Source organism: Drosophila guanche, unplaced genomic scaffold (assembly GCF_900245975.1).
Source record: "Drosophila guanche unplaced genomic scaffold, DGUA_6, whole genome shotgun sequence".
In the NCBI taxonomy this organism is placed as follows: Eukaryota; Metazoa; Arthropoda; class Insecta; order Diptera; family Drosophilidae; genus Drosophila; species Drosophila guanche.
The window spans coordinates 455203-599381 of record NW_022995746.1 but is presented as its reverse complement, the minus strand read 5'-3'; the positions used below and the strand labels follow the sequence as shown (position 1 = coordinate 599381).

The following is a 144179-nucleotide window of genomic DNA, read 5'->3' as shown; positions in this document are numbered from 1 at the left end:
ACTTTTGACTCACTTTTTGAACAGTGTCGAGTGACTCTATGAGGTCCGGGGTGTGTGCCTGCCATATGCAACAATTCGTGGAAAAGTTCGCTCTCGGCAAAGACACATTCGAGACGACACATCGCGTGTCTGGGGGCACAGCACAACAGGCAATTTTAGTAATGAAGGTGGCAGGGTGCAGGTCTAGGACTGGGACTTGGACTTGGTGGGTGCTAGAGCAGTGCAATCACCTCCGGAACGGAACGAGTCCTTTTTGTGGGTCAGCAGGACCTGCAACAGTTGTGGCTTGGGCCTGGGGAGTATACATTTTGAATGTTTACAATTTATCGTGCTGCAAATGTGTCTGTGTGCCTTGCCTTTGGCGTTTGCCTTTAGCTTTTTCCTGCATTTGCATTTGCATCCCGCCGCAATGGGCACTGTGAACTCGTAGTTCCGGTCGTCGAGTCAACACGGGCCTCAGTTCATTGCTCTAATTTTTGCAACAACAATGGCGGAATATATTGAATGGTCGAGCTGCAAGCGAACCAAACCGAAGCGGCACGGCACGTTCTCTGATATTATAATTTTTGTTATATGAGTGTACCCTGTAGCAGAGAGAGAGGAGCGGGGTATGTTGTGTTAATGGTTGATGAGAGCTTACTAAAAGGATGGCTTGCTAAGGATTTTAATGAGAATTACAGATGGCCACCACAGGCAGGACTCACATATAGCTATTTTTCTATTATTTTCTCATTAGTTGAACCCTCTTAAAGGGTATCTTCCACTCGTGATCCTCTACTACACTGTGGCTCCTTCTTGCGTGATTTTTTTTCTTTGCTTTTCGGCTTTTATCGCTGGCCATAAAATCACACAATTTCGCACATAATTAAATGCAAAATGGCATAGAAAATGGGCAGCCGCTGGGGCTGGCCAAAATCAAGTTACAACTAATCATCATTTCAGCGTTGTTTTCCACATTTCCACATTTCCACATTTTTCTTTTCTTTATTTTTTTGTGCGGTTATTGCGGTTGCAGTTTCTGTTGCTTTGAAGTTTTTCGATTGCTTCGGGTGCTGCGATTGTTGCAGTTTTTGCCTCTACAATTATTCGAAATGGGCGGCAACACTTTTCTTTTCTTTTGGCCGGGCATTTTGGGCTTGTCATGGAGGTTGGAGGTTGGACTGTGGCTGTTGCTGTTGCTGTTGCTGTGAATTGGCTGACTGGGGGGCATGCAATGACCTGCTTTGGGTCTTGGGAACTATTAAAAACACATAAATACAATATTTATAAATTGATTGCTTAAAGGTTCATTTTGTCATGGAACTTATGCGCAGCCAAGAGTTTCAATCAACAGAAAGTGTATCACAGTCTTGCACCTGGCACGTTTTGCACCATAATTGCCACCAAATCGAGCAATTTTATCCATAATGCTGCAACCATCAAAATTGCATGGCCTGGAAGTTTCATAAGAATTTCCTTGGATTATGCAAAAAATAAAACAGCAAAAATAAAGTGCAAATTTGTCTTTGTCCGCGGCTTTCGCTGTCTTTTGTTTGCTCCTCGTGTCGCCACAGTGTCTGCCACGTCCTCTCTCAGTGGCAACCCGACACCATAATGAACTAAAGTATTCTAGAAAATTGAGTTGTCAACTGTTTTCCCCCTACCCAACACCCACCACATCTTGGCTCTCTTTTGCTTTTGCTTCTGGCCACTAATGATTCCAGCTTGTGGCTTCCCCCAACCGAAAGGTTGCCTAAACTGTGGCTCACCTTTCTTTAGCCAGAGCCAAACCGCCTCCCCTCTGTCTTCCGGCTCATTAGACTGACCAAATAAACGCCGCTAAATGGCCAAACGGCAATTGCTTTTCCACGTGACTGTTTCTCGTCTCGGCTTCTGTTTAACATTCGCCACGTGGCTGTCTGTTGGGAAACTGAAGGCAATTACACTTGTATCTTTGGCTTGGGTCAACCAGGTTCAACCCAATAAAATGTCTAAAAGTGACAAAGGGTCAAACTTTTGGTGGAAGATTGATTGAGCGTTTAACTTAAGAAAAAGTTTAGGTTTAGGTTATCTGATGGGTTAACAACCCATCGATACAAGAGGAAAGTTACCCTTTCATTCATCAAACTATATTTAAATGATTGGTTAATGTCCCACAATCACTTCCCCACCTAATCCCTCTAGGAACACACGCTGCTACAGCAATCATACTTAATCTAGCAGCAATCTGCCAACTACTTTGACATTTCGCATCACAGTCCAAATCCAAAGCAGTTTTCAGCCCACACCTGGTGCTACACCCTGAGCCTTGAAAATATCAACCGATCTGCGATCGTTCTGCCTTGCATACAAAGTCGCAGCTGTCGCATCACTGCCGAGCGTTGCTAAAGTTCAATCGGAATCTGTCAAGTCGAGGCACCGGCACCGGCACGCCTCCTAATGCTTTTAATTGCGCACACTGTACGGGGCTTATGCAACCATTTCTCAGCCAGAAATATTCTAGGGGGAAACACAACACGACGATTAAAGTAATTAAAAGCCAGAGACGTTAATCGATGCGAACAAACGGCCAGGCCGCAAAGAAGCCACAACAAAAGTGAAATTCGACATGCCACACACGATAGACAACAGAATATATGAACATTTAAGCGAATTGTTATCAGAGAGGCAAGATCGCGTTCAGATTGCGAAGAGAACGCATGGGCGTACCCATCGTTAAACTGCATTTTGGTTGTAGCCTCCCTCGCGCTGTAATAGGAGCTTCCACTTTAATGAAATATGGCATTGGGGCACACGTGTCGTTAGTCAGTGCATATTCCCATTCACCCTTAACCCTCCTCCTCTCTCCCAATAGACACTTTAAGTGGCAGCCATTTAAATGTAATTTGCCGCACATTGCAATGCAGTGCAAAAAATAAAATAAAGGAAAGGAAAAATGTAACTATGGCCGCAGGGGTTGCCTGGGTTGGGGGATGGGCTAAGAAATTAACGATTTCCAGTGAACGAACGACTGAACGACTGAACGAGTGAACGATGTGCTGCCAGACATTATGGCGTCGACATTCAGCTCTCTCGCTGTGTGTCTATGGCCCGGGCCTGGCTCTGCCTTGTCAACGCTGCTCTTCGCCCTGTCCATGTCCATGTCCATGTCCATGTCTCTGTCTATTTCTATTGTTAATGCTAATGTAATCACATCGATTAGTGTGTGTACTGCCTGTGCCTAGACAGTCAGGGTTCTTCTACAACTTCCTTATGGACTCTATTTATGGTTATTATAGTTCATGAACTGTCTGGAAAGGGCCAGGAAGCATGGATTTGGACCAAGCCTGAGCCTGAGCCACGGACCAGCTAGAGAAAATAATAATTTACACATTTTTTAGGCTCATCTGACTCTGATTGATGGATTTTTAATTAGTGGCTATCGCAAATTGAAACAGCGAAATTTTATTGAAATAAAAACCCATTTTCAATGACATTTGTACAAAATTTGTTTCACTCTTTTTTGGCCATGATTTGTGGGATTTTTATTTTAAAGAGAAGATTTGGCAATGCTACGCTTTAAAACTCAAAGGTTTCGAGCTCTTTCTTGCGTGGAATTGCGAAAAGTTGTGCCTCTTGATTGGATAATAATTGGGCAGGCGATTCAAATTGAGTTACATTCAACTTTTGATGGGTATAAACTTTCTTTGATAAATATTTAAGGATTATTTTAATGATGATGTGCTCAAGATGAAGCTGCTTATTTATGGCTTCTCTTTTTATGCACATTATTTAGTGTTTAATCCTATATTTTTATAGCTTTGTTGCACAACTTACCCCTCAGTCCCACAAGGAGTTTTTAATATGATTTTGACATACCTGAAAATCAGAGAATATTTATTTAAGTTAGTAAACATTTCACGGGCTTACGTAAAAGGCTTTTGAATTGGGTTACAAATTGTAATATTTGTTGTTGCAAAAACCCCAGAAAACAACCAGCAATCAATAAATTATAAATAAGTCTGAATTTATGTGCGATCTGTGCTTCGTGTCTAAAAATAAAATGTGAATGTGAAATGTGAAATTGTGCAAAATAAACAAATATAATAAACAAAAACCCACAAATCTTCAATCGAGTGTAGGCAATAATTTGAAATGACTTGACAAGATATGCTTATGGTAAAGAAGAGGTTATTTTTTTGTGCAGACAAAGAATGATCTCAGCGTTGAAGATGAAGTGTGCCACACCACAGAATGCCTGAAGCTCCACCTCCCTCCTGCTGCTGCTCCTCATCTCAAGTGCTCGAAGCAAACACAATGAGCGAATGTGAGAGAGAAATCTTCAGGCCAGACCAGACGAGACGGGCCAAAGAGTAAACAAGAAGAATCTGCCTCAAGAGAGAGATCTGCTTCTTAGCCAACATCCATTACACTTGGCCGTAAAGAGACTCTCGTCTGAACAATGGCCCCACGGCCTAAACCATTTTCAGAAGATAATTGTGTGGTGTGGTTTGCGAAGTGTTCACTTTGGGGATACTCTTTGTTAGCAGGGGGGAGTGCTTATTGTAATGAATAAATTAATGTATGACAAGTTTATGTTGTCATGTGTAAATATCGAGTTAATGTCTCTGTAGTTTGAAAAAGATCCCACTGAAACCCTTAGCTATTGCTTCCTTTCATATCTAAACACAATCCCCAAACGATCCAACTGCAAAGTGTATCCGAACCATCGACTCCCAAGCCTACGGCGGCCTTCCTTTCTTTCTTTATTCTTTATTTTTGTTATTTTTCTTTACTTAAATATTATTTTTGGCATGTTTAGCGGCTTTTTCGGTGCGGTTTTTGCCGTATTTTGTTGGGATTTTGTTTTGTTTTTTGGGCATTGTGTTTTGGTCTGCTGGCTGCAAGCATTTTTTGTGCCAAAAATAAATGCTGACATCATCCGCAGCCGCCACAAAACGTCGGCAATGAATCGAGAGCCTCACTTTTATTTTATGGATGGAGACGCGAACACGGTAAGAGGGGAGGCACCAAACATAATACAAAATGTTGTACATTTCTCTCTCTCTCTCTTTGAGTGAGTTAAAGGCAAAGTTCTTGGGAGTTGATGCCTAATTGAAATTCTATATGGACTGCGAGTCGGGGAGTCCATTCCATTTCATTCCGCCCTTCCAAACATGTAAGAAAAGAAAGGAACTGCCGAGGGAGAGTCCCAGAGTCCAGAGAGCTCTCTCCGGATTGTTGACCTTGAACTTGAGTGAGTGTTTCTCTTAGATAAGCCTTGGCTTGGCACTGGAAGCCAGTCCAACAACTTCTCTGCCTTTACTTTTACTTTGTTTTTTGTTTTGTTGTTTTTGAGTGCATTTGCATTGCATTTTTGGGAATGTGGAAACAAAGTGAGATAAAAGAGCTCTGCGATATTTATCCTTTGGGACTGTACTTATACTGCTGCTTGGGGTTTATAAGGCTTCTGTTGCTTCTTTTCGATGTAAGTTATGGATCAACATAATCCAATTCAAAAAGTATCATAAACAATCATCGATGATTCCCTCTGTACACTTTCCTCTCTGTAGATAACACATTCAAGCCACAAGTTGTCTGTGAATTATCTTCCCATACAGCAACTCCAAATAAATAACTTTAACTGGAAGGGAGGAAATTATTCCGAGCAACTTTAATTGAAAACTTTATCTCGGGGGTATGGCGTGGTGTTTCCTGACTAATCATCCAATTGCTTGGGTTTTCCTTTTGTGGCGTACATTTAATAACTTAACTTTTCAGCGAGCAATGAGCTCCGCTCTTTCCTGCTGCGACTTTTCAATAGTTTTTTTGCACTGGAGCTCTATTTATTTTGACACCGCAAAAGACAAATTCCTTAGCGAACTTTTCGCCATTTATAGAAATATTTTTGCGACTCACCAAAACTTAGGGAATTGTCTCACTCTCTCGCTGTGGGGAGGCCTAAAAATATAATGCGCCATTTCTTAACAAAGCCTCGCCTTTGTGGGGGGTTTGTTTGGGGCAAAGGCCCCCCGAAGACCCTTTTTCTTCTTTTTTGTTGCGCAGTTTGGCGGCAAGAAATTGCGTTGTGGCCACCTAAAGAAATTGCTTTTTTATTGCTTATGAGGCAACAAATGCTAACGCATCATCATCATAATGATCATGATCATAATCATAATCATCATCACCACCATCGGTGGGGCAAGAACATAAGCGAATAAATGCACGATACACGACAGCCAAAGAATTACAAGCGAGAGAGAGAGAAGTCAAGTTTAGGTATGACATCATGGGCCAAAACCCGATTCCGATTCCGATTGCGATTCCGATCCCAAAGTCAAATTCGCACAAAGATTTTAAATGCGTTGAATGTTGATTGAATAGTTTGTGGAGCGAAAAAAGCGGCAAGGGAACGGAATACAACGTCCTGCCTTTGCACAGATTGGATTTTATTTTATAATTAAGCAAAAGGAAAAAGAAATAAAAGGAAGGCAGACCTGAAGGGCTTTATAAATTGCTCTGGCCCACGGAAAGAATGCATTTTGAGATTGCTTCATGAATCACCCAACTGACGAATGACGCAACGCATTTGAAGGTTCAAGACAGAATGTTTAATTCATTTTGCAAAGGGCAGGGAAACATTCAAGAAATTAGAGACTCATCAAAGTGGATGAGTGGAAAAAACTAAGAGAACTTTCAGTGAGATTAAAAACTAAACTGAAAGATGGTGTAGATATGATTTATGTGTGGAATGAGTGTGGAATTCTTTTAGTATTTTTAAATATATTTGTTGTATGGTTAAACTTTTCTTTATTGTTTGAATACAATTTTCTAAATCAAGCTGCAATATTTGACCATCAAAATCAATGTTAAATCATGCCGATAATGTGCAAAAAACATTTATTTTTTGACAGCTTTTACCAACTCCGATGTGTAAGCAGTTTTAGTAAAGAATTTCATTGACATTTATGGAATTTTTCGTGCAACATGTAAGTCAGACACCAAGAGGCAAGCAGTTGGAACACATTTAAGACACAGGCAGATAGTAGACAGATTAAATATATAATATATAATCTCTATAAAATAGAGAAAGACACACACAGACAGGTGGTAGATAGAAAATAGAAAGAGACAGTTACAGTTACAGTTAGAGGAAACATAGAAACACAGAGAAAACAGAACCCACAACCAGAGAGGATGAGAAAAAAGAGTCAACCCCAGCACCGACCTGTTGACTCCAGAATTTTTTGTGTTGACATCCCCCAAAATGGAACCGGATGCTGTGGCAGCTGCAGCCACAGCGGCAAAAACTGTGGCACATTCCAGCGGCGAGCGTGCACGACCCGCTGCATGGGGTGGCACTTGCAAACGCTGGAGGGCAGGATCATAACTGAAGGATAAGCGAGATGCGGGATGCGCGGATGCAGCATTTGGTGGGTGTAGGGCTGGGTGTCCCGTTGTCTGGACGGGCGAGGATAGCGTCGTGTCCGGCGAGCTGGCATAGAACGGCGAATAGGGATGGGCATAGATCGAGGGACTGGCACTGAAGGCCGTCACATAGTTGACACCGCCCGATGAGCCGCCCATCCTCTGCGAATGATGATGCTGCGGCAGGTGCTGCGGACTGTTCCCAGCACTATTCGGTATGGGTATGGATCGACTCGCCCGACTCTGATGGTATATCGTGGGCGAGAACTGATCGATGGCCTCCTCATAGTCCTCATCGGCATTGCCACTGGGAGTGGTATATAAATTCGTATCGCTGGCCCTGACAATCGAGGGCCACAGCGACTCATCCACACAGAACGAACTGCGACCCGACTGTGATTTGTTGTAGTAATACAGACTTGGGTTTAATCGATGGACATCGTGGGGTCCTCCTATATGGGGATTGCTAAAGGCCCTTTTCCGATTGCTGTTGGCGGTTGGCATAAAGCTGTGTTTTTGGTTTGGTATTTTTGGTATTTTCATAGGACAGTGTTGCAAAAGGCGAAAACAAAAAGTAAAAAAATAGAAAAACAAATTGGAAGTATAAGAAGTGGTGGAAGAAGCCAAAGAAGATACATAGATATATTTTTAATTAGATTTAGAATTTTGAATTTTTCCAATTGTCAAATTATAATATATTTTTGCTTACAGTTTCGTTGGACTTGGGTGGGGTAGGAAGGGGTGTGGGGTAGTGGCAAGCAACTGAAGTCGAGTTTAATGTTGCCTTATGGGCATCATATCAGTGATCAAGTCGTGATTTTTGAAAGTGAACTGTGATCGGGGATTGAACGGTGGGGGAGGGTTGATTGGGAATGACCAGTGACAAATTGATAATAATTCCAATTTTTGCAATTTCTGCTTTTGCTAAATAATTTGGTTTAGAATGTATTTTAACTGAAAGAAAATTATATGCAATTTATGTGAAATTCAAATATTTTATTCCAAATTCCATCAAATCAGAATTTCTCAACCAAAATGATAACTAAACTTCCAACTTCACTCAGATAAAAACTCAATCTCAAACTTCATTTCCACTTAATTTCCAACACAGAAAAAAAACAGGGGAAATTGTGTAGATTATGCAACATTTGCTGCAACATGTCGATGCGCTCCAATTCGCGGCATAAACAACCCACTGGGAGGGAGAGTGCAACCATCCACTACTACAGATGATGGATGTGGCATGCCCCATGCAATTTATGCGTTGAAAATGAAAAATAGCAAAAAAACACAAGCAAAAAAGAGAAACGCAAAAAAATATCATGAAAATTGTCAGTTACTTTGTTGCACATTCAGTGGGAGGAGTGCAGCATCCACTTAGAACAGCCAATTAATTTCCTTGGAATATGCTACAGAGAAACATTTCCTCTCCACTCCGTTTGATCTGTGCCACATAGTGACGACAACACAACTTCATTTGGGGCCAGGCCACCCTTCTTCCTTATTGCCAGCCAGCTCGAGATGATATTCCTCCAAAATGTGAACGCATAAATTAAATGCAACAAGGCATGGGGCAAAGGGAGGGAGGTCTACTTGGGGACCAACAGCAGATAAATGGGGATTTGGCGACAAAACTTTGCTGCAGGCCACAGAAAAAGTCTTCTTTAGATTTGTTGGTGTTTTTTTTTCCATGCACATATCCGGGTATAAACGAGGAGCACTAACAGAATAGCAACACCACCAACAGAACAGGGAGAGAGTCAGAGAGAGCAGCAGCAGCAACCAGAACAACAAAAGACAGGGGCGTACCTAGCAATGTAAAGGGGATTGAACATTCATTTAAATCAAAGCCTTGTGAAAGGGGAAATTTCACAGCAAGAAAAAAGAACATACGCAGCATGCGGGGGTGTAAACCACGAGTGGGGTTCAAGAACAACCAACCTTACGTACGCCTCTGGCAGAAACTGCGTAGACCTACAAATACAGACGTACAGACACATCGACGCAAAAGAACAGCAATTACAAGACTAACCCGAAGGCAGGCAACAACAGTGCACGGGAGCAGAGCAAAGAGAATGCAAGAATTGAATCAACAACTGAAGCCAGGTAGCTAGCTTTGCCAAAGCTGAGTACGTAGCAGGTAAGGAGATCTCGAAGGGAAGCTTCTCTCCCTCCCCCAAAGCACATCACAGCATAAAAACGAAAGTGAAACTAGCAACTAAGACAGCGGCTCTGGGATTGGCACACCTTGTACCTGATGACTTGATTTTACGTCGTAAAGCAACAACTAAAAGGCCACAGCACAGCACCGATATGCATAGATGGAGCAGTAGTCGAAGCTTGTAATACACTTTCAGTTCGATTATACACATACACGTACGGTGGCTGTAACTTTTTTAATGCATAGTAATTTTTGGTTGGATTATCTCCTAAATTTATATTTCAACAGCGACCATCTTCAAACCAAAATTAATAATGGCAAGAACTTTATTTCTTCGGCTTTGCTTTCAGCGTTGCAAAACCTTGCTTAAAATCATGCAACCATTTGAAAGGGCATAAAGACAGCTGCAGTCCAGCCGCAAAAGCAAACACAACAAAGACCAAAACTGTTTTTATTGCACTTTTTCACTCTCTCTCTTTTCCCTTCGCTTTGCGGATCATCCGCTACAGTAATTTTGTTTCCCCTGCATTTCGAGCTTTTGTGGTTTTCCGTTTTGTGACTGCAGCAACAATTTTTCTTCTGGAAGTTTAACTTTTGTCGTGTTTTTTTGTGTGTGTTGTGTGTTGTGTGTGCTGTGCAAACATTTTAATTTTTAATTTCAAGTTGCAGGAAACTTTTTAATGTGACCCCAGAGTTCAAAGATAATCTAGCTTTTTGAGGAGAAGAACTGTAAAAAAGTAGAACGGAAATGGTAAAAGCAGAGCAGTGGAAAATAAACAGGAATTGGAACTACTTCCCGGCACCATGCAAAAGATGGGTTGATTGAAAACTGAGGATATACTACACATTTCACATATTCACAGAAGTGATTCAGCTTAAGACATTATTTAAATCTATTACAAAATATCGACAGACATCAAAGCTCTTGCTAACTCATTTTTCTATGCCTTGTCATTATCTGACAATTTTTTTTTAAATTTTATTTATCACAATTACCGACTTCCTTCCTTCCTAAAGAAAACGCGTCGTCACACCAAGTCCAAGTATTTCCTTCCTGACCACTCAAAAAACTTGACTTTTCACCATAGTTTCCCCAGAGTCCTCCCCCCTAAAAGTACAGTGTCATCCTTTCATCACTCCCAACTGAATTGTCATCATCCTTTCTTTCTCTTTACATCTTACATAACAACAACAATGGAAGATTAGCATAAAATGCACAACAAAATGTGGGAAAAATTGTGAAAATCTCTTTGAAAACTATGGACAATAGTGAGTCAAAGCAGCAGCAGTGTTGTTTTCATGTGCCACTGCAGTGTGCCACACTCTGCTGTATTGTTAAGGCAACAACAAATTAAATGCACATTACATGCAACTATTCCACTTCCCAAAGGCCCCCAACCCTCCTCCTCACCTCTCCCCGCTCCCTTTCAACTTTTCATCTATGTGGCATTGTGTTTTCCACTCTTTGTTGTTATTATTGTTGCTGCTGCCACTGTTCAGTATGTCGTACAAAAAAACAGCCAACTAGGAAATAAAAGTTTTCAAAAAAGAAAAGCGAAAACTCATGAAAAGTATACCATTTTGGAGCATGCGATTTTGTATACACTTTCAGCGAGAGCTTTTACAAGTGCTCAAAAGAGAATGCCAAAAGACAAAGAGAAGAGCAGCATTATGGTAGGGTTGGTTAATGGAGAACCTCCATGCTCCCTTCTTGAGGATAAAGAACATTCCAAAATTGCAAATTAAATTTATTTTGCTGTCCATTAAAAGCTTATATACTCCTCCTTATATCAGGGTACACCTTAAGTCTGTTGCTGTTTTTTGGTGAAAAATTAGGTGAATGGAGCTGCTAAGCCAAGGAAAATCCTCAGCAGCAGCTGGTGAGAGCGGGAGCGAGGCTGCTAGGCCGCCAAAACGGGAGCCCCACGAAAACTGCGATCGCAGATAAGACAACCAAATAAAAAAAAAACGTTGAAAAGAAATTTTGCAGTCAGTTCGCAGATAGCCAGAGAAAAGTAGTGGAACTCGGGGTCGGGTTAGCGCGGTAAATTAATCGCTTTACCGTTTTGTTTTCGCAGTTTATCGGCGAATTTTCATCGCTCGATGCTTCGATGCTGCCTTTTTGGCCACTTTTACCGCGCGCCAAAGCCCAAAATTTATTTGCCAATTGTTTTTCATTTATTTCTATTTACGTAATCTGATGTTCACAATGTTTTCGGGTTTCTCGGTTCGCTTCGGTTTTCGACGTTTTCGGGTTTCTGTGGACTCTGATTTGACAGCACAATTAGCTTGAAAGGACAGCATAAAGAGAAAGAGACAGCGACAGATAGAGAGGAAGAGAAAAGACAACAAATACTTAAAGTTAAGTGTAGAAAATATGTTTATATCCGCATGACAATGGACTTGAAATTGTAACTAAAGGTTCGCTAGGATTTATGAGAAGAAATCTACTAATGTATACGTTCAAATAATCTCTGAGGATCAAATCTCTGCAGGCCATAAATAAGGACTCGTATGGGAAATAGTTGACTAGTATTGGGAGATCCTAAAATGTTATTGAAATCTTAAATGGATCGATTGTAATGAAGGAAGAACGTTATTAGTATGGCTCCAACTTCAAATGCAAAAATGTTTCATTCCAAAATGATAAAAGAACCTCTTGATGGTGCTGCTATCTGTCGCACAATTTCCGGTCATAGTCAAACTTTGAAAAACTTCCAGTCAGCACAGAGATATGAAATAAAATCACATAAAAAAGTCTGTCTGACAGGCTGTCGCTTCCCCCTAAAACTGTGTATTTTATTTGCTTGATAAAATGCCTATCGCCAGAAACTTTAAACCCTTTTTTTTTAGGGAAATTTATAAGTCCAGTTGCCATGCAGATATAATACCCAAAATTATAATTATTGAATTTGGATGCTAGGCTAGTTTTATTTACAAGTTAGTTGGCGATTCATGTAATAAATTATTATGATGCAGGAAGGACAGCGATAAACAGAGCGATAGAGAGAGATAGATAGAAAGTGGATAATGTTTTCTTTGATGCGGCGGTGGGGAGAAGGTTTACATAGTACTCACACACACATAGACAACGTTTAAGACTTGCAATCAATTTGCTTACCTGCAAATAAAAGAGAAAACAAATTGATTAGTTAATTGTCGAAATCATTTAATTGTACAGAACAAAATTGGAATATATTACTTTATATTTAAGTTGGTTCCACAACTGCAAAACCACTGCTTGTATGAAATGAACTGCTTGCTTTTCCAAACTTATAGTTCTCTAACAATCCGCTGGAGGGCGTGTGCATACAATTAGTGAACTGCTTGCCAGAAACTGCTTTAAGAAATCAAGGTGCATTGTCTTCACCTAGTGGCAGACTGCTTCCTGCTTGCTTACAATTAATGTTTTTTCAACTGCTTGCCTTAAGCAGCACACAGTTATGCTCAAACTGTAGCAGATGGCGCTGATGTGCCGTTTGGTTTGCTTCTCTGCTAAGTTGGTACACTTACAAAATTGTACACTAGCTGGCGCCAGTGTACTTCAAAACACCCATGTGGAGTATAATTTACAGTCCACCATCCACATGAAAACTGCTTGCTTTCTGTTAAAAGTTGCTCATGTTTAAAAATTGGTTTAAAAATGCCCATAAAATAGATAAAACCGAAACGCAATAAAATAAATGTGTTGCCATTTTTGTTGTTGTCGCGGCTTTAGACGCAATTGACTCTGCCGACGCTTCAGCTGCTGCTGTTTCTCTCGCTGTCTCGCTGTCTCTCTATCTCCCTCATTATCTTTTTTCGTTTTTGTTTTGCAGGCGAAGTAGCAGCGAAAAATGGCAACAAATACAAACAGGGCGATAATGTGCACAATGCACAAAGGCGATCAATAACAACAACAAGAAAAGGGTGAGCAGCGAGTAAAAGCGAAGGAATGAGCATGGAATAGCAGAGGCCAATAACAATAACAAAACAAAACAAAACAGACGCAACGATAGAATGCAATTAGAAGACGTACAAATGTGCAAAAGGCGGGCAAAGAAACAGTCACAGAGTGAGAGAGTGTGAGAACACACTCACGTGTGTAATCAGCAGAAAAACCTTGTACGAGCGAGGGGCAGGGGGGAGCAAAGAGAGAGCATAGCAAGAGATAAGAAGCTAAATGAGAGCAAATAAGAATTTACTGTGGATCTCTCTCTCTCTCTCTCTTGGTCTGTCTCTCTTTTAGAGCTTTACTTGTTTTGTTTTTGTCATGCATTATTGCTCTCTCCCTCCCGCTCTAGAGCTCGCTCACTATCGCCATCTCCTTCACTATTAAAAATAGCAATTTGCGCACTATTTTTAAATGTTTTGAAAATTGTTTAATTTATTTATTTTTTGTTATTTGTCCACTTCGGTTTGTTGTTGCTGTCAATCACAAGCAAAAACGAAAATACAAGCACAAAAGGAAAGAGCGATTAGGGAGGGGGTGTAACGAATTAAGGTGTACCCTAGTTGGGGTGCAATATGGAAATTATTTATTTCGAATTTATATTATGTAAGGAACACCAAACCAAATATCAGAAAGAGGTATACAGATGTGGTGGGAAATTACTTTTATTTGTGGCAAACCTCCTCTACAACTGTACATCCCATATACCCCACAGAGTTACAGGGTAATTCACATTCCGCCAAGCGCAAGAGAATTGGCACTACATTTGCCTCCCCGCTCTGTGGAATTCTGGGGGCTGTACTACAACACACGCCCCTTCCGATAGCTATCTCTGCCACACCACACCGTCCTATAGTATACGAATTCGCCTAAGCGCCTTGGCGCCAACTGACAAACGACAAAATCTATTATATTCCTATTCACATTTCTATCTATTTTTTTGTGTTCTTCGTGTTTAAAGCCTCAGACTACTACTTGGTTTTATATATTGTATGTACTGCGTACTGCGGGGGGAATTCACGTAAGACAAGCATAATCGATGGCCTGCCTGGTGCTGCGCCTGTCGCCTCTTATCACAAGCAAGTTGATAAGAGGCAAGCAAAAAAAGAAAGAAAGAAAGAAACACACAAAAAATAAAAATGAGCGTGCAGCAATGAAGCGAAATTTAATTTCCCCAATTGATAAATACGCAACGAAAAAAAAAGAGATTTCGTTTTTGCAACACTTCCGGGGAAGAGTAAAATATTTATGCAGATTTTCCTGTGAATTTTATATTCCTAGTTCAAGTCTGGCAGATATATCAGTACACTCCATAGAGGTTCTGCAAACCTTATCTAATTTCTCCTTTCCCTACATAGCTTTTCCTACAAGAATACTCCCCGAAGTGACAATCAATATTCTGTGTTGACGTTCGAGTGGTTACTAGGGAGAGCCAAAAATGGAGTAATATTTTATTTACTGATTAATTTGACAATGCGATAAAGGAATTATTGCCTGTCCAAATGATTGTGTCATTAAAGACGTAATACTTTTAAATCGTTTTGATATTTACGAGGTTCTTTTTATCCCTCTTTATATAAAAAAGATGTCAGTGATTTGTTTCAAAATTTGTTGACACAGTTTTAAAAAAAACGATACTCATTCTGGCATGGAACAAATCATTTCTATCCCTCGTTAAACTTCCTGCTTCCAGATCCTCCTTCTCCATCCACCAACCTTCAGCTCTAAACCCCATTTAAGACGCAACCAAACATTACCAGATTCCCATCGGAAGAACACAGTTTGCTGTTGCCATTTATAGATTTATAGATAGAAAAAACCTGACCATACCTAAAATAGCAACAACTAGGAATTCCTCAAGCACACAAAATGTGCAATAAACAACAAAGCAACAACCAGCCAGGAAGCACAGCGAGAGCGAGTAATAACAGTTGTAAAATTGCAAATGTTTTTTTTTGTTTTTTGCTAATTTTTTAATGACTTGATCGCAATCAAGGCCGCCTCACTTCAATCCGTAATAGCCATAAACACAAATCATTAAATTGTTAAAAATAAATTCAACAAAAACCAACCAATCAATAGATCGTTTTTGCCTGGCCTCCATTTACCTTTTTTGGAAAGCACACAAACAAAATAGAAACATTTCTCAAGGCACAAGAAAATTTCAGAAAATGCAATTTCCCTATTGATTTATGGTTTTATGCCTTTGAAATTGTATCTCATACATATGCACAAGGCACCCTGTGCGGAAACCATTTTGGCAATGACAAATTGACCGATCGCAAGGCAGAAGCAATACACAAAATAGACAACAAAATAAAACATAAAGGAATCGGCTCTTCCGACATCATCGTTGAGACGAGGAAGACTACGATTACATTTTTATAGAATAAGAGAAGGGAACATTTGCTCTGAGATACGAGATACGCTTAATCCTTAATTCTGAAAGGGCTCTTTGAACATCTGGCTTTCGACAGCCATTAAACGCCAGAGCTGGAAGAAATTAGTCTGCCATAAATATACTTAGACTCCCGTTTGCCATTAATTTCTCGATTTAATATCCCATCAAAATGTTACGATATACCGAGCCCAGCCTACTTTAGTTCTCTTTGCCTACAGGGTATAATAAATTTACCGAAAGACATTGCAAAAATTCTCATTTAATTTGTATTTTTCGATGCGCCTGCCTGCCCCATTCGTTGCATCGTTGTCGCGTCGCTTCGCATCGGTGGCAAACAATTTTATTTATTTAATTTTAATTTATTTTCTTGTTCTGTTTTTGCTCAGTCCCTGACAAAATGCATGTCTCTATTTCGATGCCCCGAATGTGTCTCTCTCTTCGACAAAACAATAATTAGGCAAAGTAAATAAATTAATTTTGCATTTTCGCGCGTGAACAAAATTAATGGGAAATTAATGGAGCGACAAGGCGTCTGCTGCTGCTACGTCGAATCGCCCAGCCATATCCATTATGGCCATATATCCACCAGACAGTCCTCTCACTCACTTATACAATTTGCCAAGTGTTTGGTTGCATTTTAATTTCCAATTTATTAATTGGCAGTGCCAGTCCTGTGCCAGTGCCAGTGCCAGACAGAAAGTGATTAAGAGTGGACCTGAGTGCAATGGAACTCAACTCTCTGTCTGTCTGTGATTCATGCAATGAGTACTTCCACTTATTATGGAACGAGTGCATTGATTGCAGGGGATAATAGTGGGATTAGTTGGAGGGAAGAATCATTTCTGGTAATTAGTAAGAGCGGATTTGCCTTTCAACAAGTTAATAAACTGATATTTGACTCTTTACTTAATAAACTTATGAGCCATCCAAAGGCGTATCCCTTCATTGAATCATTCTTATAAATAAATCCAATATTTATTTGACAAAATCATCCCTTTTATATTATAGAAATTATAGAAAGAGTTCAAGGCGCCCACGCACGCCCGTATTATAATTAACTTCCTCTGTCCCTACGCGAGTGCCAATGACTGTTCTCTCTGCGTGTGTGTGTGTGTGTGTGCGTGTGCGTGTGTGGATGCCATGTGGGCGTTGTCATCGTCGCCAAGAAACAGCTGTTGCCCGCTGACTCCACACAGCTGGTTTGTGGTCGTCTCTCTGTTGCTGAGTCAAAAAGTGGCAAACAAAGAGAAGGCGCCCATGGGTGGAGCAGCGAAGAGGGAAGGGTAGGCAATGGAGTTGCTGCAAGTGGAAATCAGTGGGGTGAGGAGTAGCAGAAATGAGTGTGTGTGGATGATGATGACTAATAAACACTCATTCCACAACACAGAGCCACTCATTCAAACAGTGGCAAACAAACAGCAACAAACAAAACAATAAAACACGAAAGAAACACAAACTAAGCCGAGGGAGTCGCGGGTTTAGATACCCTACCCTGGGGGGCTGTGATGAAAAAACCAACCAAATGATGGCCTCAGAAGTAAAACAACAACCTGCAAAAGGCTGATTTTATATCCCAGAAAGTATACATTTTACAAACTCCCATCCCAAACTATCATTACCTCTCCTCGCCAGAAGGGTATCCAAAACAAGCAGCTGCTAAAAATAAAAAATTCAAACTAAAAACCGGCAAAATAGCCAAAGAAACGAAAAGAGCGAGCAGAGCAACCCCCAGACAAAGAAAAAACCGGCTCAAAACTATCCACATAAAATAAATGAAAAAATGGCGAAAATTATAAAAACAAATGCAAAAAAAGACTTATAAAAGCAACAACAAAAACATTGCACGAAGCTGGTGGAATTTTTTCATTTTCTTTTTTTAATGGCGAGTGCGAAACGATCGTCGGAGAAGTTGTACAAAAATTATTATTGCCATTTCTTTAACAGTATTTTCATGAGAAGGCCACAAACAAAAACAAATTAAATTATGCGAATGTTGTTGGAGGGTTTGAAGAGAGAGGGAGGGTACGGTTAATGGAAGAATGGGAGAAGAGAACATGGAATAAGGGAGATTACAGTTTTTGATTAATAAACGCAAGATTATGCTGCCCAAAGCAGACAGAAGTTGTTTAATTTTTGCCGGGTTTTTGGGAAGAGAATTTCAGTGGAGAAAATAAGTGGAAAAATTAGAAGAATGCAAGAAATTGGGAGGCGCATTGCAGCTTGTACTACTCTATACAAATTTATAAACAAAACGTAAAGGAATAACGAAACAATTAAAGAACAGCAATTAGAGACAAAAACAACTCGGTAATCATTTCAATAATTAATACGAATCCCCATGCCCCTTTCCAGTTGTTAAACATTTTTCATATGTATATTAAAACAAAATATTTCCTTAATTGAAACAGACAAGCAACAATATTATTTCAAAACTCATGACTAAAACCAAAAAAATGCATTAAACAAAAATACTTTGTTGGTGGCCAATTTTTTGTTCAGGGGAATTTCCCCATTCTGCTGCTGCGTGGGAGTCCAAATAATAATTCGAGCAGACACAAGACATACAGAAGACATTTGTGGCCAATAGAGAATCCCTCAGTGTTAATTAAAATTCAGTTCCACAAAGTTCTCCAACGTTCTGCGCTAATTAATGGAAATGCAAAATGTAAGCAAAAGATTTAGGAGGAATGTGAAAGGAAAACGAGTTTGATTTTTCTGATTTGATAAGGAGATTCTTTGTGCCAAGTCATTTGGAAATTTAAATGCCAAAAATTATCTTGGATAGAAAACAACAACCGTTTGATGCAACAAAATCTTTCATAGAAAAGATCTCTAAATAGAACAGAGAATGGAAAGAAGATTAAGCGCAATATCACAAATATCTCTATGAATGAAAGGCAGCAAGAAAAGAACAGAAAAGAAAACACAAAAATAATTAAAGAATTGAATGGAAAAGGAATAGGAATGGGAATGAGCTTGAGAGCGAGATTGTAAATGCAATCCAGAGAACGTGGAGAAAGAGAAGGAAGATAGAGAAAGAGAGCGACAAAAGCTTAGCTTAGTGGAACGGAAATGAATCGAATGCCAATAAAGGGAACAACAAATTGTTCCCTGTGTGTGAGTCAGTGATAAAGAGGGAATTCAATAAAATAAAATAACATAAAATAAATCAACTAGAAATTTGCATATATTTTCCACGTTCGTTGAACTGCTCCCCCCACTGCCGCTCTCTAGCAACAAATTAGGTGCGAAAATACAATTTGAGAGGGAAACAATTCTCTAACGCCTAATGATGACGACGACGGCTATGCCTAACCGTATTAGGAACACAAAATGCCTGATAACAGAAATGCATTTTGTCACGCACATTTTTTGTTTGTGTGTTGTTTAGGAGCCGCTTTGAGGGTTCAACAGTCCCCACCATACCACCCCTCCTCCCTCAATCAGTGTAGCATTTTCCAGGGCACACTTGTGGATCCTCCAGACTAAAAAGACGAAGGTTTTGGGGGTGCCACAAATGCGTCAATCGGTCGAGGCCATTGACTAGGAGCCACCAAGAATGGCGAGAATGGGTTCATTCACTTTGTTTTTGTATATGGAAATGTTTATGGCAATAATTGATTGATTTATTGAATTGCATTGGAAGCAGGTGGATCCGATATGATTTATTTCCATTTCCGAAACGCTTTCAGTTACTTCTTTTCTTTAAATGGCATTGGGGGCATCCATTTCCCACTTTACCTCACAGGAAATACTTTGCACAATTGCTGGCTAATTTCCAAAACAACCGCCCCGTCTCTGGATGATGGAGTGAAAGATGCTAATTAAAGGAAAGGTGCCATAAAAAAGAGATGTAAGCTCGTTTTTACACACTTTTCCTGTCTGCAACTTTCACGTACAACTTTTAGCTGATTTTCACCCAACACCTTTTGACATTTTCCCCCTGTTTAGCGCCCCTTCATTTTCCAAGCCTTCTCCAACATTTTCCCTACACTCTTTTATTGATTTTCAGTTCGAGTAACTTTACAGCCAACTACGACAAAACGATGAAAGCAAGTGAGGAAATTGCGTTTCAGTTGCAGTCGTCGTCGAGCCTTCTCTCCAAAATGCAAATCCATAATCAACTTTCTGCGATTTGTTTGTTTTCCCACACACACACACACACAATACCCAACAACACAGACACACGATAATAATTTCTCTCTTTTTTACCATTTCTCTGGTTATTTTTCGCTGTCAAGGTCGTTCTTGGGTACCTCCGACCGACGACTATCCATCCCCCATTCTCCCAATCGTTCTAGGTGTTCCGGTAACAGTTTTCCTGTGGTCGAAGCAGACATTTCCAGGGGGAACTATAACTGAAAAGAGGCCCTAGCACCAAAGAAGCAAACAAGAGTCTTGCAGCAGATCAAACTAATTACCAGACCAAGTACCTAAAAAGTTCTCTTTTGTTACAAGAACATTCTGTGCTCCTCAAAAAATCGCCCACTGTATCAAGTGGTGCGGAACAACCCAAACATACCCCAAACTACACCAAACGTACAAATTCCAACCCCCTTCAATTTGGTCTCGCTTGTTGGTTCGATTTTGTTGCCTTTGTTTACATCCTATCTGCTGTCTCTCCTTTGTTTTAGCCCAAAAAAGTATCAAATTAAGTTTGACATGCAAAATGGAGCAACGTAAATTGGATACCACTTAGACTCTTACGAGTATATAGGGTCTGGGTTATTATTTATCAAAAGACAAGGAAGTAATTAATGGGGAATGTCCAAGCATTGTTTGTTTATGCTGTTCCCATTTAATATAAGTGTTTCATCAAGTAAAGTATTTAGTGGAATGGTTCTCTGATGGTAAAACAAAAAAACATTTCATGCTCTCTGATGCAATTCGATTTTAATAATAATTTGTAATATTAACAAACATTGCAATTTGAGTAAATCCCATACAAAGTTATCTAATAGAAACATTTATTTTGTATTGTTATTATCAGTAAAATTACATTCACAACAAATCTTACACTTTGATGATATTAGGGATACTCATTGTTATTTTAAAAGTCATTACTCTTTGAAGACTTGAAATGCTTCATGCATTTTGCATTCTCTGCACATAAAACCATTCAAATAATTGCGATTATTGACCCACTGTGCTCTGTAGACAGCATCGAACCCACAAGGGACAGAGACAGACTGAGAGAGAGCACCAAAAGTGCCTGCTGTCTGGCTGTTGGGGGTGGGAGAGGACTGCTGCAGTGTGTACAAATTTATGAGCAAATAAATAATTCCTTGATATTGTGTTTGTGATTTTACTTTTTTTTTTGCCGATTCTTTGTTATTTTTCTCGGTCTTCTCGGTATTTAAATCATGTGCTCGGGCTCCGGCGGTCTCCTGTCACCACAACCGTCTCTCTGTCCATCATCCCATCTCCTTCTCTCTCTCTCTTTCATTCAGTCTCGTCTATAAGATCACAAGCCAAGTGACGTCTATCAATAATTTCCTTTTCTTTATTTTATTTTCATTTCTTTTCTATTTAATTTGCCTTTTTTATGTATTTTTTTTGCTGCTGCTGTAATTTCTTGCTCTCTTTTTCCACTCTCTGCAGGGATTGGTCTTATTTTATTTCTCTCTCGTAGCCTGTGCGAATTTGACTTGCAAATGTAAAATAAGTCAACACCCAAAGTCAAAGCCAATCATCCATCAATCAATCAATTCGTGCGGACAACGGACACATTTGCATGAAGAGGCGCCCATAAATCAATAAAAATGCCGCTTCCACGGCCTGTCAAGACTTCAATTCGTAGTCGTCTTCGTCTCCTTCTTCTTATTTTTCACACCAGAAATGCCCGAAACATGTGAAAGAGAAGTGTCAATTGTAGGAGGAGAACACAAGAGCTGCGAGGAAAATTTTAGACAAGCAAACTGTAACATGCCGAAGAGTAAATGCTCTTGCAAATGCTCTTAGTGAAAACCGAACTTTTGTTTCATGAAAATAAATTATTCCTTGAGGATCATCATTCTTCAGTTATTTTATCATAGTTTTAAGGGGTATTCCATTTCGCAATTTTCGAGCGTTGAAAGTTCTCTGCACTCCTTCTCTCCTCTCCACTACTCTGTCACGAAGCTCTGTAGAGCAGCGACCCTTGAACAGTGTGTCAAGTGTTCGTCACCGTCTTCGTTCCCGTCAGCACCACCGTTGCCGTTGCTGTTGCCCGCACATGGAAACACCTGTTCAACATTTCAGCTCTGTTCGGGTTCCCATCGCTGCCTCCCTCCCATCAGTGCCCAACAACAGTGGGGCAGGTTGCGAGCCGTGAGGTATTTTTTGATAATGATTAGAAAGCAGCAGCAACTCGCACTAGCCTGGCAACAGGAGGAATTCGTTATAATTTCGTTCGGGTTAATGGAGATGGAATTCATTTGGAACTATTTGCGAAATTTATATTTAGAATATGCCAAAAGATAAATAGATTCAGTTACGAGTGAAGAGTTATTTTATTGAAAATTAAAGATTAATAGTTTCGGGTGGAAAAATTATATAATTGTAACATGGGAACTTTAGAGAATTGTACCATAGAAACGGGTGTGGCCACTTATTTGATTAAATATAGAGAAAAATGCGGAATAACAATACATATGTAAATTTTAACATTTGTTTCTTGAGCTATCCATATCCAAGCTTATATCCTAGCCACTCGTTTACATTATGCTTTCGCATTATGCACAAGCCATCAATGGGTTAAGCATCATCATCCACTTGAATGAAGGCAACATTGTTGCAGGCCAGACAGGCACAGACATGCACGACGATGACACCGCCCCTCTCCCTCTCTCACACCGACACATCACTGCCTTATCCGAATGAGCAAGCTCGTGGCGTTAAATGGGAAAGCAAACAACAACAAAAACGAGATGGAAAAAAAATTGCAAAAAAGGTGCTAAAAAAGTTGCCGCGCAAAAAAACATAAAAAATTGATTCAGCTAGAGAAATTTCGTTGCAAAAATGTTTAAATTTTTGGAATGATACGATAGAGGGAGAGAAGAGTTAGCGGGTGCACAACAGAGAGGGAAAGAGCGACGAAGCGAGTGAGCATGAATTAAATCTAATTTATTCATTGACTTCAATCAACGCATGAGAGAAAGACTGTGCTGCCGCTCCGCTCTGTCTGGCTTTATGAGCGAGGAGAGTGGTGCGAATGTGAGCGCGGGAGAGCGAGAACATGTGAAAAATAAAAATGCCACGCGCAGCAGAGTTTATTTTTAAGCAACAACAACGCATTATAATAACAGCAACAACTACAACAAGAGAAGAAATAGTCGCACATTGATAGGCGATGCTTCATAGACCCCTCCCCCCACACCACCCACCGTACAACAATGAAGAGAGCATGACACTAGACACTGACGAGGGGGATTTGGTCGGCGGTCGGTCGGTAGTCGTATAAAAATCCACTTCAATATTTGTGTCTATTTTTAGACACGCAAGACACGAGAAGGCGATACGAACGCATGACCGTTGTGGGGTGTGTGTGCGCACGTCAGAGAGTGAGTGAGCAAGAAAGAGAGAACGGCCTCTGAGAGAAGAGAGTGGTTTGAGGCAAAATTGTTGTAATGCGCGTCGCCGGCCAACGATCGCAAGATCTGCAGTAACAACAAATACAAATGCAGAAAGCTCTCACTGCATCGATTGGCATGCATGTGTGTGCGAGTAAGTGTCTGTGTTTTGACGATGCGACGCGACGCGACGTCAAGGCGCCGCTGTCTGTGTGGCTGTTGTTGCTTCTGTAATCATTCAGCTTTGATGTGGTTAAGCCTGTATGACACTTTCTTTTAAATTGTAATGAATGGGGGAGTGGGTTTTAGAGAAAGAGTGGGAGTGAGCATAGTAGAGCAACTAAAATGCGAGTGGAACATTGCAAAAGTGTAAGATTATTTTTTTGAATGAGTCCAATTCTGTAAAGTGCTAAGGTATTGTCATACGCCCTATACAAACCAGACCGAACCGTGCTTATGAATTGTGGCTCTGGTAATAGCTTGGGAATTGGAACTAAATTTTCAAAGCAATTTCCACATTTATATTAATAAATACTTATTACTGATAATTAACAAAAATAGTTCGCAATTTTGTTATAGTAAAATATAGCTTGTAAATAGATTTCATCATCATCATCAATTAGAAAGTTGTTTGCGAGCGCATGGCGCCAAGCACACCTTACGTGCGTCCCTCCCCCTCCCCAAAACGGCATCGAATTTCCCAGCGAAGGTCAAGCTGTGTGTTTTTGGATTTGTTACATTTTCCCTCTCGACCCCCTCCCGCTTTTATTTGTTGTAAAAACGAATTATTTACAGTTTTTACTACATTTTTTCGTTTGTTACTTTACAATATTTTTCACAGTGCTCATAAGGCGAAGCTCATTTTAGCGTTAAGCGTGGGCTCTTATGTAACTAATGCACTGGGGTGGGTTGGGGTGTGGTGTGTTGTGTGGCCTGTGTCTACGAGGGTTACATGCCTCCTCTATATGGCACATCTTCAAATGTAAACGAGACGAAAATACATAATATATTTGTACATTTTTTGTGTTTTTGTTGTATCCCCTGCAGGGGATATGCATGAGGAAATGAATTATGAAACAATTTAGGAGGCGTGTGCACATTATGTTCTAGGAAATGTATCAAACAAATCTATAAAACATGAAACGCAGAGGAATTTACAATTTAAGCGAAATTAATGTACATTTTTAAATGGTTTTCATAAGTTTCATATCCTCCCTTTAGATCCTAAATCTAAAATTTTTCCACATCCTAATCCATGGGCTGCTTGTTTCCAAGAATTTTTTCTTGAAACTCATCTATCTTTTCCAGGTAAAATATATTAGTAATTGTAATGTGTTTGCCCAAAAGATAGGCGCCACAATTGTTGACATTTGATAATTGTAAAGAGTTCCATGAGCCGATTATTTCACTCATAATTGATTCACCTTTGTTTTGACTTTTTACAGATTGCGGGTGCCGGCTATAATATAGAGAAATTGAAGAAGAATGACTCAGCACACAGCATACGCAAGAGTATCAAGAAATATAAATATTCCACTCTCGCTAGTCATCCGATCTAATCTATGGAAAGAAGTAGAAGTTACGTAGCAACAGTAGATATTTCTGAGATTTTTCGTGCGGCCAGCAGTGTTGGTGATTAGCTTTTGGAGAAATCGTGCTTCTCAGAAGGTGGAACAGCGTGGAACGATGGATAAAATAATTGTGGAAAGAAGCGACTGTAAATGTATTTTCTATAAGATACTTTTCAGGAACTCTGGATAAACATGTTATCGAGACAAAAACAAAATCTCCTACGAAATACATTTCTCTCGTACAAAATCCAGCTTTATCCAACTTGAAATTCGCAACACCCGAAAACCTTTGTTTGAAAATTTCCCCACTCTTTCTCTCTGCCCCCTAACAGCCTGTTGTCTCAGCTGTTTTTATGGCTTTTTAGCTACAGATATGCAGATACATTTGCACAATCTGTTGGCTCGACAAGTGGGTGGAACAATTTGGTTCGGGCAAATAGATTTTATACACACGCACACACACACGCATACATATAAACAAATATTCCATATAAATTAGATAAACAATTGATGCACGATGGGCAATGGAGGCTCGCAGAAGGGGGGGAAACAGATAAGAGAAAAGAAAATCCCAAACGGAAGTGACAACCGCGTCAGGAGATTTCTACACTTGAGGATGAAAATAATGGAACTTTGTCGGCAGAAAATGGCTCCCCCCCTTACTAGGTCAAATACGTCAAAGGCGACAGGCAGGCCGAAACGTTCAGCCCCAAGGCAAAAGTAACGCAAAAAAGAAAAAGAAGAACAAATTATCTACGCGACTCAACAAAATATAAACGAAAATAATAATTTGGCACAGATGAAGGAGATGGGGGAATATTTTTGACCTTGTGGCAGAGCAAAAATAAATATTTTCAATATTTTGTTTCCCTAACAAAAATTAAAATATATTTTTGGCCAAAAAGTGCTGGACATGATTTATTTCCCTTCAGGAATCTTGCAAGTAAAAACTTTTCTAGACCTTCTCTCATCTTCCACAGTCTCATCTTTGCCATTGGAAATCTGAGCATAGCGGAAACCTCGTGCTTTGACCGCAGGTGTCTGATAATTTCTTTATGTTTATTCCATGCGGAAATTGGACAGACCAGGGACAGACACGTACACCTTTCTACACGACATTGACATAGATTTTAGCGCCGTTTTTTGCACAACAATACAATGAATAATTGTTGAATGGTCAACAAATTTGTGCTGGCAGTGCCCAGCAGCTCTAAATGTACAGGGTGGATTATTGATTTGGGGGAAATTTATGGGATTAATTGGAACAGGAAGCCAGGCATTTAAATATTAAAAGACGGCTACTATTAAATAAGGAAATATATATATAAATAATAGCCATTTATCTACAAAAAATGAACATGATCCTTGTCTAAAGCTAGACAAAGCTTTGTGAAAAGTGCAGCTTGTCCCCTATCTGAGTGCAGGGTAGTCCCATCTTCTTTAGCTTGGCCCCTAGCACGAATCAACTTCGATTGAGGCAGAGAGAGAGAGTGAGAGTATGAGTAATTGACAAGATATGTCTTGGCGCCTCTCCCACTCAGTCGCTCTCTCCCGGAAGTTCATATGTCGAGGTCATTGGAAATCCAAGAACCGGCGGCCTAAACTCATCAACGTTGCTGTTGCCGTTGCCCTACCCCTACCCCCACCCAGCTCCTGTTTCTTGTTCCCTTCAATTATTCTAAGTCGGTCAATGCCAGGCACGAGTCAAGTCAACATTTTGATATATGAATTGTGTTATTGTTGTATTTTTTTTTGGGGTTGGCCCTGCCTTGAAAGCGATTTAACCAACCGCATGAGGTAATCACACATACAAAGACACTTCCTCCTCATGGGTTCATATTTCCTGGCAGTGGATTTGCTATCGTTGTCTCCCTTCTTATCAGGTTCTTGCGATGACTCATGCGAGAGGGTCGGGCACGACGATCGGCTCGGGGTCGTTGCCTCTGCCAATACCAATTGCAGTAAATCTGTCAATTGGCTGCAAACACACACGCACACACATACCACACACCCTGTGGGGTGGGGGACCGCGCAGAGTTGAGTGAAACATTGTTCCAACATAAATTATGGCAAGCAATGGCACAAAAATGCGGAAAAGATTTGGCTGCAGCGGAAAGGAGAAGAAGGCAAAGAGGAGGGTGTGCAGAGCTCAAGTTATGGACACAGAGAGAGGCGAAGGGAGAGCAGTTGGGGTGGGGCAGTGGGGTAGAATAAAGACAGAGAAGGATTGGCGATGGAGTTGAAAAGGTACTTCAAAAAATCATAGGTTTGATCCGGAATTGTGTCTAAAATGCCAGTCAGCAGCTGCCCATTCAAGTGATTATTTTCATGAATATTTACATAAAAAGATACATTTATACATTCATACACGTTCTGCTCAACTAATTGACGGGCTGGACAATGCTGAAAATTAGTTTCTTTCCTCTGCTCTTTTTCATTCCGAAAACCGAAAACCGAGAATGAGCTCAGCTCATGGCTCCATGGCTGATGACTACATTTGACCAGCCATGGGACCCACCAGAACTTAATGAATTTTATTCTTTGCCTTTCATGAAAGTTATTTGAATATCGCAAATTGTTTTTTTTCGCAATAGACAGGCCAAAAATTTATATTCCATATGGCAAAAGAATTCTGGGAATGCCAGCAATAAACATTCCTTGATTTTGAAGCATGGGAAGTACAATTGTTTGATTTGAATGCACGGGGGAGTAGTTCTCTAGATACAATTAATTATAATATCAGAGAAATAAATTCAAGTAAAATATGCAATATGTTTAATAGTTTAAGCTTATCGCAAATTGCCATAAGCAGATTAATAAATGGGGGACTTCAAATGGTTGAATATTCAATTTGTAAACCAGTTCCACTCGATTTGTTTCCCTTGTTGGTTGTGATTCCATTTCAATCACAGAAAATGTGTCTGTTACATACACAAATGTACTTCTTGTATTTTCCCTCTTTCTTTTATGTAGAGTAAACCGATCCACAGAGTGGCGACTGGGCCTGCACTTGGCTGCCACATTGTGTGTTGTGCCCACGCCAAAGACTTTCCTTTTCATCGGACAGGGACTGAAACCAGTTCGGACCACACCACTTTACATTATTGTCCAGAGCTCCAGAGAGGGGACACATGACGCAAGGCAGGGCTAGACGCCCTTGGGCCCACCACAACTGCATTCAATCAGAGTGGATCTAATAAACGCAAAACCCATGGACAAATTGTCTGCGAATCACTGCCAGAGACAGTCTGAGACAGTCGGAGAAATAAATTCAAAGTGAAGACTTCCCGGGTGAAGAAGTTGTCAAGTGCAGAGAGAGGGGCCAGCAGTTTTGTCTTTTACATTTTACATTTTACATTATTTCAAGCTGTTGCTAAGTCGACAAAGTGAGCATGAACAGACATGTCGGAAGCAGTGGCGGGCGAAAAGGGGGATCAAAAGTTTACAACTAATTCACTGAAATTATATATATTGAAGATCTTCGCTTTGTAGAGCTTTGGAACTTCATTTATATTTTTAAAAGTTCTTTAACTAAATCTAAGTTCCCCTTTTGTAAAAATGTCTCCCTGCACCACTGCAAACATTTTACTTTACGGAACATATGGAACTGCATTACTCACACCACGCATTGTCAGACTTCTCTCCTCTCTTGATCCCTTCACTCTTTCGAGGGCTATTTTTAATACGCCAAGCCACATAATTCAATGTAATTTTTGCCCAGCCACAGCCCTTGCCTTTCTTACATTTTCCAGTTGCAGTTCTGTCGGAAGAAAGAACTGCCTGCAGGGAGTGGAGTGCCATGGGCCAATGCGCAATCTGCCCAGAAGTATCCGATATGCACACATGTATCTGAGCAGCTCTCTCTATCTCAGTATCTGCAGATACACATGTTTTCCTTTAGTCTCTCTCTCTCTTTCGCTCTCTCTCCCTTGCCGCATCTTTTATTGCGAAATGTTTTTTTCTTGGCATTTTCTCAATAAAACTCACCAAAAGTCCCCCAAATGTTTCCGACTTGCATTTCTCTAGTTTAATCAAACGTTTTGGCAAAGCAAATGCAAAACGGCACACAGAAAAATGAATCATCGGCTTCATAAGCCTTTGCTGAGGCAAACATATTAGTCACCAGCCAAATGAGGGAACCCATAAAATAAAAAAGAGTTTGACAGTGAAGCAAAGTCTAATAAAATAAAACAATAAAAAATGAGTGTTGTAATTTTAACAAGTGATGAAAGCGGCTGGTTATTAGTGACAAAAACCAAAGAAAAAAATAGAGAAGAAGTTTATGTATTGGAAAATTGTGGACAGATTATGCAGAGATATTGGAAACACGTTCGTAAAGCTCCTCTAAATGTGTGCCACGAAAATAAGACAAATTCAAATGCAAATTCTAGAAAGTGTAAGACTCACTCGTAGACCGAAACTAGTCTGTCGTTAAGCCACCATTTCAGTTGACCCTCTATTTTTTTCCCAGTGCATGACAATTGAGTCAACTTTTGTACGCTTTAAAACGAATTTAAACTTAATTAAAGCGACCTTTTGTGTCACGCACGTGTTGTTGTTGTGTGTGCGGTGGGGTGATGTGGTGTGGTGTGTGGTTGCCCTCCCACACAATTGAGCCACAGCCCAACCACACCCCACCATCATCGACCAACCACAGAAAAAAGCGAAGCGCAAAAAAAACATTCAATTCCATGGCTAATTTCATTGATGAATTTTTATTAAATAAATTATTATAATGAGGTTTAGCCGCTATGCGAGGAGGGTCCAGCAATTCCAGCAAAATTGCAAGCAAACAGAGACAGAGAGAGAGAGAGAGAAAGGTAAAACCAACAACAACTGTTTCTTGAGAACAGGGCGCGTCACACAAAGAGACAGAGAGAGAGAGAGAGAGATACAGAGACACCGAGGCGCGTGTTGGCACTTTAGCGGTTGTCCAAAATGAACCTGAAACTAGCCCTAGCCGGGGGGGTGGGCAGGGAGGGGAAACTGCCTCAAAACTTGTTCAAACAACAACTAACGCTGCTGCGAGTCGACGCTGTCGCTTCTTGGTTCTAAAAATAGTTTCAAAATGCAAACCAAAGTCGCCGTTTGCTCTCTGTCCATAAATAACTTGTCGGTGGGTTTTCGGTCTTCAACTTAATTGATTACGAACCAAAAGTCTGTGGCACTATAGTGTAAATATTTGAACAAGCCAATGCTACAGCCCATTACGAGCGATAAGACCCCAGCATAATGTGGAACCCTCCAGCGGGTAGCCACATTTGAACATAAAAAGACAAAAGTTTTTGTGAATGAATTCGAAATGTTTCAAATGTAAGGGAAAAAGTCAAGCGGGCGATAAGATAAGGTGGAAAATGTGTGTCTTGGGTCGAGTAGATTTTCTCATTGAGAAACTGTTTTACTACAAGTGGAAAGCGGTTGAAAATATGTGCGGTAAATCGATTTTTAGTGGGAGGAAATATTTATTGATAAAGTTATGGATAATATAGATCGGGTTTTAGGGGACTTTCGACATCCTATTATTACAAAATTCAAGGTGCTGCATAAAAACTGATCAAAACCTACTGGAAAATCCCCCCAAATGTAATAAAAATAAAAATAAAAATAAAAATAGTTGACTCACCTTTCAGTCTCGGATTCTGCATTTGGTTGCTGCTGTAGCTGTTGGATTTGCTGCTGTGTTGTTGCTGATGTCGATGTGGTGGTGGCTCCTCCTGTGGCTGCTGCTCCTGCCGCAGTGGTGGCTCCTGCCGCTGCTGCTGCTCCCGTTGTCGATTGGTCATCGGTCGTCAAGGGCAACACCACGACAGACGATGGTGTGGCCTCCACGGCAACGACGACATTTGGATTCGTTAGATTTAAATTACTATTATTATTGGCACTAACACTCGCGATATTTGTTGTGGGTATCTGTTGCTGATCCTCCTGCTGCTGCTGCTGCTGCTGGACAATCAATTGCTGTGCATCGACCATGGTCGCCGGTGCACTTTGCAGTTGCAGCGTGGGAATTACTGCTGTGGCGGCTGCTGCAACGGCTGCGGCGCTCACCGTGGCTGCCACAACTGTGGCTGGCTGCTCATAGCTGTGTGTCATGTGTGATAACAGTGGCAAGGTCACAGCCGCTCCTGCTGCCGCTGTTGTGGAAGTGTTTGAAGTCTGTTGTGGGGCAACTGTTGGTGCAACTCCCACTCCCGCTGCTGCTCCGGCTGCACCTGCAACGCTGGCTGGTGGGGCTTGTTGCTGAGGTGTTCCTGCCGCTGCCGCCTGCGGGTACTGCTGACTGCTGCTGGCTATGCCATCGATTTGGGACGTGGCCTGCGCCTGCCCAGCGGCTGCTGCCACTGCGGCAAATGTGGGCGTGATCTGTGGCGTTTGTGGCGCCGGCGACAGCGGCTCGCTCGCTGCCACAGCAATCGTTGCTGCCTGCGTGCCGCTGCTGTTATTATTGTTGCCTGCCGCAGCAGCATCGCCGCCATTCGGCTGGTAGCTCTGGTAGCTGGCACCAGACGGTGGCACATCCATGGCCTCCTCCCGCTGCTTGAGCTGTTGCAACGTCTGCTGCAGCTGCATGGCCGCCGCTTGGGCATAGTCCATCTGCGTCTCGACCGGGGGATTCGGGGAGCTGGCATTGGCATTGACGCTATCAAAGAGTTGCTGCTGCTGCTGCTGTTGCTGCTGCGCCTCCATATGCAGCTGATGCATGCCGTGCACCACGGTGGCAGGAGCAGTCATTACCCCACTGGGCGTGGCACTAATCTGGGACTGCTGATGCTGCGACTGTTGGTGCTGCTGCTGCTGCTGCGAGTGCTGCTGAAGGTGTTGCTGCTGCTGCTGTTGCTGCTGCTCCGCGGCGTAGTTCCAATTGGCATCCGTTGAATTGGCCTCCAAGTGATTCTCCAAGAGGGCATGGGTTGGCGGGAGTATCATGCTCTGGGTTGTCTTTTGTGCAGCATCCGCACCGCCTGCAGCGGCACCTGCGCCACCGCCGCCTGTTGCACCATCGCCGCCGACAACAAGCGCCTCGGAGGAAGAAGAGCCAGTCTTTTCGTTATTATTACCGCCCCCGCCACCCGCACCCGCACCCGCACCAGCACCACCACCGCCATTGCCCACACTCGAATGGTCCAGATAGTCCATGCACATCCAACGTCCGCGCTTGAACGGCTCCGTGGACTCTATCTTGACCACCTTGAAGCGTTCGCTGCGATGCTGCGTCGTCTCCTTGATGTTGTGGTCGCCGCCCTCCTTCTTCTTGCTGCCACCGGGCGTCACCGCCGAGTGGCTCACCACATTGATAATGTTATTATCCGTGGACACATTCACCTGCACATTCTGGATGGTCTGCCCGAGAGCAGCGGGTCCAATGGGATCCACGACGACGAGGCCGTACTGCGAACTGGTTGGTATCACCGGCGCATTGGTGCTCAGTGCATTGTTGGCATAGAAGACCTCCTCCTTGGAGAACGTGTCCTCCGACATCGAAGGCGTTTCGTTCTCCAAATCCGTTATCCGACTGTTGTCATCCGTGTGAGATTCGTCCAGATCGTCGGCCGACTCATCGCCAGTGTCGCCGGCAGCGTTCAGCTTCGGATGTCCCACCGTCACCGAGGTGATCTCGAATGAGGAAGTCGTCTTTGGTTTGCGTGTGGTTGTGGTTGTCAGCACAGCAGCGATGCCAGTGGCGGGTGCTGAGGAGCCCCCGCCGCCAGCTGCCACTCCTGCAACGGTCAGTGAGTGTCCTTGACTGTGGCTAGTGTGGGGCTGCGACTGCTGCGGCGACTGCTGATGTGGATGATGATGATGCTGGTGCTGCGAGTGATGGTGATGATGATGGTGGTGATGCGGCTGATGGTGATGCTGTCCAGCTGCAGCAGCTACCGTGCCAGCTCCACCGCCTGTTCCTGCAGCTGCTCCTGCTCCTGCTCCGGCTCCGGCTCCTCCTGCCGCTGCCATTGAGCGTGCCCCATTATTATTGGGCGAACTGGCCTTACCTCCGCCACCGCCACCGCCACCGCCACCACCGCTGCTGCTGCTCGCCTGCGACTGTTGCTGCTGCTGCGTGTGGCTGCTGCTGCCGCTGCCGCCACTGCTGCTGCTCGTCTTGGGTGCCACCGATGTCGATGTCGTGGTGGACGAAGCCAAGCTCGAGTTGCTGCCTGAGCGCGATGATGCCACTGTTCCTCCACCTGCACCACGGTTCAGCGCATTCAAGCGCAAACTCTCGCTGGTGGTGCGCTGCAGCGCTGCAACTGCCGCCGAATTGTTGCTGTTGCAATAATTGCGCTCTGGCAGCGCATTTATGTTGGGTGGATAGCACACGGAAAAGTGGTGATTGCTGGACAACGAATTGACCTTCGTTAGCTTACGCATGCTGCTACCGCCAGTGCCCACTGTCACGCCCCTTGCGCTGGACATCAGCGAGTTGCGGCGTCCTGCGTGCGGATTATTTCCGCCGCCAGTGTTGCCTGTGCCCGGCTTGAATTTGGCATTCACCGTGCGATCGAACATGTTGCTGCCGGTTGTGAGTGTTGCGGTTGCAGTTGCAGTTGCGACTGTTGCTGCTGTGGATTGCTGCTGCTGCTGCTGCTGCTGATGATGTTGTCGGCGTATCCCAGCCGTCGAGGGTAGCGCTTCCTGTGAGTTGTTCTCCGGTGATGAGGCCTGAGAGTTAGTAGGCGATTGATTGATTGATGTTTGGCCAGCAGTATTTGCTGTTGTTGTTGTTGTTGTTGTGCTGCTTGCGGTTGCCGCTGTGGTTGAATGATTGACTGATTGCTGCTGTTGTTTCTGTTGTTGACCGGAATCTTCGCTGGCCGCACTTTGATTCTCGGCCATAATCGAATTGGATTTCAGCGTCCGCAAAGTTTTTAGCAAATAATCCAGGATTGCTAGCGATTCTTGGATTATTTGGTGCCACGAAAGAAATTTATTTATTAATTATACTTAGTGGAAAAATTTGTTTTTCCTTTTAATTGTTTTGTCAGTAGCACGCTCGGAAATTGTGCTCTACTTATTATTACAATTTGAATTATTGTTTGTTTTGGTTTGCTGTCAGTTTGAAGAGTTCTCCCGCCAAATTGTTGCCAGCTTCTTCGTGTGTGCTTCGACGATTACGATGCATCATAGCGCGCTCTTAACGGTTGCGCTTTCAGGTGCAACCCAGTGTCAACTGATCCCGAACCGAAACGAACCGCCCACGTACAGGGACACGACGACGGCGGACACGACACGACGGCGACACGACACGAAGGCAACGCTCGACCGACCGACCGATCCGACTTTGAAACGCGACACTTTTGGTTGTCTCTCTCGCTCTCTCTCCCACTTAGGGACGTTAAATTTCTTTTGTTGGATTAAATAGATTGAAATTGATTTAAAGTGGGGGGAGACCTTTCCGCGTTTTATGCGCCGCAACAACAACAAAAACAACAACTAGGGTTTGGGCTGACCACAAGAATGGCATAGTCTGGAGCGCCATCAAGCGCTTCAAGTTTGCACACACGGCACACACACACGCGTCCGCCGCCGCCGCTGCCCACACATGCACAGCACAGCTGTTCCGTATTGATGGTATTCGCGTAGTTGATGTTGCACGGATTTTTTTTTGTTATTTTCGGTTATTTCGGTATTTTTTGTACACTCTCCAAACTGCGACTTAAAATTATTTTCAATTTTATTTACGTTAAGGATGGGGCTTAGATTTTAGTATCGATTTTAATTATTTATTTTAGATTAAATATATTATTTATAATTAATATTTTTTTAGTTGCTGCTGCACTTTTATTTTTGTCACACACTGTACATTAGTTCCGTTTGACTTGGAATATTTGTTGTGGGTTTTATTAAATTTTTTTGTTAGCGCTTTGGTTCTCTTTTATAGTGGAATTATTCAATTTCTTCGGCTTCGTTTTACTAGCACATTGCAGTAATTGTTAGAAATGATATTCCTGTGGAAATAGAAGCGGAGAAATGGTAATCAGCATTATAATTCAATTTCAATTAACAACACACATAAATATCACTTTCTCTATATTATTTGTTTATCAAATTAAATGCAAAAGGCGGCGACGTCGCTAAGCCGCTAAGAAGCGGCAGCACATAGATAAATATTTGCACCCGTATAACGCAGCGAATACGTAATACACTAGGGAATGGGATAACTAACAAGGAGTATATGGGTCACAGGGTGCGCTGGTTGCTCACCGTCCCCTTTTGGATTAATTAAAAATATTTGAATGGGGACTGTAACGGAATATTTAATTTTGTAATTTAATTTTTTGCTCCCATTTTGCAAAATGCAATTTGCAGTTAAATTAGAATTTGGTAAATGGGTCATAAAATAAGCAATAATAACACACATGGCAGTGTTTAGACGTTATCTTTCCTTTAGCCAAACAAATTGTTCTAAACTATTATAATTTAAGCAGCTTTCTAGTATCAAAGATCACAGGCCTTATCTGCTTATCAATTTATACGTTAATCTACCTATTGAATGTTTGTCTGTCTGTTTCTGTCGGTCTCTTTCAACTTCAATGCACTTTCCTATATATTTTTTCTCTCCATCCTCTTTCGTTCTATTCAATATCTTTTAATCCATCAATCCAATTAGCATTCTTTAAGATTTAATCTTTGCACCCCCTTTGGCAATCGCAACCCAATCCCCATCTGTATCTCACTCATGTGGGGGGCATTCTCTGCCAAGTATCTTTTTCCACGCGCAGCATCTAGTTAGATTTCATAACTGCGTAGTTGATGTTCGCTTATCATCATTATCATCCCATTCATGATGATGCTTTTGTGTGTTTTTCATTATTTTTTTTGTATTATTATTGATTTCATTGAGTTGTCTGCCAGTCCATCCGTCGGAGGGTACGGCGTAGTTTTGTTGAATTAGTTAAGTGCTACATTAGAAGGCAGCAAGACTGCTCTTCCTTCCCAACCGATTTGTTTGTCTTTAATAACTTTTTGCAAAAAAACGAAGAAACAAAAAATTTCCCTGCACTCTTCCTCTTGTTATTTATTTTTGCATTTGCAATTGAGTATTCCAATATTTATTTTCCTTTCGGCATTGATTTTTTTTGCTCCTACTTACTCATTATTTAATCGATTTCGTTTACGGAAATCAGAAATGAGAGGGGCCAGGCACCCAACGGAGAGGGTGATGGAGAGAGAACGAAAGAGTTAAAGGCAGTGCAAAAAACCAGAAACAACAGGAGGAAACGACTATGAGATGACCTACAATTCAGATGGTTTTAGTTATAATAATATTAGACTTAGTTTGGCACAAACAGACATGGAACTTGGTACCAGTGTTGGCTTGATTAGATATTCAAAAATATTCAAGGAAATAATAATCTATCAAAAACTTTATTTTCCTACTGCCTGTGCCCAACGGGGACCTAAAACAAGTACACCCTTTCCCACCCACTAATTACAGGGTGCACGCACCGAAAACGAAGTTGCCAAAAAAGTTTTGCAAACATTTTCAGCCACACGCGCCTGCCTGTCCGTGCGTATGTGTGCGTGCGAGTGCGAGAGAGAGCTCTGCCAACTGTGCACTTGTATGGGTTAATAACCGTAAGCTTTGACGATCATTCATAAATTGCGTGGACTGTTTAGCAGATTGGATTGTCTGCATGTGTGTGTGCTGAACTCTGCGTGTGCCCTGCCAGAAGGCAACAGTCAAGACCTTGACGTTGCTCTTTTTTCTGTTCTCTCCTTCCATAATTTATTTTACCTATTTGCCTAATCGAGTTATAAACGACGCAAAAAAAAACGACAAAAGATTGCTTTTTGGTGGGTAGCGAAAAGAGAGGCACAAACATTAAGCATATTCCAGTTATAGGTCAACATTGGTCGTAGCACTCTGTCAAGGTGGATATTTTATTTTTTGTGTCTTACTTATTCGTGTGTGGGTCTGGGTCTTTGCTGGCTCTCATTTGAGAGTCTACTGGCCTTGTTCTTTGGCAGCACAGGTGTTGCGAACTGTTTCAACAGCTAAAGAATGGCGAAATATAGTTCCCGTTTGGAAGTTTAAGTTTGGTACTCAAAAGTTTGGATTGGATTGTAGGGTTTTGAATTTACAAAAGAATATTTCTGTAATACTTTGGCTGTTTTGTAGCCATTTAATGTCTGAGCTTCAAGTCCATAATTGGCCACAAAAACCCCACATAGATAACAAAACATTGGTTCCAATACTAGTTCTAGTTATATTACGCGTAGAGGAATTTCTAAGAAAAAGCAACATTTTAACAGGGGAACAAATCCGATACAAATAAGTGAAACTATACTCAGAGACCTCATCTAATGGAAGTACCTAAAGAAGTGACTAAAAGTTTACCAGTAACTTGATTCAACTAAAGAGCCAAATAGCTTCATTAAAAGTCAAGCTTTACTTTTAACAGTTTTTTCCCATGCACTTTTTACTCTCCATACACCAGAGAACCTATCCTCCTCGTCATCATCTTCTCGCCTATTCAAAACTATTAAAAGTGGAACCGATAAATATAAATCAACTGCGCTGTCGCCCCCTCTCTGTCCTTTCGCACACCTTTGCTGCTGCTACTGCTGCTGTTGCTCCTCTCTTGCTTTCCTCTTGCCAACCCACATTGAGAACTACCAATAATCAAAGTATCGTTGTATTTGTTACCAGATTGTCCACACACACACACAAACACACTAAAAACACACCTCAGCAAAAGGTAAGGAGTGCAGAAGGTGCAGGAGATGGAGAAATTCTGCTGCGGCTCCACCGCTGCCCTGCCTCAACAGCAGTGAGCAGTCAGCCAGAAGAGAAGAGTGCCATATGAGAAAGAAAAATGTGAACTAAAAGTGCAGACAAGAAAACGAGCAACAGAACAAGAAAAAGAGAACTAATTGCAACGACAAAAGCATAAAATCGATGAAGCGCCAACAACAACAAATACTAGCACAGGGAGACAGACAGAGACCGCGCGAGAGAGAGAGAGAGAGAGAGAGAGAGCAAGCGAATGCGCGTTAAACAAATTGCAATAATTGTGCTCACTCTCTCGCGCGGAGAGAGCAGGCAGCAAGAACCAAGTGAGAGGCAGCCTGTTGGGGCCGCCTCGCTCTCCTGCTCAACCTTTAGTGGGCGCCTACAAGTGGGTGGGTAGGGGGGCGGCAGGCAGCATACGAAAAAGAAAAACAACAAAAATTTGCAAAGGGAGCGAGCGCATATGAACCCGAAGCGAAGCGGAGCGGCGCTCTCTCTCTCTCTCCGCTGCCTGACGTTCTCTCTGTGCGAGGCAGAGGAAGAAGACAGCTGCCGGTAATCAATATTGATGATGATAGCAGCGCAGCAGCAGAGGGCAGCACAGCAGCAGCAGCCAAAGAAGATAAAAAGCAAAAGGGAAAAGGTCAAAATGGTACAAAGAGAGAGAGAGGGAGACAGCACAAAAGAAGCAGAGACAAAAAAAACGACAAAAACAATTTAATTAAGCTCAAAGAAGGAAAATAGGCAAAGAAAAAGGTCCACCCAATACCCACCGCATACCAAGCTACTACACCAAAGGAAATGAATCACACTGCAAAAAAAAGGCGTTGTAAGAGGAAGTAGAAGAAACGAAAGAAGTAGACACGAGAGAGATGGCTAGAGCGAGAGACAGACATGCAGAGCGACTGAGAGCAAAGCAATGAAAATGTTTATCAAACGAGCAGAGAGGCAGTGGGCAGAGTCAGCAAGAGATTACAATGACATTGCATCCATGAGATACGCCATGAGGCACACTCAGATACAATTTCCAAATCAAATACAACTTTTCAATTCAATTGAGTAGCAAAATGTGGCACACACGAAAAGCCCGAAGAAAGAACGTAACATAAAAACAAACTAAACAAATTAAGAAAATTAAATCAGGAAAATCTACAGAAGGGGATTTGATGGGGATTCGGAGAGATTCATTAATAATGCAGCAATATTTATATTTAATGTTTATTTACTTTGTATTCCAGTTCCACTTCTAGCTAGTTTAATTGTTCACTTTTACTTTTCTCTCCAATTTCAATCATTTATTTCTACTCTAATATCTGCTCCTAAGGGCTTGATAGTCATTGTAAATAAAGTAAATAAAGCCTTCCTATAAAATTAACCCACTCAATTCCTACTCAAATTCCCTCAAACATAACAATGCATATTGTTGATATCTCAACCTAAATTACTTGACATCAAACAATCGTTTGGAAGGGCACAAGGGTGTGAGGGCAAGGGTAGACGTGACTGCCTGCTCACACTCAAAAAAACTTTCGCTCTCTACAACCCCAAGACAAAAACCAAATCAAAATTTGATATTGAGTAACATCATGCAGGGTCCAGAATTAAAAAAAAAATCTCTGGCCACAGTTTATTAAATGTTGCTGTGCTAAGCACATTTTGAAAATTTTAATACACGAACTGAACCCAAGAATAAAGATCTTGCCAGGCAGCAATGTTATTTCTCTTTTTTTTTGGATTGATGAAATTGAACCCGTTCATGATTGTGTTTTTGGGAGGGATAGAATCCTGAAGCTCAAGGGCATACAGAGAGACATGCAGATTGGAGGCTAGAGTAAGTGGAGTGGAAGAACAGGTTCTAGTTTTAGGATTCTCTCTGAAGGCATTCCACTGAGCTAGGCACTCTTTTTTGTATGAAAAGTATCATATTTTAAGGTTGAATATCACACTGAAGAATGTCTGCTAAACATTAAAGATCTAGCAAAGATATTACAGAAAATCCAAAATTAAATTAAATTTTTAAAATGGTTTTTTAGCCCTTCCCAATGCGTATCCATAAGAATTGTCATGTTTGAAAAAAATTCTGAACAATTTCTTATTAGATGAAAAAATTGTTGTAGAATTGTTGTCCACATAAAAATAGTGCAGGGTAGTGGGTGGGGGGTAGGGGGTAGAACAGCTGACGTTATAAACAAAAAAGGAAGAAATGAAAACAACAAAAATAAAGAGTGAAGTTACTCAAACGATGTGACAGCTGTTTAGGTTCCATCTTAATCAGCTACAAATATGCTAGGAGACCTTATCTTATTGCTGCCAAATGAATATTTGGTTTGAAGATAATCCAAGCCCACCCAGAAGGCAGTTTCTAACTATTTCTGATTAAAATCGATGGAATACGTAATATATGGGAAACACTATCGATCTGTTAGGGCATCACGAGATTTGGATTCCAAAGCCAGACCTTTTTTTTCTTTTTTTACTTGCTTTGTTTGTTTTGTTGCTGTTTTTCCTGCTTTTGTTGTTGTGATTATGCTTTTTATTGTTGTTGTTTTTCTGCCCTTTGTTGTTCTTTCTGCTTCTTACTTTTTTTCTTCTGCCTTCTGCTGGAAATCAGAATGGAATGGAGGGAAAATCTATAGCAAAGGCTGAAATAACGGTGCAAAGTGCAATCACAGCAGACGCAGCAGCAACAACAACAAAGCGAAAGTGAACGAATTTGCAGAGGCAGAGAGAAGACGCGGAGGATGAAGTCCAGCAAAGGATGGGCAGAGACACTCACACACACACACGCACGCACAGAAAAGTCACTCTACTTCTCTCTCTCTCTCTCTCTCTCTCTCTTGCGGTGGATTAAGTGGATTAAACACGTTTATTATATAGTAAAACTATTTTTTTTCATTGCTTGACAGCTTTGCGGCTATTTAAACCAATTTTTGTGTACTTTTCATGCCGTTTCCCCATGGGGTTTGCTTTTTAGATCGATTTGTGGCACTGTGCGGCAGGCAGCAAGCAGCAAGCAGCAACGGCGGCGACAGTGGCGGCTCTCTTTATCTTTCACTCTTTTACAGTTTTTCGTTGAAACTCACACGAATGGGCACACACTATGCTTAACTGTGACTTCCGCTTTCCTTAATAGTTTAAAACAAATTGAATTTTTGCACAGAATTCAGTTGTATATTTTTTCTCGGTTGCGCTTTGCGTATCGTACAAAAAGAAGGTAAATGACAGTTTTGACAGTTGGCTCTGGCAGAAACCCGAGAGAGAGCGCAGTCAGAGTACGAGAGAGCAAAGCGAGTGAGAGAGAGAGAGAGAGCGAAGCAGAGAGCGCATTAAATAAACGAAAAAGCGTGCAAAAAATATTGCAAAAAAAGGTGAGCAACTTAAGGGTTAATGCGGGGAGACGGGAAAAGCACTAAAAACAACAAATTCAACAAAACTTTGCAAAACGTTTTTTTCCTCTGCCTCCGATTTTCTAGCGGCTAGCACACACACACACACACACACAATTGGAAAGAGAAGAGGGGGTCTTTCTCTCTCTCTCCTGCAATTCCGGCAATCAATTCCATTCCCCACCAATTTTTTCGCTTCTTTCTTCTGTCACAATTTACTTTAGCTCTGTTTAGCCTTTAGGCGCGGCGCTCTCTTTTTCGTTTTGCGAAATAAATTAAGTTTTCAGCCGTATATAAATTTTCCATCAGTGCTTTTTGTGCTCCGTTTCTTATTCATTTAAACACGCACACACGGCCAGCTAGAGCCCACCATCGCGAGCAGCACACACATGCACAGAGAGCCAGCGCACACGTCACACTCACACACTCACGTAAACGCACATACACAGTTTTTTTCTTCTATACGTTTTGAGCAAACAAACCACTTTTATTCAATTATTTGATCAAACACGCTTAAGCGCGATTTAGCTTATATTGTTACGAATATGTTTTTCCGTTTTACCGTCGGCCTTTGCGGTATTCTTGTTGCTATTTATCAATAAATTTTTTTCACCTTGAAATTTTTACAGCCATCAGCGGGCCATTTGCAACACTTTTCCTAAGGGTGGTAAAAATATAACTAACCATCAATATATCGATATTTTATAGATTAAAAATATTTGTATATCGTGATGTATTTTTCTTCCTTCATCTGAACTGCTCCGAAATTATTCAATATTCACATTTTCGGCTGTAATTCTAACTCTAATTTATTTCTCTAAGGTATTTACGATATATTTTAAATATTGAAATAATACATTGCTGATGAAGTTCAGTTGGCTCAACTGTTCCAAAACAGTTGGCAACCTATTCAAGTACACCACAGGCCTGTTATACGCGTGAGTACGTCTTCTCGTCAGAAGGTGGCGCTTTCAAACAAAAAATGAAGCATAATTTTGAGTGGCTGCAGCAGTTCTCGGGCGAATTTAAGAGTTCTCTAATAATTAATTATTATTATATTGTTATATTGATTAAAATACAACATTTTTCCACACCTAAAATCATTTGCAATTCTTCAGCTGGAAGTGATGGTCGCATTGAAGCAATGTCGAATGCTCATTCCTATTACAACGATGGATTGAGATTTTATCCGTTTATTCGGCAATCAGTCAATCCAAATAAGTAAAACAACAAAAATGCCAAAAACAATTTGCTCCACCGAAATCGCAGTGGGTACAATCCCCGACACTTGAATTTCCCTTTCTTTGAAGTCTCTGCCATCGATTCAATGTCAAAGCGGAAAAGAAATCACGCTAATGATCAGGGGATCTCGAACCCTCCACCAGCTAAGACTCAGCCAGCCACACCCACCCACACAGGACATCACACCACAACGCACTGTGGCCCTTGACCAGTCCCGTCTGCGCTGGAACGTGTCCTGGATTAGAATTAATTCCTTTGACCAACCCCCGCAGGAGTCGCCTTTTTACGGGGCATGCAACACCCTCGCTGGCAACAGGGATACATCTCATTTAAATTGCAAGTCGAGGAAAAAAAACAAAGACCAAAAGCGACAAATGCCAAACAGACGCCTCAAGGTCCCACTCCCCCGCCACCACCATCCGAAAGTGAGGATTTTGCCGGACAGTGCTGGCTGCGTAATTAGTGCATTTGCAACCCTCGTTAAAATGCGGGGACTGGCCTCCTCCACACCTACTGCAGCCCTGGCAGTCAGTCAAGCGAATGCCTTTGCCCCCCACACCAAGCTCCTTGTGGGCATTTTCTTTAACAATTTCCATTTGATTGCATTTTCCGAAGCGAAAGAGAAAATGTTTCCTTGAGCATTCATTAGGGTGGTGGCCCGTCCTGAGCTTAACTGTCATTTCCATAAAATGCCCCCAACTCTCCCATTGACCATGGCTTCAGGGCAGAGCGAGGAGGCTGTCTGTGTGCTCTCCCCCACCCACCCACACACACACACACACACACACACACACACACACTCTTGTGGCATATGCAAAACTTTCTCGTTTCATTTGAATTTCCTTCCTAGCCACCACCCATTTCGTTGCCCATAATTATGAAGATGAATGTTCTTATTGCTTTTATATCCTCTTTGCGTGTGTGTGTGTCCCTGTCTGTGTGTGGCTTAGTGTGTGTGTGCCTGTGTCAGTGTAAGTGTAGCTGCCGACATTCTCTATTAATAATGCTCTCAGTCACACTCTGCATACACGTTCGCTTGAATTTGTTGCCATTCGGACGGGGCCCGGTACTGTTGGAATTTTGTTTGCGGTTCGAACAGTGGGTCGGGTTCGATGATAAAAGGGCAATAAGACCGCTAAAATGTCACAGTTGGCTACATACGACATTCATAACTACCTGCAATATATTTGTTCTGCTATAAGCCTCTTTCGGTTAAGGGAAATTTGTATATCCACATAGGATCACTTCCATTTCAACTTTGAATATTAACTTTGTATTTGTTTCTTATTTTTAATGGCCATATAGATGGCCCTATGCCTTCTAGTAGCTCGAGGAGCCATCGAAGTGTCAAACAATTTTCGTTCCACTGTGCCTCAAGCGAAGCGCGTGCACCGTGCGGTCGCCGGCTGCCCATTCCCTGCCTCTCTCCGTCATCCTACCACGCATCTTGGTCCCGCAATAATAAAGGAAAATCCGACAGGATGCTAATGCGTATTTAGTTATTTAGTTTATATATATGTGTGTGTGTGCATGCATGTGTATATGTGTGTGTGTGGTGGGAGAGGGAAAATAAAAGCAAAAAAAGAGTGGGGAGCAACACTAAGGACCTCGCTCGTCCGCCTTTATGTTTGTTTTACGCTCTCATGTGTGGTGTGTGCGAGTGTGTGTCAGGGATGCAAAAATATATTTGCATATTATCGATTTCTCTCCTGCTCCTGGAATGGCAGGGAAACACTGGATACAGGAATAGAAAAAAATAGCACAAATAATACAAATAAATTCTCATTCGAGTAACAACATAGAAAATTGCGTAAGAGTTCAAATATGTTTCTGTTATGTTTCTCCTTGGGACCAATTCTCTACACCCTAGATACGACATGCCAGCTACAAAGGCCACAAGCACATCTATAAACGAAGCTTCCGAACTCCTGCAGAGTGAGCTCAGCCTAATTGAAGACTGGTTCCTTCGATGGACAATTAGAATCAACTCCCTGAAATCCGTCCAAATAACGAAAATCAGAAACCACTTTGGAAAACAAAATTCGCCTCTACAAATCCATACTTGGGGGAACTGCTAGCCACTCAAATATTGAGACACTTCAGCGTTACCAATCAAAAACTTTGCGACACATTGTCAATGCTCTGTTTTACGTACCTAATGCAAACATCCACAAAGATCTGAATATTCCAACCATTAAAGAAGAAATAAAGAAAACTAGTAAGAAATACATCGACAGACTCCACAACCATGAAAATAATTTAGCCTTAAGTCTATTAGACAATAGCCTAACAGTAAGAAGACTGAAACATTCTCGATCTCCCCGATAGATAAATCCAACAAACTGTAAAGATTTTATATATAATAGCAGGGCTCCTTGGAAAACTGCTATTTCTGTTGATTTAATATTAATTATACAATTTACTTATTGTTTAAAAAAACAGAAAAAAATATGACAATTATAGAAAGTTTCTAGCGGAGGTTCTTAAAAACATTTTTCAGAAAGATTTAACGTCGGTAAATAGTAGGAAATAATGAAGTGTGCCTAAAACCATCGGTGAAAAACGCAACGTGCCATTGCCCTAAGTAGCTTTTAGGCTTAGCGAATAAAACTTAAACCGATGTAAACAATTTGTTTTTGAAATGAAAGCAGAAATTTGAGACTAAATACAAAATACAAAATCATTCGAACACAACATGGAGCAGATCCTTGGGCGAGTCCTTTGGCGTAAGCGGATTCCAACAATTTAAATAGAATACATTTTTTTTTGGGCTTCAGAGGGCAAAAATTTCAAACAGGAAAACCGAAACGAGCATGCCCAATGTCCAATGTCCAATTAGATTTTTGGGCAGGGGCCGAAGAATTTTCCAACCCACCCTCCCAGAGATTTTTCCTCCGGTTTTTGCTGCGTGGGATTTTTGAACAGCTGCCGAAGCGTGGTGGGTGGATCCACCTACACACAACTACGCAGGAAAAGGAGTCACGGAGAGAGGGAGAGTGAGTCTACAAAGGCAGAAATTATGAAAAGTAATGAACTGTAACACGAATTGCCATTGCAAAGGAGAGCCATGAGGCGAGGGAAAACGTTTACCCACAAAAATAACATTCATAAATAAATAAATAAATAATATTCTTTGACAATTTGGCAAACAGAATAATAATATTTTAGGGGGCACGCAGGAATGCCATTGCAAAATGATTTAAGGACATGCTATTTTTCGTAAACAAAAGAAACAGAAGAACATTTTAAGATGTTACGGAATTTATTTATGTGCCTATCGAACCATTAAAAATATGTAAAAAAAGGTCTCGTTGTAGAGTGTTTTACATCCTTTAGACACTCGCTTAAAATAGTTATAATAAATTGTTAAAAAGAGTCAGTCCCAATATATTTCCTGCATGAATACAATTTGCAAACATTTAATGTTAGATATTTTTCCATTCCAGCGCCAAGTTTTTCACAGGAATGAAAATATATTCCTGATGTCACAAAATTAAGGAAAATTCCTCATTTATGCCACGACTTTTTTCCATTGCAACAGCAATTTATTTCAGTACCTTCTGTCCAACAGGACACCATTAAAACATCGACCAGAAAATCCCTAGATGGCAATTTTTGCTCCGTTTTTTCTGGTTGCAAATGCAGCTGAAACTTCCAAAATATATCCCCGGGCTCAACGTAAATAAATCTTGCAGCTTTGCCAAGGAATTTGTGTATGCGAAATGTTTATTTTTATGCGAATAAAATCACATGGAAATAATGGAAAAGCAATTTCCATTTGCACGGGGGAGCGGGCCCGAAGGCAGACAATTCCCCAGCAGCGATTTGACCATTAAAATTATACCCACAGGACGATGGCCAGGCATAAAAAGTGGAGGTAGAGGAAGTGCTGAGGGGGAGGGACTGAGACTGGGACTGTCTCCGGCTTGAATATGAAATCGTTTGGAAATGTTCAACGACCCAATTGGACTGCACAGAAAGGCACAGGCGAAGATGTTTGAAAAGAGTTTTGTTGTCTTTTCCTTTTTTGGATACATTTTCTTTTCGTTTTGTTGGCCACATTTGTGTTCTCGTTAACTTCTTCGGAGGGGGAAAACGCAGAGGCGTGTGCCTCGGGAAACTCTCTCTTTCTCTCTGTCTCTCTGGAAGGGAACTTGCTTACGTGTTGGTTGGTAATATTTTAGAAACTAATGTGACATTTCGATTATTCGATTGGATTTAATGTGTTTTATGAGTTTTACACGCTCCAAACGTTGCCGCAAAACGGGTGGGGCGAAAGTGATGACAACTGAGGGGGGGCGTAGTGGTGGAGCGGCACAAATGGTTAGGCCCTGTCATTGCCTTGATTCAGAGATAAATGTCAGAGGCGTGGAGGACACTCAGAGCAATAAAATGGAGGGAGAGCTTTGGTTGGTTACTCTCGGCTGAAAAGAGTTTTTAAGGCTTCAACAAAATGGGAAGGAGTGGGACACCATGGATGCATTTCACTCAATATGTAACTGGCAACATTTTGGTGCTTATTCCTATTTTTTATGTATATTTTATATATGTATTACATTTAGCAGTAGCTAGCATCCCCCTCCAAGGAAAGTCTGAAATTCACTTACGCATCTCTCTCCATCAGCATCAGTCGTCACCCCCCCAAAGGACAGCAAGGAAGGGCAAACCCGAGCAAAAGTAACCATTGCCGGGGACTTACCATAACCCAACGGAAAGAAACCCCACAATGGAAACCCCAAGCGAAACTTTAACTCATTTGTATGCCAAACAGCAACAGAACTAAAAGTTTTTTCATGTGCCGCCCCACTTGGATTTATTTATTTTACTTTTTCTCTCCCTGCACTTATTACTTATTACTGGACACACGCAGAAGAGAGAGAGAGGGAGAGAGAGAGTGAGCGAGAGCGAGAGCAAAGAAGAACCCTAGACATGCGAGACATGGAAATTCATCATCAAAAATGAATAATGTCTACACTTAATGCGACGGGGGCCATGGGATGTAGGCAAAACCCTCCTCGGACAGCACAGCACAGGACTCTGGACAGGACTCTGGACAGGACTCCGGCTAAGTCGCATCTCGCACCCTGCATGAATCGCCATTCGCACCCCATCAAATGGCGGGGCGTGAAGCCAACTAAAGGGCAGCAATCCCAAGTAGATCAGGCACGGGACGGGGCTCTTTGGGTGGGTAAAAGGTTGCTTGAATATTAATTGTGAATATGTAGAAGACCCAGAAGACAGCACACAAAGGGGGAAACAAATGTGCAAACTTACAAATGCAAGCGACGTGCATGGGTCTGGGACACGGATTGATGCAGAGGATGGGGTCGGGATGGGTTGGGTACTCAGAATCTTTGAGTCAGAAATCTAATAGATTTCCCTGCCAAGTGGCAAGATAAAAATGTTGGGCGTAGGCTGGGTAGCTGTCAAAAAGGAAATTACTTTGAAGAGTGGGCAGGGAATGGTTCTAAGCAAGAATATGGAGATAATTTATAGGGAATATTCCTGATAAGACAAAATACAATTTCTAAAATGCTTTCTAGGTCCATTTTGAAGCTCATGTAAAATATTCTTTGAGCTGAAATTGAATTGGACAGTTTCTGTTGCAGATTCTGTGCCAAATTCGAAGTACTTCCAATGGGTAATAGAGCAACGCCTCAGACCTGGAGAAATCATTCAACATTTGTGGCACTTATGAGTACTGGCACGGCCTCTGACCCCACATCGAGAGAAGATAAATATCCACGAGGAAATCAGCACCAGGAGGAGGCTGTCTGACAACCCTTGTCCCGGCATGGAAGCCAAAGGAAATGCAGTGCGGAAGTTACAGCCAGACTTGACTGTGATCCATGACTAGACTGGGCCGTTTAGTGATTGGCTAGGCAACAAAATAGAGAGGAAAAATAGAGGGGAAGAAAAGAGAGAGAAAACCCTAAAAAGACCGAAGAGGCATCCAAAAATTAAATGAGCTTTGAAATTGTGTTCTGCTGCTGCTGCGTTTGCGCCTAATTTAGTTTTGGCAAATCGAAAACGAAAGCAGAAACCAAAACCGAAACGAATTGAAATTGAAATTGAAAAAAAGCCAATAGACTGAAGAAAGTTGTTCTAATGCCAGCGATAAATTATTGGGCAATTAATATGTAACACGTTAGATCCGATTTCGATTTCGATTTCGATTTGGAACTTCTACTAATGGCAGGCCGTCCCTGCTGGTGGCAGTCAGTCCTTTCTCTTGGCCATTTGTCAGTTTTGATGTGGCCATAAAAAACGAACAGCCTACTCCTTCACTGTCCCCCAGATAAATCACCATTAAAAAAACGAAACGCGTTTTGGGGCTGCACATAAAATAAAATTAACTTAAAAAGCAAATTCTCATGGACATATTTTATGTGACAATGTCCGAATTGGGCTTTGTGTGCTCATAACTCAATGCGCTAATCCTTTAAATAGGACATTCGTGTTATCCTGCCTAGACTGGGCCCTGAAATGTGGCCATTAAAATGTAATTTATATCTGAAAAAATTAACAGAACAGCGGAGAAGTGGGAACTCTTTTTGCCAGTGTCTCTCATATTGATATTTATGACATTTGCAATGCATTACAATGCTTATTGGATTGGTATTATTGTTATATATGATGGTTAGCTAAGGCCTAAAAATGCGAGAGTTAAAGGGAGATCTTTGGGTTCAAGAGCTGTTCAATGTTGATTCTGCTCTTAAAACACATAGAAGATAACTGCTGTTAGAGTGGAAATGTCTTCATTTTTTGAAATAAAGAATGAAAAATTCGTATAAAACTTTTCTTGGGTTTCCCACGCTGATGTTCCCCAACAAATTGTATGGATTATAAAGCTAACTGTTCGCCATCAGAACTTACTCACTGTGCATAAGCTGAGTGCTTGCGTGTGCTTACGAGCAGCAGCAGCAGCAGCAGCAGCGGCCGATCTTTGGTCTCTCTATCCCGTCTTCTTCGTTTCTGCACCGTTCTAGCAAAGCTTCGTGCGCAGCCAGCAGCCTAGCAGCAGCGCCGACGCTGCTCCAGCTCCAGCTCTCTCTTTCTCTATCTCTCTCTCCCGTGCGCTTAGGGCACGGGCAATTCGGACCGTCTGTCTACCTGCAGCTACTTGCGTGCGCTGATCTTCATTGTTTTACCGTTCTTTCCGTACATTTGCAGTCAATTACCCTTTGCTGCGGCTCCAAATTATGTTCCAAAAACACATCTAGAATTTCCAAGCAGACTTAATCCCCCCTCCGTTTTGCGACAAAATCCATTAAGTAAAACCTACAACTGAGCAGCGTCAATGATTCAGCTGCTATACGGGAAATATGATTGATGACTCCGCAACCGAACTCCCCCACCCACCAAGGCAACCCTTTAACACTTGCTTAACCCTTTTGTGTGTGGTTTCCCCACCCACTCCCCGACTTTCTTTACTCTGCTTAAAGTTCATTAAGGAAGTTTTCGCTGGCAGCGCGAAGCCAATGCCAAAGATGGCTGCCGTTGCACGAAGGATGACAATGTGGAAGCTCGCATCTCTCTCTCTCTCTCTCTCTCCTTCTCTTTCTGTGTGTAGTTTTGGGGTTGCAAAACTTTGAATGCTGAAAGCATTTCGCTGTACGGGCAGCATCCCGTCTGAGGGGTTTTCGTGCAAAGTGCTTCAGACAGGTTAATGACCAAAAACAGTTTTGCATTCAAACGAGGAGAGTTCCGAGTACAGAGCGAGTCCTGCAGCCACCCTTCAGCACAGAGGGGTTGTCATGACGAAGGAAAATCTAATTTACAACATGCAACTGCCACAGGGTATGGCTGAGAGAGAGAGGGAAAGGGTGTGGGTGTGGGAGAGAGTGCGAGCGAGAGATTAATTACACTTTTTGGGGGCGCAGTTAATGAATGCCCCGTTTGCCGATAAGGGGTTAATGCTCAAATTGCCAAGAAACTTTTTCCCCGATGAGCATGGCACAAATCCACACACACCGAAACGATATTCGAATTTTCAACTTCTTTTGTTCATAACTTTTTCATGAACACTCTCCAAGCCCCTTCCCCGCGTGGCAGCATGAGGCGGCACAACCACAAATCGCCAAACGAATATTCCACTTGATTGATTTCGTGCTAATTTCTGCGAAAATTATGAATGTTGCGGTCAGCTATAAGAAGAGGGAGAGTGAATATTGCAGGGAGGACTAAAAGGGTCCAGCAGGCAGTGATGCTGAGAGTTGATGGTACAATTTTGGGTAACTTGCCTTGGACAACGAGAGTGGAGAACTATCCGACAAAATGATCCATAAAGGCTCCCAATCACCCAGCAGCGTCTGAAAGCATCCCAAAACGCTTCCCCCTGTTAGTTATCTCCATAGATGATACTATCACCCCACCCTTTATGGTATTACAATGAAAAACACTGCAGCATTAACTAATTTAATGGCTCGATTCCATCGAAAAATTGCTTATCAAAGCAAGACACGTTTCTGGCTTTGGGTTGGGACGCGGAAAGTCAGGCCTGGAGCGGACTTGTCAGGCCGTTTCCCTTCAAAAATGTTCCTTTTTAAATAAATGTCTCATTATATGGCAGCCCTAACAAAACTAAAAGAAACACCGAACCGTACCCACACGGACACACGTGCCCGTGCCCCTGTCCCTGTCCCTGTCCCTGGCCGAACCTCATTCAAAGCTGTCCGTCCAGCTCCTCCCGCCACTGCCTTTAGATTTTTCACAGCCGACATGTGTCCAATCAGTGGCAGCGTGCAACGAACCGAAGAACACAGCGAAAGAACCTCAAAGTCCAACTCAAACCTCGAGCTCTCGAGCGTACAAAAAAGAGGCAACATTTTGCCACATTTTATTTACACTGCAAGGGGGACAGGGGACTGGCGTCCTGTGATTATTTGTCTTGTGCCAATATATGCCCTGCTGCATATAGATAAAGGACCCCCAACAGGACAGAAATAAAGTTCAATATCAATGCTGATGAACCAAAAGTTTGAGAGTTTCGCTTCATGTTTATTTAACGTTCGAAATTTGGTACAGCTCTCAAAATGGGGCAAGAAAATATTGGCAAAAGGTGGTACAGTTGTGGCAAAACGTTGCCAGGGAACAATGTGCGGTGCCGTAGGGGGTGAAGGAAACATTTTAATGATTTATTTTAATTGAAATTAACAGATGGGAGAGAGCTTCAAAGGTACAGTTTCCCCAAAAGGCGGTCAAAATATGCTCCATGATTTTTAGGCCAAACTTTCCATGCGGAATGTTCATTTATATCACCACTCTGCAGAACTGAAGCGAAATCCTGACGGATAAAAAGCTTTGGGCCAGGCACCCAGTACAAATCCCAATCCCAATCGCCATTCCAATCCAAAAGTTCAAATTAAAAGTAAATGGCAACGGCAGCAGCAGCCCCGAGCCCCACTACTTGTCAGAGCTGCCACTTTTGCGACTAATCAAAATGCCTTTTGAATGCCTGAGTAATCAAGTTGGATTTTTATTTTGCACCCACGCTCACGCTCACGCCCACGTCCCACGTCCCACCTACACCCTCACAGCAGGTCACAAATATGTGAGTGGGAGGGGAAAAAGTCAGAGAGGGGGAAGAAAGTCAAAGAGCAGTGCAAAATGCGTAGAAATTAGCACAGACATGAATAGACACTCGAGCGGCGAATGTGGAGAAGGAGAACTGAAATTGGGGGCCACAAGGATGAGCACCAGGAGGGACAGCTACCAAGCACATACAGAAACACACACAGATATATATACATATATATATATATATATATTACTTTCTATATAAGTCAATTTCATTACATTGTTGCTGGCCAGCATTGTAGAATTTCTCCATTTTTATTTTGAAATGTACCAAAAAACAGCGGTGCAAAAAGGAAAGAAAACTTGAAACGACAACGTCAAATATTTGACTTTGTATTGTACATAAAATATATATGTAGTATATGTGGCTTTTATATATATATATATCTGCTCGTGTCATGTGCGTGCCAATCAGGCGTGTGTCCCTTTTTTGTGGACCTCGCACAAGTTGCTGCCAATTTCTTTTATTTTCTTTCATTGCTAAATTTTAAATTACATTTGCCATGTGTCTTGTTTTCCTTTGCCTTTTCGACGCAGAATTGTTGCTGCCACTGACACACACACACACACACACTTACTGGAGGACATCAAGTGTACAAGGACCCTCCTGGCAGAACTTTCATTTTCGACTTTTGTTGATTTTTATTTGATTTTTAAGCTGCGTTTTTTTGGATGCGTTTTATCTCTGATTTTTGTTCCTGGGCCTATTGGTGGGGTATTCCATGATAAATTTAATTCATTAAAAATTTAATTTATTTCTACTATTTTCACACCTTTAAAAATATATCCAAATATGTATTATTACTGCAATTCCCTTTCCCTTATAATAGGTTTAAATTTCCACTTAATAAGCCAACATTTCTGCCACTATCTCTGTCGATAATTTAAGTGATTTTCAGCTCTTCAAATAACTTGAGGCACTCGGCCACTTGGCCACTTGGCCACTTGAGCTGCCCTGCCCGTTGGCTCGCTCATCAATCAACATCAGAACTTCAAGCTGGAATATGAATATGACATTTTTACGCAAATTACACGCCACTCGACAAGGGCCTTCGGGGGCGCTAAATCTGTATAAGGATGGGGGGGGGAATGTATGCCCTGTAATCAAGTGAGTAAATCAAATTTGAACAGTTTTTCAGGGTGCCTCTGACCAGCGGCTACTGTAACTATTCTTCTTATTTTGTTGCTGCTTTCTGTGGCGATTTTCTGCTGCCATTTTCTGTTTGTTTTCCCTGTCTGTTATTTTTTTAAACGCATGAAAAATGATGGCCCAGAGCAGGACAATGAAGGAGCATGCCAGGGCAATGAAGGAGCAGTGCCAGACAAGAGGGGCAGCAGCAGCACAGCAACGGCAGTCATTCATCATGACACCCTTCGCTGAGAGACTGAGTCCTTGTCCTTGTCCTCTTCCTTTTCCTCGTTTATTATGCAAGCTCATGGCAATGCCACTGGGGGAGAGCCGGCGACGAAATGCTAATCTCGACAGAAGGGAGGAGCCCCACAACTTGATATTAATGAAATCTCACAAGTGTCTGAGCCCCAGGACTCTCCATAGAACTCCCACATGCAAAATGGCGCTGGATGCCTTTGATTGATTGACTTTATGTAAATTTCTGGCAAGCCACTTAAACTTTACTGCCCGCCCTCGCAGCAGTAAATGTAATCAGGGAAAAGTCTTTCACTTGCCCCAAAGTCAACTCTGGCAGGATTATTTCCTCCTCTTTATTGTACTCTGGGGCTCGATTCTCTGTGCCTGCGATTTTTTATGGCATTTGTGGAATTGTAAAATCTAATTTGCCGGCAAAATGTTTGCGGCCTGAAATGGAAAAATCAAAATACAATTCGATTTTCAATTGCGTAATGTTGCGTATGGAATTGGCATGGCATGGGTTTTCCTTTCAGACTGGAGTTGGTAATTTAATTTGAAAAGTTATGGTTGGAACTTAAAGAGGGGCGCGGATTCTGCTGAGTTTTTTAGAGGTCAATGGAGAGTCAACTGGGCAAATAGCTACAAGAAACGGCTCTGAGATTGGTGGGATGTTATAGTTATCAGTTCTAGATCAAATGGTGGCTTTGAATGGTAGGAGAATTGTTGATTTTAAAGTACTTATATTCTGCTTTTTCCCTTCCAATTTTATATCTAATACATTTTATAATCGTTTTCCCCTATACCCTACAAGCAACTCTTAGCCAAACATTTCTCAAATATTTTCGACAATTATTTAGACACAAAAACAGGAAATGCTGAAATGTCACTCTATAGTAAGGCTGCTGCCATCAGCATTCCCCATTCAGTGGCATCATCAGAGACGGCATCAGAGGGTCAGCAGGAATTTGCCACAAGGACTAAAGGAGCTCCCCCTAACTGGGGACAGGCTGAGGCTTACTCAGATGTCAGGCGCTTGGGGTCTCATGGCGCATGGCAGCCGTAACGAATGGCAAATGCCAACAAAAGGAAACACACACAACAAAAATGAAGCAAAGATACAAAAAAACTAAATAAATTATAAAATTATTTCAGCATAATAACATGTCAAAGTTGTGCACCCTCGTGGGGTCGTGGAGGCGGAAAAAACAACACTGTTAACATGGAAAAAACTCGCCCGTGGCCGATGTGTATGGCATATAATTTTTGTTGAGGTTATTTTTTACATTTTATTCATCTTTTTGCCACCCCTCGTGTGTCTGGGTCTGGGGTTGTCTCTGGGTAATCTTTCATGTGGGATTTACAGCCAGACACCCTGCCGGCTGATGCTGGACATTTGGAAATTTTTTACTGGACTTTTGTGGTTAGATTGTTTCCACCTTCATGCACCCCTTGCCCTTTTTTTTGGGTGTGTGTGTTTGGAATTTTATTTTTTTGTAAGTTTATGTTTGCCAAGGAAAATAAAGCACTGCTCGAGGGGGAAATATATGTTGTGTATGAATGAATGAATTGCGAATTCGTTTTACATTAGCAAAATGTACTCACAGTCTTAGTCACAGAATTCGTTCCACACTCGAAGGCCAGATATTTGTTTCGTATATTTTGCATTGCTTGAAATATTTTCTAAATTATTCGCAGTCTTCAGCATGAGTTGGCCACAAATTTTCATGCATTTTTTATGTTATGAAAACACTTAAGGAATACATTTGAGGTCTCCAGGGGGATTTATGCGGCATGTCCTGTTGTGACCTAAAGTGTCTAATGCTGCCCAAATGGAATTTAAATCTATTTGGTATTAGTACCGTGTGCGTGGGCATATGTGTGTGTGTGGTGTGGGGTGTAGGCTGCGAGGGTGAAATGTGAATAATCTGAGAATTTGACAATATTTCAATTGCGGTTTACAGCGTTGTACTCTACATGTGTACAAATGTACATACACAAATACATATGTGCATAGGAGAGATCATGTGCAGCGCAGTCGCAGCGTGAAAGCTTCGAGTGGCTTCTGGCGCAGCAGCGACAGAGAAACAGCTTCGTATGCAGAATTGCTCGGTTTCCGCAGCGGCAGAGAAGAAAGAAACGTTTTTGACTTCGTGTCTGTTGTCGGTGCATACAAACGAACTAAAGGCACACGCACACACTATAGCTAAAAGCGGAGCTGCATTAGCTTGCTGATAAAAACAAACAACGCTTGATCAATGGCAGAGCTTTCGTCTCAGCTGAGCAGCAAAATGCGCAGTTGAACTGGTGCAGTGTGTTTGTATTTTTCGTCTCCGCTTTCCTCTTATGTTTGCGCGAGCCCAAAAACAGTTGAGTACCTGCGTGCCGACCCCAGGTTAACGGGACTTCTTAGGTGGGCTTGCAGTTTTACTTGGAACATCCGAATAGCAAAATATGTCACGGGAAAGTTTATATTGTTTGGTGAACTCCTCCTTGAAACACTAAAAGTTCCATTTAGTTTCACTTCTTTGTCTAATCCTCTTTCTATATTTATTCATATTCCAGCACATTTCCATTCAACCAAACCCCTCCACCATAATGCATAGCTGCATGACGCATCTGTCTTTGTTCTGTTTGATTGTTCCAATACAATAAATTATTCAAAGCTTGCGCTTTATTCCAAAATTTACGAGCGCTTCTTATTTATGAACATAAAAACTGTTGCAGCAAGCAAATATCAAGCACAAAAAAACGGCCAAGCTGAAAGCCAAAATAGCAAAATAGAAAGAAGAATCAACATAATCATCGATGCAATTTCATTGAGCAGCAATTCAAAAACATAGCCTCAGACCAGGGGATGCCCGAATGGACAAAGATGATGACAATGGATGAAAGGAAGAAGGACACAAACTACCCATACTGCCCGATTAGTCGAGAGTGTGAGGCGGAGTGCTTGGTCAGCGCACTCACGGGCTGAGTGCACAGTGGGATGGTGGTAAAAGGCAAGTGTGCTTTATTAGAGTAATTTAAAAATATAGTAATTATATTAACTTAGATTAATTCATATTATCATTCCCATAGAAACAATTGGTTTATCACTTTATCATCCACCATTCATAATTGCGTTCAATTTAATGACATTGTCGCTGTCGAAGTTCCCAGAAAGGATTACAGAAAAGATCTAGCTCAACTTTTCTCACTCCCAGTGTGACTTAGCAGTGAAGCATGTATTTTTCTTGAAATAACTTAGACTCTTAAAGAGTAAGAATTCTAAAAGATATTTATAAAATCTTTACCAAAATGGGAATCTTTCCATCCCACTGTCCCCACACAGTAAGCAAATTGAGTTTCGTTTGTGGGGCGCTGTTGCTTTTGCTTTTCACATTTGGCATTTTTATTGATATGCATACACACACACACACATAGAGGATATTCCCACACAACGCACACTCACACAGTCACAAAGATACATTTTATTACAGCTGGACAGCTATTTTCAATATATTACCCAAAGCATAAAAGGCAAAAGCGCACTTGCCTCTCGGTCCGCTACGGTCCGGGATACGCATTTGCTTTTTACATACGAGTCGAGCAAACCCTCAAGAGCGCTGAAAGGATATCTTTGAATGTGACTGCGTGTATCTGTGTTTCTGTGTTTGTGTGTGTGTGCTTACCATACTAAAAAACGCATAAATAAGGACCCGTCCGAGAGGAAAATAACTGTTATGTCTGTTGCTGGTCGCTGGTCGCTGATACTGCGTGGTGGTTGCCCTCCCATCATCATCATCTTCCGCCATTGGGAGATTGGTGGTTGTTTTCGTCCCTCGCTTGGCATTCTTCTCGCTCTCCTTTTGCTTTTGCTTTTTATGCATAAAAAGTGCTTAGCATAAAGTCGTAAAAAACGTATTTGCCGCTATATACACACACACCCAGGGCAACCCATCGATGCTTGTTATTGGCAGAATGCCTATGGCTCTGCTCTGTTCCTGTTCCTGTTCCTGGCTGGTACCACACGCCGTTCGACCGATTTAGATGCTGGCGATAAGTTTTGCGTTCTGGTAGTGCCTGCTGCCTGCTGCCCGGTGCTTATTTGCGTTATTATGAATTTATGACACTTTGCTCGAGATGTATGACCAGGGGTGGGGTAAGATGTTGGTTGGGGTGTGGCTTGGGATTGAGCAAATCGAGTGGGTGATAGCGGTATGAAGCGGCATGTTTGCTTGGTCTGCACAGCGCGAAAATTGTTGGAAATATTTGAGGTGGGAATATTGAACGGCTTGCTGTCACTTGGACCGGTTGATGGTGCAATTTCATCATAATTTTTCACCCTTACTTATTTTTCCCATACAAATTCCCAGCTAGCAACCCTTTGGCTCCCTCTAGACACACTCCATAAATGTCCCCTAAATTTCGCCCAGTGTATTCCACTGAGAGTGAATAATCGCTGCAGCATGAAAAATACGCTGAATCGCAGGAAAATTTCGTTTTTGGCAGCGTTCGCTTTGGCCATTTGAGCATTTGCCATTTCCTCTGAATTTTTGCTTTTCTTCCCACTGCTTTCCCCCACTGATTTTTGTTGTTGCTTTTTCCTACCATTTCCTCTTGCTGGTGTTTGCTTTTTTATCTGCGCGCAGGACCTTGCCATTTTTTACGCAAATCGTCGTGGGCACTCGCCGACGCGCCAAATGTCCAGGCCAGGCCAGGCCTATCGAGCCAATAACCAGCTCAGCTCCACAGCTCCTGGAGGAAGGACTTGAATCAGCTTTATTGCGGGCATCATTATTTTTATTATTATGACCACTTACATTTCCCGCCACCCACAGCAGCACCCACAGCCTCTCCACGTATTGCTATGAATTTTTCCTATCCTCTTCGGCAGCTCCCTCCTCCTCCCTGTCCAGCCTGTGGGAATGTAAATGTTTGTCTCTGCACCCCAAACCCAAACCGGAAAACGCGTAAATAACTTCAACCCATTTGTCCGGTTGCCCCCCCTGACTCGTATATAAAAATAAATTGAATCGAAATGCTAATTTTATGTTAATTGAAAGAGGTTTTTATGCAGCTGTACTTATAGATTTTATGTGCTGTTTTTTGTTGCCATTTCTTTACTTTTTTTGCTGTTCAGCAAACATTTGAAACATTACCACTAAAAGCTGCCCATCAGTTGTTAATTTTTTGTGTCATTTGTACGTTACGTTGCCCATAAAATTCAATGGCAAAATATCTCCTCTCTCATTTCATTTTCGGAGTGCTGCTGCCCCAAATTGATAGTTTAGCCTAAAAGCATGCATCGTAATTTACGATGTTTTTGAGGGGTTTCTTAATAGTTTTGTTTACAATTATATTTGCTGGCTAATGCGGGGGTAATAAGCATGGAATTTACATTGTTGGGCAGGCCTACAAATGATTATTCAATTCTAAATGGGATTATTGGGAGCTGGCAATTTAATTGAATTAAATGAATAAATTACCTATATATATATCGCTATACATTACACTACAAAAAGTGTTCGAGATGTTTGTACCTTTTTCCCTTTTTTTTGTTATATTTTTGCTACATTTTGCCGAGAAATTTGAGACTATTATTTCTTACTAAAATAAATAAAAGAAAAATCTATTTATGCCACAATCCCCTTGTCAAATGTTGTCCAAGTTGCATTTATTCCATCTAATTTTATTTAAATACCAAAAGCGAAACTTTTCCACTGCAATCGACTGATTATGCCCCAAACCACAGATTCTAGCCATGCCTCTAGCCCTCCCTCCTCTCTGTCTGTGGAAACCGGATATCCTGCTGCAAGGCAGACAGATTTCACACACACACACCGAGACACACAAGTCCACTTGCAATGCTGCCTGCCGCCTGCCGCCTGCCCTTCATGCCACATGTGTCGTCTTTTCGCTCTCCTTTCTTACTTTCTTATCGTGCACGCACCAGTCTGGATGCTGTTTCAGCTCTTCAGCTCGAACCCTCCCTGGCCCCCGCACATGCAAAGCAACCTCCCCTACCACACAGCATAGAGGGAAACTTTTACCTCGAAAAGGGGAAAAACCATGGCAAAGTAAAGGAGAATTTTTCCACTTGGGTTTTCCTCTTTTTGCTTGCTGCACACACAGACACAGACAGAGGGAAAGGCAGCAAACGGCTGTGGCAAGTGACATAAAATCGATTTTATTTGCTCTGTCTAGATAGAAGTTTTATATACAATATAATATAAATACAATATACATTCAGATGTACATACATGGGTTTGGATGTATGTATGAAAGTGCAGACTGTGTGCACTCTGTGGAGCTTCACCTGGACCACAGAACATGCCACTGCGAATTGAATCAAAATGGGGAACACGCCTACAATTTGAAACACATAACTTTGGGTGCTCAAAGGAAGAGACTGCCTGGACTAAATTGCAGTCAACCCCAAAATGTCTCATTTTGCCTGATCCTTAAACGCCCTTTAAAGGCGGCGCCCATTTGCATTGAAATGTTGTGTTGTTCCAAGGAGAAGGCAACCCTTAATAGCTCCATTTTTAAACATCAGCCATTTAAAAACGTTTTTTTGTAAATTTATATACAAATATGCCACCACCCTGCAGCGTGTTGTAAGAAATCTTTCAGTCACCCCTTCCCTTTAACCGACTTCATTTGCATTTAAAGTAAGGGTAGCTACAATTTACATTGGGTTGGTTTACACCCCACCATAAACACCGCAAATCAGCGCACATAAATCTTGTGCTAGTACAAATTATATACATTTGATTAGTCATAAATTCAAATGTGGAGGAAAATGCCAGTGAAAATGCTGCCGAAAACTTTTGCCGAAAGGAATAGCAGCAGCCATGAGCCATGATTATTGTATGCATAATTTTTGCCACAGCCAAACACACACACACACACACAATTTTTATGATTGTTATTATTATTATGCATGCAAGGCAAACTGAGATATATGGCACACCCCCCAGTATCCTGCTCCATAGATTTTGTGCCAAGTTGGCAGTTCTGACGCTTCACTGGAGGCTGCGGTGGCTCTGCCTCTGCCTCTGACTCTGCTTATGATTCATTGCTGACGCTTTGGCACAACTTGCTGCGCACCACACAAAAAAAGGTGAACGCCATAGGAAAAGCCAAGCCATATCCGGCCACGACCTGGACGCGGCTCATTAGCATTGAGCTACCCTTAGAGCGGGACATCCTGGAATCTGTATTCTAGTTTCATTTGGAGATTTATGTGCTGCGCTGTCATAAAACTAAATATGCAGCAATTTGAATAAGTTTATGGTGGCTCCTAGAGGGGGGACAGCTGGAGAGATGGAACGTGCTGTAATGTAGTAATATTAAGGGAAATATCTTTTAGTTTACGATTGAAAAAATCAGAAAAATCAGACAAATCTGAAATTGTTTATTTTGAAATGGCAATAAATTGGACTCGTTAAAGAATAGTTTTAACCAGAAGTTAACAATACATTTTGCAGATATCTCCAGCTCAGCTCTTCCTGTATTAAATTCTCAACTGAACTTAATTAGATTCCAGCTAATTCCGCAAAGTGTTTTCCCTCTTTTCGATCGTAGTAGATTAAAGCAATACTCTTCCCATCCAATAGTGCTTTTGATTACCATCTGCCTGTAGAAATTAATTTAACAAATGTAACTTTGCAAAAGTATGCAACAAATTGGCAAAATAAAGGAAACTTCAAAAAAAAGTCAGGAAAGGGCGGGAATAATAGACAATTCAAAGTTGGGGCTGTGGGGAAACGCATTGCCTGTCAGTCAAGTGAAAAAAGGGCATTAGGAGAGATTTTTGTTGGAATTTTCACTTTAGAATTTGTGGCCCCAAAAGCAGAGAGAGGGAGATAGAGAAGAGCAGGAAGAGTAAGAAGGGCAGGGAGAAAGGAACGAAGAGGCAGCCCAAATAAAAAGCAAGTAAAATCGTGTAGAAAAAAGTTTTCCATTCGCTGTGTATGTGTGCGGCCAAGATAATGCAAGGAATGCGATTTGGAAGCGCTTTGAGAGGGGAGTGAACTTCGATTATAATTCCAACACCTACAAAGTACAGCCAAATGGGAATTGAAGGCTACCACGAGGCGGGATGCGAGGGCAAGCATGGAGGCAAGGAAAAGGCAAAGGCGAAATTGCGCAGACGATTGACAGTTGAAAATATAAAAGCGGATTTGTGTCTGTCCGGGTTTCATGTGTGTGGGCAGCCACCACCCCGGGCCAACATTAAAGGGAAGGCAGGCAGACAGGGGTAGGGGAAGGGCAGGACCAAAGCCTGAGAGCTCAGAGCCCCCACCCAAAGAAACAAGTCCTATGGGAAGTGTGAACGAATGTTTTGCTGCAGATAAGCAAAATAAGTGTAATAAGAAATTCTTTTTTATTTTTTCTCTCGCTCTCCCTCCGCTGAAGTGTTTTTTATGCCACACGTTCCTTCAGTCATTCCTTCATCCATTCATTCATGCATTCATTCGTTGGATCTGTGTTTTATTCGCTTGCTTTATATTCAAAGTGATGTCCTGTTGGGCATCCGTTGTCCACATGTCCTGTGATGTGCTGTATGTATTGCTGTGTGTTTGAGAATGTCCATCAGTCGCCTGAGATGCGTGCCTAAGACGATTTCTTTCCTTTATTATTTACGGTACTGCAGGAGAGCAATAGTGGTTGAAGGAGAGCGGGGTGGAGAGGAGCGCAGAGTGGATGGCAGAGCAGATTGGAAATGGAATCGCTGGATAGGACAGACATATGTCTAATGCTCATTGTTTGTCCTCCCGCTGGACTGTGTCTGAACCATTGTCAACAGTCCCCGGCCAGAGACGAAGAGTTGCCGGAAGTTTCAGCCTGTCAGCCTGCAGTCATCCGATAAGCTTCACTAATTTCACTTCGTTTTTTTTCGTTTGGTGTGTATGTATATGCCTGTGTCAGGCATAGCTTGCGAGCTATGACTAAGATTTCGTAAGATCAACAAAAAGGGTCAAATATTAGAAAATTAAAAAATAAGAAGAAACTCAAACCTTTCCACTGTTGTGGGAATGATGGTAATAAAGTGCCAATATGCCACCCAATTTACTAGCAGGTAGTCGTGCTTGCCGATCCCATCGCCGAGCGCAGCTTCCGCATAGAAAAGAGAGCATAGAAACGTAGATAACGAAGAGCGAGCTTCGAGAGAACGCATCGCAGGGCACGCGACAACTAAAATACGACTGAAGGCCGAAGCAGGTGGTCGGCGCAGTCAAAGTGCAGCTTCGCTCGGAATAGACACGAGAGCAGAGAGACGCATGGGTACATAAGTATAGCGAAGAGAGAACGCATAGAAGGGCGAGAAGCAACAAAAAAAATGCGTCTGATGGCCAAGCAGGTAGGCGGCGAGGTTCTGCTCGGAATAACTGTAAAGCTCATAGCTGGCGTATAAATGGGTAAATTGTTTTTGGGATTTGGCACTTTTTATTAAGAGATATTTTTCTGGTATATTTGTATTACCAATCCAACGTTGTACTCTTTCCTCGTACATTTATTTTAATACTATTTTCCAGACAATTCATTACCTTTACCATTTGTATAAATAAATAAAAAGTCTACCAATAAAAGTTTTACTACCTAACCATTTTTGCAACCACGAAGCACTCGCCAAGACTGTGGCGTGCCGCTGATGCAAAACTGGAACAGCAAAAAAAAAACATTAAGTGAGCTTTCATATGCATAGCTAATTGTGGTCGAAGGAAAACTCTTTTCAAGTTTGCATGCGATCTGGAAAACAACAAATACAGCTAAAAGTATTGTATGAAAATAGAGTGTTAATTTATTTGTCTAGGGGGCCAGCAGGCAGCAAGCCAGCGTCTGTGGTGGCCACCTGTGGTGCCATCGCCTTCGGCATCGCGGGGGCCCCTGCTGTCAGTCTGCTGTCTGCATGCATTTGCAATATTTCACACTTTAGTTAATTTGCATGATGCACCGTGCCACACGAACTGCACAGCACAGCACTGCACGGGGATCTGACTGCGAGTTTAATTACTTTTGAGTTAAGTTTTTCGAACTAGATTATATTTCCATAGAGAACGCTTAATGCCTACGCATATTTATGGGGCATTGTCAGACGATTCCGTTGTACCTATAACACTCAGATGGATGGGCAGGAAAGCTGTTTGCCAGATAGGGGAAAACGTTAGATGGATGCATAACATGGCCGGAGGGTATGAGTTTGGTCATTAAACAGAACATTTAAAGCACACTTTCAAGAGAAAGAAGAGCTTAGTTCTGCACAAGGGAAATACAGTTTAGATGGGGTTTGAGTACAGCTGTAAATATTGTTTATAAGTGAGAAATATTTTGCTGGACAATATTTGCGGTAGTGAATATTTATCTACAAGAATCTCTGCGCAAGAACTGCAAAGAACTTCTCCTTTAGCTCTGCTCTTAGCTCTCAAAATACTTCCTAGCGATCTGCCAAACAGATCATTTACAATCCATTGCGATTAATGCCAGCTGGCCATAATCCACATCATAATCAGTGCAATAATTTCCAGTACTATGCAAAACTGCAAAGAACAGCTTCAACTGATCGCTATATCATTAACTGATACGGACACGCCCCGACATAACTAAATATGTAAAGATTACCAACCGGATTTCAGCTTTTATAAGGAAAAATCTGTAGCACAAATCTCACACGAAAGGCAAGCTCCTCGAGCAGCCCAAAGATTTATTCAATTATTCCCAGCAACATGTTATTATGTTGGTTAATAATAGGTTAGACGGAGGCCTCCAACTAATGGCTGAGTGCGTTGTAAAGATTATTTTTACTTTATTTTATGTGTATTAAAAAAAAAAACAAATGAGGCTTTAATGTGTTTATTAGTTAAGCGCAGTGGGGATTAAGCTTCAGTGGATTTGCATGCCAGTTTCCCATAAAATCCTGCTTCAGAGCGTTTCAGCCCTTTGTGGAGTGTAAATTTGAAATGTGTTCTGAGATTTTTAGCATATAAATCAAAAACCGAGTCACACAGCCACAGCCATGGCGTGTGCTCAATCATTTGCATGTCAAAGGCGCATTAGAATTGAATGTTAGTTGCAGACAGTCCGTCGATTTCCTTAGTTATGTTTTACTCGGTTATAATAGGAGCAGGGAGGTCTAATGATGGGTTAGCTTAGATCTGACCTGAACTGCAGCTCCTCCTCCTTTGTGAAATCTTTTTTTTAACAATTTATCTATGCATAGATAATTTTTAGCTGCATCTTGTCGGGTTGCATGCCGCTTTCGATTTAGTCGGCAATATCTTTATTTATATATACATAAATCTACTTTAATGTGTGTACATTTTCGTTCATGAATTTGCTAATTTGTGTTTAGGTTCCTTCTACATTAAACTCTTCTTGTTACAGTTTAATGGGCAATTGTTCTGGCGCTGGAATCGGATCTTCGTTTCAGGCAAGAAGTGCTTTTAGCACTTAAATTAAATAAATATTAAGCAAAATATTACTTAGGCGCCAAGAATGAAAAAAAACTTTTTTTATGTATTTTCTCACATTACTTTTATCAATTTTTGTGACTTTTTTTATTAGTTTCATCGAACACCGAAGTCTTTGCACTGCACTCAGAAGCAAAACTGAAATTCCCTCGCAAAATCTGCCCATGGACTTGCAACATTTGATGTCTGTGGGGCATAAATCAGCACAACCCACCGACAAAAGACTCAAGTAGCAAACTTACACCCGACAGTGCCATAAAAAATGGCAAAATTATACCAAAAACACACACAAAATTAAGCCTGAAAAATTGCTATTATTTTTCAAAATATTATTGCACTTTATAAGTTATGCTGAAGAGCAACAAATTGTTGGCCAAAGAAAAAATACAATAAACTAGAAAATGGCAAGCAAAAACGCTCAAAAGTAAATACAGAAAAAGGAGGATAGAAAATGTTTAACAAATTATGTGTAGGGGTAACGAAATGTTTAATAAATTATGTGTGGGCGGAGGAGTGGAAAAAGGTTGGGTTTTGAGTGCAGTTTTGCGTATCCAAAGTGGCTATTGCATGGCCTTAATGCCAGCTTACAACTTTATTTCCTGGTGGATGGTACACTTATAAAGGCTATTCGGGATTTGTCAGGGAGCCAGGAGTCCCAATGGTCCCTCTGGCAACATGGAAGTTAGTGGCTTAGATTAAAAGAAATATTTAACTAAAATAATGATCAATGTTTTCCCGATGAAAATCAATATAAAAATATTACAAAACATTTTGGCAAGTGTATCTAAGACTCTTCTTTTCCTCTTTCCTTTCTGTTACTATTTTTAGTTAGTTAAAGAACGATTGCTGCTTGAGCTGTGGCAAAGCGACAGCAGCGGAAATTAATGAGCATAATTAGCAACACGCAGGGGCAGGCAGGGAAAACCAAGAAATATCATTGCATGGTCGTTGGGCTGAACATTTTTTGGTGTTGCGCATTTTTATTGCCACTTAGCCAAGGTTTTTTTGCAGATGCTTTTTTCTGCAGTGTTATTAGTTTTTGGATTTTACTGCCAATGCATGTCTATCGGCACAATTAAATTTGTTGCACTCGCTGCACAAAATGCATAAACAGTTGCCGTTTGCCACAACTCGATGGCTCTGCTACTGCCACTGCCACTGCCACTGCCACTGCCTCTTGCAACTCGACGGTTGCCACTGCCTTTCTGTTCACAAATTGACACGCAAATTGTTCCAGGAGGAGTGCCAGCATTTAACTTCAACGAGGCAGAAACCAAAAACCAAAGTAATGTTTAAAATGCTGTTCACTCTTTTCATTGCTAATTACAGTAAGTGCAAGGAGGAGATAAGCGATCAGCAGCATTGATATCAAATGCGAAAAACGTACAAAACTTAATAAAGAACGGCAATAAATCAAATAAAACTGAACTAAACGCAACATTACACAAAGATATTGCCACATAAATCTACAGAAAAATCTTTAAAAACACATAAGATATATAAATTCAATTACAAATAGGAATAACAAAGTTTAGCAGTTTGAACACGCAGGAAAATAAATCAGCAATTACGAATTATTAATTGAACACTTTCTTCCATCTTCTTCCAATGAAAAATACATACAAAATATTATTGCCGGAGGAACGGCAGTTTGGAACTGACTAAATTTGTTTAAAAATAAAGTAAAAATGGTAATCCATTTATTGTTGAGTGTAATCCATGGCCGAGTAATCCAAAATCCTTCTGTTGGGCATCCAGTCCATGTCTTCGCAATCCTTCTGCCATAACCTTTCGCGAGCACCGTCAACAAACGTTTGACTGCCTTGACTTGTGGGCTGTCGGCTTTTTATACAAATTTTTGTACCTCTTGGAATGGTTGCCCAGTTTAAAAGGAGACGCAGAAAATTTGAATATGCGCACTCGATGTGCGCGACACTGATAAAAAACGAGAAATGAACCACTGGAACGGTGAATGATGTGTTTTTTAGGGTGCCTTTTGGGTGGGTAGCGCTGGTGCGATGGTTTACCAACCCTTTCAAAAAAAATAAGAAGCATTTAACCCCTTTCAGTGCCATTCCAGGACGGGAATTGGCTCTTACCCCACATTCGAGCTACGAAAGCAATGCACTTTTTAGATCATGGAGTTGCCGGATTGAGTAAAATGAAAGTAAGTTTCATAAAAAAGTGTCGTAGCTTGAACTTTCAGTTCAATCAATAAATGCGTATTGGAATTTTCCGAATTTTCCTACCGAACTCATTCCCTTATTTTGAATACCAAAATTACACACAGATTTTTAGCACAGTGTTGCCAGACTCTAGAAATATATTAGGTTGCCTTGAAGAGCGCATAAAAAGAAGCAGAGTAACATGAAAGTTTCCCCTTTTTGGAACCCGTTCTATAAACTACGCCTTTTCCACCAATGTAATGCTCAACGTTCTACAACTCAGAATTTTTAGAACTAAAACTTTATTTCACTGCTGTCCAAAAATATCCTCTAAATATTAAAAGCATTGCCAGCTCTCAAATATTTAGCACACAGCTAAATGTCAGGCCCAAAGAACTCCAACTCCAGTCACAACTTCGAGCCTCGCATTACAAAAATACCAAACCTCACAACATTCAAACAGAAAAGTTAAAAGTCAGTAAATTGTTTTTCTTGTTTCGTTGCATATTTTTTGTGCAGTTTTGTTTTTGCCTGCGTCATTATCACATTTGCCAAATATGCATCCGTGCGCATGTCCAATTTCGACAATCTCCAGGGCTGTCAATCAAAATGCAAATAGTTTTACCTCATTAAAATCAGCTTGAGAGGCAACAACAATAAAAAATGCCAGAAAGAATAATTTACATTTTCCAAAGAGACGAAACAAAAGTTTGTTTTCGGGGAGAGGCGCGCGCTTGCGCATTGCCAACAATTAATCGGTTCGCGGGTAGCAGCAGAGGCACTGCGAGGGGCAGCCTCAACTGTTGACAAAATCTGTCGACAAAAAGCGTAAAAAAGCTAAAAAGACGGAAAGGGAGGGATGAAACTAGGGATGGGAGCGTGACTTTATTGTAGTTCTTTGGAAGTAAGTTCAAATAAATTAAAACCTATGGGTAGAAAACTTTTAAATCAACTCTCAGTCACAGTTCACGCTCGCGATCCCTCCCCCCCTGTCACGCTGTCATCTCTGTCAGCTCTCAGGTCTTCAAGCTTGCATCTGTTCGAGAGACGTTCAGCTGCTGGCGACGTGTCGTTTGTCGTTTGTCGTTTGTCGTTTTCAACGGTTTTTACACGATTTGGTCAAAAACGTCAAACTGACTGACAGCTGCCAGCCAGCCAGGCCCCAGGCCCCAGGCCCCAGGCCGAGGACAGAACACAGCAACACTCAGTGGCAACAACACTTCAACTGATCGTTGCAATGTCGCCAATGTTCCTCTCTCATTCGCTCTCCCTATCTGTAGATCTACCCCTCCTTGTCTGTGCTGCCAGTGTGTCATTTTGAGTTCGATTTTGCAGCTGTTTGGAAAACAATTTTGCCTTTGAATAATTTGCCAAGTTTTTCAGTTGTGCTTTGCAGTTTGGCTTTGACTTCTGCTTATTAACGTAACAATAATTGCAATTGCAAATCGAAAATTTGCATAATTATATAGAAATCACGAGGCTAGTTAGTCAGTCAGACAGTCAGTTAATCGGGCAGTGATTGGCAACAATTACCATGAGCAAAGTTCCAATGGAATGCTGACAGTCAGTTTGGCTAAAAATCGAGCATTGCGGCAACGAACAATTAAAAAGGCTTTACATATACTCGGGTTTTCCGCTTAAAAAATTGTTCGCAATTGACTAATACTCGTGGCAGCATTCACACTTCACTTTGAAAGGCCGCCGCCACAATGCCAAGACAAGACCTGCACCGATTTCCATTTCTAACAAATGTAAATTTTTCCTTGCTCTCCACGATTGCCTGCCTTTCAATTTCGCGTGAGTCAGACCCAGGCCCCAAAACAGGGGTCGGCACGCAGGTACTTTAGTGCGTTTGCATGCACATAAGAGAAGCGAAGTCAAAAACGTTTCTTGCTTCTCTGCTAGGTGGTTTCTCTGTCGCTGCTGCGGCTCTCTTTGCATGGGCCGAAGACACACGAAGCTTTTACGCCATGCGCGTGCCGACTGCGCTGCCCGTGCTCTTTTTCTATCCACAAAGCATGGGACGCTGCCGATCTCTTATTTAAATATTGCAGCAGCTACTGTTTGGCTTTCAATAATGCGATCGAGGCTGCTGCTGCTGCTGCTTCTACCTCTGATGATGTGTTGAGGCGTCGGCGCTTTTCAAGAGCCACTGCCAGACCCGCCCCGCAGTTGCAGCCGGAGCGCGCTTCACTTTCCCCTTCCATATATTTTTGCGCTTATTAAAGATTTTTAAATACTGTAATTTGAGCAAGCCGCAGATGGACTTGAACTTGCCGCCTCTTTTGGGACTGTAGAGTGCCAATTTATCAGAGATTCGTCATGGTCTGCCCCTCTGCCTCTTAGTGGGCAGGATTCCAGGGTAGCTAATTTACCATGGCAATTTTTTGAAAAATCATTCAACTAATTGTCCTTTGGAGCGCTGAAATGCTTTTAGACATCAGGGAGCGCTTTTTATCATAATTGCTGAACAAAAAATCAAAGTCTAGAATTTATGCAAACATTTTGTTGCCTTGATTGGAATTAAATATATTTGCACTGCTCGTCATTGAACTGATTGTTCAGCATTAAGCGAGTGAATGATTCGTGAATGTGAATGTTGTTTAGAGTGCGGGGAACAAGGGGTATATAAGCTAAGGAAAGAGTTCAAAAATCATAAAGAAATGTATAGACCTCTCAGACTCAGACTTGTCCAATCTTAGTAGCTTCCCTTTCAGTCTCAATAAATATTTTTCCTTACTTCTTACCCTTCCTAGAGTACCCACACTTCGCTGTGGCAGCTGCTACTGCTTCAGTTTACCCGCTGCATTGCGTATTTTGAATCGAATGCACTTGAGAATTAACATTTGGAATGCCTTTAACAACTGATCGGAGCTTTGGCATTTAATTGAAAGTCAACATACTTATGCAAATCTCACCACAACGACCACCTAACGAGACAACTGGGACCTCAGCTGACTCCACCTCAGACCTCACCCGCTCCAAGTCGTCCCTCCATGTCGTACCCCAATCGATTTGCATAGAATGAGACCTCTTGGCTGGATCTTTGGCCAACTGATTTGCATGCTGGTGTAGGCCTCTGTTCACGCAGGAAATGTATCTGCGGGCTACACGAATGCCAATTCACAAAGACAGGCAATAAATTATGACAAAAGTTTGTTTAAAATCATTTACAAATTAAACAGCAGAAATTACATTAAAATGAGTGAAAATGTGGCAGCCAGCTGCCGGCAGAAGCAGCAGCAAAAAGCGGAGTTCGCCTTTCCGAGAAAGCCAGTTGGATGCCAAAGACCAAGACGACGCAGTTGCAGCTCAAGAGCTGATGATGATGCCTCGATGACGATGACGATGCTGATGCCTCGATGCCGATGCTGACTGATGTTAATAAGGCGTCTCATAAATTATCAAGGCGAAACGTGCTGAGAGACGAGGAAGAGACGCGCTGCCAATGCCATTCCAGCAGGCACAGCCATTGGAGATGGTAGCGTGAATGAAGGAGAGACAGCCACTAAAGTACTTAAAAGAACCACAGTTGAACAATTTATTCTAAATATAATAAATATTACAGCATTGCAACATTTGTACTACCAGCTCAAAAGTATTTTCATTACTTAGCTGCACTTATTGATCAGTAAAATCTTCCACGACGATCCCATCTCTAGCAACCATCGTGCACAGGCCCCAGCCTCCTCTCCATCTCCTCGGCCATCTCCTTCATCAACATTTTGTTGCTGTCTTGACATATGCAATGGCGCGCACAACACAAAAAAATTTACATCGCGTTTATACGGATGCGAAATGCAAGACAAATCTGAAAACCAGAAAGCAAGGCCAGAAGCGACACGAACAACGAATATTGGAACACTCTAGAAATGTATTCCATATGTGAATATAATTATTAAAACTGATTTCCTTTGGAGGATCTATAAATAATGTAGAATTATCACTGAACGATCCACCATTGGTAAGTTCAGACTGCTACAGAAAAGATGAAATAAATCTGACATTTTTGAAGCTTTGCTTGATTTGGCAACGATCAAAATAATTTCTTACAGAAATTTAAAGTAAATCCTCGACAGCAATTACACAATACAGAAAATAGACTTTTAACATCTATAAAATCGAAATCTTTGCCTTAATTTACTCGTACCAACATCCCATAAGAAAACCATCATATCCTCTGCCAGTGTATAATGAGGTGGTCCACAGGAGGCGGTAGGAGGAGGAGGAGGCTGGCTGGCTATCTGGCTGGCTGGCTGGCTGGCTGGCAGCTACCACTATTAACGTGACAATTTGTGATTTGTGCTGGCTGCTGGCTGCTGTGGCTGTGACTCTCTGGTATTTAGAATTTCTTTCTCAGCCGCTGCTCCGCTCTCAGCATCCTGTTCTGATCTGTGTGGGGATCTGTCGCCAGCGTTCCTGGGCTTGCTCTGCGTTGTGTGTTGGCTGCATTTAGATTACGGAATTATTTAAAATATTTTATTAAAGAGCGACTGAGCGATCTCTCTTTAGCCGCGCACAAAATGCCAGCTGTGCGTGGTCAGCGTAGCGGGGTATTAATTATATAAATTATTCACAAGTTTTTCTCTCTCTGTTTTCTCTTAATGAAATCCCAGGAAAAAAGGTACAACAGCGCCATCTGGTGGGGCTTACCTACCCATAGAAGGGGTTGGAAGTGTTCTAAAAATCGGGCAGCCTATGCAAAAATTGAAGACTGGAAATGTGTTTCCTCGTAAAGGGTTGAATCGGTGTTCATTTTTTAGCAGAAGGGTTGCTGGAACAATGTTTTTTATGGGGTGTGTTAGTGTGATTTTGTTGCTGAAGATAGAAGGAAGAAAAGGCGAAAACAGCAAGGAAAAAATATATACTTATAAGGAATCAATTTGCCATGCCATTTGAGTGTATTTGAAGCAGGTGAGTAATTGAAATATTTGTGATAATAGTTTGTTCACGAATGCTTTTATTTTCTAGGCACACAAAATAGGTAATTTTGTGGCACATTTCAACTGGCTGCCTAATTCTAGTATGTATTATTTAATGGTGCGACAGACTGACTAAATCTGAGTAAGATTTTATGAAGAGTGAAAAAATAGTAATAAATGTGACCTAAAATGATGTTAAGAGTTACAGAAGACGGCCCCTGAGTTACCTTTAGAGCTTCCGTTTATATTTTCAAACAATATTTTCAGTGCTCCTTTAATGTAATAACTACAAGCAAAAACCTATAAAGTCACAGGAGGTTTGAAAGACTTTAAGAGTTTGTACACCGAAAGCTTCTTAGCTTACCACTTGAATTTATCCCCACACGCGCTCCGCTATAAAAGCAAAAGCACCTAAAACCCACAGCTAAACTTCTGTCCACATGCCCTGCCACGTATCCATGACTGAATAAATAAACAAAAATATATATCGCAGCACACTTGGACCAATTAAGACACCAAATAAGCATTGTTTGAACACGCGCCCAATGGGTTCAATTTATAATTTAAATATTGAAAACCCGTTGATGTTTTTCCTACTCTGCTTGGCCACGCTTCAGCCCGCTGCAAGACTGCATTCTCAATGGAAATCCAAATGACCAAAGCCAACAAAAATCCATAAGCCAGCAAGCCTCTTTTTTTGTACGATCATTTCCGTTTTACACCGAAAAATCAAACTTGACAAATTAGACAAATAGAAAACATGTCCAAAAACAGACTGACTGACGTCTGACCCGCCTCAATTAAGCTGCTCAACATATTTCCTTTTCTCTTGTTTTTACAAGTCATGCCGAGTGCGTAAGACCGGAGGTACAGCAGGGCCCTGAGGTGTCTGCTTGAGGAATGGGTTCAGGCAGCAAGTTGCTAATTAGAATAGACCCCAGGTGGAAAAATGTTTATTCATGGCTGCAGCTAGTGATGGGTGGGTGGGGGGTGATATTTAAATAGAAATCGGAATGATGAATGTTCTCAGAATACGCACGGAATATTGCTAGGGGAATAGATTTATGTATTTTTTTGAGCATAAATGATCCCATGGGAGCTGGTACAATTTTCTTACAAATTAAATACTTTTTGTGATTTTGAGTGGAAATATTAAAGTTTGTTCAATTTATTTGCTTTAAATAAATAAATAATTTCTAGCGCTTACACATAAATTATTTATAATTGTTCAAAGTCTTAGAGAACTTCTCTACCTTCTAGGGTGTTGTCCGCACCCATTTCTAGCTCAGAGCACAAATGAACAAGAAGCATTGAAAGGGCGACAGGAAAGTCAAATTTAAATTCGTTTAATTTCACAGCTCCGCGATATCGATCAATGAACAGGCCACAGAAGCAACAGAACAAGGTAAGACGAGGCAGTGGACAGGCAAAAAGATGTGCAGTCATGGCAAGAGGCAGCTTCCGTCTCAGACAGGGAGATACGGAGACAGTGAGAAGGAGGGGGAGTCAGACAGACATACGGACAAAGAGATAGTAACTCTCTGCCACCATCCCAGTAGAATTCAGACACCTTTTGCCTTGGTGCCTGGTGCCTGGTGCCTTGTGCCTTGTGCCTGGTGCCTTGTGGTTCGTTCCCGTGCCCGGACCGAGCCTGGGCATTTGGTCGTAATCAAAATCCTTTTATAGCATTTACATAGCAGCACATACAAATCAAGTAATGCCTGCTATTGGTCAAGTTTTTTCCTCTGTCTCATAGCCAGTTCCAGCCCGTTGTCCACTTGTTTTGCAGTTAGAGTTAGTCATTGAGACTTGGGGCCATGTGACAGGCGCGATAGCCGCGAGAGCCACTGATCGTGGGAAAATGATCGATTTCATCAGCAGTCTGTCTCTCCCTCTCTCGCTCTCTTTCTCTCTCTGTTGCTCCCCCGTCTCCAAAGCATAGCCATGGAGCAGTACATGACATCGAACATCGAACATCGAACATGCCCGAGATGCGAGTGCTGGCAAAATCGCAATTGAAACGTGTTCATAAAGCAATTTTCGACACAGCTCGTAACATAGTCTAGGATTTTTTTGTACGTATTTTATTTGCTTGTTTTTGTTGTTGCTGCTGCTGTTTTATGAAATGCATCTGACAGATTGTTGCCAATTTGGTAGTGCAGCCTTTTTGAATATTGATTTGATGACCGTGGAAAATTGGTTTTTTAGCAGCACTTTTTCCCCTCTTCTCTCCTTTTTGTTGAACGCCTTTGATGGACAGTTGGCTGCAGATAAAGACTAATGGACGTTTAATGATTGATTAAGCATTAAGGCAGCATGGTAGCAGGTTGATTGGGCGGTTGCATTAGTGGGGCTGAAGAAAGATTTACACATCTATTTTGAGGTGAAGGAAGTTAATAAATAAATAGATAAATATTAAAATTACTTTCCAGTATTCTCCACAGATATTGGCCACTTATTTATATTTTATATTTTTTAATTATTCATTACCTATTTTGTATAATATTTGAATATTTTTTGTGTGGATTATTTGAGTTGAATTTCGGACATCTTTTGTAATAAATATTCATATCATCATACTTATTAACATTGATATTAAAATGTAAGCCTTCCAGTGGTGTTTTGGCATAACATAAGTTAACATTATTTTGATGAATATTTCAGATATATTGTCTTACGACACACAAAAGGTCATCCTATTCAACCATCTCTAAGTACATAAATCTTGCCCAAAATTTCCAATGGTTCCCAATAAATGTGCTTCACATTTTCTTGTGTGAAAAGATTCAATTTAAAATGCCGTCAGTCAGCCTTCTCTGCTGTAGCCTTCTATTCCATCGCTAAAACTCAACTCGAAACCCAAAACCTCATTGGCAATGCTAATTCTTCGCCACATATATTTTTGTATGCATTATACTTTGCACACTTTTTTAGTTTTTACTTTTGGACACACCTTTTAGAGCGCTCCCTCACCTTGTAATGGTATTTATACTCGTATTTAATGGCAACGTTAATTTATTTCATACATCAAACACATTAGCGATGCTTCGGCTTTATTAAATTAAGAAAAAAATCATTTCACATGTCAGATTTTATATATATACATTTTCTCTACTAATGCAGGAAAACTCACTCAAGCCAAAACGGATTAAATGGGAGGACCAGCAAAAAAATTGCCTCAAAGAAAATTCTACAAAGAGCTGGAGGAAAAAAACTTCTCCAAAGAGGTTGGAAAAACTGGAACAGGCCAACATTGGCTGGTTGAAAATTATTATGCAGCAGCAATTACTCGCCAATTGTCGTCGCAATGAGATGGAGAGCGAATGGGTTGGGAAAGGGGAACAAGAACAAAAGGCAGAAAAAGTTGTTCAAAAAGGCGATAATCCAGTCGAGAATGGAGCTGGCCAAGGAGCATCGCAACGATCAAACGGCAAAAAGACTTGGAGTCTGGTCAAACCGTTTGCCGGCTATGACCAAATGGAGAGGATCAACCAGCGCGCTGACTACTGTGATTATTTTTATTATAATTGCGTGAGGAAATGTTTGGGATCCCATTGGGGGACCCGGCCCCGAGAGAGTGTGAGTCGTGTGAGTGCGTTAAATTTCATAATCAACAAAAATCAAACAACAATTGCGTTTATTTCTCTCTTCATTTCTTTCTATTTCTATTGGCAGTGTTGCCAACTGCTAATGACGACGACACCTTTAACAACACTCCTGCCTCTTCGGACACTCTGAAAACATCCCACAAATTTTACCATATATGTCCAAAGTGGTACACCGACCGGCAAATGGTCAACGGCAAATCGACTTTGATTTTTCTTCGTCTGCGGCAAAACTTGGCGCAAATGTTGTTGTACAACATTTTTGTGTCTCTTAAATGCAGTTTAAGACTTCAGTTGCTGTTTAGCCGTAATATATTTTTTGACTGCGGATTAAGTATATTTTGGATGCAGTCAAAGAGTTTTTGCCGACTGTTATAAGGTATGATATAAGTGGCAAGAGATTAGGGAAAGCGTCAAGAGGTTTGATTTACTGCAGACAATTTGTATGCGTATTTTGTGAGTAGAATCTAGGAACAATTTAATGAAATTAAAGATTGAGCTGCAAGTAACTTAAAATGGGGGAAAAACAAAGACAACTCCAAGTTTTTACACCAAACAATAATGAGCAGACGAGGAAATTGTTCGACTGCTTTGTATTTTCCCAAAAATGTATTTGTAAAAAGTGTATTAATCCGCTGGAAGATTACACATCATTCCCTTCCCTTTAGTTCTTCCATCCATAATTCAATAACTACTTCAAAAAGGTTTCTTTTATTTTGATTGCATTTTTAAATGCACCAAAATGAGTAAAACAATTTTTATATATACTAAAAAATGCGGCAATTAGTTTGTATAGCACTCCTTAATTTTGTTGCCATCTCTGATATGTTTCTATTGTATTGCCAAATTGCCTATTTCCCACTTGACGTAGCTGAAGCGCAGTCATAAATCTCACCTTCGGCAGTTGCATTTCAATTAGGAAGTGCATCCAAAAAACCCAGCCTAAACCCCAATTAAACGAAAGAAAGATTCCCTCAGTAGATTTTGTTTCCACCAATTGCCGCTAAACTGTTGGAAATCCCCCGCTGCCATAATTAGTTATTGAAATGAACAGCATTTGGAAGCACAAAAAGTCTCCACACAGATGAAAATCTGAGCCCCGGGGCAGCCTATCACAGCAAACCGATCTGAAAATGATGTACAAAAAACATCCCATGTAATGGTTGAAATTATAGCAACAATTTAGAGGGGCGGAGTCGAATGAAACTCAACAACACTCATAAATGGAGCCTGGCCAGACGACTGTGGCCTCAGGCAAGAATTTGCTTAAAAAATCAATTAAATACACAGAGAAAAAAAGCAAAAAAGAGCGTTCAAGCAAAATTAAAATCATCTAAAGAATCGCACGCCAATGGCTCATTTGTAATGCTCCAGAAGCGGGCGCAGGAAAATGCCCCTGCATCGTCCAGAGGGCAGTGTGGAGCGACGTCTAATTACACAAAGCCTTTTGTTGTCTGCACGAGCATTTGCTGTTGTGGTGTTGTAATGCGACAATTAAAATTATTGTACAACTTTCTGTTTTCTGCTTGCATAATCGCACAATTTGTCAACAGCGAGACAGCCCTTTTTGGATCAAGTTTAATTGTTTTACACACTGTTTTGGTTTTTTTTTTTCAATTAAAATGCAAAGTTTGTGAGGGTTAAAATGCGTCAAAGAGAAAAATGCGTTCTAGGCTGGCGTGTTGCAAGTGTGAAATGAAAAATTGCACTGCCAAAGCAGTTCCATTCATGGATGAGATGCCATTTGGGTGGAAACAAACAATTAACAAAGGTATTTTAATGAGGAATATTATTTTGTATTTTTATTTATATTTTTATTATTATTAGTTGTGTTACAACGTAAAAGAATTTTCACTTAAATGTAGCAAGAATTTATGCCTTTGGCCAGGACTAAAAATAAACTCTTGGAATAATTGTATTCCAAGCCCAAAATTCCATTTTGAAGAATATTTCTACAAGTTCTGTTTGTTAAAGTAGCTCAAATTTAAAACAATAACACTAATCGTAGCCAAAAATGTCCGCAAAAAATTGTAAAATTTAGAGTGCACAAAACTCACCAATAAAAAACCTTCCAGAAAGTTCAACGACTTCCATCTTCTACACTAAAAATGATAAAGTTTTCGCTCTTCCCCCCTCAACGCCACGCCTCATACACCCTCATCAATCTACCATATCCACACAAATCTCTGCTCAGACATTGAGCATCAATTGGCGCATTTAATGTGCCCATTTCTAGCAATTATTAATTATAATTATCAGCTAAAAACAAGGCAAATGCATTTGGCACTTTAAACGTAGCAACTAAACTAAACAAAATTATGGCAAATAAATATGGATGTAAAAAGCAAAGAATGCGAGAGAAAAAGAATAGCAAAGAAAAAGATTTGCAACAACTTTCTATGACATTTAAATGGAAAAGATGAAATCGAGCAGTTTATGTTGAACAAAACTAGCCATCGGGATTAGACCATAAAGCATAGTCTGCAGCGTAGCTGCCAGTAGCTCTTGAGACTTGCAACAGTGCCAGCAGCAATGGCAGTGGCAACATCAGCGGCCTCTGCGTGTGCGTGTCAGCGACTGTGGCTTTTCGGGCTTCATGGTGCACTGGACCCAGGCCGGGGCCTGGACCGTCAAACCAGAACGGCCGCCTATGAAGAATTCTGCCATAAATCATGGTCATAAAACTTAGCTGTAATCCATAGAGTAACGAAGAGCTGCAGGGCGGGGGAGAGACTTTTCCTTGGATTTTTTCTATTGGTTGCGCAAGCATTTCGCGGACTTTCCACTGAGCATAACTTTTGATTGATAACGATGTGTCAATAATATGTGTTTGCAATTTTATGCTGACTGAATAATGTGAATGTGAACATTGTGATGAAACGCGATTCGAATGGACCGGACCCGGCCAATGAAAAAATATAACATTTAAATGGTAATTTAAACATAGATCCATCCGAGTTGCAAGAAGCAAACGAAGCATGATGAGTAAGTAGTGGCTGCTGTCAGGATACCCAATGATCATGGGGAAGCCACAGTGCTACGATCCTATGAATTTTGTACGCTAATAATTTCTAAAGAATTTTAGATTATTAAATTATCGTTAAACATTAATAAAGAAATACAAAATAAATGCATTGTAGGAAGTAATCGTTAGATCGGAAACATTTATTGATTAACTTCTTTGAAACTAAAATAATAATTGCTATCTTTCATGGCTGAGTACTTTTCCTGTTTTCCTCTTCTGTATTCTAAAATATCAATGCCCTCTCCCCCATTTTCCACACTTCCCAGCCCACTGTGCGCGGCAGTATTTGAATGACCAAAAGTGCGCAATGCCTGGAATTTGCATTCAAATTGAGCGGCTGACGTGGCTCTGGGGGGGTCGGGGACCAGAGGCCAGGGCGCCTCTTCAACAAAGGCAAAAACACCGCAAAACTACGGCGCAGAAATGCAAACGACAGGCTAATAAGCCCGAGTGGACAGCTCGGAATTCCTGGCCGGACTTCATATGGTAAACAATTGTGCGGTCTCCGCAGAGGCATAGGCACTATGCACCCAGAGGTCTGCACATCGCTGTGGAATCGCACGTTGACAGCTTGCTTAAAGGCCGGCAGCAGAGTTGAATCAACTTAATTGCTGGCGGAATTGTGTCAGGGCGTCGCGTCCCGTCCCGTCCCATCGCGCATCGATCGTGCGTATGCGATACAGAAGCTAAGGCGCCAGCAGACAGCGAGAGAGCCAGGCAGGCAGAGAGCAATCCAACAACAAAGCCATTGTTCCCCAGTCGAACCTGTGCTCGGGGCTAAGCCGAATGCTGAAAGCTTCAGAGAATGGTGCGTTAGGGCGCGGTAACGTAGCTGGGAACTGCCAACCGTTCTCTTGAAATATTTTCGTGGATTAATTGCTGATTAATTTTATTGATGTGTTTCAGATGTTAAGGGGAAAAAACAGGCAGATTCGACGGGGGAGAATACAAATTTGAAAAGAGTTTATTGGATTATGAATTGTGTGTCTTTTGGGAGAGATCAACCAATGAATCAAATGTGGTATGTTTTGTGAATAAAATAAGAATATTTAATAAACTTTATCTCATTGAAAATTTCATAAATATTGCCCAGTATATGAGAATAACTTTATATTTTTTTAAGCTAACATCACAGATAAATATTCCATAGAACGAAACAGATAGAAGATAGCAGAAAATCAATAATTAAATAGCTATTTTATCACTGAAAAAAATAAACAACCAAGTGTGAATGTTGTTTTGTTTAATGTCGATACATTATCAAGTTTTATCAAAAGTCTAAACATATAAATAACAAGATAACCAAAATGTTTAATATTAAATTGTATCAATCAATTAATGTATTATCTTTAAGAGCTACAAGTATCCACATATCTCTATTTTTCATTCCACCCCAATGCAGATCAGTTAACAAATATCAAATTATATTTAGCACTCTTTTGGCTAGTTAATAGTCAAAACCGAAACTCCAAAAAGCAGTGCCAACAGAGTGAGATGGACTGTGAAACCAGTTTCTAAACACACAAATCCAATTGGATAGAGCTGTGGTGGCCCCAAAATAAATCCCCCACACACCAATATCCCATCCCACACAGCGGCTGTGGCAGTTGGCGATCCCATATGCAGGCAGGCGACGTACCTCGAGTCTATGCGAGAGCTACGGCTATGGTGATGCAGAGGCGGCATGAGCTAGAGGAGCACAGCAGCAGAGCAGTGCAGAGGCGTACAGCTCCACCTCCAATTGGATTAAGCAAACAAGCAACCACACAAACAGGCACACAAAGGCAGCAGCGATAATCATAAATTTAAATAAAGTGAAACGGAGCATGGGAAAAGCTCACGAGAGAGAGAGACATAAGCAGAAGCTGATTTGAATAAGGCAACTGTGTGTGCCGTAAATCAACAGCACATAGCCATCTCTTTTTCGCATGCGAGCTTCTCTTCACACACTGATGCAGCTTTTGTGGAACCTAAGAGATAGACGGTGAGAGAGCGAGCAAGTTTTTGCGAAGAGAGCGAGCGATCGCAGCTTTTGCAGTGGTATGAGTCGAGAGAACGAACGAGCGAAACAACCACCACGTGAGCGCGGTCTCTCTCTCTCTCTCTCTCCACTCCCCTCTCTCTCTGACAATGCAATGTTGCACTCACCGCATGGGACACATGACGCACGCACACAGCGACACAATTGCAATTGTTTGAGTGCAGTTGCTTGGCCGTTTGTTTATTTGCCTTCTGTTTTTATAGATTTTGTTGTGCAAAAAAAGAAAAGCAGCGAAAAACTTGTTGCAGCGCTTTTCGCCGATCCGCGCGCATCTTTCAGATACTCGCCACAAGCTGTGGCCTCAGTTCAGTTCAGCGTTCAGTGGTTGTAGCTCAAGTGCGCGCGCTCTCGCGTCCCCACACGGACTTAACTTTTGCCAACTTCCAGAGCCGCTAGGCCAGGCCAGAGGAGCCTCGCGATGCCACTGCTCTGATCCGATCCGAGTACCGAGATTCACACCGCTCTCCCGTTTGACCGGCCCACGACTGTTACGCGTTTTGTTGGCTCTTTTGTGCCGCATTTTCTGCGTTTTAACGACGGCATTTGTGCGATTTGTCGGTTGGTTGCTAAGACGTAAATTTACCCTCAGGGATCGTTACTCAACAAAAATATAAGAAATTATTGGGAATTCCTCCTGAACCGCGGAGTTTCATCAAAGTGAATTTGGAATAAAGTGACAAAAATTATATTGATTTTTGAATTGCCATAAAGTGGGAAGAGTTTTTGTTGGGCATATTGAAGCTGCAAGTTATAAAACCGACAAGAACACAAAAAGGTAACTTAAAAGATTATTACGACTAATATACCAATCATTTAAGAGACACAATTCCCTTCTCTTTCTTTTTAAAATCTCCGTTAATCCATTTACAAGAAAATTTCGTTTAAGAAAATATTATACAAACTCTAATGAAGATAATATGTACAAATACATGTATTTTATTCATATTTAATGGGGAAATCTATAATAATAATTCATTCAAAATCTTCTCGGATGAAATGAAACAATTGGACAGAGAGTTTTAGAATGAAGCCATTTTATATGAATAATCACTCGACCTTTTCAGATTCATTTTTAAAATATTTAGATATGCATGATATGATTTCCAGAAGCAAAATTCAATTGTTAAAGAAGAACTTACGATTGTAATTTTGAATTGAACTAATTTCTCAAACAATCTAGATCTTTCTGTTGCAAACCAGCTGCTTGTGTGCTTATTTTTTATGATAGTAGTTCCCCGGCATTCAATGGACCCCCTAATCATGAATCACGCCATTGAAAAAACACGAATTTAATTTCACAATCCTAATCTATAATCTTGAACAGTCTTAGCCGTCTTTAATTTATATTGCTACGATTTTGGATGTGAGGCAGGGGTTTTCCCGAACACAATATGTTGTTGTTTTGTTTGTTTAATATATTACTGGGAGTCGGAGGAAAGCCTAAGGAAAACCTATACCATATTTAGATGTTTCAGAGTCGTGAACAGCACGGCGTCCCGGCTCCATTGCCTTGACTCCAGCTGGTACCAGTCCCCCCATCACCCATCACCCATCACCCTGTAGCCTAAGCCTTCTGGCAAATAAAACTCCCCGTACCTGCAACAAAGTTTACTCTACAGAGTTGAAGTGGCACAACCCCCACCCCCACCACAGTCGACACCTTTCGCAATGTCGCGGCACCAACAGGCGATAAATAATATTGAAATTGAAATAAATACAATAAACAACAGCGAGAAGAGAGTGTAAGAAAAAACCGATCGATTTACACTTTAAATATTGTCGGGGCACCTACCTCCGCCCTACTCGATTTGTTTGTTGTTTATATCTATATCAATACACCAACACACACACGGACACACACATAAACACTTGTGAGTGTGCCTTGTTGCCTTAGTGATAAGGCTGCGATCCACCTCGATATGTTTTTTATTAGCATAACACTTGTGGGGCGCTGGGTTCAAGTATCTGCGAACGGACTGCATTTCCTTTTCAGTGTTTCTTTTCTTTTACACTTCGTTTTCTCTTATTCAAATGCCGTTATCTGCTGCAGCGCACAGATACCATTACCATGTTGCATGTAACGAACAAGTGATTGATTATTTTTACAGTACACTAATAAATATTTGTTCTTGAGTTCCCCCCATTTGCCTGCCTGCTTAGCCTAATTAGATAAAAATGGTATGGCAGCGTCGACGACTTGCTATGGCTGGAGCCTCTTCTATGGCACTATCTTGGCTGCATTTGCCCATTTACCATATTCGGTGGAGGCACTTGAGCTGATTAAGCAACCAGAGCAGAGGAGCAGAGGAGCAGAGGAGCAGAGGAGCAGAAGAGTGGAGCGAGAAGAGAACCAAAAGGAACAGAGACCAAACGGAGACCAAAGACATTTTAGGTATTATTGGAATATTTATAGTAGTTATGTGTGCGACGACTCGTGTCGAGTATTTGCCTCGAAGCCTTGTCGTTTTTAGAAGAAAAATGAGTTCAATTTGTTTGCTGATAAGACAACAACTCTGACTGTGGCTAGGTGAGAGATAAAGTACAACCCCAGAGAAAAACCTGTCAGCACTTTGCATATCATCGTTGACGTGTTCAACAATTGGCATTTGCCCAAAGAAACACTCGAGCAAAGGTTCACCGAAAAAAAAAACTAATCAATTGAATGGGCAGCGAATTGGATGGGTGGAGTATGACCTCAAGAGGGATGGTAGAAATACTTAGAAATACTTATGGTGTAGGGGACTGCGCTTACATGATTGAAGAACTTTAAGGCATTAGTCGAATATTTTTCTGCCACCTTGGGCTATCTTATCAATCCAGTGAAATTTTCCATAAATATAATTTACATATGAATGAATCAGTATCTTTTTCTTGTTCGGTTAAAATGTCCATAAAAGGCTTGTCAACAAGCACAACTCAGAGCGAGTGATTGATAACATTTATAGACTTCTGTGGTTTTGATAACTTAAAAAGGCGAGTCCTGCCTTGTACACACTTCTCGTGCAGTCGGAAGCGCGATAACTGCCGATCCAATAAAATATAATTTGCAAAATTAACAAATAAGTTGAAGGCTCGTGATTAAAGTTTATTCAATTTCACCTGATTTCAACACTTATTGCGCTCTGCACTCCAGGGCCCAGGCAAAGCGCTCTGGACAGCACTTGAGAGGCGCTCTATCTGGGTGCTTTACAATTCTGGGAATTCGCACACACCACAGCTTTTTGAATGGGGGGGTAAATACTGGACATCTATGGCATATGGGCTGATGTTTTTTGTGGTCCGAACAAAGTTCACTTGGGGGCCGGTTGGCGGCCACACAATCTGGGCAATCGTTTTGATAGTTGATACTCGAATTGGATGCTTGATGTTCGTTGTTCGTTGTTCGTTGTTCGAGTTGGGTTAGGTCTTGGTGGTCATTGTAGGTAGTGGAACCATCATCGAGTGCCTATGGATTGTGGGGTGTAAAAAAGATTTAAGGGTGATATGGAAGTAGAGGACTGTGGCATGGATCAGTCACTTGGGGGGCGTCTTTTTGGGAATCAATTTTGCCCTGGGATTCCCCTAGACCCTAGGCACTTTTATCATAATTCTGGGAAATAGTTAACATATTTTCAAACAGTTTTATGGGAGCTGTTAGAAGGAAAGACAAGGCTTTTTCTTAGCTTTATAAACACTATGACTACTATGACACTATCAGCTTTAAATTAGCCTCCAATGAGCTCATCCTTTATCAATTATTCTTTACCCTCCAACCACTGACATCATCCTACCTAGAAGCCTTTCTAACAGACTTCCATTTAAACACAATATCTGTTCTTTCCCCACAATTAAACCCTTTTGGACTTCCGCACTTGAAGTGGCTCTTATAATAAACGATCAATCGATCAATCCACCGATTGCCACGTGATTAAGCCACCTGCCACGTCTGTTCTTGGGAAAAGCTGCTTGGTCTGCCCATAAATTGCAGCAATAACAATACAAATTATAACCAAAAAAGAGTTTGTGACAAATAATTGAAGACTGGCACAATGGAATGGCATTCATTAGTCAATTACACTAAAACCCGTGGGCCTGATAGCACCTCGGGCATGGGTACGAACTCTGATACGAACATACAAAAAACAGGAAATTCTGTGGCTGACTCAGATACTGCCAAAAAAAAGTGGAAATGATGTCTTAGATATGGAAAGACAGAACCAATTTGTTTAGAATTTGTTTTGGACAGCGGCAAGCGGTAAAAATGTTTTTGGCTAATTATAATTGAGCTGCCAATGGGTCGTGGGACGTGGGGTTGGGGGCTTTCGTTTGTCTTAGCTTCTAAGTCACACAATTGTTTGATTGTTATTTTTTTAGGCCAGCGCTAAGCCAACTTGAGCCGCGGGTTAAGTCCCCATTTGGCACTTTACGAATGGCGCCCCCATTATTCATAAATTCTTAAAGAAAATGCAAACATTATTTGGACATAAATCGATGGGAGAGGCCTCCGCTATTTGGTTATGCATTAGGTTTTTAATTTTCGTTAAGTTCAATTAGCATTTGAAGTCTGCACAGCTAAAAATATATTTTATTTTCTATTTATTGTTCATTTAATATATGGGAAAAATAGCGAAAATATCCAAGTCTTTTCCTATGAAATCGATTAGTGTTTGGGTTTCGCGGAAAATGCCTAGCCAGGGGGGAGCCATCAAATGTAAGCCAAGCCATTGTCTGTCTGTTTGTCTGTGGGTCTGTCTTGGTTGGGCAAAGGTCATTCGCCATGTAGGGGCAGTGCACTTTTTTTTATCAATATTTACACACAACTTTGGACTGTGTGTGTTGGTGAAGCAATCGCTGCTGGGGCGTTGTCTTTGGCTATGACAAGTTTCAGTCTAAAGTGAGCACAGACTAAGAGGTCTTAAAATATCTCACACCCTCCCTGCTCTAGTGTATTTACTGTCTACTCAAATAAGTATTCTTTCAGTTACTAAATTGTAATCATTTTACCATAAAATTCGCACAGGAATTTCCTATTAATGTATGCCAACTGATCGACCATAAATGACAACTATTCATGGCTGAACCATAATCAAAGGCGTCTAAAAATATACTTTCCGTCACTGCTCTGTCGCATGGAGGGAGTGAAGGGGAGTGGCTTCCGCCTGCTTAAACTGTAAACATGTGTCTGGAAGAACAGTTTGTTCTCATTTTGGGTATCGAAATAGGTTTCGTAATACGATTACGGAGTAAAAGATCTAAACAATGAAGCAAATAGAGCAAAGAGAAATCAACTTTGTCACTTGCCACATTTCCGCTGCAGTTAGATGTTGGTTCGGGAAGTGGGAACTGGAAACTGGAAACTGGAAACTGGAGACTGGAAACTGCCGACTGGTATCGGGGAGTCTGTCTTCCTTTTCCCCAAATAATAGAAGATGACTTGGTGTTAACAGAGTGTTCTTTTCTTTTCTTTTCTTTGAGGTTCAAGTCCACATTTAAATGGCATTAGCAATTATGTCTCCCCAAATACATGAATGGAAATTTGTTGCTGCCGGTGTTTATTGTCTGATTATTATTTTATTTTTCTCCCAACTACCAGCTACTGTTCCAACAACCATGTACATATGTATCAGCCTCCTGGGTCTCTTCTGCTTCGGGCCTTTGTGGCTTAAATGGTCAAAAACATCAGGTAGATGACTTGTAATTACTTGGCGGAGATCGGCGTCTGTGGCTAGGATTGGTGTGGCTCGGGAGGCTCGGGGAGCTATAAGCAGACGGGGCTCGAAGCGTCAAAGTCTTCAGCCAAACATTTATCAATTGCGGCACTGAGAGAAATAAGTGTGGTAGCTGGACACACAATTCATTTGTAAAGTTGAAAAAATAGTTCTGGCAAAAAGAATTGTTTACCCCGAAATTTCCCATTGGGAGGCATATGGGCTAAGATGCCAATATGTACCAGTACTCACAATAAAATGATGCATTAATACAAAGTAGTTTTGAAACTAAATATTTATTGTATTCCCTTACAATATATTACGTTAAGCGATCACATTGGAGGAATATCTTTACTTTTAGCCCATAAATCAATGCAATTATTTATACAATACAACAACAAACTGAGTAAACTCCCCAACTTTTTCCCCCAGTGCGATTGGTTGGCGATTATGAATATTCAGTTCAATTGCCTTGCTACCCGTTGACAGACTTTTGTCTGCCGTTTACCCATGTAGCATACAGCAATCGCCTCTCCTCCCTCCCCACTACCTATCCGATAAGCTAACCAAAAGTAAAAATGAGTTGGCACCTTTTTGGGGCATTTTAATTTCCAGCCTCGTCATGTTATTTGCTGGCTGCTCTTGTCGCCAGGTGAAATTTCAAGGCGAAACTGAGAAGAAGATTTAAGCAAAACCAAAACCAAAACCAAAACACAAACCCAAAATTGAACTAATTAAAATGACAAAAAGCCAGGGAGGGAGAGAGGGAGAGAGAAAAGTAGTTTGAGGCTGCAGATAAACGGGTTCACATGTCCATCACACTCTTTGCGTGCCGAATGATGAGTATGCATAAATTGGAGACTGCTCCCCTCCTCCTCCCTTTTTCTTATTTTATTTCCTTCTTTCTTTCTGAGCTGTAAATGCGATTTGAGGTTTTTGAATTTCTAATTGTTGGGGCTTTTGGCCTCAACCGAATTTACCTCTGCCACCTGGGGTGGGGGAACCCCGTTTTGATAGGGTACTCTGAGTGTTGAAGGGTGTACTGTATATGTGTAGATGTGTGTAAAAGGAAGAAGGAAGTGTTGAAAAATGAGATTTAACTTGTATGTGAAATGGTAAAAATTCTAAAATCGAACCAAAAATTGTCATTGATCGAGACAAAAATTGGGACTTTTCACTGTGTTGTGTTGTAATTTCTCTTGATCATTATTGCCATAATTCAACTCTCATTTAAGGACATTCGTTTGCAAATTGTAAATCCCCTAAATTTCCTTTAAAGCACTCCACTGCTTGCTGCACACCAAACAAAATGCAAGCAGTCCAAATTCACAGCCCATTTCACACTCAAAATATCGATTATATTATTTCTAAATAATTGTTTTGGCTTCTATTTATTGCGATGACAATTGTTTTTTTCTATATAATTTATGAGTTAAAACATTGGGTTAAACCTTCAGGCAATGGCACACCCTTTTTATGGCTAATTAATCTTCTTTCGACTAATTACAGACGACGAGCAGTATTCCCCCTTGGATTCCTATCGGTGCTGAAGCTAATCATTTTTGGAGCACGTTTGGAGGTTTTCTTTTGGGGCTGCTATCTAACCTGCAAAAGTGATTAACTGTGTGCTGTATGCTCTAGTGTTGCTGCTGTTGGTACAGTTAGCTGTAAGAACTGATTATGCCATTGTTGCTAGCAAACTACTATCAGCAACATCAGCGGCAGCAGCAACATCGGCGGGAGCAGCAACGGCAGCAACAGCAACAACAGAAGCAAAAGCAAAAGCAACATCAGCAGGTTGCCAGCACAAACGGCATGTTACTTGAATACAAAAGCTATTGCAATACAAATCAGGCTAGCAACAACAACAACAACAACAACAACAACGATCACCGACAGCTGTGTCCAGCGGAAGCACTAACAATGTCAACGCCGACAACAACAACCAAATACAAAATCAATGGCGAGGCCAATGAAAGCGTTGCTGCCAGTACACTGCTTTACCATCATGCACATCATCATCTTAATCATCATCAGCAGCTCAGTGGTCTGCACAATCATCATCATCATCACCAGCAGCAGCAGTCGCAGCAGCAGCAACAACAACAGCATCATCAACAACATTTGCTGCTTCAGCAGCAACTCCTGCAGCAACATGTGGCCAGCAGTTCGCCGCTGCAGCATTTGAGCAATCTTTTTGGCCAGCATTTGCCTACGCAGAGTCTGCAGCATTTGATAGCCGCCGAGTACTGGCAGCAACAACAACAGCAACAGCACACAGCAACAACAATTAAAAGCGAGCCAACAACTCAATCAGCAGCGGCAACCTCGGCCTTTGCAGCAACAGCAACAGCAACATCGGTCTTTGGTTTCACGCCTCAGCAACACGTCAATTTGGCAGCCTCGTTAGTCGCCTTAAAGCAAAACGATCCTGTGGCCGTGGCTGCAATGGTGCCCAGCCCCACAGAAATGCCCGGCGCACCGAAAAGAGCGGCAACTGCAACAGCAACAACTACGACAGCAGCAACATTGCAGGCGCCAAAAGCAACGGCAGAATCAACAGCCTGCGGAACAATTGACGAAGACGAAAACGAAGACCACGACAACGAAGACGAAGACGGGGCTGATAATGATGACAGCAACTGCAGCAACAGCATGCAAAATCCAGGCGGTAAGTTTGATGTTTTATGATTATGTTTTGGGTAGATGCAGGCAGGTGTGATCGAGAAGTTGTTGGGAGAGAGAATATTTTCTGTTTACTGCAGATTAAGTTGTGAGGAATTACCTACAAATTTTTTAACCAAATTCAACGTAATGAAAACCATAGAATACCCCGACTTTTCATCATTGATTTCTTAGCTAAAATTCGATTATTGTTTATTGATTTTTAACTACTTCTCGTCCATGCTTTGCGCTCTCCCCTCTCTGTCTGGATAATGCAAGCTCATTTCCATTTCCTGTGCCGATCACGATTCTTTGAAACTACCCTCCCTTTCATCCTCTCTCCCTCCCTTTGCCAGCAGCTCTCTTTCTTAGTTTTTGGCAACGTGTGTGTCTTTTGATTTATTATGCGGCCTTTATTTCATTCATAAAATGAAATGATTATGCCGTGGCCACAAGCACCTCCATTCTCCATCCTCCATGGCTGCTCTGCTCACACTTTCGTGTCATCTGCGGCATGGACTCATTTTCATATCATTAGCCTCATCAGCAGACACGTTTGCTGCACTTCCGTGCCGTGCCCCCCTACGCCAGGTTTCCGAGTCTCTTAAACATCATCATCAGCAGCAACATTAACATCAACGGAGCGCCCTCTCATCAGCCAATCGTCGTCGTCGTCGTCGTCGTCTCTGCCCGACTTCTGTTTCCTTCCTTTTTTTCTTCTCTTATTTTATGCTTTTTCGTTCAACTTTTTATTTTGTCTGCTGTCTGCACGCAATATTTGTATATGTATATATCTCGTGTGGGTTTAGTGCTTGACGTGCCAGACATGAACCGGAATGAATAATATTCTATGGTCAAGTTTTGAATATCTGCTTGTTTGATAAATGACTTTGAGCTGAGGCAACAAAATTTACACCCCCAGGAAGTGATATTGCATGTGGAGCAATTAAATGGTTTTTGTGATATTATGGAAATTAGTTGGTGGGACGCCTTTGGGGTTAATCCATATCAGAGACTGCCAATTAAAAATATGTGAATATTTTGCTGAGAAAATTAGTTCAGAAATGCAGTGACCTTTAGTAATTTGACATAGATCTCTGCTTCTGATTTTGGTAGAAAATGTTGACAGATTTTGGTAAATAATTGGGGTGCTTTTGAGGCACATTTGAAATTGTTTTCTATAGCTCGCTTTTGGCGAGCCTTTCACACTTTCTGCTTAAGGAAACTCAAAATTCCTCTCCTATAATTCCTCTGCTTCTACCTTGCATCTACTGAATATGAAAATCATTAATAACTAACCATAAAAGTGTTATAATCACGTCAGAGGTGTCAAAAGCGAGTCCCCCGTGCCGCTCTCTACAGCCACCGCCGACATCTAACAAATTGCCAGGCCGCTGTAAGCACGTGGATAATTGATGAGCGCCGACAACTTCAACTCCAGCTCTAACACCAGCCTCTGTCGAAGTCTCAGTCTCTGCCTCACTCTCAGCCGCAGTCTCAGCCTCAACCCGAGCCAAGCCCGAGTCTGCTTCTGCGTCTTCGTCTGCCTCCATCTATGCCTCTGCCACCATCTTGGTCACACCTCCCAGCCCCATTCGGTATTTTAGCATAATTTCAAGTGCCCCCTCAAAGTGATCTCAAAGTGCTTTGTGTCTATGCCATAATTATGCCATTTGTACAACCGTTTTGAAGCCGCTCTCGGCCGGCAAACATCAAACTAATTTGAATATAATTTCATAGAAAATCAACCGCTCCCCTCTCACACTTCAGTTATTTATTGCTTAATCCTTGTGGTTTCTGCCTCCGACTCGTGCCTCGGTTTGTCTTTTATGCAAATTCTTTTTTAATAACCCCTCCCCGTAGCAGGGGAAATTCTTTTGCCAGCATCTTTTGTTCGCTTCAAGTTGATTGCAGTCTGTCAGCCCATTGTCTGCTACGATCTGAGCCGGCGGAGGCCTGCTCTGACGCCTTTTTTGTTGTTCTTTTCGGTTTCATTCATCGCTTTTGATGGCTTTTGATTATTATTGAAAATGATAAATGAAGATGGGTTCGTGTCTACGTCGAGTGCAGTAGCAATTTGAACTCATCAAGCGACGCTGCAGCTCTGATTGCTACCTGAAAAAAGCTCACAAAAGAAGGGCCCCAAGATAATGAAAAGCCACTAGAACTGAGTGTATTCAAAATATTCATGCATTCGTTTGTAATGAAATTTGTGTGGGTAATATACGAAGAGCTAAAGATTTGATGGGCTCTTTTTGGCTAGGAAAATTGAAATAAACACTACCAATTTTTTGATTATTGTATTCGATTATTTTTCTGCTCTTTCCCATAATGCACTCAAAAAGGCGAATGTTAGTGCCATCACTGCACAATGGGTAAAAAAAACACAAATTTTGACAATTTCAATCTCGTAAAAATTGCACGAATGCTCTTTAGACTTAAGTAAAATGTTGGGAACAAAATATAGTGGTTTGGTCCATACGAAAAAAACCCATTCATGGCATTTGAATAAATTAAATTTGAATTGAAGTTAAAAATTAATATTTTGTATAGTTTTTTAGCACGTTTCTACTTGTATTTGTATACCAGAATTGCTGGGTCGCTTTTACTCAATATTCTTCAATATCCTAACCCAAACAAATATTCCAATACGCTCTTGATCAATTTGCTATTAATTATTTTGGAATTTGCCTAACTATCGTCTCGCAACAACATCAATCAATTATGAATTATGACGGCTTATGTATTCGCATAGCTTCAACCAATTGTTATATAAAATTTGCCATAGACCTGCCTGCGCATTCAAGATCAAATCATTTCGCTTTTTCCCGCCCCTTTGGTTATTATGCCCAAAACTATTACCCAGCTAAATGCACAGTTAGGCAGTTGAAGTTGCAAATTGCCAGCGCAGAGCAGAGAACTCTTAACCAAATCCCTAGCCAAAACGATCATCAGCCATTTGGCCAAGCACAGCAGCCATTAGGGGGTATAGCCGAGCTCCCAACTACTTAACCCGAGACGCTCCAACCAGAACCAGCGAGAGCTGACAACTGTCAGAATTTAATGGCGGCTTCAATTTTTATAACCAAAGCACGACTACCGTCAAAAGCCCATGGAGAAACGACTGCCGCTGCGGTCATCAAGTGCAATGTGAGTTCGGGGAGGGTGGACTGAGGGCTGGGACTGCGGCTGCTGCTGCTGCTGCTGCTGCTGCTGCTGCTGAGGCAAGTTCAAGTCAAGTTAAAACAGATTACGCCAGCCAATCTGACGGAGGCTGGCTGCAACGTTGCAAATAAGAAATGCAAACGAGTTGGCAAGCGCGCAGAGGCCCCAAATGCAGATTTCAAAGGCACGATATCGGGTACCATAGAGGGGCTACCCTGCCCTGACTCTTTTGGGTGAGTTGTATGTGTGCAGCATGCAATATGAGTTCCCACAGTCTCCTCGGCGGGTTGCCTCTTTGGCAACGCCTTCAAAAACTGATGACGTTGTAAGGCAGCCGCAGAGTTGAAGCCGCCGCGACCTCCTACTCCACCTCTTCCTCCCCCTACTGCTGCTGCTGCTGCTCCTCCTGCTTCTGCTGCTGCTGCTGCTCTGGCTGATGACTCGCAAACCTCGACATGCATATGAGCTGGATGGCTCTTGGAGCTGGGTGCGTGATATGACGTGAGTCACGAGCTGCGCAGTTGCTAGCCAACAGTTAACCTCAATAATATGTAGACAAAAACATGTACAATGAGAGTAGAGGGTCGAGTGCAGAAGTGCGGACCCACCCCAGTTGTCAGGCCAACGCCTGACGGCCAACGCAGGTAGCAGAACAAAAAGCAGATCGAGAGAGCGAGAGTGAACAAGCATCAGCATACGCCGGGTCAAAAAGCTCGCTCTCGAGCAGTCGAATATAAAAAGCCCTATCCCTTTCTCTTGCTGCACCTGCTCTACATAGAGAGCAGCACTGCTCCACTCAACTCGTGCTTCACGCAAACATCTCTAGTCACACAATTTGAGCCACAGCCATAACCATCACCATCATCCACGCTCTCGTCTTCGTCGTCGTCGTCGTCTTCGTCTTCGTCGCTTATCTGGCAAAATTTGATCAACGTTTTCGCAATTCGGGAGCTCCGCCCCGAAGGTATTTCCATAAATATTCCTCAGCCACAGATCGGTTCGGTTCGGTTCGGTTCGGTTCAGCCTCTGCCTGCTGCTTTGGCTTTTGCTTTAGCTTTATTTTTTGCTTTTTACTTTTATTAGTTGGCCTGCCCTGGCGTGGCCTGGCCTGGGCAGTTTTGGTTTTGTTGGCTGCTACAAATAAATTAAAATTATGCATGCTTAGGCATAGGGCCATGGGAATTTGTTTCTTTGTGGGAAAGTCTCTTTTGTCTTTGGCTTACTTTGAATTTATTTTTGTTATTTTTTGGGTGCGTGTTTTTTGGGAGGCTGAACGTAAACAAATACGTTTCGATGGTTACAGATAATATTTTTGCGCTGAAATTTATGAGTGTGGGAGCCGCAGAAACGAGGAGGAGGCTGAGGAAAGATAGTCAATGGGTTTGTGGGTAAAGTGAGCAATTTATATGTAATTTTTGTGGCTTTTCATGAGATTAAATTTTGCTTTTTCAGAGATTTATTTGAGATTTGAGGTAAAAGTTCTACTTTTGAAGTAAGAACGTATTTTTTTAGCAGTTTAAGGACAGCAGCTAAGTACGCCAAGCAAAAAATTCGAGTTAAAGTCAAATTTTAGAGTAATTGAAGCGTTGCAGCTTTAGGCTTTCAAAAATAGACGATATTGTCAGTTAACTCTTTCCACTTTAATGTTTTGGTGTTAGTTGCCACACAATTTCCTTAAAATGTATCCCAAGGGAAACCTCTGGGCCAGGCACGAACTTACCCTCTTTGCATGCCATTTAAAAATTTTAATAAAATTGCATAAGAAATGCAGTTTGATCGGCAAGAGCCAAGCCCGAGCATCGGGCCAAAAAGATCATTCAGGCACGTTCAAGCAGTTAACTCAGTTTGATTGCTGGCCAATGGGCAACAGCCGGTGCTGCGCAGGCTAAGACACAGAGGGATAGAGGAGCACAACGACCGCGACCGTAACCGATGCCTCTTCAATATGTTTACCATAAGAAATGGTAAATTTGTGCTACGTTCTGTTTGAATTGAGCAAATGCAACAGCGGGCAGCAGCAGGCACTCGGATGGACTGATCCTGGCGCCTTCCACAGAACACAACAACAAAAATGCCGCGCACACAAATATTTTTCCAATGAACTGCAACGCATCGTAACTCATACGCCTTGTGGGCCTCTCCACTCAGCTGGCGATTTAATTTGCACCGCGCCAGACATCGACGCCAATTAGCCATAATAAAGTTGAGACGTGATATTTCATTTTACGTTTTGCCTGCCACAAAAATTTGCCTACGTCTGCAGGAAGGGAGGGGAGGCTCTGTCGCTGTCTCTCCATAAAAATCCATCGACTCTTCGACTCTTTTCCGCAGAAAAACCGAAAGGCAGCTGGTCAAATTATATGCATAAATAATAATTTCAAAAAGGGAAACAAAACACAGAGACAAAAGGCAATGCGAACTATAAATTTGTTGCCATTTTGGAACGTGAGCTTTTGGGGCAGCAGGCAGGCTGGCAAGGATATGTTTTTGGTGCCTCAATGTTCGAACAACCAATGCGAAACCCTATCATTAGCATTTCCGCTTTTTATTATTGCTCAACATAAGCCATGAGCGAGAAGAGAGTACCAGAGCCAGATGATCATACTTAATCATAATTTAAAGTCTGCGGATTCAAATTGCTGAAGAATCTTCTGCCCTGGCCCTGGCCTGGCATGGCCTCTCCTGGTCTCTTGTCATATGAAAATTGCTGGCCAGAGCCATTAAAGGGAGTCGTTGGAGTCTCGCGGGTCAGCGGATATGTTGCTCTTTGAAAATGTGATCAAATTATCCAGAGAGCGGGGTACAAAGGGTGCAAAGAAGAGAGTAAGTTTTGGGTCAAATTATTCTTTTATAAACAGTGGGCTGGAGGTGGGATAAAGAGAGGTAAGAGGGGAATACTAAATATAGATTAAAAAGAATAAAAATATGCAAAATAAGGCAGACTTTACTTACATACTATATATCCCAAAATTTATTTGGCCACAAAAATAATTCCACGTATTCGCAATATTTCAAAAATATTCCAAATTTGTATACCACCACAGAAATGTCTCCCAGATAAATACATATATATAGATTAAAATGGATCAATATAAGCAGAAGAGCCAACAAATCCCAATCATTTCTGCCAAAGCCAATGAAATATTCCGATTACTTTTATTTTATTTTTTTTCTTTGCCAAAAATACATCCAAGGAATACGAACACTACAGAAATATTCCCTTATGATATGCCTCTCCCGTACCACTGTCCTCTCCAGCGCTCAAAATATTTTGCTGCAGGAATTAATTGACTTTTGTGCAAAGGTCCCGGTCCCGGTCCCGGACACCGTTTCGTAGGCAAATTAGCTTCCAGACTGTATATCGGCGTTTCCTGGGAACACAATTAAGCAAGAAGTTCCTTTTTCCCCTTTTCCCTTTTGCTCTCGAGAGGCGTTAGATGGGCAGCCTAGTTTACAGTTAGCCAGCAAATTGAGTTTCGAAATGGAACAGCAAGACGCTGAAGAGGAACCAACGCTGAAGGCAAAACTTCAACAGGAGAAACCGAAACACAAGCAGGACCTACCTGAGGCTCCAAAAGAACACAAAACAATTTGCCAGCTAACGAAAGATTAATGGGCGCAACAAGGAGCTGGGGTTCTGAATCTGGAGCTGTTGACTCCCTTCGGTAGCGATTGCTTAGACAGTTCCTGGTATTAATTTTGAATTCATAATTCAGAACAATTTCATTCAGGAGCCCGTGCTGGCCGGGGAGGTCCGTCCGTGGCGGCAAACTCTTTTCAAATCCACAGACAGGCATTCGGATGCGCCCGACTGACCTTCAGCTGTAGCCGAGGCGCCGTAGACCTGTAGCTCTACCCAGAGCTAACCACATGACGCCGACATTTACGAGCTTCACAGACACATTGAGTGACCGTTTCGGCAGTTTAAGTTTAACGCCAGTTTAGTGCTCAGTGTGCCAGAGTCCAGATCAGTTCTTAGTTGTTCAGCAGTCCAATGGCAAAGGCAAGTTCTGTCCTCCCGCAGTCCAACGGCAAAGGTAAAGCTCAAGCCACAGCCGCAGCCCAAGCCAAAGCTCAAGCCCAAGCCAATGCCAAACTCCGTCCCAAAATGTGTGTTCCTCTGCCGCTGCTTCGAAACCGTGCCAACATTTTTATGACTTTTCAACACATTTGCAAGTTGACTGGATCATTCATTTGCAGCTGGCTGGCCGCTGTTTCCCTTTGTAAGGACCTTTAGCAGAGACTTTGTGGCTAAAGTGGCAGCCAAAGGTGTTTGACCATCTTCTCAACAAATTAATTAATGAAAACTAGTTAATAAATTTCAAAAAATTTAATAAATCAAATCCAACCGCCAGCACGCAGCAGTGACATAGGAAAAGCAAAACGTAGCACACATTCTCTCAGTCTCTACTGTGGTCCATGTAAAAACAAAGTCACACCGGTCCAGAGCCAAGCCGAAAACGTTGCACATAATTGAGGCTATAGTTTGTAGCCACACACATGTTGCACGAGGCCTGGGTCACCACAGTAAGGTGCATATTATTAAGCCAAAGGATTTATGACACTTGAATGCGAGCAGCAACAGAGGCAGAGCCAACGATCAGCCAAGAAAACAGCAAGAAACAGAAACAGCCAAGCAACAACTTGCAGGTAAACAACACAGCAACAACATGTTGCCCAGCAACAACATGGAGCCCAGCAACACCAGCAAAAACCACTGAATTGAATGGAATGAATGGGGAAGATGAGGCGCAGCTAAAAGAGCGTCCGCACAATGTGCAACGAGGCCGCACGTTGGACCTGTGCGCGACTTCAGGCCAGACTTCCCGAGAGCCTACCCGAGTGCCTCCCTCCGTACCTGGTGATCATCTTGCCTCCCTCCACTGATCCCCTACATCCATTGCCAAAGTCATGGGAACTTTTTTGCCTTTTCGTACGTTTCATTTAATTTGCATGGATCGTGCGGACGTCGTACGTAAGACTGACGACTTGGAATTGCCTGGGCAGCCTCCTCCTTCTGCTCCCTCCCCCTGCTGCTCAACCTCCTCCTCCCATGTGCGCGGCTACTTTGTGAGTTGTTGCTGCTGTTGCTGGAGCAGAAGGACGCGAGTCATCATCATAATCAACTGGCATGGCGGCTGCCGCTGCTTCGGCTGCAACTCTGAAAGCCTATCATTATGATTATGACGAATATTACTTTTGTATATAAGTTTTACACTGAGCCAAAAGATCTCCCTCTCTCTCTGCAGCATGTTGCGCGTTGCCCGCTGCCCGCTGCAGATTCTTTTTGCATGTTGCTGTGATTGGTTTTAATTCAAACTGACTGCCAGAGAGACCCCGCGCATCTTGGGCTACGCTCTTCGCTCTTTTGTTGTTGTTGTTGTTGTTGTTTCTGTTTTTGTTTTGTTTCTGCTGCCAACAGAAGCGACCTCTTGGCCACAATGGAGGGCGTGTTGCAGCGGCAGCAGCCGATGCCGATGCATATCTGAAATTAGTTTTGGTGAACCATTTCTCCGCGAAGCGCGTTCTGCTCCTCTCTCTGCTCTTCCGAGGCCAGCTGCATGGCCACCTTCGATCTTTGCTAGGCGATTAGTCATATTAACTGATGTGTTCTTTCATATTTTCTAGACAGCCCTCAATGTGCTTTCCATACATACTTTTATGGATGCATTCTTATTTTATTTTAATATTTATTGCTGACCTTCGATCGTTGTCATAAGCTCTCTCTGTTCTTCCTTCAAATCTGCTCTAACTTTACTTCCAACTTCCAAGTTCCAAGTTCCCCGATCCCTGCCCCATTCCCCTCTCTATTCTGACCAGCAGATCATTGCTATTTGGCTTCCCCATTCAATATCTTCGTATACTAATTTGATGACCCCTCTCTCCCTTCCGCTCTGCCATATGTGCCTCTGACAACCAAACAACTTCATAAAGTTGTAATTGTTATTTAACACTTTGGCAGCCGCCGCTAGATGTCGCTGATGTGCGCTTGTCGACAAATTGTCTGTCTGTCACGAACTCTTTGTTGCTGTTCCCCTCTCGTCACCCCTCCGGCCCACCTTCTGCCGTCTGATGAATCATTGTAGCTGCCGCCTGCCTGGTCGCCGGCACAACTTGTCCAATTGCTGCTGTTTGTTTTGTTGTTGTTGTTGTAGCTATAAAAAGTTATTAACTGTGTTTCTGTTTCTGTTTTTGTTGTTGTTTCTTTTTGCACCTCAATTGCAAGCGCAGACAAGTGGCAGACAAAGTACAGACTTCTTTCTGCAAAGAATTCAAACGGGTTAAAAATAGATTTTGAATTGGCAGAATTTTGATGTGGAGTAAGCCGGAACGAAATTGTACTTTTGTTTGGCTTTTGTTAAGTATTGAATAAATGCCTAATTTGGGATATTTTAAAACTATTTTCATGTGCGGTCATTTAAGCTCTTTCTTCACAGCTTTATTTGGAGTAGTCTTTGTGTGATTTTTGGCATAGATTTGCTTAAATTATGATTTATAATTATTTATTTATTCAATTCAATTATTATGAACATAATCCAGTAAATATGCAGTAAATATCCTTGTACAAATATCAGTAAAATTCTATTTTCCGTTTATTTTTCAGAGTTTCTTTTTCGTTAATTTGAACCTAGTTGCACCCCTTGATAATTCCAAGCAGAAATGTTCTTCTTATTGGTGAGGGAAGGGGAAACCACCCTTAGAGATGTTGCGACTACTCAACGCCAGAGGGCTTGGTGTGCCACTTATGTATTTTCTACCAATTTAAGACCGCTCCACCCCACAGAATTCTACAGTTGTCATCCCTACATAGCTGTCAAACTGCTGAATACAAACTTCTAGCGGCCCTTTGAATAACTGCACTTGACTTGGTTTACCTCCTTCCCTCGGGTGCCTCCCTTGCCACACCTCCCTTGCTACTGCTACTCCATCTCCTGGCAATGTTCAAAGAGCAAAACTAATTACAATTGACAGGCAATTGTGGCAGCAACAACTCACTCAGTGGCTGTCCCACTCCACTCCACTCCACTCCACTCCACTCCAGTCGATGTCGAGTCACCAAAAGAGCAATTAGTTGAGCCACAGAGAGAAGAGGGGTGGAAGAACCCCGGAGCCAAGACTGAAGGAGCAGCTAGCTATACTTTAAGCTTGTGGACTATAATTAAACATTTGCTAATTACCCCAAGTAGAGTGCAGCCCACCGAAAGGGGAAAGAGGGACCAGTTGCCGTTGCCACCTTCAAAGCTGCACATAGCAAAATAAAACAAATAAAATAAATGCAAAAATGACAAAAAGCAAAACACTTGCGAGGCTTGAGGGGAATTGTAGTGGAAATGCACTGAGCGAAAAAGTAGGGTTAGGAAAAGAATTGAATGCTCAAGGAAGGCGATTAGAGCCACAGAAACCTTTTATTTTGTATTGTATCTACGATTTGTTGGTTTTCTGTCTATTTCTCTGAGTGTTTATTGTGAACCTGCCTCAACTGGTGGCTCTTTTGCAACCCCCCGGGGGTCAACTAATTGAACGCTTTTGGGTCCGCTTTTTGCCCGTTGAGAACTTCATTTCGTGGTCACAGCAGGGGGGCCAGGGATATGGCAACAAATCGATGGGCTTACAGCTGATTTATAGCGAAATTTGCATACGCAATATTGCTTTATAGGAAACGGTTATACTCTCCCCCCCCCCCCCCCTCGGCTACCCTTGGGCTGATGCTGCTGCTGCTGCTGCTGTTGCTGCTTTTGAGGCGAAGTTCGTTGCCTGAGTCTTTCGATTCGCAGACGTTCTGGCCTGTTTGAGCAGTTAAGTGGCTGCCTTGCAGTCTTCCATCTATGTCTTACTCTCGATGGGAGTATCTTTCAGTACGTATTCCTCTATGAATATGCGTTAATTGAACTTTTGCCGAGACAAACTGTTATGCGCCTGCAGACAAATGCTGCCGCACCACGCCGCTCCTCGTCTTGCGTCTCGATTACAGAGCACGCGGCATGTGCTGCAGTTATGAAAGGCAGGCAGGCACACAGACACAGCAGTTGTAGTGGTATTGGTCCCCAGCAAAAATAAAAAATATTTGCGTATCTTTTGTTATTTTTTCGGTCTGTTGTGCAACTAATTAGTGCGCCATGCACTGCACCTGTTGCCAGCTGAAATACACTCCCCTTGGGGGAGAGTCTCTGGGGCTATCGAAGAGTGTTTGTTTGGGAGCTAAAATTTAAATTTAAATCTTCAAATCTAATAGATGACAAACAGAAGATAGTTCGTAGTTTTCCATTCTGTTCCATTCTATTTTTCAGTCTCAATTGCCCTGCCAACTCTCTCTCTCTCTCTCTCTCTCTCCACCCCATCGACTTGCCTCTGTTACTCCCTGTAAGAGCATCCACCATTCTCCGCTTATCTTTTACCGCTCTCTTCGTGTTCTCAGTGCTATTGCACACTCGGTGGTGGGGGTGTGGGGTGGGGGGTAAGAATGTATTTTGCATGCGATGCCCTGCCGATCGTCGTTCCCCGTTCGAGAGATGCCGTCGCTGATTATTGTCTTGTTTTTTTTTGTTGCAGCAATTTCCATTTTCACTCTGCCAGCAGGCAACAAATATAATTTGTTTGCTGCCGTTGTTGTACTTTTATTCCAGCTACAATTAATTATATGTTAATCGCAGTGCATGCTAATTATCCCCCCTGCTAGGGGGTAGGGTGGTTGCACGGTAACCCTGAATATGCGAATATGCGTGCCTCTTACAGCGTACAACAAATTGCAACAAATAATACTTGCAACAATTGTTCGTATAGCTGTAGCTGTAGCTGCTGCTGCTGCTGCTGTTATTTTTTGCTGTTCATTCAATTGAAAAATTACCACTTTCGGCCTGCCTTTTGGCCTATTTGCGTACATTTCGTGTTTTGATTGTTGCTCGTTCCTATCCTTACATCAGTTTACATCATTTGGCTGCGGCTAACAGTAATCTGAATGCGTCTTAATTGCTAATAATGGATTGCTAGCAAATTTGGCGTGCAACAATTAAAAAATAATATACAAAAAAAAAGCTTTGGAAATATTTTCCAAGTTGCAATGCTCGAGAGGCCAAAGGGAAATGCGAATATGTGTAATTATTTACTTAGCTGATTGTTGGAGGTGGCTCAGATGGCAAATAATATGGCAACAATTAGCTAGATTGATGGTAAATTGATTGATGCCAGGTCGAAAGGGGTAAAGTGCTGAATGGAAAGTATTTAAACAAGTACGAAAACGTTTTTATAATATTTTAGCTTCTTTGCTGTCTTTTATTAAGTATCTTAAATCTCCAAAGCCAGCCCTGACATGGCTCAGAGCTCCAAAAACACGCAAACAAAGCGTCATTTGAATTTGCATCAAACAATTTGCATGCCACCATTTAAGTTGCTTTTAGTGTAAAAAATAACACCAGAAAGATCATAATGATCATGCTTCAGCCTTACCTTTTGCCATTTGTGACATTTTCTAAACAACTTTTTGCGGGCAATTTCAATGTCAATTTGTTTGTGAATCAAACTTATGGACAGCCTGGGACTGGGACTGGGACTGGGGCTGGAACTGCGACTCTGGAACTCGAAACCAGATGAATGTCAAGCAAACATTTTTTCGTTTCGTTTTGTAGCTCGTTTAACGCTGTCAGAGGAACTCAAAAAGAGTTGCGGATCGGTGGGGACTGAAAGGTGCAGAACGGACTTGTTGAGCGGCTTTTGTTTCAAGACGATTGCATTTTTTTCCACCGACTGCTCTGATCTCCTCATTGGTTTGCCGATGTTTCGCATTATTATGAATGGATTGAATGGATTGGATTGCTTGGATTGGATGGGTTTGAGAGATGACTGCCAGACAGTCGGAGAAATCATCATAACAAGACAAGAACAAAACAGAACTCAGAGCTTTTGATCCTTGACTTTGATCTTTGGCTGTCTGTCGGCTGGCGGCTGGCGGCTGGCGGCAAAGTTGAAAGCATTTTTCAATGATTTTTCGCTTTGTTTTTTTGCTGTTTCTCTTTTTGTATTTTTTTAGCCTCCGTGGCACGCATCATCCCGCAGCTAATTAGGGGTCCTCTGCTGCTACTGGCAGCCAGTTCAAAAATTTATGAAGTGCAACGAGTTTCTTTTTCTCTTTGCATAAAGATATGGAAATTATTATTGCGTGTTGCTCTGTGTGCTGGAAAAAGTGCGAAAAACGCAGCCAACTAACAAAGTGAAATGGAAATATTTTAAATTTTCTGCAAAGAGAAGGAAAATTCAAATGTTGCCGCCAGTTTTGTTACCATTTTCTGACTCTGCCAATGCAAAGTGTGTGCAAATAATGAAAAATAATAATGAGCTTTGTTGCTTTTGAAAATCGAAAACACACTCACTAATACATGCTAGTCTCTGCCACGTAAATTGCAATAATTGTACTAATTGTTATTGCAATTATTGTTGGCAAATTACCATGACTAATGTGGGGCAAAATGTTTGTGCGAACAAAGCACAAACGAACGCCGAACACAGAGCCAAGCCAAGACTCGAAGACAGTTGAACGCTCCAAAAGCAAGGATCAATGTCTTGGAGTTAGAGTTCAAAAAAAGCTGAAAATGAGAGCCAGCAATGGAGTTATTATATGGGATTAAACTTCATTTAGCTACTATGACACTTATTAAGTAATTATACTAAGAATTAAGCTGAATATTTATATTTCATCTATGATAAACAAGAGGATTAAAAGTCATTGCAGTGGAGAGAATAATTAATCATAGTTTTTAGAACACTTAAATGGATTCCCAAAACTAAATATTTGAATATTAATTCATGATAAACTCATTTAAGTAAACATACAAAATACTTAGAAAAATAACTCGCAGTTTCCTAAACCATTCCTTTCGCCAGAAAGGACCTGCACACCTGCGGAGCACCCCTTCCTTTACCCCTACAATTGTACCTCTTTGATTTATGTTCACTTCCTTTTTACCCCCAAAAATGTACAAAGTAAAGGCAAACATTTCCCAATTGCAGCATTGACCGACTGACAACAGACAAGCGAATCATTGGCTCAATATCCGCATGAAAAATAAAACTGAATGCAGAGGCAACCAACGAACGCCAAAGATGGGAATAATCTTTGATGGGAAGGGTGGCGTCCTGAGTTTTATTTGAACCGGAATACAATTAAATTTCGTTTAATTTATGGAAGGCACAGCAAGTGAAGAACTCGCTCAAAGGAGGAAAATCCTTTGCAAAAAAAATAAGGAAAATGAGCGGAAAAAGTACCCCAAAGACAAGCGACTTGTTTACATTCCCACGTCCCGAGAACGCACCTTGCTGCAGATATTCAAAGAGCACACAAAATAATAATAGGAATAATAATGAGTGCGCCCATCAATAGGATAATGCGAAATGAGTTTGAGTTCCTTTCGGAGTTCCTTGTGCTCCCTTCGAGTGGCAGTGCCAGTGGCCATTCAGAGAAAGTTGTCCTTGGGCCAGGTAGCCGAGGCTCTCCTCCTGCAATCATTTGCAATTTTCTGTGCATTTTCAGGTGAGAGAATGCCGCAACATCCCACGACATGTTCCCAGACTTCTTAGGGTTCTTCCTCCCTCCTCGGCTGCTCAATCTTATGCAAAATCATCTTTAGGGGCAACATTTGCATGGGCGACTGCATGAGAAAGTGTTTCCCGTGGCTAATGGGACAGAGAGAGAGAGGGAGAGAGATGGTTCAGGATCTCAGGATTATTTCTAAGCAGGAAAGTGCAATTTCATGCAGACAGGTTGATGGCAATGATTACTGCCAGCCATGGGGGCATATTGAAAGGGAAATATGAAGAGAAGATGAGTTGAGGGATTTACCTGAGGAATTGAGTTTGATGATTGAGAATTTGCATTACATTTTGAGGATTAAAACTATTTACAGTCGTGTAAGCAATATTAAGGACACTTGGCCAACCTTCAGCAAAATGCTCTGTAAAGTGTAAATTGTTATTTGTGGATCTTATCATAAAATAAAAATTGAAATATTAGGCCATTAAAATGCTGATTTATTGCTTATATGTCACACATTTTATGGCTTCAATAACTATGCCAATCGATAAGTGTTTACCATATCCCAAAACGTATAAGTAAAATATAATTTTTGTATTATTTTTCACCCGGGTGCCCCTCCTCGTTACTCAGCTACCCCACAATTATTCACTTAACACATATCTAAGCTGAGCATCTAAATGAATAATTTTTCTCTTGCTCTAAAAGAAGAAAATGAGAACTGCAGGAAACATAAATTAAATTGCTTGTTGTTGGCCAGGGCTCATTAATTGTTGCTTGTTAACATTTTTAGCTAACAAAATTCAGGGAAATTCGAGAGGAAAATGAATTTTGCAAGGAGGGAAAACAGCTGGAAAAAAGCATTTGCATGGACGGCTTTCACTTTGCCTGTGAAAATGTGGAAATTTGTCGCAAATTACCTTCACTCTTTGGTGTGTACTCCTGGTGTATCGTGTTACAGTAGGGAAGTCAGTCAGATGCCGTCGACAGCTTGAAACGAAATTGAAATCCTTTCGCAGGACACCCCCAACAACTGGAGAATGTGTTTGCATGTCAAATTAAATTTCTATACAAATAGAGGGAGCGCAGAGCAGCTGGGACCCGCAGTAGCCACAAGCCTTTGACAAAAGTGAAAGGATGTTCTGGAATAGGGATAGGGATAGGGAGAGGATATTCGATCGATGCGTGCGCCTTTAATGATGATAAATGCGAGACCAGACGAGGCCATTGGCAGAGGAGCGAAGCTGCAAGTTCCGCCACATTTAGCGACTCACTCGAAACAATTTTAAAGCCGGCTAGCCCGGAGAACCCCGAGGACACATGACTGTAACCCTAACAGAGTTTCGGCATTGGGTTACACAATAACAAACATGAGTCTGCTCGCATGCGCAGCACGGGCTCAGGGTGCATCCTTTTTCGAGCTGCGGCTGAGCACGCGCTGATTTTTGATTTCGATTTCAAAGTATTTTCACTCTCTGCCACCCGTTCCCCCTGCGTGATGCGCACAATGATATCTCTGCTGATATATAGTCATTGTATATGCCTCTAGCCTGGGCCTGCCTCCATTCTCTGCCCCTACTGTTTTTTCAACAATTTTTTATTGGCCTTTGGAGTTTTTTGAATTTCTCTGTCGAAGGTTTTTTGCGTGTCATGCAAAACAGGGTTGAAAATCGATATTCATTTTTTACTCTCTACTTTTTTTAGAGCCATGCCCACATTTATTGATAGCCCCTTTTCCACCCCTTTATTGAGAGAGCGACCAGCAGCAGCTGCCATCAAAACTATTTCAATGCGCGCTCAAATTGATGAAAAATCTGCACAAATTTTGGGAAAGTAATTGCGCGAAAACAAATATCGGGTGGCAAAAAATATAAAAATTGAATCCGCTTAAGTGACATTTTAACCTCTTGAAATTATTTTTCCCATCGCAGCCTTTTTGGCACAATTTCGTAACGTATTTTCTTTGTGTTGATAAAAAAAAGTGGGAAGCAGGAAGGGCATTTTATGGCAACCAGCATTAAATCGAGTGTTTTCTTGGGAAAAAACTGATTTTAAATTGTGCAAAAAAATGGCAAAAAGAACAGCTAGAAAATCATTAAAAATGTTGCGGGTCATTGGTTAGTGAAACACTGGACACAAAAATGTGTGGGAAAGGCTTTGGCTTTGTTCTTGTTTGTTCCAAGCTAGGACTTTTAAACATTTGATTTGCTTTCTGCATAAACTCTGCCAGCCCCCACCTATCAATTATTATGATCATTCAACGAAAAATAAGCGTTTCATTTATTTCATAATGTATTCATTCTCGCATAAACCAATTCAATAACTGAAAAACAACTCCTCTTCCATAGCTCCTAACAACTGAGTAATTGAAAAATAATAAATCCCCCCATAATTGCCCACCATCGAGCTTGCAACACATTTTCACTTCATTTGGAGCTAAGCTGCCACAAATTTAAATGCAATAGAAATCAAAATTAAATTAAATATATGTATTTAATATGCATTTTCGCAATTTAAAACATATTTTTTGCGCGGCCGCTGTTTGCCTTAATAATGTGCGGTGTGGCCAAATAACTGCAATTACAAAACGCAAAAACAACGCACAAAAAAGGAGCAGCAACAGACAGGGAGAGAGAGAGAGCGAGAGAGCGAGAGATACGTGGCGTCTCGAGCGGCTGCACATGCAAAGTACAAAGCGAAGGGAGAGCGAGAGAGAGAGGAAGCAGGTGCCTGGCACGAAATTTATGCAAACAAGCAGCGAAGTGTAGAAAGGCGTGTAAAAAGCGGGGGCGTCAAAACTTATGGGGCCGGGGGCAGCGATTATGAATGATGGTTGAGGGGGTGCGAGGGCTGCAACGCACTGCAAATTAAATGCGCTAATTGTGCTCAGCGTATGCAAAGAACGGCCACGTTGCGTGCTTAAAGCGCATTAAACAGAGCGCAGGTAGAGACAGCGCCCGCACCGTTATTTAAATGAGACCGACCACAGAGAGGAGCAACAGATGAGAGAGCTTTAGCTGGAAGTGGGTGTGTGTGTTTGGGTTCTGCTTGGCCTGGCGGCATGCATTGGGCGGTCTCGTGTTCGAGTGTACGAAAGCTTATGACAAAAAGGTGTAGCAAAGAGTAGGAGAGAGGAAGAGGCTTTAGGTAGCTGCAAGAGTACTTGGTTACACTCCCACTCAAATTTTTAAGGCTTAAGTTGGAAGATTTATGATTTGAATATTTAGTATATTATTTGTTCGCAATAATAGCAATATAAGTTAGAGTATTAAACAATACCCAAACAATTTTTGCAGGATTTTCTTTGAACATTCATTGAACATTCTGCTACAAGTTTATGTTGTCTCTTGTGGTATTCATAGATCCAAATATTATGTATGGCAGTGTCGCAAATGCTTCTTCTGCGCAGAAAGTTTTGAGTAAAATTACCCTCTGCTATATGGATATACAAATGATAAATAGAAGAAATATAATCAAAAAAAACGTCGTTGCCGGTAATAAATTCACATTTCCCCCGATGCACAAAAGAGCAAAAGTCGCAACAATAATCACTTTTCGCTTTGTTCTCTTTCGATTTGATGCTGGTGCCTAGCCAGAAGAGATTACAATGGGCCTGGGCTGGGCGAGCTGCTTAGTGATCATCATTCGGGATTCACCTTTGTATGTATGTACCTTCTTGTCGTCTTCTTTGGCAGTGTTACAGTTACACTTTGTTTGCCGAAATACGCAGCGGGTGCAGACCAGCTACCATGGGACAAAAGCCAAATTGCACTTGGTTATGTGTGAGGTGAGCTGAGGTTGGGTTCCCTGCCCATTGTCCTTTGCGCAATGTGCTGTTCCCACGATGCGCTCGCTCTCTCGATCGTTCGCCTGTCGGTCGTCGGTCGTTGGTGGTTCTTCGTTGTTGCTTCTGTATTGCGGTATTCACTGCCGCCTGCAGACCTTCTGGACCCAAGCAACACCTCCTTTGATTCCGGCGCACACCTGCAAGAAAGAGATGGATGGACAGACAGGTCTCTCTCTTTTGATAGCTCCCCCTCAATTTTCTGCAGTTCTGTTCTCTTCGTTTTGTACTTAATTAAAACCCTGGCTGACACATATTTATGACCCTGAGTTATGGAACCTTTTGCTGGCTGCTGCTTCCTCGTAATTGTCGAATTGAAATTCCCTGTCAAACGGTAAAAAATCTAATAATTTTCAGCGTCTTTGTTTGCATCGAACGCATCCTGCAATTCGTTTGTACTTGCAGTTTATCCTTGGACCGTATCCCTGACGGCCGGCACCTTTGAGGAAAGATTTGAGAAGGTTGCGCAACAGGCTGGGGATTTGCTGGGCTCGCTGAAGCGAGAAATCGAAACACCGCAGCTCCTAAATACTTGCAGATAAAAAATTAGATGACAAAAAATATTGAATAACAATTCTAGGAAATGTTAAAGAATAGGGAATCAAAGATAAATAGACCCAAAAGCATGCAGAAAATATTTATTTATGCTCTAAAATTCCCTTAAGTTTCAGTTAAGAAATGTAAGAAAATTCAGTGGCAAAATTCCTATGGTTCGCTTTACCTCTTCACAACTTTCACACTTCAAAACTCAGCCATCTGGCTGACTCATTCGGCATTCCGGCGCACAGCGCGCAGAGGAATTACCCTGAAGCGTCAATGGCGATGATGTCCTGCCGCTATTTCAAGCATCAGTTACTCGAGGCACATTTCAACGCCTTGCCATGAAAATATTTTTCATTTTTTTTGCCCCTTTTCTACGGCCGGGCACACCACATGCGGCGTTCAAGGCACTTCAGCCAATGAAATGTGCCCGGTTGGTTGCTTTTTTAAGAGTTCCCCGTCCCGTCCCCCATTGTCAGCCCGTCCACCGAGAAAATTATTACGTTATCAGCATATTTTCCAGAGGCTCAACGAGTGTGCGTACTGAGAGCGAGCTACATCCAACCCCTGTGGGGGGGAATATTAAAATGAAGGCCTGCCTGCCTGCCCGGCCGTTTTTTATGTAAATCAACCCCTTTTTTATGGCCCACCAGAGAGGACAGGCATTCAGGAGCTTATTCAAATGGCGCCAGAGAGCGGTAGCGTTGGCTCTCGGGGGTGACATTAAAAAGGGTTGCTGTGATTTCATAACGGAGACGCTTATGTAAATGCGAAAGTCAACCCTTTACGAAATGATTTTTTGTGCCTGTTTGTGATTGGTTCCTCACAAGAGATTTGAATATATTTAAAAACACAAAATGGGGTCTGAGGTGTGACTATTAGGGCTATATTGTAAGGTAATTACAAACAACTTTTTAAGACATAAAGTCCCACACTTTTTCTTAAAAAATGTTACTTAAAATTTAAAACTAAACACAATCTTCCTTAGAAATACATTTACGCTCGAATTATTCAATTAAAAAAACACCTTCCTAGACCCTAAACCCTAAACCGCGTTTGTTTCTCTTTTGCAGTTGGCAACTTTAAATTCGAGCCAAGTCAACAGCTTGTGGCCGTGAATGAAACCAACCTAACGAGCCCCAGATCCCAGTCCACATCCACCTCCAGTTCCATGTCCCGCTCCGTTTGCGGTGCTCGCGACTCGAACAAAGATGAAACTTTGACTGCTGTTGACACAAATATGCGCAATGTCAGCGCAAATCACAGTGGCTCCTACTGCTGTTCATCCTCACAGCAGTCCTCCACCTCCTCCACCTCCTCCCAGTCCTCCCAGTCGCGCGCATCCAACGATGAAACGATGGAACACGACGATGATGATGATGAGCAAGACCAGAAGCCAACGCTTGAATTGAAGCTGCAGTCGTGTGATGAATATGTTGAGCAGCCAAAGGATGAACCAGCAGGACAGCAGACGGCCAACGACAATGCTTCAGCGCCTTTGCAGCTGAAAACGGAGCCCGAACAGGAGCAGGGACTCGGAGTGGGAATGGGACTCGGACTAGGACTGACTGGAGCAGCAGCAGCAGTTGCTCTCTATGGACACTTGAACAATGTTAGCAAGGATGTGAGGGACTCGGAGCAATGCCTGAAATTGCAGGACCCAAATGGTGAGTACCAAAAAGCAGACACCATGGAAATTGAAGTAGAATAAAGAGTCAGGGAAAATACAGACATACTAAGGCATACCTCGTAGTGTGTGTTTTAATGTTGGGGAAATGTTTTATGTCAGATCTTTACTGTGCCGTGAAAGCTCTTTCGTTGGTGTTAAAAATATTGTATACCTTTCCTGCAATCTTTGCCTCTACTATTTTATTTCCGAATACATTTTTAAGTCCCACAAAAGCCGTCTTACCTTCACTTATCTTCGCATCACTCATCACCCTGCCTGACAGCCATCTTTTTCTGCTGCCCAATTACCCTAAACAAATACTTCATTAGTCCTCGGTCCTTAACTGTCCTCTGCCCAAAGATCCAAAAGATGCAAAAAGATTTCCAATTTTTTACCTTAAAACTCGTGGGAAACTGCTGCTGCTAAATCAAATAAAAAGAGAAAGAAACCTCTCCTTGATTTATACTTTTTAAGGGAAAATGCGCAGAAATAAATCGAAGACAGCCACAAGGCAAGGATCAGGAACTCAAATAGGAAGTAGGAAAGAATGAAAGAAAGCAGGAATGAAAGAACGCAATTAAGGCAACTCGCTATAAAAACTACCAAAAAACAAACTGCAGAGAAAGTTGCCTAAACAACAACCCCTAAAACAGTCTGAAGGAAACCCAAATGTTCATGCTAAAAATTGCATAAAAAAGCGGAAAAAAACGGCAGTATGGGGTGGGGTAGGAAAACGCCTCGAATATGCATATGCCGGGTACACACTCTCGGGGGGACTACCTGAACAGTGTGTCCTTACACATGGGGTGTCAAATGCCAGCCAAGCACCGTAACGTGGCTGCTTTTCTTTTGCCCATTTCCCATTGTGTTTTTTGGTTTTTTAAGGAATAATTCCTTATCGAGGCAAGGCGAGGCAGACAACGCAATTGATTTCTGTTCTTTTTCTACCCAAAAAACACACAGCGAGGATTTCTACAAGGACATAAATAAAAATCAAAAGAATGTCATTGAATGTCATCCTTGAGGCATCATTGATTCGGTGCTTCATCATGTTACCCAAAACAAAGGCTCGGGGAATCGGAATCGGAATCTGAATCCAAATTGCCATTGGAGATATGTAAAAAAAAATGCAGGGGGGAAAGATTATGCCCAAGGATCATGAATAATTCTACGGCAGAGGACAAGCTGCAGCCATCAGCTTTTCTCCCTCATAGCAACCCTGCGACGCCCAAGCTGAAATTTTCTGTAATTTACAGCAAATAGTGACGGGATTTTAAGAGCGAGATCCTTGGCTGCTGATTAAAAATGAGGGACAAATTTAATTAACGCACACGCATACCCGGCCTGCGAGGGGGTGAATTCAGAGTATGGTAAAAGGGGTCGTAGGTTGCTTGCCCTTGGGGTGCAGTAAATGAGAAAAACTGTGCGAAAAATTATGCTAAAAACTCAATTTATGTCGTGAAAAACTAGCCAGAAATATATTTTAGATATAGAAGTGATGAATGGTCTCTTAAGCCGACTCTTTCTTAATCAATATTATAGCGTAAAAGTTCATAAAAAGGCTGGGTGCTCCAGCTTCCACCCTCTCCAATAATTTTCTAATTTTCTCAGCTTAAGCCACAGAAAATATAAAAACTTTCCTTCAACATAAAATTCCGTTTCCTTTTCCCATTAATCAATGAACTAGAATCTTGAAATCACAAAAAAAAAGAGTAGCCTAAGCCAAAGAGGAGCGACATGCCAACATGTTTGTAGACCCAAAAGACTTTACGACTTCATTAGACATTTCACTTTTTTCCCAAACCATTTACCAAGTACACTCCAAACGGACAAAAATGCGTTCAAAAATTTCCCTTTCCCTTTCCCTTTCCGTTTTTTTGTTTTTAATATTTTCCGGCTGCCCCAATAAAAAGGCTGTTAGCCAGGTTCAACTCTTCTCTTATGGACTTGCTGCTCTTTTTATGATCTTTGCCTACATTGACTTAAGTAATTCTCGGCAGTGAATTTTCTTTTACGATGAAAGGGCAAGGACGCGCCTCACAGTTGAAGGTGCCAGTGCCAGAGCGGGACAGCGAGGAGTCGGCGAAAAAGATAGAGAGAGATATAGGGAGAGCCGAAAAATAGTTTTGATATTTTTTATGGACACGCACAGTGGGCCACATGCGAGTGGTGGGCACAGTTTGAGTTCACGCAAATAAAAAAGTCAAACGGTCAGTAAGTCAACCAATTGAAGTGGGTGAAGAGGGAATCGACTGATTGATGCCCTGTGTTCTTTCATTTGTATGTAAGGGAAGGGCTGGCCTAAAATATTTGACAAGTCGTTGTACAACGAAGCTATTTTGGTTTTTTTTTTATTGCAATTTTAGTACTGAAAATTTACCGAAAAATTACACTAACTCAATCTAATGCCAGCCATATATAATGGTCAGATATGGGAAGAATTTGATTTTAATTTTACTGGATCAAAAATGTTGGAATGACTTTCCATCCCTCATAACCCTTTTAATACAGCTTTATGTTCTACCTTGCGCATATTCTCTCCTCCTTAGCTCACAATATTCCTTGTTTCATCTTCATCATAAATCCGAAACAACCCCTAGTACCCTCTCTACATAGAGTCCATCACGATTCAGTATTTTTAACAGCTCCTTGCGAACGTGAGAGAGCGCGGATAACCAGTAGTCGAAGTCGAAGTGGTTCATTGCCTTTTGGGCTAATTAACATGTAGACTCAGGCTGAGTCCCAGGATGCTGGCCCACAGACTGACAGACTGACCAACTGACTGACTGACTTGAATGCATCCTGGCATACTAAACGTATCGAATGTTTTTTATGATTTACTTGGAAATCGACTCCCCTACGCTTACAGCGTCCGAAACGCGTCGTAAAAAGATGCGATGCCAAAGAGCGCGAAATATCCATAGCAGAACCCACACACCAGAGACCAGCCCGAGGAACCATAGGTGCCTATCGCGTATCATTGATGGAAGCAGCGCGTTAAACGCATGTCAGTCAGTCAGGACCCATCCCATCCCATCCTCATTCTCATTCTCCCTCTCCCGCACTGTCTTATTTCGTGTGTTTCTCTTACCTGTAAATTTGTTTGACTTTTTATGACTTTGTAACAATTTTTTATGATTTTGCCCAGCACAAAAAGATATTTTGTACATATAAAAAAATATCAGGTAGTACGCGTAGTTGGGCCTTGGTCTTGGGCTAGTTTTTTACCATTATGGGAAAGATTTTTGGTTGCTGCTCGCCTTGAAATTTGACTTTTTCATTATAATTCATTTGTGCGCCCAGTTCCTTGGAATTTGTATAAAATTTGAAATATTTTCGGTATATTTGTTTATAAAAATGTAGAAAAGAAGAGGAAAAAGATAAGAGGAATCACGGCAGAAGTAAGTCAATACAAAATATGTTTATAGCGAAATTGTCTTAGGGCTTTTAATGGAAATGGTTAAAAAATGTAAAATATTAGTTACAATTCATTCATGAATTAATTTAAATTAATTTTGAAAGCAACCTGAGTGATTTATGTGTAGAAATGGGTGGAGAGGTATTAATTTAATTTTAAATCAATTTAAAATTACTCTAAAATAGTTCAGCGCACGTTCTGTGTTAATTGTGCAATATTTGTCATCATAAATGTCGCTTTTGCCTCGAGTAAAAATAAATATGAAGTAGTAAAACCAAAAACAAATCATAAAAATAATAAAAATCAAACAAAGAGGGCAAAGAGTCCAAAGGAAAAGCAAAGAAAACGCTCCAAAGTGGATGGCATGGCTGGTTGAGGAAGAAGATGCCGGAGGAGGGCGGCAGGCACCGCACATGTGTGCATACATGAATGGCAAATAAAATGCGAATGTTGAGCGAAAGGGAAGAACAAAGAGCAACGGCAGAAGAAAGAGGCGACGTCGGACGACAAAGCTTCGTCTTGGTTGATGGTTGTGGTGGGTGGCGCGAACGGTAATGCTGCTGCAGCCAGCGTCGACGTAGCTTTAAAATATTTTTACATAGCTCACACACCAACACACACATTGCCATGCAAAGAACTAGAAAGCTAGTGAGTGAGTGAGCGAGAGCGCTAGAGTGAGGTTTACACGCGCCAATCATAAAATAATATGCATACATACACTCACTCACACACCCGGGCACAGAGAGGGAGCAAAAAGTGGCACCCAGCATAAAAAATCCATTTCGATTTGAAAGCGAAATTTAAATTTTAAGCCACACCCCAAACAAGCGCACGCATGTCGCACACAGACCCCACACACAAACACACACACGCTTAACAATGGAGCCCACACGAACGAAACGAACGAACCACAACCGAGTGAATGCCCCACCACACACTCCCCACCGATTGACAGACATTGTGGATACAACAAATTTTAAAACGTATAAAACGTGGATGGAGAGCGCATTTTACAATCCACTCGGAGCTGCCGACGCAAAAACTCACTCACGCGCACGCACACTCACACATCGACTCGTTCTCATATTCCTCCTCCCAGCGCACGAAAAAGAAACTCAAGGGAGAATGAGTGAGCGTCAAACGTTCCACAGCCACACACAGGCACGTCAGGGGACTTTGACTCAGAGTGTGGAACTCATTTCTAACAAGACTTCAAACAAGCAAACGGTAAATGGAGAGCGACAGAGAGAGACAAAGAGTGAACGAACGCCATTCATGCCACACGCTCTCTTCTGCTGCTGGCCCAAAAGCTTCAAGTGTGCTCCGAGTGCATTCGACGCGACTCCGTGAAACCAGTTAAACGTATCATCGGTCGGGCGGGCGCTTTTCTGCCAGTTTTTTATTCGTTTCGTTTCGTTTCCCCTGCCTAACGCTTTTTACGACGTGCGTTCGTGTGTCAGTGTGTGTGTGTGTGAGGGCTTAAAAAAGCAAAATCAACCCTTACTCGCATTGGGGTGGCAGTCCACAGTCCACACACATTTTGGGCATAAAAACACACCAAAAATTTCAACTCAAAATCCAAGTAAACGGCGCTCGAAGCCGGCAAAGGAGAACAAGAACCACAGAAAGACAGCGAGCGAGAAAGAGGGAGAGCACACATAAATAGAGTGAGAGGGCGAGCGAGCAACAGCAAAAGAAACCGTCCATCATCATCATCGTTGTCGTCGTCGTCGTCGTCAGCAGCAAGAAGCAGCAGAAGAAGAGCAGAGCGGGCGGCCTACAGCGATTATCCGTTAGTGGAGTAGAGAGGTATCCTGACCGTTGCGGCCGTTTCTCTGTTGTCAGTTTCACAACGCTCACGAACTCGGTTGGACGCAAGAGACGACCACCGGCGCTTATCTGAGCGAATGTTACTTAGACTCCAACAACAGTAATTGACTAAAAAGAACCGCAAGAAGAACACAGTGTAAACAGTGCAGAAGAGACGCAAGAAATTTAAAATAAACCAACAACTATTTTGTGCACCAATTTCAAAGTGAAATAAAGAAAGAACGAACATATCCACGTACGATATAGCTACTATATCGAACATATTAAACATAGACACAAATCGAGCGACAAGTGAAAATGGTTATGTCGGAGCTACGTTGGCATACCGCTAGTCCCGAGGATAATAATAATTCCTTGAAGCGTGACTTGCTCAAGACCACACCGACCAGTGCCCGCGAGGCAGCCGTACACATAATGCAGAATCGATGTAAGTTATCAAGTAAATACTTTTATATCTTTAAGCTGAAATGTGGCTAAATTGGTGGACAATAAGAGTCGAGCTGTTGCCAAATGGACGGCAGGAATCATGTAGAGTTGGAAACTATTTAGAGCTTCTGGGTAGGATATACTCCTCTCGAATATTTCGCTGTGAATGTGACTAGCTGATAATGAATTTGGCACAAAAAGCTAAGTTGAATAATTCTAAATCACCTTAATTGAATTCCGTTAAATTGTCGATTGTGGGATTCTTTTCAAGTTCGAATTACAAAGATTATTTAGAGTACATAGTACTCGAGTCTTTGAATTAGTCTTTGGACTAAGTTAATCAGTTTAAAAAGTTAAATTTCGCATGTAGACAAGTGGTAGCTCTTGTGGGTGACATTTTGAGTAAAAGTGGCTTCAATTTCATGCAAGTCTCTACATTGCGTAGCTTCTCATTTGCCTGCGACTAAACCCCATTTAAACGAACCCTGACTCTCCCAAGTGCCTTCACTAACACCCACCTAGAACTAAAAAAACAAAAAATACAAAAAAAGACTGCAACTGAGCCGTTGTAGGAAATGGCCTGGCACAGGTGTCGCTGGCCATAAATAATAACTCCCGGTACCAGCACCAGCGAGCACTACATACGAGCAACAAATGAGTATTACAAATGCGGTGCCATAAAAAATATTTATTAAAGACGCACGTCTTGCACAACACCACAGAAATATGACCATGTAAATGGGGTACAGGTGGGCTACGGTACAGGTTGTGGTACAGGGGGGAAGCGTACTAAGACCGCGACTGGTGGCGATGGGCACTCAATGGAACCGCTTTGGCCCATTGTAAACAATACTTTTAATTTGTTGCCTTTATCAATTAACGTTTTCGAGCCACAACAAAAACAAAAGCAGAGCAGGCCATAAAAAAGCGCATTTCGATGACAAATATTGTAAAAAATTGTCGATGGTTCGATAGGGAAAATGCGTAATAATTTCAATGAGCCAAACATACTCGAGCTGTAGCCGTCGTAGGACTACAGATTCAGCATGGGCTACGACATTTGATTGATTATGTAAAGTTGTGATGAGTAATTTGCTGGGGCTTATGCTTCCGATAAGGAAACTGTGAAGGGGAAGTCTTCTACCGTCAGTTCCGTTTCCATATTTTTGCCTGCGTGCTGCTGTACCTTTCCTTAGACCATTCGACCATTCGACCATTCGACACGTGACGCAAATCTTTCCCCCGTAATCTAAGCAACAGCTAGAACGAAACGATGGCTAATATATGTCTCATGATATTCGTATAAGAGCGTTTACCTTGTACATTAAGCGATTTGCTTATCGCCTTCTTATCGCCGTGACCAAAAATCGAGCCAATAATTTGTTTGCACACCTGCAGAACGTAAGCAAAGCGTCTTACGTGTTTTTTTGCAAGAGAGAAAACAAGTTTCGTCACACTTTTCATAGATTTTGCAAACTACAATCAGTTTTAAATTAATATTGAATTTATTTGAAAGATTACAGAAGGCTGTTCCCCGATTGACGACAATGTTTCCAGCCAGCACACACGCAGAAAACTTGACCAATCACATATTATTTTTAGTGCCATTGTCCATGAGCTCATGCAAACAACAAGAATACTGGTACCCAGGTCTTATCATCTACTTATGACCATAGAACCCGATCAAGAAAGTGGGGGGCGTGTGTCGGGCTTTTATGGGCTAATTCTTGGAAAAAGTAGGAAATAAATGAAGAATCGATTAAGATTTACAACACGACAAGAGCGGAAATTGATACAAAAATGCAGCCTGCAATTTGGTTTATTACAAAAAAAGTGTGGGTTTTATTATGGATCATGGGAGGTATTATTTAGGCGATTTAAATAAGAACTGTAAGTGTTCCAAATAATAGTTTGATGACAAAAGATTGAAAATTTAAATCGTATTTTGATGGTAGGGAATTTCTGTGTTTAATGCGGCTTGGAATCATATTTCGCACAACTTATGCCTTGATTTAAATCCTATTTCTCTGAGATCTTAAGCACAGAGTACCATCCGCCATTACCCCCATTGCCCCTGCCCTGCCGCTAATCAAGCTTTCATTTCATTTCGCCGCACTCGAAGCTTTCTCTCTCTCTCTCTGTCTCTGTCTCTGTCTCTGTCTTTTTGCGCGTTTGCTATTTTTGTTTTGCTACGAATATCCCTGCCAAGAGAAAGAGGCAACAAAAGCGCACGCACATTCTCTTTTCCTTTTCATACATTTTATTTTATTTATTTATGTTTTCTCTTTTTTTGGCTACGCTTGGAGGGTACACCTACTCCTGCACCGTTCCGTTCCCGGTCTGTCCAGTTCTGCTCTGTGTTTAGTGTGGGGTCAAGAGTTCAAGACACGCAGCTTCCGCCGTCGACGGCCACAACGACGACTCAATCGATAGTCAGTCTGCGCACGTGATGTCCGCCGTCTATGGCCACACAGAATGAATGTGTGTGTGTGTGTGTGTGCCTGGACTCTGTGCTGCTCTCTGCCTGCGTGTGGGTGTACACCCACCCCCTCTGTCGAGGTCATTGACTAATTGTGCGCGCCACGAAACGTATCCCAGCCAGCCATCATCTCACCACCACCATCATAACTATCCAACAGCGCCACCCCCAACCACCCGCTGTGCTGCGCAAAGTTCTCTAAAATTGTATTTATTTTCGTTTTGGGGGGTGGCCTGGCCGGGCCGGGCCGGGCCTGTGGTTTTTGCAATTTCTCTGCCAAAAACTGTAAAATTCGGGAAACAAGCGGGAGGTGAAGATCCCATCCGACTGGATTCAAATGTTGCTCATTTTCACTCGTCTCGTGCTGGACACGCGCGGAGGGTGTCGAATGTGTTGCCACATTTATTTCTACGCTTCTCCCCCGTGCCGTTCTTGGGTTCGTTTCTCTCCTTACATAATTTATGTGGCATTTTAACGCGGAGTTTGTCGAAAATTGGTTACCTAAACCCCCGAGCCGTTTGGCGGCCCATATGCCATGCCACTTGAGTTTCCTTCAGTCTTCAGTGTTTGTGGCAACAGTTGTTGCTGTTGCTTAATTAGTGCAGCAAAAGGCGTGGCAAATGGGCGACAGAAGTGTGCCAGAAGTGAGCGCGAAGAAGAACTTGAAGGAGAGTGAGCACGGGAAATCTTAGATAGTAGTTTCCCTAGAGAACTCTAAACCAATTTGGATAAGACTATAACCTGAAAGTTCTAAATAGCAGCCAGCCCAAGGACAGACAGTCTTCTACCAACAGTTTCCAATGCATTTTAGAGCAGGCTGACCTGAAGTTCTACTCGTAAATTAGCCAAAGAAAGAGACCCAAACCCAAACCCAAACCCAATCCAAAGTAAAATTCATTTTCTGTAGTCGTAAAAATGCAGTCAGGCACAAATGTTCCTTCCTTACTCGGACTGCGCCTTACTCGGACAGCTCCTTGCTCCCAAAATTCAAATCCTGCAACGAAGAGCAGCGAGCACCAGGTGTTCCTTGAACTCAGTTTACTCCTTCATTGCCCCCTGACGCTGACCATAAAAATATCCTTTTATAGGCAACGCTGTCGTCGCTGTCTGGACTGGTCATTTTTGTGTGTGCACAAAATGTATATCGATGATATCGATTTTTGGGTGTATCGTAAAGTTGAGCGCTTTCCGGGAATTTCCAGAGCTTAAAATGTTTCTATTTTATGAGCGAAACGTGTGTCGTCGGTGTTCACTTTGGGTGTTTCTTTTAGCTTTAAGTGCTCCTCCCTCTTCGCTGCATTTTCACCGATTCTAAATATTTCCTTTTAACATTTTCCCTCTTTTTCCTCTTCCAGATATCAGCCGCCTGTCGCGCTCGCCGTCGCCACTGCAATCGAATGGTAAGTGTTTCCCTTTTCGCTTTCCACCATTCAGCATCGAAACATCAGCTGTTGTCCGAGTCTGAACAACGATTTACGAGATTTGTCCACTTATATCTGTATCTATATATTTCTGGTTTTTGAAACATCTGCCCCTGAAGCATGGCAGGAGTGCGACTAAGGGTAGGGGTTCTACTCTCCTCTCCTCTCAGTTTCACTAAATCACTCACATGTTTTCGGTTTCAACAAAAAGACAATAAAGCCGAAGAGAGAGAGAGAGAATCAACCCTTCTTGCCACGCGCTAGGGGATAGACATAGAGCTGCCCTGCCCAAGGGTAGGGGTCGGTTCCTGTCAAAACTTTTGTCTGTGATTTAATGGAGGGAACGCAATGGAGAGAGGGTAAAGAGACAGATCTTTAAGTTGATTTTGATGTCTTATTAAATGGGTGTTTCGACTTAACAGCTCCTTAAGTAGTTGGCTTGAGTTGACGATTGGTTTTGTGTCAATTGGTTTTGCCCCTGCCACAGTCCCTGCCACAGCTCCTGCCCTGCCCATTAATTGTGTGCCACCGGAACTGCATTTGCTATACATTTTTGATGGACCCCATAAAGCATTCGATTATTATTCATAACTCGTTTGTGCCTTCAATTTGCAATTCACACTTTTCAAATTTCATGGACTTCGTTAGTCATGGTCCGAAAATGCCACAACCTTTTCGGGGGGGAGGGGAGGAGGCAGCTTCTGCTCCCTTTTTTCTTCCTCCTTTTCTTTTTACCACATTATTGACAGCATTTCGCTTGATTTGAATTCTCGTATGAGGGAGTGTGTGTCCGTGTTCGTGCCCGTGTCCGTGTCCGTTCCCCTGTCCGTGTCCGTGTCCGTGTGTGTGGTGCGCTGGCCACAGTTGCTGGCTGTGATTTCTTTTACATATATATTTACATATATTTTATGCAAAAATTATTCCGTTATGCTCGGCCTGGCCTTCCCTGATGTGGGAGCCTTCTTTTTTTTTGGGTTGCCGTAGCTCGGCAGCTCCCTCGATGTGCAGTCAAACTGACCATTTGGCTTCGTTTTCTTTTCTTTTTATTGGTTATACTAAATGGGAACAGGGGCGTAGATAACAGAGGGGGCTTGCCAAGAGAGTGGAGTGCAGATTGGGGAGTTTTGTGTGCTGTAGGGAACTTTATTTTAAAAATATTTCTAGCCTAATCAGCTATCCATGCAATTCTGTAAATCGACTTCCAGCCATAATTGTACCTTTTTTCCATACAAACCCATCAATGCCTCAGCCATTTGATACTCTACTTGGTCAAAGCAATCTCTAAAGCAGCCCTGGAGCCATCCTACTACTTCCTACTTTACTCGACCTCAAGTAACTCAGTTCCTCTGCATATTAGAAGCCCCAATTTAGTCCCTTTTGGCAGACCCTGCTCTCCGGCTGGACACTCGCCCACGCCACTGCCCCGTGGCCATTCCACACAACACATACAAATCGAATTTGCACATCATCTGAATACCAAATGGATGGCACGTAGGAGGGCAACACACAGCTTGGTGGCTGCTGCTGGCTCCCTGGCTCCCTGGCTCCCTGGCTCCCTGGCTGGACGCATATGTGAAAAGGATGACCATGTGGTCGTCGCCCACTTGGGCGAATAAGTCATCAAATTCACGTAGCAGCCACCAGAGAGGGTCAGAGACACAGCATCAGGCGGTGGCCAAGTCATAAAGTAGCCACCAGAGCAAACATATGCAAAAATTGCCTGCATTGGACAGGATGTGGATGTGGAACTGGCATGAGGGATGGGGAAACAGTCCAGGGATGGGGCAGGGACTACTTCAAAGGGTTTAACTTTTTTGATTGCCACCCCAATGGGGGAGGATGTGGCTGTGGGTTTTGGGCTTTTCTAGCTGCCAAATGAACTCTGGTCTGGTATTTAAATATTATTGCAAATCAATTGGGAACCGAACGAAAAAGAGAACACTCCTTTGCCCACCTCCCTGGCACTCCTCCCCTCTCCTTCTTGTTGTATAAATAAAATGCATACAAATAGCAAATTTATACAAATCGTTTTGTTGGCCAAGCCATTTGAAATGCTAAAATGCCACTTAAAAGCAGCTAAAAGGCAGCCAGCCAGCGTCAGTCGGGCCGAGGCCCAAAATGAAAAGAAAACACGAGAATTCCATTTGATGTCAAGGTGGAACTATGTAAACTATGGTCCCAAAGGGGGGTTGGTGGGGGTTGGTGGGCACAGGGGTGGGGACATTTTCGCATAATAAACTCCTCGCTTGGGTGGGTGGTCACGTCGGGGGAAGGCCTTTCACTTGAGCTGCCGAAGACCCAGCGGACTATGAAATTGTATACAAAACACGCCCGATGCTCGGCCTATGCTAAATTTATGCAAAAAGGACACACGGCAGGACATGGCAAAAAGAAAACATTTTGCAGCAGTTATTGGGTTGCAAAATGGGAGATGATTTATGGGTAGGAAGTCCAAGTAAACTCTCTGCCTCGGAGCATTCTCCTCTTTCTTGCACCAATATTTATACCAACTCTCTTCTCCCCTCTTCCCTTTACAGCTTCCGATTGCGATGACAACAACTCGAGTGTCGGCACCTCCAGTGATCGCTGCAGATCCCCGCTCAGTCCGGCGCTCTCGCTGACCCATCAGCAGGCCAAGCGGCAGCTGCTGTCGCTGCCACATCCGGCACATCATCATCACCATCATTTGAGTCATCTGAACCACCAGCAGTACAAGCAGGAGGAGGACTACGAGGATGCCAATGGTGGAGCACTCAATCTGACCAGCGACAACTCGCGTCACAGCACGCAGTCGCCTGCCAATTCGGTCAAGTCCACCATCACGTCTCCGCCTCAGATGACAGTGCCCTCGCCCGTGCCGCCCATGATCTCGCCTGTGCTGCCGCTGCCGCTGCCACATGTGGCCAGTGGGGGAGATGCCGCACCCAATTCGATGGCAGCAGCGGCTGCCGCAGCCGCCGCCATGGCCAATACAGTGGCCAGTGGCATCTCGCCGTTGTTGGCCATGCCGGACATGTCCTCGCCGCAGGCACAACTGGCAGCCGCTGGTCTGGGACTCAACAATCCGCTGCTGACGGGTACGCTCTCCCCCCAGGACTTTGCACAGTTCCAGCAGCTGCTGCAGCAGCGGCAAGTGGCGCTCCAGCAGCAGTTCAACAGCTACATGGAGCTGCTGCGCAGCGGATCGTTGGGTCTGGCACAGGATGATCCCGCACTGACCACCCAGGTGGCGGCCGCCCAGTTCCTAATGCAGAGCCAGTTGCAGGCCCTCGGCCAGGCCACGCAGCAGCTGCAGGCACTGCAGAAGCAACAGCAGCGCCAACAACTGCAACAGCAACAGCAGCAGCAGCAGCAGCAGCAGCAGGACGAGTCCATGCCGTTGGCTTTGCCGCTGCACAATCCGAGTCACCACCACCACATGCAGCCGCGCAGCTCCACGCCGCACTCCTCACGCAGTCCCATGGCTGTGCGTAGTCCGGCCAGCTCGCCCCCGCAGCTCCATCATCCGCTGCAGATCACGCCGCCCAGTTCGGCGGCCAGCATTAAGATGAGCGGCGGCATGTTGACTCCCAGCACACCCACCAGCGGCACCCACCAGATGCACGGCACCACCACGCCGCAGCCCAAGACGGTGGCCAGTGCGGCGGCGGCGCGTGCCGCAGGCGAACCCTCGCCGGAGGAGACCACCGACCTGGAGGAGCTGGAACAGTTTGCCAAGACCTTCAAGCAGCGACGCATCAAGCTCGGGTTCACCCAGGGCGACGTGGGACTGGCCATGGGCAAGCTGTACGGGAATGACTTCTCGCAGACGACCATCTCGCGGTTTGAGGCGCTCAATCTGAGCTTCAAGAACATGTGCAAGCTGAAGCCGCTGCTGCAGAAGTGGCTGGACGATGCCGATCGCACCATCCAGGCCACCGGCGGAGTCTTCGATCCGGCTGCCCTACAGGCCACCGTCAGCACGCCGGAGATTATTGGTCGTCGCCGCAAGAAGCGCACCTCCATCGAGACTACGATTCGGGGAGCACTCGAGAAGGCGTTCATGGCCAACCAGAAGCCCACCTCGGAGGAGATCAGTCAGCTGGCCGATCGCCTTGGCATGGAGAAGGAAGTGGTCCGTGTGTGGTTCTGCAATCGTCGGCAGAAGGAGAAGCGCATCAATCCCTCGCTCGATAGTCCCACGGGTGCGGATGATGATGAGTCGTCGTCCTACATGATGCACTAGGAGGATATGTAAGGATGTTATCTAGGGACAAAGACAGTGCAATGTGCAGACAGGACAAAAAGTGAGCGAGGAAACTAAGCAAAAACCTTATGAGCAGGTGTGTAGACATTTTGTTTGTGTTTATAGCTGGCTTATGAGTTGATCTTTGATCTTAAGTTGAAGAAGATTGGCATGAAGAAGGCATATTGATCCCTTTTTTTACTAACAGTTTCCTTTCGCCTTTTGCTCTCTCTTGTTGCAGGTTCAAAGTCGCAAACACACATCAAATATTAGCATAATTCTGGACTAAAATTAGGTTCCTCCAACAGTAATAAAAGGGGTTTGTTTATGTTAACTATTAATGGTATTTATTGCAGGCGTAATTGTAATGTTCAACAATTCAACGAAAATATTGCTAATCAAGTGAACAACGGACTGTACTTGGAGCTAAATGCTCTTGGAGCAGAAAGTTCACTTGATTACCGACATTTCTGTAGGCCATAGGGAATTCGAATGCTCTTGCCACCGATGGGGAACCGAATTTCCTGCCCTCGATAGCAAATCGACTTTCCTGCCTGCCTTGAGCAGGATTCCCTTCGATTTCCCTATGGCCCTCCGCAACACTGTCTAATTGTCTGTGTATTATTAATATTTAAGTACCAGTCTCTGCACACAATTTTCAAAGTCAAAACAAAAATGAATTCCTAGCGAATACCCATACAAATAATATGCATAAAATATTTTAAATGTTCCCTAAAACACACAAAAAAACAAAAACAAAACAAGAAAGTGAAGTACATTTTTAGGGCATATTTATTTTTCGCGTGAATACTGTGATAATCAATTTGAATGATTTTAGTTTTAATTTAAAAACAAAAAACACGAAAAAAATCAAGAAATGCAAATGTTTTAAATGTACGATTAAAGACTAGATTTATGTTATATTTTTGTTCTAATTTTGTCGTAATTATAAATGTGTGTGTGTGTGTAAAAAACCAATTTGAATTTATCGAAAAAAACATTTATAATTGTAAAATATATAAAACAAACAACATTTATAATTGTAAAATGTATAAACAAAAAACACAAGCTTATAGAATTTTTAAATGTATAGTTACAGAGGAAAACCAGAAAAAGACAAAAAACCAACGCCACAAAAATTAAATAAAAATAAAAATACAAATAAATATCAAACAAAGTATACAAAATTGGTTTTCAATTTGAATGGAGCGTGAAGTAAATGAATTTCTTAGATAGAAACTTATCCAAAATATAACTGGAAGTTTTTTCCTAGCTGCAAAAATAAACTTTTGATTTTCGCGTAGCTGGAAAATGTAGGAAATATTCCATTCTCGATTTTGGTGAATGAATTTCTCAGCAACGGAATTTCTGGCAGCCTTTCCATAGCTGCAAAAACCATCTCAACCCTCGCCGAGGAGATATCAATCTTTGGAGTGAACAAAAAAATATTTCCGACATGACTTCCAGCGGCTGATATGAAAGGCAATCCAGCAGCAGAATCGCAAGTGTTTCAGCTTGAGTCTTGGGGTAAAACGCAAGCTGAGAAATTTTAATAAATAACAACATGCAAAACTGAAATTAATTCATGGAATTTCCAACCGTTCCCTCTGAGTGTTTGTCTCTGTTCGAGCTCTGAGCTGCTGGTTCTGGTCAAGTGAGGGAAGGCGCGTGCAGAGCTAATAAGAACCAGACACCCGCAGTACACACTGTACACTACTGGATCAACAACAACTGGACCGATTCGATCTCATGACCAAGATACGAGTGAATATCTACATGCAGATGAGCCTGAAGGGGGCCAACCTGGGTCACGGGAAGAGCAGAGCAGCGGGGCAGGGAGGAGGAGAGTAGCCGCTATCAAGGGAAAGCCGACAGTAGAAAATGAATTCACTGCGATTTGGATTGGGGCGGGCGGAGCAGCGTCGTCATTGTCGCGCGGAGCTTTGAGCAATTAAAAATTGTTTTGGTGGCAAACTGAAAGTACAGTGGGGCTGCAGTAGGAGACACAAGGGAAAGAAAGTGCAGACAAAACCACAATGCCTAAAAAGTTGTTAGAAAAGGTGACAAAAAGTGTGAGAATATTTACAGGATTCCAGTGCAGTATTTGTGGAGTTCTCCCTGTGCCAGTCCTCACTTTACCCATTAGCAGAGCGGGCCACAGTCACAGGCATCGTCACAGGCGGGAGACGCGACACGACACATACGCAAATGATGTTGAAAAGAGAGCTGCAAGGGGGCATCGGGGCCTCCCCCTTCCGAGCTTTGCATGGAAAGCGCATAATCATCGCGTGTCATGTGGAAATTTATACTATTTATGGTCTGTTTGTTTGTGCTCAGAGCTCGGGCATCAAATGGCATGGAAGCCCCCGCGGGCACTTACGTCTTGGCTTTTGTCTGCTCTTGATACAAATTCAGGGAAAATTGCCAGTAATTACGAGACAAGCGACGACCATTTCACAGGAATTCTTTCGCTCTCTTCCTTAACCAAAAGGAAAGCCCTTGCAGGGGCGTCAAAATTTGCATATGTGTGAAAAGCTGTGGGGCTCGTAAACCCCATTAGCGGGAGCAGCAAAACATTGTAGATGGACTGCGATAAATCTTAGACAACTGACAACGGACTGGGACTGGGAGTGGGAGTGGGAGTGGGACTGGGAGTGGGACTGGAACTGGGACCCCCAATTGGCATTTCCCATGAAACTTTCTAGGCTCTACGAAATTTGTGAATATTCATTTGGAGAGGGTTCCTTCTACATGCTTAAATCACGCTGCATTATACAAATGAAAGCACATTTAATTATCGCACGGAATTATAGCTTTAAGGTGATGGGGTCTCCATCAGATTCCAGTCCACAGTTTTCCCATTTAAATCTCCGATATGGCGGGCTCTAGACCTGGAGACTCTCTGACTGTGACTGTGACTGTGACTGTGACTCTGCCTCTTGTCTCGCTTGTCATGCAGTGGCACATCAAACACATCAAAAACTAACCTGAATGAGGCATACACTTGCTGCAACTTTCTATGTGTGCTGGCAAAAATTAGCAATGCATTGCATTTTAGTCGGAATTGCTTAATTTATCAGTTCAGCACACAGTTGGCATTTGCCGCGCCACCACCCCATGAATATGCAAGTCTGTGGATGGAACCTGCCACTGCCACATACCTGTAGTTGGACATTTTATTTTCATTGCTACTCTGGCTTCAGAGCAGTCACCCAAGGGGTTGAGGATGCTGAGTTCCCACTCAGCAATGCCACAGAACCAGTTAACGCATCCATATTAATGCTGATGTAAAACGGTCAGGGCTCAATATATCAGCGCGTATTTATCTCTTTATTAGTTTCTAATGTCACTGCACTAGAAATCCTCTGCCTTGAGCAACTGCTGCCTGGGGCAAAGACAGGACAGGCGCCTCTCGCATACAAATGGGAAATCGAAATCGCACTCAATGTCGTGGTAGCCGTAGGCCCTGTTGTAGTTGGCAAAGGCCACGCAATCTTCCTCGGGCGAAGCGTTGTCCGGCTGTTGGGGTACCCAATTCTTGAAGGGAATCTCATCGCCAGTTTTGGACAGGCTGAAGTGCCGTCTGTCCCCAAGGCAGTTGATGCCAACCCACACCGAATGGCGATAGCTATCGCTGAAGGTCAGTCCGAGACTCTTCAGATGGGCCGTTGTCAGCGCCTGATCCTGTGCATCATCGAAGACCATAAGATCGGCTCCCAGTTTGCGACAGGTGCGATCCGCGACGTGCCAGTTGGTCTGTAAATGCCATCATTTTAGATTTTACCCCATGGGTCTGTACTTTACCTACCGCCTCCAAGGACACGTAATAACATTTATTGCCCACCCGCGTAAAATCGTCGGGGCAGCTGTCTGATCGTGCAAGGACGACGAGCACAGCAGACAGCAGGACACTGGCAAACAGCACTTGGACTGTCATGTTGAACTCTTTGAATGGTTTCACCTCTCAAAGCTGAACCCTTTTATACTTATATTTTCAATTATTTTGTCTGCTTATCAGATCATTTCTTTGGTAGTCACCTCTGCTCCTACGTAGAGTAAATCTCTATAATTTATATCTGTGAGCACATTCATAAACTAGCTTTGTATAGTTGTAATTCACAGCCAGAAGTAAGCATCAATAAACGTATCGGTATCTGTACCCCAGTTTTAGCACAATTCCTAGCAATTCGCAGAGTGAGAGAGGGCTTTTTTCGCGTCAAAACTGCTTTCATATCACACTCAGTCAAGTATGAGTCTGATATTTGGCACGCCTTTTGGCCACCCTTTAAATCGCGTAAATCTGCGGTAAACAGAACAAGTTGGACCATAATTGGACGGGGAGACAGCTGGAATATTTTGTATGATGAGAATGAGCATGAATTAGGTGAATTAAAAGTACTTTAATTAATACAAAAGCCTGAGTACATTGCATATACAAAATCTACCGTTCAGCTTCAATGAGCTCAAAGTCTGACTCATAAATAGACAAAATTACGCACAGTCGGTGAATATTTCGATTCCAATATTGGACCTTAAATGCAAGCAAAGAACTTGGGAAATATTATTACATTTGCGTGTACTTAATGAATGCAAGGGCGGCGGCAGCATAACCACAAAATGGATATGAAAATTAAACGAATAACAATCGAATGGCAAAAGCGCAGAGCAGAGCAGGTGTGCGCCGCCCATGAGGCTGGCTAAATACAATAAAAAACAATACAATTTATGCAACTTTAATTTGCCACACAAAGAAGTCTAATTAGCATTCGAAGGAGAGGGCAGGCAACGTAGACAATTTGTAAATTATATGGAAAAAGGTCGCGAGACATGCAAAGGAAACCACTTCCCGTGCCGCAGCCCTGACGCCCTGAGGCCGCTGCTCTTTCTGCGCTCATTAATTAAAAATTAGTTTTGTAAATATTTTGCTCGCCTTTTGCGGCGCATTTGGGTTGCAGTTCTCTGTGTATTCCTTTTGGAAATTAAATTGTTTTATAACGAAGTGTCTGTGACTCGCGAAGCGCAAAAGTGGCGCCGCCGCCGCATCGGGGCACGGCCCTGCCCGCCACTTTGCATGCGATCATGCAACGGTGGGAGGCCCAACCTATCCGCCTCTAAGCCTCATATTATTTTTGCATTTAATTTACGGCTCAAGACTCATTAAAGCTCGTGGCCACAGAATGTCTCTGATGGCCATCTCTTGCCCTCTGATTGCCTTAGAGGAAACCGGGAAACCAGCAACGAGGCAGCCCGACGACGCTCTTGGCTGTGGGGAGGGGCAGGCGGCTGCTCTGTGTAGCAATAACACCTACTTCATTACAGCTTGCACAAAATATAATGCATGATGATTTCTGGCTTGCCTCATTGTAGCATTCTTCTACAATTGGACAGGGAGACAGTGGGTTGAAGAGTGCCCAAAAAGCGCTTTACAAATTATTAGAAAATACAATTAAACTTATATTTCGGGTATTTAATTCAGTGTTGGATAAGTGTTCAAATTCCACATGCCCATTCCAATTCCCTGATACCTTGTCCCACTGTCAAGTTTGCCTTTCGTGGCGGGGCGGTGGGTGCATTATGCCAAGAACTATCAAAATCTTGTTAAATAAGAATGTAGAAGGCTCGGGGCACAGTGGCCCTGTGGATCGCGTTAATGGAGAGCATCATCAAGAGCGAGGAAATATACATTTTATGATTGCGATAATCAACAGAGACACAAAGAGGAGAGGAGCGGAGAGGAGAGGAGGAATGATACGGATATGGTCAGCTGATTATGGTTAGCTGCAAACAAAAAATTACAATAAATAAAACTAATTAGTAAATATCATTCGCATTTATTAGATATAGACAACGAGCATGCAAAGACATTAAAATCGGAGTAGAATCTGCAAGAAAATCTGCAATCTCCACACGCAACTCGAATGCCTAGAATTTTAAATTTTAATTTTTATTTTTATATTCTGCTCATTAAATGCACATTAAAGTTGCTGTTAATTGTGTTTTCTTGTCGGTGTGAAACGGTCTAAAGTCTAAACATGCAAATTTCTGTGTTTATTTATGGGTGTTTGTAAACGCCAATTCCCCCCTGAATGTGTGGGCAGAGCTCATCATTCTCTCTCCATGTCGGTCTACATGAAGCCAATTAAAGCCTGCAAGCTGCACTTTGGCTGCAACTGCAAGTGTCATAAAATTTAATTTATTTAAATTAAGGGAATGAGCAAAAAATTGGAGTTTTTAATTGTCAAGTGCGAGCCGACGAGTGGTCGTATTTTTGCACTTGCAGAAACTGAGAACCCTCCAGAGACTGACAAAAAATAATTTTGAGTGTGTTTTAATTCCGCCAAAATAAATGATTGTAAAAATGGCCAGTAGCTTGCTTGAGTGTACGATTCTTGTCCACTTTTGCCACTGTTTTCTGGAGCATTCCGTAAAGGTTCTAACACAAAGGGAGTTACATTTTTCATTGCAATTTTTCGTGTCCTTCCCTCTCCATTTTGGCCCTTGAAAACTGCAGGCGTTTCTGAAGCAGCAATCAAACAATACTCGAAACACGAAACAAAAGAGCATTGGCTGAATGCAATAAAAATTAAATAAAGTCATCAAGTCTATTTACAATTTTTCGAAATCACTTCACAATGGACTGCCATTGTCCAATGGAGCGTGCAGGAAGAGCGAACAAAATCGAAAGAACAGCAGCCAGCAGCCAGCACCCAACCCATCCAGCGATTGTTGAGTAATTTAGTTGAACCGACGATCGGCAGATGAACTATGACCTGAATTGGACCTGGACAGTCGCCCACAAAAACGTTTGTCCAGGTGCAAAAATTCGTAGCTCCCCGTACGGGTCTCTGTCTGTGTCTCTCTCTTGCTGTCTGTGTGCTGCTCGTGACTCTACTCCTCTCTCTCTCTCTCTCTCTCTCTCTCTCTCTATTTGTGCATGTATTGCTCGTGTCTCTCTGCTCTCGTGTCATGTGATTTATGATGCGTTTTTGTCTCGCATTCTGGGGAAAAATTTCCCCGTGCCAACTTTTGTGTGTAGGCGTCGTTGGGACACTCGCTGGATGGACCCTGCAGCAGCAGCAGCATCATTATCCCGTTCATTCCGATCCGCACTCTGTGGTCATCCCCCGCTTTCTTTTCCTATCAACCCCCAGTTTTGGTCTGCCGTCTGTTTGACCAACGTACTTTTGGCACGCTTAACAGAGCCCCTATACCATTGCTATCAATAACCAAACCATAACCCTAACCCAGAAGTCCTTTTGTGTTGCCTCCTACAGGCATGTCGAAGCCCAAGTGTTCCCTGCCCAGTTTCAAGTCCCACACACCCGAGGGGACGATCACAGCTAAACGCAGCGTTTAGGCCTGGAGTGGCGTGCCATTAACCTTGACTCAAGACTGGAGATCCCTATCGCGATTGCCCTTATTGTGTGTTTATTGTGTAACAGTAACAGCCAACGAAAGTGCATTGTCATAGTGGAGACACCGAGTGCGAGGGTGTTTTTATTCGGCCCCTCGTTGGAGTATTTCTTTGGGTTTATTCCGGTTATTTTATACGTAGCTATTCCTGCTTTTTGTTCCCTAATTTATTATGACATTGGGCGCGTGTTGAAAGGTTTTAATATGCGGTCTATGGTGTGGGGAAGATGTTACTGGAGAGGGGAATCTATCAGGAGTCTATCTGGAGTTGGATCAGTTTGAGTGGCCTTCGACCATGTGTTGTGTGAAGATCGATTTGGTTATGGTATCATTAAAACTTCGGCTGTAAACCATCCTTGAAAAATTCTTCCCTTTTCTTTTTAATTTATTTCCTTCAAAATATTTGATATAGTCCAAAAATCATTCTTAGTCGCTAAAATGTTCATCAAATTCCCACCAACAGTCGCCAATTTTGTAATATTTTTGTTAGAAAACTTTGCCAAGTTCTTCCAAAGAAATTCTTAGCCATTCCCATGCTCCCAATAAAATGTATTAATTGTCAAGCAGGGAGAAGAGAAGAACCTTTAAGCCAAAGGCAAAGTGAAGTTGTCTAAGTTGCAATTGGTTTCCACTTGCCAACTGCTTGCCACCCTCCTGGTTGCCCCACCTCCTATTTCTCTTTTTTTCTTTTTTTCTTCACACACTGACGCCCACTTTTTTCTGGAGCACCGCCCATTTATCAATATTCATTTAGTGTCGTCGTCAAGTTGTACTCATTGTGGTTCTTGTTGCTGTTTGATGATGATCATTAACCGAATGGAAGTGCAGAGTGGAGAGTGCTGAGAGTGCTGAGAGGCAGGGAGCAAAAATTAATTGACGGCGCATAATGACAGTTTATCTGGAAAAAATTGTTGTTGCCTCGAGTGTTGAGTTTTAATTAAAAATTATTGGATTACGTTGTTTGTCAGACTGCTCCTCCTCCGGCCTGTTCTGTGCTGTTCCCACTTGGCTATGCCTAGGTGTAAGCCAAAGCATTTCATCATTTTAATGATAGACCAAGGAAGAAAGAAGTTCTTTTAGTGACAAAACCAATTTGTGAGGCAGCTCAGGTCTTGCCAGTTATAATCGCACACACAACACAGTCCTCATAGAAGGCGTTGAAGGGTGTAGCCAATTTCTGGGAAATAAATATGAGAGCAAATATATACATATATGGCAGGATTAAGTTGTTTCAGGGAATTTTAAATCACAAATGGCGTCAGAAAGCAATCTAAAAATTGCCACTAAATTCAATTAAATTATTGTACAAAATCCACAATAGTGGATTCCACCTTAAATAGTGCACACCTTGTAGAGAAACCCTCTACGCCCCATATCAATTTCGATTATTTTGTTGCATGATAAATGGACATAAACGAGGGGGACATTTTGCACCAATCCAGCTTAAAATAGCTCTGTTCTCCTTGTTTAAATAATTCCATAATTAGTGAACAATAATTGGCATAAAACACGATAATTCCGTGTGATAAAAGACAATTAAAAACATTTCTATAAATACAGCAAAAAATAATCACGATGTTGCAGATGCAACTGCAAGTCGAGCCAAATGCTTTGGGTAAACACAGGACCATGGCTGCTGCTACATCTACTGCTTCAAGGTGCTGTGGGTGAGGTAGGTGGCAAGTGCCCCTAGAGAAAATATACCAAATTAACTTTTGATTCCCAGCGCAAATGGGAGTACGAGCCAGTGTTCGTGTCCACCCACACGACGGATGAGCGACAGCTGAAGATCGGTGCCAAAATTGATCGCCTGAAGCGCGGAGAGTTTGCCATTTCTGCGTCCCTGGAGTGGAATTATGATGTGGATGAGACCACAATGGTGGGTCAACAAAACCAATTCCTAACACCAAAGCCCCCTTCATATTCAATTCCAATCTCTTCCAAAGGTGGAGGGCCATGCCTTTCGCAGCTTTTCTGGTGCCGAGAGCGCCTACAAGCTGATACCGTTTTCCATTCCAACCACCCCCTTCAGCAAGTTTATCGATACGTACTACAAGGATGTGTTCATCACAAATCTCGGCAACTGCTCCAATCTACCCAAGTTCAAGCGAAAATTCCAGCTGCCTTGGCCGCGGGGCACCTACAACCTAACCCAATGCGTGTTCAATGGCAAGGGACTGCCGGAAGTTCTCCCTTTGGGCTACTACAAAATATTCTTTACCGCCAGTGGAGACAATGAGCAGCCCACGTGGGGCTTCGTCATGATATTGCATACAACGGCCAAGTTTTTTTAAGTCCTACCCTTTGTTAACGGGAATATAAATCTATATGTCATACTGGTAGCAAATAGTAACTAAACTCTGACTGGGTTTAAGCTTTATAGGCGGCCCGTAAGTAATCCACCACACTTGGCACTCTGATCAACGTGCAAGGCTGTGACTGCTCCTCATTTATGCGCCAAACGTTGACAAGCTCATCAACATCATTATCTTCATCATTATCTCTCTCATCTTCATCTTGATCTTCATCCTCTTTTTCGACCTCCACCCCCCTTCATGTTGTTTGCCTGCAGCTTGCGCTTGAGCTTTCGCGGATGATTCTTGACTGTCGGCCGGCTGATTTTTTATCATCCTCTCCCCCTTCTACTACCATGTCTCTTAATGCGCCTCAATCCCGGCTCCTCTCTTGTTATTGTTGTTGGTTTTGTTTGGCCTTAAGGAAGCCATTTCACGCACACACACTCGAACATACATACATATATTCGGGATTGTCTTGCTCGGAAGCGCAGCTTATGAACTGCAATCATTTCTGCGCTGCTGCAATGTCGCTTCTCTTGCCTCAGTGCTACCTTTGCCTCTCTTGCCATGACTCTCTTCGTTGACCAATGTTAAGCTTCGTGTCTCTTTCCCTCTGCGTGCTGCCCTGCGCAGTTTTTATTCATGGCTGCTGCTGTGTCTAGTCCTACCTGCTCGTTGCTCTCACAATTTATTACAACAAATTTAAATGTCTCTGCTTTTGTGTTACGACATTTTTATGGCTTTTTGGTTGATTTTTCTTGCCACTGTGCAGAGAGAGAAGTACGCTCAGATTTAACAGATTATTGAGTAGGCTCATTGAGAGAACTTAGACCTAGAGACATAGTAATTCCCCCCTGACAACAATGGAACTTTATGCCACGTTGTGCATAGTTTTTAAACTCAAATTAAAGCACAAATTGCTACCGCAACAATCGACTTCAAAGGCACAAAAGCCGATGGGGAGACTCACCCAACAGTAGCCCAAAAGATTTGCGTTGCGGCACAAAGCCAAAGTCACAGTCCCTGTCCAGCCTCCAGCCCAGTGCTCCCCCTCTGTTCCCATTGCCATCTGAACATTCAGCCAGCATTCACATCCATCAATTTCTGACGCTTTCATCAAGCGGCGACGACATTTGCCACAAAGGAAAAGAGACAGAGCGGAGGCACAGCACCACAGCAGAGCAGAGGCCATGTTCTGATTATTGTTGCCACTCGAGCGGACTTGTCTCTGGTTGGAGTCGAAGCGGACCCAGCCCAGGGTTCTCGTTCTGCCGCTGCGCATTTAAATTGTCGGCAGGATCCAAGCGTTTTGCGCTAATATCCACCAAAAGCAGCAACAGCAGCCAGTCCTTGTCCCCAATGCATTCCTTCTCTCTGATGCTTTCCGTTCCGTTCCAGCCTCTGTCTTTGTCCGCCTTCTGCGCCTGTTTTTGCAACTTCTTTTCATGGCATTGACATCTTTTCGTCAAAGTCAAATCATTCATTTTGCCGCATCAAAATGCATAAATATTTTCGGGACTCTCGGGTTTTCGGTTTTTGGGTTATAGATTGAATTGGTAGTTGATTGTTGGCGATTCTTTTGACTCGCGGTTTGCCGTTGCCGCTTTGTTTCTTCGCCTGGGACAAAGACATTTAAATTGCCTATATTCTGGCCTGTTTAGGCAGGGTGAAAATATTGGCTAGAGCTGTCAAATCATTTCAGAATTTCAAAATAAATTTACTCTTTTCTTCAGAAATGCCAAAAACTTGATGTACGGTTGATGTAGGAATTTAATTTAAATAATATATTAAAAAATATATTAAGAGAAAGGCTATAACTAATTTAAAATAATGTCTTTTCACTTGACTTCCTGTTCCTTGTATTTTCTTACACACCCTTTAAGACCCTCGACAACCCTGCCAACTACCGCAAGCACTAAACGCGACGACATCGCGACTCTGATGACGGAATGCCAAAAGCTGAGCTCGTCCACATCAAACGGACATCGATGCTAATGCAGCAGAGGCGCGGCCTAGCTACCTGCCCAGCCGTGCTTTATTGCTACTGTATTCCGCGCCCCGGATCTCTCTCTCCCCCCACCCGAAAAGCTACTCTCTTCGGCATCGCTTTGAACACGACACTGTCGTCGTCGCTACAGCCGGCTGCGGTGTGGTGGTCGTTGCTGCTGGTGTTCACAATGCCATCAAAATTTAAATAGCAAAGCAAAACAATGAAGAAGAGAAAGAAAAAACTGCTGCATTCCCTTATGTCTGCGACATTTTTTTGTCCCCACCGAAAAGCCTTTCTTTCTTTCCCTTTCTTTCAGCCTGTTTTTTTTGTTTGTGTATTTTGTTGTGGAATTTTTGGGCGATTCTTTGTTTTGCAATTAGTTTTTGTCGCATGAGAACGAATCTAACGGTAAGCGCGCTCTCTCACTCGCTCTCTTTCTCTGAATGTCAAGGTCAGTAGCAGCAAAAGCAGCAGAATATCTGCTGAAGCGAAGAGCAATATAGAAAGAGAGAGAGAGAGAGAGTAGCTGCAGCAGCTCCAAGGCGAATACTGTTGTCGGTGACTGCTGTTGCCTCCCCGATATTGATTTATGCGACTGTGAAAATATCAGAGACCCACAATTATACACGAAACGGAATGACAAAGATGAAAAACGAGCTCGATTCGCAACTATGGAAATGTGATAAGCTATAATTAAGCGACCAAAAAGGATGCGACCACAGCAGGCTGGCTTGCCAGCAGCAGCCTCCAAGAGAGTCTGTTGGAGTCTGTGCAGTTCGTGGTGCATCGGGATGGGGGCGTGGTGTATGCTAAACAACATGCAAGGGGCGTGCACAGAGTAAGCAAATTTAATTTATACAATACTCGTACGTATCTGGCGAATATGCAAAGAATTAATTTCGTATCGAGTGGAAGACGTGCCCCCGGGGCGGAGGTACGAGTTGATGTGGTGGGGCGTGGCAGTGGTTTGGCATTTCAATTGGATAAAGTGGCGCCCCAAACAGGTTTACGAATTACCACAATTGGCATTTGGTTAATCCTTGTGGCGCAACACGAATCCAAACCAGGTGGATCTTTAACCCATTGTGGTGCAGGGCGGTCAAAAAATTATATTATATTATCTTAATACAAATTTGCACAAACTTCCCAGAGATTTTCACAACAAAATAAACACCCATTTTACCTGGATCTCTTCTTGCAGTCATGGCAAATATGGGTTAATCATTCTACGTTTCTGCTGCCGGCTCTGGCGTCCCTGGCCACGTCGTGACCACAGGAATTATGTACCCACAAACATGCAATATGTCATAATATTTATTGTTGTTCTTGATCGGCACACCCCCGTATCGACTGCAGCACCCTATCGACAGGACAGAACCTAATCGATCAGGTGTAGTGTACAACGGCAAAGGCAACAGCAACTGAGCCATTGAGTAATAATTCATAAACATATTTCCACTCGATGGAAATTAATTTACTCGACCGAGTCTAGGGGTTTTCGCCGGTCATTATATCAACGTGTTGACGGCTGAAATGACAACAGCCCCCCCACACACACAGCTGTCAATCACATTTGGGTGTTCGGACAGCAACCAACAACTGGCTGGCAAAGGTAACAACTCTTATTGGCTATAACCAATTATTCACATTGTTCCAATGAAACGCAACGAAAAATCGTCAGCTGGGAACTTTTTTTACCGTCTAATCGCTTCCGGATATATTCGTTACGTCGAGTCACGCAAACTTGTGAAAATTTGTTGAAAATTGTTCCAATAAAAGTGCAGGGGGGAGTGGGGAGATATGAATAATGTAGGATACTTGCAGCAGGAATGGGAATTCTAAAAGGGAATTTGTATAGGGAGTTTCATTTAATTATGAGAATATTTCTTGTGAAAATCAATCAGTCAATAACCGACATAATCCGTGTTTGTTTATATGACTTGTTCCTGTCCTTGTCGTATTTTTAATGACCGAAAGGGTGTGTTTATCATTGTATTTTAACACCTATTTATATTATCAATTTACTGAGGAAACTGATAGATATATTTATGAAATTTGGCCTAAAATTCCTTCAAACATTTCTGAACATTATTGGCTACGGAATGTCAGTTTGGAGAATATTTGTATGAATTTCTCTTAAAGCTACTTGTAAGATTTCTAAACAATATTGGCTGAGTGCTGGCTTGGAGAATATTTTAATCATTTCCTTCGTAAGCTTATCCAAGCATGTAGTTTTCATCTATTACAATAACCAAAGGACTCTCCAATATTAACTTGAGACATATTTTCTTTGGCAAAGTAGCTCAAAGTAGCATCTTCTATTCTGCCAGTTTATTCCCTAAAATCCCCCACTGAATTCCGTTTGCCTTTTCCATTCAATAAATGAATGCCACATTTGCCATTGATATCCATTTCCAATCTGTTGGTATTCCCCCAGGAAGCTCGCCCTGTTCTTTATTTATATCTATCCAAAAATATGCAAATCATTTCTCGTTCCATCCTCTGCTCTTGTGCATTATCTACCATTAAATGGTCAATTGAATTTACCATTTCAACATTAAAATGTTTGCTTTCAAATGTACAAATTTCTATTTGATTAATTGCCTGTCTTTATGTGTAGACAATTTTGACAGTCATGCTGCATGGTTGGGGAGATGGGAATAAGAAGGAGGCCGGACCCAACTGACTGTGTCTAACAAGCTTCACAATTGGTTGACTTTCTTTGGGTCTCGTATTTCATTTGAATATTTTTGTAGAGGCAATTTGGCTTGATTCAATTAGGTAAGAAGTCGTTACACGCTTTTGGCAGCGAGTTTAATTTGCATGTGGGTTAAGGAAAAGTAGTTTGGGTTGGAATAATGAGAGAGGAAGGTTGTTAGTGGGTTGAAAGAGATTTGAATTTCATTATAAATAAACGCAAACCTCTGTCCTTTCTACCATGCAGAGTGCACACTGATGAATATTCGTTTGTAGGTTTTAAGATAGGTTATAGATAGATAGATAATGTCACTGCAAAGACGCTCATTTGATGTATTTATTCCTATTTATTGTAAATATTATTCATGAATTTATTCCCTCTACTTTCATTGGTCAACCAATTTCACGAACCTGGCTCCGGCAATCGCTCAGCTCCCCACATTGTCCTTCCATTCATTTCGAACACACCCAAATGACACACATCGAGCCATCGAGTGTTGGAAAACCTACATAAGAGTACGAGTATATGCCCAGCTATTTACTCAGCAAATTAACTAAAAAGCAAATGGAGTGAACGAGAGCTGCAGAGGAAATAGAAGGAGGTTGGGGGTTAGGTGTGTGTTTGGTGTGGGATCTAAAATTGAAATTCAATATGATGAGCGAAGCAAATAATACGGGGCGAATACCCAAAGAATACAATTCGAATACAAATAAATTGGGTGAGCTCGCGATAAACGTTGCAATCAAAGGTGGACCACACCCAGCAGGTCCTGCAGGGCCATGCGATACTTTGTGACAATTAATACGGTAAACGATGGATGAACGAGGACAGGGAGAGTTCTCAGGATTCTACTGGACTGGGGGTGTGGGCTGAAAACTGCCGTGGGACACGCGTCGCGCTCGTTTGCGAGCAACTAAACTGAAATTAGTTGGTAAATGATGCGACTCCACCCCCCGAAGCGACTCCTCGGAGCAATGATAAAACCAGATAAAAAATGAAATTTAACGCGTGTCGAAGAGAGGGGAGAGGGGAGAGGGGAGACCACAGTACGACCACAAGAAAGCCCAAACGATAATGACTGTAATAAGGATTCAATGATTGTCTCGTGGATTTTGTTTTATTCTGGCTCTATTTTTTACCACGCCACCCCTTTTACCCCCTCTCTCACTCTCTCGCTGTCTCTCTGATAGGGTGCTCTCGCAGGGTTGATTAGCAGAAGTTATCGTTAGGCAGGGCCATCCGTGGCCACGTTTTTGATGTGCGTTTTGCATGAAACTTCCATGAAGCGGATGAGATGATGAAATTTGTCTAGCATTCATTTTGGCACAGCTCATTGGCTCTCCCCCTGGGAATTTTCGCTCTTGTTTTAAGGCAAATCATTTATTGGGACAAATTTGTATGGCTTGTCCAGCGATTATTGGCATGATTTATGTGGGAAAAAGTGCGGAAAATTCGTCAGAGTACTCTTGAAATCATTTCAGAGCAGCTTTTATTTTATTTTCAGATTTTTATTGCTAATTAATTGTAGTGTACAAACATGTTGCGGTCTCTTATCAATGCGATAATTATTGGCATTTCAAATGCGATTTATGTAATTATTTGTACTTCATTAAGTCCAGCAGAACATTGCAAGATAAACAGAGAAAACAAGCAGCAAAAGAGCTGCTTGCCAATGAATCGCAGGACCAAACAGGAATACGAGTACTGCCAGCAAACCGAGAGAAAACCCAGCATTCGCTTCATTAGAAGCCATTCCAGTCAGCAGGCACACAAAATTGCATATCGAACGCTCGAAACGCATAAATTAAGATCTCGGGGACGGAGTCCCCAGTCTCCAGTCGGTGGCAAAAACTAAACAGAATGCAGATACCAGCAGATACAGCAGTCAGCAGCGCAATGTCCAGCATCGTTCTCAGTGGAACTGTCGTCTACATGTGGCACCGAACAGACAACAAGAACTGCGCCCAGAGTGCAGTTTGTCATTGTGATGACTGCCAATGGTACATGTCGAGGAGAACTGCCATGTAGCAGGAGGGTACTTTAGCTATTGGAATGACTACAGGATGTAGCTGTTTGTTTTAAGACTATCCGTGGGGAGAAAGTCTTTGAAGAGGTGAAAAATGTGAAAAATAATGAAAAATGAAATTACTCGATAGTTTGGAAGCTCTAAATGGTTCTCGGAATTTCATTTTCGACTACTCGAAGAGTGTAAATATATTAGAAAATGTAATACGAGAATGCAGAAATGAATTCTGGCAATGTAAATCACGTTTTAAATGCAATTGGGAAATGAAACTGCTTATCCTATGAAAATTCATGAAAGTTCAAACTTCTCCCCAGAGCATGAAAAATTCGTTCATTTTTCAACATTTACCAACTACATATTTAAACCCCTCGCAACTCATTTTCCCCCATCAGCAGCAATGTAAATTTTCCCCCCAAGTGTGTCTGGACCTTAGGCTTGTGTGTGTGTTTTTTGTGTGGCACCAGCAGCGAGAGAGCCTTGCATATTTATGTGCCTCCAATGGCTGGACACAGTCGGCGAGACTGCGACTCCATCTTGTCGGTGCATGCAAAAGGCGAGACACGACAAAAAAACTTGATTGATTGGCCTGCCAGCGACTGATGGAAGCTGCGACAGAGAGAGGCAGGCTAAAAGAGAGACTAAACGGCGGAGGGGAACCACAGAGAGGTCTGCAGACAAAATGCAAAACTTCGTGCCAAAAAAATGGCTGCCCCACGAGTGCAGCTTTCCCCTCTGGCATTTCCCTTTTACACCACTCAACTGGCACTCATTTTCTATCATTTAAAATTGTTGCCTGTACTTCCAGGAATTTTAATATTTGTCAGTCATAATATCAGCCATCCAGAGAGTGTCCGATAAGCGATCGAGTCGAGGGACTTTGTCACCTGTGTCGAAGTTGCTTATATCATCAATAAATAAACATAAACACACACAAAAATAAACTAAATGCAACAACAAGAAATTTGTTTAAACATCGATAGCAATTACAATCGTTGAGTCTTTCTTTCGCTCTGTTCCGGAAATTTGTATTAATTGCTTGTTGCCCCTCTGCCCCTCTGCCCCTCTGCCCCTCTGCCCCTTCGACACAATTTGATTTGAATTACGCGCCCGATTATTGACTGCATTATCAGGTAAACATTTCCCCCCTTAGCTATTTATTTAGGGCAGTGACAGGTCTCTCTATCTATCTATTTTTTACCTCGATGATGATATATCATTGCCTTGCCCTCGCATGGCTGTCATTCATGGACAATCGGTCATTTTTCGGGCTGCCCATTTCTGGCTTGCTCAATTTTGCTTCCCTCTTTCGAGGAGTGAAATTTAAATTCCTGAAATTTCCAGACGCCTGCGGACAAGTATTCCCTACCCAGACTACCCCAGACTTGACTCTGTTTATTGACTTTAAGCAGCGCTGATGACGGTCATGGAAAATATTTCCTCCATTTCCACTATTTTGCTTATCAAAATTTGTGTGTGTTTTGGGTAATTTTTAGTGTCGGATCTTTGGGTTTATTTTGCATTGATAAGTAGGAATTATAACAGTGGTTATTTGGGAGCTATTTGGGGTTTATGTAGGTGTTATATTTAGGTTTATCTAGGAGTTGTTTGGGAGTCTCATTTGTGTAAAAGTCAATGATTTTGAGGCGGGTATTTGGGGGTTATTTGGAAATGTACTTGGGATTCTAGAAGGGGTTATATTTAGGTATTTAGGAACTTTCCTGCATCAATTTCCTGCTGTTGTATTTATTTAAATGACCCCCATAACAATTATGCATTCAATTGATGCTCGATGCCAATTAATCAACTAAACAATTGATCAGACCAGCCCACGCAGTTACCCCATTGAGTTCGTGCGTTTTTTACATACATCGAAATGCAATGAGAATTTATGGGACCCTGAGAGCGCTTGTCAACGCAAACAAAATTTGTCAAAGCAAAAGACAAACTCTTTGCCCTTCCATGTGTGCCTCTTTGCTGGATTTCCCCGGTAGTTCCCATGCCACAAAACTTGGTTAATTGTAACTGACGCCCAGATGGGAGCAACAGGGCTGGGGCTGGGGTTGGGCGCGAGCTCACTCGAAATCGATACGCAGCCACTCGGGCTGTTGTTTTGCTAATTATTCAATTGAAGAACGTTTAATTTATTTCAATATAATCGAATTGAAAGATCGCAGAGGGGCAGCAAGGAGGAGCAATGGCAGGAGGAGCAGCAGAGGAGGAGTAAAGTCGAGGCTGAGCTCTGAGGAGCTGCAAAAGTCGCAGCTAAGCGGAGCAGAAGGCCAACTTGAGGCTCCCACGAAAGTCAAGCAAATTCATTTAGGGTTTTAATTGGTGGAATCGAGCAGCCAGAAGGGGGGATGTGCTTGAACAGAGGCGCAGAAACAAAGGGGTCCAATTTATAACTAAATGCAAAAATCGTATATTTCATTTCCCAGCTAAATTGTATATTTGGGATTATTTTGAGGCTCCCCCCATCTGAGGCACATTCCTGGCTGCCTCTGCCTGGCGCTTGTCGCCTTTTAACATCAACTGAAAAATGCCGCCGCCTACTCGACAGAAAACGAATTTAAATTTGATTACAATTAAACGGAAAACGGAAAATGTAATTGCGAAAAGGCTGCTGCTAATTAAATGCTCATCGATGTTTATGGGAAAGTTAAAGTATTTGAAAAGGGAAGAGAATTCACACAAAAGTCTCTCAATAAAAGATGTCAACTAGTGGAAAGATCTCGGGGGTATTTGACTATAATTTCCACTCCATTTTTAATCAACCAATATCGTCTAGCAAATGATCGTAAGGTTAGGGGCAATGATATGGCAAACAACAATTATTGAATCATTTTAATGAGCGACAACATTGCGCATAAATTAATTAAGTCTCTCCCCCCAACCAGACGCCGCGCGCTGTGGCAATGAAAGTTGAAGTCAAATCGTAAATGCTTTTGCGTTATTAATTTATGTACATTTGTATGCAGTTGGCTACTATGTATTACTAATGTATTTACGAGCAGCACAAATGTGTCAGCAAATGACAACTGCCCCAGCCCGCAACCCCCTAGCCAGTCAGCGACATTCCTCCAAGTGGCAATGAGGCAAAAACGGTAACACGGCCACACAACATGACACAAAAATTTAATAACAGCGACGATTTCGTTGTATCCTAAGTGTCTCTCTGTATCTATAAGGTGAAGTCATTAAATTTACAATAATGCGTACAATAACAATAACTAAAAGCGTATTAAAGACGAAGCACACACAAAAAATAGACTAAAACTGGACCCACAGATATCGGTCGTCGTCGTCGTCGTCGTCACCCGCCCAAAAACGGAACGTTTTGAGCAAATGAAAAAGATGTCAACTTACGGGAGAGATAGCAAGGGAACAACATTTTGGGAAACAGAATTTCAGAGTTAGAGATGTGAGAGTCGGAAGCCTGAATATATGAAGAAAAATATCGCATGGTTATTTTTTTAAACGTGAACGTTATGATAAAAAAAAGCTAAAGCTAAGCTAATAATCAAGTAAATTTTCAGAAGAATGCCAAGGGTACTAAATATTCGGCAAATCTTCCTCTTTACTGCATAAGTCTTCTATTAAATAAATATAAATAATTAATAAATTATATTATTGTATCCAATCACTTATGTACCTCTCATTCTGTTGTCTCCCTTTAGAAGCTGTGTCTGGCACTGGCGTGTGCCTCTCCTCTCTAGTCCATTGTAGGCACTTCCCCGATAAGCATTTGGAAAGGCAACGGACAAATAATTATTTGCTTTTAATTAAATTACGTCGAACACAATTTCCTCTGGGGCGGTAAGGATTTGATTTTCGGGGGAAATTAGAATTGTTAAAATTGTAGGCAAACAACAGATTGAAGGAACATAAAACTCATTAATAACTAACATTTCGAGATACTTTTGTGGCCTTTGTCTGAGCGAGTGCTATCAGCAAATTAAGCGATGATAAACTCCGGCAGGAATTCGTTTAATTTGTTAAAGACTTTTTACGCATGTTAATTCTGTGCAGAAAAAAACTGGAAAAAATGAGCAAAATAATAAAAACGAAAAGGCAAAAAGTATCATTTCCGATACGTGATCATCGCATATTTATCGCCAGCATCTGTAGCTGCCTGGCCTAGACCATTAACAGGCCAAAACTGGGCGCCGTAATGAGGCCACAGATAGCAAAGATACAAGATCTAGATGGGGGAGTGGGAGTAGCAGCTAGCAGCTAGGAGCTGGAAGCTGGAAGCTTGTGGAGCTAAGAGCTGGGAGAACTGAAGCTGTGGCTGGTGTAGGAGCAGCAACTCTGAGATGCTGCATCTTGATATGGTAAGCACTCAA

At 42.2% G+C, this 144179-nt stretch overlaps 5 protein-coding genes across 10 annotated transcripts in view; 3 read left to right on the top strand and 2 right to left on the bottom strand.

Annotated features, from left to right (window-relative positions):
• LOC117582373 (protein bunched, class 2/F/G isoform) overlaps window positions 1-41798 on the bottom strand; it is a 100136-nt gene extending 58338 nt beyond the window's left edge. For 2 of the 4 annotated variants that reach the window (XM_034270036.1, XM_034270037.1), the window contains exons 1-2: window positions 41733-41798; window positions 30624-34947 (exon numbers count right to left, since the gene is read on the bottom strand). In XM_034270036.1, coding sequence (XP_034125927.1) covers window positions 30624-33835 — 3212 coding nt within the window. In that variant the 5' untranslated portion in view covers window positions 33836-34947; window positions 41733-41798. Of the gene's footprint in view, window positions 1-3795; window positions 3838-7186; window positions 7895-30623; window positions 34948-41732 lie in introns of all 4 variants that reach the window. The other 2 variants (XM_034270033.1, XM_034270034.1) reach the window with 2 other exon arrangements.
• Window positions 41799-74979: 33181 nt separating this feature from the next.
• Window positions 74980-76109, top strand: LOC117582377. The gene is made up of 2 exons (XM_034270043.1): window positions 74980-75440; window positions 75528-76109. Exons 1-2 carry the CDS (start codon window positions 75126-75128, stop codon window positions 75588-75590), a joined length of 378 nt encoding a protein of 125 aa, XP_034125934.1. The 5' UTR covers window positions 74980-75125; the 3' UTR covers window positions 75591-76109.
• Window positions 76110-81193: 5084 nt separating this feature from the next.
• LOC117582374 (protein nubbin) lies at window positions 81194-142072 on the top strand. 3 transcript variants are annotated; one of them, XR_004573710.1, is made up of 6 exons: window positions 81194-81298; window positions 87720-88881; window positions 109018-109611; window positions 119122-119166; window positions 121725-123509; window positions 123654-124269. XR_004573710.1 is itself a non-coding variant. In XM_034270039.1 (6 exons), exons 2-5 carry the CDS (start codon window positions 87891-87893, stop codon window positions 123410-123412), a joined length of 3318 nt encoding a protein of 1105 aa, XP_034125930.1. In that variant the 5' UTR covers window positions 81194-81298; window positions 87720-87890; the 3' UTR covers window positions 142033-142072. The 3 variants fall into 3 exon arrangements, 1 of the variants encoding a protein (XP_034125930.1); XM_034270039.1 differs by lacking the exon at window positions 123654-124269 and adding an exon at window positions 142033-142072 and having other exon boundaries at window positions 121725-123412; XR_004573711.1 differs by lacking the exons at window positions 81194-81298; window positions 87720-88881; window positions 109018-109611 and adding an exon at window positions 114376-115288.
• Window positions 126767-127349, bottom strand: LOC117582209 (C-type lectin 37Db-like). Its single transcript, XM_034269817.1, has 2 exons — window positions 127221-127349; window positions 126767-127168 (listed from the first exon to the last, which is right to left on the bottom strand). Exons 1-2 carry the CDS (start codon window positions 127347-127349, stop codon window positions 126767-126769), a joined length of 531 nt encoding a protein of 176 aa, XP_034125708.1.
• Window positions 132398-133167, top strand: LOC117582376. Its single transcript, XM_034270042.1, has 3 exons — window positions 132398-132497; window positions 132552-132704; window positions 132772-133167. Exons 1-3 carry the CDS (start codon window positions 132432-132434, stop codon window positions 133117-133119), a joined length of 567 nt encoding a protein of 188 aa, XP_034125933.1. The 5' UTR covers window positions 132398-132431; the 3' UTR covers window positions 133120-133167.
• Window positions 142073-144179: the final 2107 nt, after the last annotated feature.

What these genes read in the sequence shown, in the direction of transcription:
- LOC117582377 (XM_034270043.1), top strand. Translation starts at nt 75,126, where the DNA reads ATGCAGCAGCAATTACTCGCCAATTGTCGTCGCAATGAGATGGAGAGC. An exon ending in CCCGAGAGAGTGTGAGTCGT is followed by an intron (nt 75,441 to 75,527) that starts GTGAGTGCGTTA and finishes TTCTATTGGCAG; the next exon opens with TGTTGCCAACTGCTAATGAC.
- LOC117582374 (XM_034270039.1), top strand. Translation starts at nt 87,891, where the DNA reads ATGCCATTGTTGCTAGCAAACTACTATCAGCAACATCAGCGGCAGCAG. An exon ending in CAGCATGCAAAATCCAGGCG is followed by an intron (nt 88,882 to 109,017) that starts GTAAGTTTGATG and finishes TCTCTTTTGCAG; the next exon opens with TTGGCAACTTTAAATTCGAG. An exon ending in GTCGCCACTGCAATCGAATG is followed by an intron (nt 119,167 to 121,724) that starts GTAAGTGTTTCC and finishes TTCCCTTTACAG; the next exon opens with CTTCCGATTGCGATGACAAC.
- LOC117582209 (XM_034269817.1), bottom strand. Translation starts at nt 127,349, where the DNA reads ATGACAGTCCAAGTGCTGTTTGCCAGTGTCCTGCTGTCTGCTGTGCTC. An exon ending in ATTACGTGTCCTTGGAGGCG is followed by an intron (nt 127,169 to 127,220) that starts GTAGGTAAAGTA and finishes TGGCATTTACAG; the next exon opens with ACCAACTGGCACGTCGCGGA.
- LOC117582376 (XM_034270042.1), top strand. Translation starts at nt 132,432, where the DNA reads ATGCTTTGGGTAAACACAGGACCATGGCTGCTGCTACATCTACTGCTT. An exon ending in TTCAAGGTGCTGTGGGTGAG is followed by an intron (nt 132,498 to 132,551) that starts GTAGGTGGCAAG and finishes TTTGATTCCCAG; the next exon opens with CGCAAATGGGAGTACGAGCC. An exon ending in ATGTGGATGAGACCACAATG is followed by an intron (nt 132,705 to 132,771) that starts GTGGGTCAACAA and finishes TCTCTTCCAAAG; the next exon opens with GTGGAGGGCCATGCCTTTCG.